The sequence below is a fragment of the Elephas maximus genome, chromosome 1 (assembly GCF_024166365.1).
Source record: "Elephas maximus indicus isolate mEleMax1 chromosome 1, mEleMax1 primary haplotype, whole genome shotgun sequence".
Lineage (NCBI taxonomy): Eukaryota > Metazoa > Chordata > Mammalia > Proboscidea > Elephantidae > Elephas > Elephas maximus.
This window is the reverse complement of record NC_064819.1, coordinates 142905948-143050126: the sequence shown is the minus strand read 5'-3', so window position 1 is coordinate 143050126 and position 144179 is coordinate 142905948. Positions and strand designations below refer to the sequence as shown.

The 144179-nt window shown below is 37.4% G+C and overlaps 1 protein-coding gene and 1 pseudogene across 4 annotated transcripts; one reads left to right on the top strand and one right to left on the bottom strand.

The window, feature by feature from the left end:
• Positions 1-57068: 57068 nt before the first annotated feature.
• On the bottom strand, positions 57069-75248 carry LOC126070047 (Fanconi anemia core complex-associated protein 24-like; annotated as a pseudogene).
• Positions 75249-78266: 3018 nt separating this feature from the next.
• On the top strand, positions 78267-123546 carry LCA5 (lebercilin LCA5). Of its 4 annotated transcripts, none has more exons than XM_049896064.1 (8): positions 78267-78513; positions 88227-88619; positions 95508-96037; positions 113424-113561; positions 114643-114739; positions 115465-115607; positions 117819-117945; positions 119835-123544. In XM_049896064.1, exons 2-8 carry the CDS (start codon positions 88421-88423, stop codon positions 120695-120697), a joined length of 2097 nt encoding a protein of 698 aa, XP_049752021.1. In that variant the 5' UTR covers positions 78267-78513; positions 88227-88420; the 3' UTR covers positions 120698-123544. The 4 variants fall into 4 exon arrangements, with proteins under 4 accessions (XP_049752021.1, XP_049752032.1, XP_049752041.1 ...); XM_049896069.1 differs by lacking the exon at positions 78267-78513 and adding an exon at positions 82479-82500; XM_049896075.1 differs by lacking the exons at positions 114643-114739; positions 115465-115607 and having other exon boundaries at positions 119835-123545.
• Positions 123547-144179: the final 20633 nt, after the last annotated feature.

Genomic DNA, 144179 nt, shown 5'->3' with positions numbered 1-144179 from the left:
GCCTGGTGCCTTCCTCAGAGCAAAGCCCCCAAGGTCTGATCTCTCTTCTGTGTCTCCCAGGCTCTGCCTCTCTCTCTCAAACCTTGTCCTCTTCAGTGGGTTATGACAGAAAACAAAACCCAAGCCTTCAGACTCTTCTGCTTCCCACTTTGTCCTTTACGTCCCCGGAAGCAATGAAGTCAGAATGAGGAGAAGTGGGCAGGGGTAGGGAATGGAAAATGTATGGGGGGAAAAAAAGCTTAGTATTTTAGACTATTATCCAGACACATTATCACACACAGAGTATCTTCTCAACACTTAGAAAGGCAGTCGTGGCTTTACTGCTCTCCTGGTCCCCCTGGCTGGGGCTCTGGGACTGTGGCCAGAAGCTCAGGTTAGAGCTACCTCTGTTTCACATCATTTAGTGCTCCAAACTCACCTTCCTGCAGGGAAAGTACACTAATTTCACTAAAGGTATCAAGTAAAATAAAAATCTGCTTTTCAGGAGCAACTGAAGTAGAGTTACATGGCAGGTGTGGGTTCCAAAGTTCATCCAAACATTGTTTCTAAACCTTACACAAATGCCTTATCTCTAGAGTAGAAATACCATCTGGTGTTGAGAAAGAGCCTAATTCCTTCTCAACATTGTTTCCTCAAAATGTCCCACAGAAACTATGGGCTATAATGTAATATACTATATTTGTTGTTAGTTGCCGTTGAGTCAGCTCCAACTCACTGTAACTCCACGTACGGCAGAATGAAACATCGCTGGGTCCTGCACCATCTTTATGCTCTTTGGTATGTTTGAGTTCATTGTTGGACCTATTGTGTCAGTCCATCTCACCGACAGTTTCTCTCATTTCCCTTGGTCCCCTACTTTACCAAACACGACATCCTTATATACTATTTAAAAAAAAAAAAAAAAAAACCAGTGCTGTCAAGTCTATTCCGACTCATAGCGACCCTATAGGACAGAGTAGAACTGCCCCATAGAGTTTCCAAGCAGTGCCTCGTGGATTCGGGCTGTCAACCCTTTGGTTGGCAGCTGTAGCACTTAACCACTACGCCACCAGGGTTTCCATATACTATATAAATGTAAAAATAAAATAAAATAAAACAGTGCTGTCAAGTCGATTCTGACTAATAGCAGCCCTATAGGAAAGAGCAGAACTGCCCTATAAGGTTTCTAAGGAACGCCTCGGGGATTCAAACTGCAGACCTTTTCGTTAGCAGCTGTAGCTCTTAACCACTACACCACCAGGGTACTGTAATATAGTATTAAAAAGTGATTCTATTTCATTCACTTAAGTAAATGTGAATCTTTCCCTCATGGGGTCATTACTTACCTGTTTCAGGCACTTAAACAGTTGGGTTTTGAGGCTGGAATGAGAATGAAGAAAGATGCCCTCCAAAACTTTCCTGCTTTGGAGTCATAAATTCTTTTCATCTCTGACTCTAAAGAGGACAGACAGGTTGGGTATATTATCAGCACTGCTTGCCTCTGGGTTTAATATAAAAAAAAACTAAAAAAGTTTTTTTTTTTTTTTTTTTTTTTGGTTTAATATAGCCTAGGAGAAATGTCCCCATGCCTGCCCCTCAGGTAATGAAAATTCCAACAAAACTGGATCTCCTCACAGGGGAACCTGAAGCCCCCTGGGCAAAGCCTGTGTTCATGATCTGCTGGGCTGCACCCCTGACCTCAGAGTCAGTAGCTGGATGTCCCCAAGGGCTGCTCCCAGGCCTGTATGTGGACAAGACAGGCACAGACGCCTGTGAGTGGAACTGGTAACTGCCTGCTGAGTTTATAGAGTCAACTCTCCACACAACTTGTGTGCTTAATGAGTGTTAGACAACCGTTGGTTTTATGCACTTTGCAGATTGCTGGAGTATTTTTATAGCAAACGTTTAAATTCAGCAAGGTGGGCTACTCTGAAATGGAGTAGAGCTTTTGAACTGCCTCTTCCTACCTTCAACTGATATGAGCTCAGGAAATAGGAATTGATTTTATCCTCAGTTAGAGGGGAAGCTTGTTGCCAAAACATCCCAAGCTTCTTTTCAAAGTCAAACAAAAATGATTTTTGTATTACTCACTTGTTTGGATTGTTTAGATGTTCCACTCTTCTATTTAGCAGCACCATAGGGTCACTATGAGCGACAGCGATAGGGTTTTTTTTTTTTTTTTGGTTTTATCACAGGGAGTAGGTTGCAGTACAATTCTTATCATGGGAACCAGTTAAATTTTCTCACCCACTTATTATCAGACCCCTAATAATTATCTGGAAGTTCCCAGATAACGGAGGGAGAGGGAATAAAATCATCCTGGAGAATGCTGTCAGAAATCATTGCAGGCTGCAACTGGGAGAACTGAATTTAATAGACTATGCATGCCGGCTGTCTCCCACCTATGGTGAAGTAATAAAACCCAGTTCTCAGACTTCCTTAATATCAGAGACTTGCTGACTGTAGTGGTATTTATTAAGCCCTTATGCCAGGAAAGGAGCCCTGGTGACACAGTGTTTGTTTGGCTGCTAACCGAAAGGTTTGTGGTTCAAACCCATCAGCTGCTCTGCAGGAGAAAGATGTGGCAGTCTGCTTCCATAAAGGTTACAGCCTCAGAAATTCTATCAGGCAGTTCTACTCTGCCCTATAGGGTCACTGAGTTGGAATTGACTCTATGGCAACTGGGTCCTATGTCAGATTCTTTACATGGAGTCCCTGGGTAGTGTTGCTAACCAAAAGATGTCTTGGAAGAAAGGCCTGGAGATCTACTTCTGAAAAATGAGCCATTGTAAACCCTATACACATGGGGTCATCATGAGTCAGAGCTGACTTGACAACAACTTGTATGCCAGGTTCTTCACATACATTAATCTTCACGGAAAGCCAGTAAGAGAGGCCCAATAATCCGTATTTTACAGATGAAGAGGCCGAGGCTCTGGGTGGCTAAGTGACCTACCCAAGGTTAAAAAAAAAAAAAAGTTACAAACTAGTAAACAAATGAGTCTAAATTTGCCCAGTACTGGAGCTCCATGACTGAACATTTTCTAGCTAGAGACTTGAGTTATATACTGTGGTTAATTCAAGGCTAATCAATGTAGCAAAGCTCTATTAGCTAAAAGAATAGGGGAAAAGGCATCATTTAATAATGAAAACAGTGGCAAATACCATTTGTTGGACACCTTACGTGTCAGGAACAGCACTAGGGACCTCATATCCCTTGTTTTGTTCAAGTCACAAAATAGTCCTAAGTATTGTTGTCTACCTTTATAGATAAAGACAATGAGACTCAGAGAGGTTACCTACCACCCTTTTCTGGGGCAATTCAGAGGATATCAGGCCCCACACATGAAGACTAGACTGTGGATGTAAGCCAAGGGTACGGCCAGGATCTAAAATCATAAAATAACAGCATTTAAAAGATGACCCAGATTAACTCCCTATTTTACATGTTAGGGAAACTTAGGTCTAGTGCCTTGCCCCCCAAATCATACTTCATCTACTTAGTTACAAACCCAAGACTAGAATACAGGCTCAGTTCATTTCATCAATTATGATTGGAGTACCTACTCTGTCCCAGGCATGACTAGGTCTCACAGGCCCCAGGCCCTGCCTTTTTCTGCCAAGCCTTGTGCAGAAGGCAGGAAATGGATAGGGAGTGTGGGGTCAGGATATGAGATGTAAGTCACAGAACTGACCATATTAGTGAGAAAAATCTTCAGCCTGCCCTGAAGCTAGAGGGGAAGGGGTCAGAGCTGGAACAGCAGGTGTAACTTGATCTTAAGTGTGAATGTTAAAAATACCTCACTGAGTTACTTGTCTTATACAAATGAAGCCCTCACTGAACCCTGGGGCTTATTTTAATGCTGCTGATAAGAATAATGAGAAGCACTTGTTTCTATAACAGAGAGCTACCTATATTCATCAAGTTTATGACTTGGGAACTACTGTGAGCCTTTATGAAGATAAGAGCTGGCCTCACTCTGCATCAGGCAGGCACAGAGTGCAGCTACCTCACTAGCTTCACAAGGGCAGGAGACCGCTGACTCTTCGAGCTCAAAGTGTGGACTCTTAACCACTGTATTTGTGACACTCTTAAAAAAAAAAAATTTCTTTTTTTGGCTCTAAATACTTGCACATAATTCAAGAAATGTATGTTGAATGAATGAATATGTGGCTGAGAAAAGTGAACTCAAATGAGTTAAGTGACTATGCAGGGTTATGTCACTAATGAGCACAATCTTAGGCTTGCAGTCTCCATCCAAAGTCCAATTCACTCTGCCAATTCTCTTCTTCGGAACATTTCACCAGTATGAAAAAGGGGAGTAATATTGTGCCTTTATTCTGGAGTAAGAATGTCAGCAAAATGCCTTGTAATTCCTGAAGAAGGAAATGTCAAGGCAGAGTATAGAAAGGCAGACATTATCTCAGGCAGCATATCTCTGAAACTATCACCATGATGCATACTGATATTTCCAAATTAAAACAAAATTCTCTAATTTTACATTGGAAATGTGCCTGCCATGTGCAGATACTCACTAAACTCATAAAAAAAAAAAAAAAAAACTCATATGCACTAATAATTCTATTTGCTGAGATACATGAGAAATGAGACTTGAATGGCACGGTCAGATAAATGGGTGATAGGTGTCTAGCCAGTCTCTTCTAACTCGATGTCCACAAGTATGTTTGCCACATTAGTGAAAAATAAAATGACTTTAAAGTAAAAGAGGCCAGGTTGAGAAGTGAGATTCAGTGCTTTAGAATCCTGACAGCTAATGGGAAATAGCTATGTGACTGCTTGGATCAATAGGGCTTTTGGATCAACCTGTATGAATAAGCCATTACTAGTGGCCGTAAAAAAAGGATTGTGCCCACTAAGATGGTTCTGTTCACTTAGCTATGCTTTGGTGATGGCGATGGGTGAGGCCTGAGATAGCTGAGGAATGAAGGAAAGAGACTTCTCTAAATGGGAAAGCTGTGTGTCAACAGGGAGAGGGTGGGGCTGGTGCAGTTTGGGACCCTGGGCCTGGAAAGGCAGGGCACATTCTTGAGTCAAAGCCAGGATCAGATGTGGCCACTCCTCCTCTTCTAGTCAAACTTGTCTGGATGTGTCTAAGCAATGTCCCTGGTAGGCAAACAGAGACTTTTGAAATAATACAGGCTTCCTGCCTTTTGCATACATAATTTTGCAGTCACTGCTATCTACAGGGTTGCTATGAGTTGGAATCGACTCGACAGCAACAGGTTTGGTTTTTTGGTTTTTTGCTCTCTGATTACTTTGACTTCAGCACTCCAGGCTTAAATACATATCCCAACATCCAGTGTCATGAAATGAAAAGGAGTTTATCACACAAGGGAAAATTCTGTTGCTTACCAATGAGGAGGCCCCTCAAGCGGCAATAGTAAATGTATGTTTGGTGTAAATGATCACCTTGACTCTTTACCCTTTCTGGTTCTAGCCCTAATAGGAAGCAGATTGTTAAAATCATGAAGCTATTTGGCCTCTGCAGCAATTTTGCACCATGTGGAAGAATTAGTCTTGCCACTTTCTTTGCACAGGGCTTTGCAATTTCCACATTCTGTGAGGGCAGTGTAACTGGTAAAATCTGGGATAATCACCTGGGCAACTTAAAATAAACACATATTTTCCAACTGTAGCCTATACCTAATGAATCAAAATTTGTGGGGAGAGGAGGAGAGGGAGAGGGGCATCTGTAGTTTCAACAAGCGCTCCAGGTGGTCCTGATCTACAGCCAGGATGGAAAGTGAGTTTCCTAGGTTGAATTCTGACCAAAAAAAAAAAAAATATTTTTGTAGGTCATGGGGCAGACTTTTGCCCCTGAATAATAACTGCTGTGGCACTCCAGGGATCTTTACAGAATCATTGTCAGAATGCCCCAGGTTACTGCCTCGGCTTGAGTTTACTTTTTGAAGTAAGCCCTGGGTTACTGGATCCCATGAAGTCATAATTTCTTGAACAGCTACCATGTGTCAAGCATTTTGAGCAAGACAATGGGTTAAACATATTTCCTGACTACAGGAAAGGAAGTCAACATTCTGAATATAGACTGTGGAAAATGAGACTCTCATACAATAATCAGATAATACTCTAGAGACTTAAACAGCCAGAGGTGCTAAAGGAATGATTCTGGTACATCTTGTTCCAGGTGCTGTTGGTAAATGTCCTCCAAAGAGGCTAAGTCCGGTTGCTGTTCAGTCAATCTTGACTCATGGCGACCCTGTGTGTTTCAGAGTAGAACTGTGCTCCACAGGGGTTTCAAAGGCTGATTTTTCAGAATTAGATCACCAGGCCTTCCTTCTGAGGTGCTTCTGGGTGGGCTAGAACTCTCAAACTTTTGGTTAGCAAACAAGCACTTTAACCATTTTCGCCACACAGGGACTCCTCCAAGGAAGCTAGGGAAGGTCATTTTTGGATCTCCTGCTACTTTTCCTCCTCAGGATTAATGAAACCCCCTGGCTATAAGGCATTTGTACTGAGTGCAGCTGCCCCAATGTGTATATCCACTCAGGAATAGAGTTAGAATTGGGGTAACATGGAAACATTTCCCAGACTCTGAGGGAAGGACTGAGGAAAGGCTGGAATATCCAACAAGGTCCTAGATCTGTGGAGTAAGAACTCAACAGGACTATGAGTTTTAAAAAAGGAGGAAGAAGGTGATAATGAAGATAAAAGGAAATAAGAGTAGCTGGAAAATTTGCCTTCTGCCTGGTATGTTGGGAGTGCAGCTATGAATTTTGGGCCTAATATCCCAGTGCTCTGCTTTCCATCCCTGGATCTGTCCATCAGACTGCTGGCGTTTCCATACACGCTCTCATGCAAACTAAAGGAGCCCTGGTGATGCAATGGTTAAGTGCTTCACTGCTAACCAAAAGGTTGGCGGTTAACCCACCTGCCGTTCAATGGGAGAAAAGATCTGGCGATCTGCTTCCATGAAGATTACAGCCTAGGAAACCCTATAGGGCAGTTCTACTCTGTCATATAAGGTTGCTATGAGTCAATCAACTCAACAACTAACAATAAGAATACAAGACTAGAGTCTCACTGCTGTGGTTTTTAAGTCGTAGGGAATCAGCTGGGGGCAAGGAAGCTCTAAATTGTAGGAAATTTGAAGACCAGCTGAATCAAACTGCCTTGACTGAGATTACATTGAGCCTGGGCACAAACAAGGCCTATGTCCAAAAGGATGTGTTGAGAAACAAGGTTATTTACATTCTTAAAAACCAGTGCTGGGGAAAAAGATGAATGTGGTTCTGGTGGTCATGTCAGCAGCAAAGTCCCTTTTAAAGGTCTGGAGAATTCTAAAAATGTACTGTAGAAGACTGTTTCTCTCTAATCTAATGAAGAAATAAAGTGTATTTTACTTTCAAACAACCAGGAAAAAATGTTGTGTCTCTCTCAAAACTGGAGCCCAAAGTTTAATTCTGAAAATAATGAATGTTCAAAACCCACATAGTTTCTTTACAAACGAACACAGTGGTTGTTGTTGTTAGCTGCAGTCAGCTCAGACTCTCGGTGACCTTATATACGACAGAAGGAAACGTTGCCTGGTCCTGCATCATCCTCACAGTCACCAGCATGTTTGAGTCCATGATTGCGGCTACTGTGCCAATCCATCTCACTGAGGGTCTCCCTCATTGACCCTCTACTTCACCAAACATGATGTTGTCCTCCAGCGATTGATTCCTCCTGATGGTGTGCCCAAACCTGGTGAGTTGGACAGTGTTCTGTTGTGACCCATAAGGTTTTCATTGGCTAATTTTTGGAAGTAGATTGCCAGACCATTTTTCCTAATCTGTCTTTGTTACTATTAGCAGAACTCCATTCAAATTTTATTATTATTAGTTGCTGTCGAGTCAATGATCTGCTCCACAGAGTTTTCAAGGCTATGGCCTTTTGGAAGCAGATCACCAGGCCTAATTTCTAGGCGTCTCTGGGCGGATTTGAACTGCCAACCTTTTGGCTAGTTGTCGAGTGCTTAACTGTTTGCACCACCCAGGGACCTATTCAGGTTTTTGTGTGCAAATAAATGAAAAAAGTTGTTGATTTAGATAACTAATCAGATAGAGAAAATTGGCCTGAACTTGAATGCCCCCCCCCATGTGACACTGAGTAAAAGAAGGGGGCACAGGGGTTTCTGGTTCCTAAAAAACCAGAGATCAAATTTTCTCGACACAGTAAGCTGTGACATTCTAACTAAAAAGCAAGTGGCTTCTAAGGGCTGTGCCCACCAGCCAGTCAACCAGGCATCCAGGACCAGATTATTTTTTCTGTGAGGTACCAGATTCAGTCCCACTTATAACTACCTGGTAGTGTTCGGCACAACAGGACAAATGCAGTGTAAGCAAAACAGCGAGGGCAAAAAATCTGAATCCTTTTATCAAGTTTAACTAATTCTCAATGTAAAGAAAATAATTTTTTCACAGACCTGAGAATACAAAAGAAGGTAGCTATAGATATGCATATGACTAAAAAGAGTTAGCAAAGCAAAGTGCACACCCTACCACCCAAACCTAAAATCTCATGTAGGAACTGTTCTGAGACTTTGGGCACACCTGGAGCTCTAATCAGGGCATACTTGCTTTTTCCTTTAGCAGAAGGGGACTTTGTAATGCACATTTGAGATCAGTGGGATGCCAGGTGGTTTGTGAGCACTTCCTCAGCCAACCGCTCTTCTCCTCAGTCTCCCACCTCTGGAAAGGCCCTTTCTACCCTATAGTTTCCTAGCTTGCAAGGTCCAGCTTTAAAGATGAACTCGAATATGATTACAAAATCTCATTATATTATTGTGTAATTTAAATTAGAATTTTCTGGATTCCTTCCATCGAGGATTAATATAATTAAGTTGACATTCTAATGTCCAAGAAGAAATAACGGAAGTAAAGTTTTCCAACAAGGTTATATTTACAGATGAAATTTGCTTCCTGGTGACCAAGTCAACTGCAATTCCACCAGATACTTGTTTTGGTTTCCTGGTTCACCAAAAGGAATAGTTTCTCTTTTGAATATAAATGAATACTCAAATTGACTATAATAATCACACATGTTCTAAGTTTTCTTTGTAAAACATGCATTTTGACTCTCACATGTTATGTTGAATAGCACGTTAGAGTTGCAAATATCAGTGGGTTGGTAATAACACTTATTCAGTTGCTTGAATTCCCTGACACAGATTTCATATTGGCACTTAAAATCTGAATTCAGGTATTAACTGAATTAATTTCCCCAATTTTTAGTTAACTATAAATATTACAGATTTGCCACAACTTTGAAAATTCAAGGTAGTTTTGGATAATATTTTGAAGGAAGTTATAATTTTCTTAATGTTTGTCTAGACCATTTCTGATGCAGTTTCAAACGCACAAAGTAGGAAATTAAACCAGAATGGAGATTGGGACCAGAATATGAAGGAATTTATATGATAAAGAGTTCAACAATTTACTGTTCGCACAATTCTGACAGTTGCCTGGGTGATTTTTCCTGGTGTCACTCATGTGGATGCACCCATGTGGCAGATTGGCTAGGGTCTGGGCTCAGCAAGGGCTATCAGCATAGCATGTTGATCTTATATCATGGGACTTCTCCACTTGGCTAACTTGGGCTTTCTTTCATTTGTTATTGTGCTTTAGATGAAGGTTTACAGAGCGAATTAGTTTCTCATTAAATAATTACTACACCTATCGTTTTGTGACATTGGTTGCCTACTCCACGACATTTCAACACTCTCCCCTTCTCCACCTTGGGTTCCCCATTACCAGCATTCCTGTCCCCTCCTGCCTTCTCATCCTTGCACCTGAGCTGGTGTGCCCATTTAGTCTCATTTTGTATTATGGGCCTGTCTACTCTTTGGCTGAAGGGTGAACCTCAGGAGTGACTTTAGGACTGAGTTAAAAGGGTGTCAGGGCAAATATTGTGTAAGATCAGTATTATAAGAACTTGAGAAACAGTTTAAACTGAGAAGACAACATTCTTTTGTGGTTACGAGAGGGGGAGGGAGGGAGGGGGAATTCACTAATTAGATAGTAGATAAGAACTACTTTAGGTGAAGGGAAAGACAGCACACAATACAGGGGAGGTCAGCACAATTGGACTACACCAAAAGCAGTTTCCTGAATAAACTGAATGCTTCAAAAGCCAGCATAGCAGGGGCAGGGGCCTGGGGACCATGGTTTCAGGGGACATCTAGGTCAATTGGCATAATAAAATCTATTAAGAAAACATTCTGTATCCCACTTTGAAAAATGGCATCTGGGGTCTTAAACGCTAGCAAGCAGCCATCTAAGATGCATCAGTTGGTCTCAACCCACCTGGATCAAAGGAGAATGAACAACACCAAGGACAGAAGGTGATTATGAGCCCAAGAGACAGAAAGGGCCACATGAACCAGAGACTACATCATCCTGAGACCAGAAGAACTAGATGGTGCCTGGCTACAACCGATGACTGCCCTGACAGGGAACACAACGGAGAACCCCTGAGCGAGCAGGAGAGCACTGTGATGCAGACCCCAAATTCTCATAAAACCAGACTTAATGGTCTGACTGAGACTAGAAGGACCCCAGTGGTCACGGCCCCTAGACTTTCTGTTGGCCCAGGACAGGAACCATTCCCAAAGCCAGCTCTTCAGACAGACATTGGACTGGACGATGGGTTGGAGAGGGATGCTGGTGAGGAGTGAGCTTCTTGGATCAGGTGGACACTGGAGACTATGTTGGCATCTCCTGCCTGGAGGGGAGATGAGAGGGTGGAGGGGGTTAGAAGCTGGCAAAATGGACGCAAAAAGAGAGAGTGGAGGGAGAGAGCGGGCTGTCTCATTAGGGGGAGAGTAATTGGAAATGCGTAGCAAGGCGTATGCTATGAGTTGGAATCGACTCGACGGCACTGGGTTTTTGGGTTTTTAGCAAGGCGTATGTGGGTTTTTGTGTGAGAGACTGACTTGATTTGTAAACTTTCACTTAAAGCACAATAAAAATTATATTAAAAAAAAAAAGGGGTGTCAGGGGCCGTGCTCTCAGGGTTTCTCCAGTCTCTGTCAGTCTGGTCTTTTTTTGTGATTTAGAATTTTGTTCTACATTTTTCTCCCATTCTGACTGGGACCCTCTATTGTGATCTCTATCAGAGCAGAGAGTGGTGGTAGCCAGGCACCATCTAGTTGTACTGAACTTAATCTGGTGGAGGCTGTGAGAGTTGTGGTCCATTAGTCCTTTAGACTAATCTTTCCTTTGTGTCTTTGGGTTTCTTCGTTCTCCCTTGTTCCAGACAGGGTGGGACCAGTGGAGTCTCTTAGGTGGCCATTCACATAACTTGGGCTTTCTTATAATATGGTGGTCTCAATGCAGTGTTCTTAGAGGGAGAATTCTAAGAGCGTGAAAACAGGAGCTACAAGACCTTTAAAACAAAAGCCATAAGACCCATGCTACCTCTGTCACATTTTATTGGTCAAACCAAGTCACAAGGCCAGCTTAGATTCAAAGAGAAGGTAAGTAGACTCTATCTCTCGAGGACAAAAATGGCAAAATCACATTGCAAAAGGAATGGAGGATGGGAGATACTGACGCAGCCATCTTTGGAAACAATGTACTATACTCCACTCTCTGACTAAAACAATTCACATTTCTCCCACAAGGAAAATATACTAATCACCAGCTCCCTCCATGTCTCATCCTATTATGGCATCTGCTCAAAGTCCAGGACCTAGTCATCTCGATCAGGTGTAGATGTAGAGATTTGAAGCTTCTTGTGTTCCTTGTGTGTAGCTGCTCAGATGTGCTTTCTCTCAGATCTGGAAATCTGTGAACTAAATGATTTTGCTCCCTACACACCCAAAACACAATGAGACAAAGACAGGAAACCTGCAATAGACAAAATGCTTATATACTGTGCACCATGTGTACCCTGAAGGGAGCAGAGTGTGACTATGAATAGAGTGGGGAGGTCTGCCCTCAGGAAGACTAGTTTGGTACAGCGTGTGTAGTCATGTGGCAAGGGATAATCATGAAACTACCATTTTTGAGCACTTACTAGTGCGAGGCACTGTTCTGAACACTCCACACATCTTCTCACTTAACCTTCACCACAAACTTGAAAAACAAGGTGTCTATTTGGCAGTTGAGGAAACCTGAGGCTAAGATGTGGTAACTCACTCACTCACCTAAAGCTACATGATGAGTGGTTTAGAGATGGGGAAGTTGAAGGTAGCTTTGAACTTTCTAGGTTGGCTATTGGTCAGGAATACCCTGACCAATAGCCAACCCAGAGAAAGCAGAACAAGGAATACAGGGTGGGAAAACTGAACTGATCTTTGGGCTTGTGGATTTTGAGGTGCCTGCAGGATTTCCACAAAGAAGGGCTGAGGGCTGGAAATACAGGAATGATTGGCGTATGGGGAGACCCTAATAGCAGTTTTTCCAGGAAGACTTAGAAGAGGTCTGGGAATGAAACTCTCGCTAAACCCAGCATTTGCCCAATCACAAACAGTCAAGGTTGAAAGTTGCCTATCTGAGCCTGGTATTTTGAATGTATCATGCCATGCGCCATGGGTAAATGAGATGGTTCAGGGCTGGTTTTTCTGCCAGCTGTGATGCAACGATTCTTATCACAGTTCTATGAACTTGTGCAAGAAAACTCTACTTCTAGTGACAAATGTGCAGTTAGAATATTCTTTTCTCTTTGTTAGGGAGAATGTGTTCTTTGCACACTCCCACATTTGAGGAAAATCAGATTTATTTTTGGTCAATCAAAAAAAAAAAACCAAACCCATTGCCGTGGAGTTGATAGTCGATTCTGACTTGACACCATTGGTTTAATTGTAAATCAACTGCAATTGCAATTGAAAACATACAAATGTGTCAACTGCCTAATTATAAGTTGAATAAGAACAACAGCCTCGAAAGGACTGAAATTGAGGACCGATGTTCCTTAATGCTCTCAACAGGGAATTGTATTTGAATCCCAGAGTGCTTTATTTGGAGGTAGACATAAAAGGCACTTGTGTGGCGTCTCGTTTTGATTTAAAGTCACCCTTTTTAAAAGATAATAAAAATAACTGGTTTCACTGTTAAAAAAACAAAAACAAAAATCAAGACTCATAGCGACCCTATAGGACAGAGTACAACTGGGTTCACTGTGAGATCTGCTTTAATATTTAGCTGATCACCAGATTATGTAACCATTTGGTGTAGAGTAGGCAAGAACACAGATGGTACAGTGATTGCCATAGCAACAGCACTTAGGATTGTTTTCTGCCTGTCAGCTTTTTTCAACATCATATTCTTTTTAAGCCAGAGGCAAGCACTCACTCATGCGCACGCTCTGTTTCTCCCATTATCTGCCCCCCTCTTCCCCTTTTCCCTAAGGAGCGGTGGTGGAGAAGTGGTTAAGCACAGGGTTCCTAAACTAAAGGTCAGAAGATCAAACCCGCCAGCCACTTGAGGGAGAAAAACGTGGCAGTCTGCTTCCATAAATATTACAGTCTTGGAAACTTTATGAAGCAGTTCTACTCTGTCCTATAGGGTCACTAGGAGTTGGACTCCACCTCAATGACTTTTTTTGGCCCTCTCCCCTCCCACTTTCCCTCTCTGACCACTCCTTGCTCAGCAGACTAAAAAAAAAAACAAAGATTTGTGTTTTCTGTAACTTTCACCTGGTTTTTCAATTGCTAGATTTTTCAAACCTAAAATACGAGTCTGAATTTTGATGTTTTCATCATAAAGCCATAGATTTTACTTGTCTCTCTTTTACTTAAATAGGAGGTATGATGGAAAAGCAATTGTAAGGCTGAAAATTACCAAAATGAAATCACTTTTCTTAACCTCGGTGTTCTGGCAAGACCACATAAGCCCAGGTAGGTAGGCATGTGCCCTAAGGACTCTTGGAAGCAGATTCTGCTACTTTCTTAGGTAAAGCTAATTTTCAGCCACCCTTGACATCAAAAGTCCTGCTTCTCTAGCTCAAGGCCCTCATAGATAGGCCCTGTATTAGAATTGTTAAAGAAACCCCACCACCACCACCACCCCCGCCCTGCCCCCCACCACCCCTATTTAAACTTAACTTTTAACTCGTCACAGAAACTAAAAACTTGTGATAAGGACAGTTCTGGGAAAAGTTTGAATAATTAGATAAGCTTTAACTAGCCTATAGAATAGCCAAAAAATACAGACACACAAACCTCATAAATCCTTTTAAACCACCTTCTGCCAATTTTTTTATTTTTTCTGCCAATTAAGTGAATGACAGCCAATCATTTTAAATTTCCTTTTTGGGAAATCCCTGGAAACCCTGGTGGTGTAGTGGTTAAGAGCTATGGCTGCTAACTAAAAGGTCAGCAGTTTGAATCCACCAGGCATTCCTTGGAAACTCTATGGGGCAGTTCTACTCTGTCCTATAGGGTCATTATTAGTTGGAATCGGCTCAACGGCAGTGGGTTTGGGGTTTTTTTTTTGTTTTTGTTTTTGGAACTCCACTAACAGTTCATACTGTCTATAAGCTGATCAAAATTGTAATGTGACAAGCTCATCTCTTCAGAGGAGTGCTCCCTGTTCTCCATCAGTTTTTTCTACCGAATAAAACCTTTTAAGTCGAACTGACTTATTGGTAAGATTTTTGCTTTTGATAGTCCCTTAGAGTTGCATAACAAAGTACCACAAACTGGATGGCTTAAAATGACAAATTTATTTTCTCACAGTTCTGAAGGCTAGTAGTCTGAATTCAGGGTATCGGCAGGGCCAGGCTTTCTCTGAAGGCTCTGGGGGAGGATCCTTCCTTGTCTCTTTCAGCTTCTGGTAGCTATAAGCATTCCTTGTCTGTGGCTGCACAACGCAAATGTCTGCCTCCAGTCTTCACATAGCTGTCTTCATTTTGGATCTCTGTGGCTTTTCATCTCTTTTTAGGAAGATATCAGTCATACTGGATTAGGGGCTACCCTACTCCTGTAGGACTGTTACCGAAATAAGCTTCTTGCCTTTCACTGGTCAAGAATGAGCAGGTAAGGCAAGTGGAGTTTTCCACAGGAGTAAAGCTTTATTGAAGAGGCTTGCAAGCAGAGACGAGGAGGGCCTAGAGCAACGTATACCCCTATCTCACGGAACAAAAGATAGGCCTGGGTTTTTTAAAGTTCTTGGGCAGGAAAAGATTCATGTTTATTCATAGGCACAGGTGGGGATATGTCAACAACAGTGCAAGCGCAGCATCTTTCCAAGATGGCTCCTGTCCCGGAGGCCTCTGGGATTTGTAGCAGGACTTATTATGGGGTGTCACATATGTACAGTCTCCCGGCTGCTACTGCAGCCCCTCACTGCCCCTGGTGGAAGGCCACATAGAGGTCACAGGTAGATGTTCTGCACATGTCCCTGGGGCTGGTTTTCTCCAGCTGCTTACAAAAAGGATAGCTTTAAAGAAGTTTGTGGGCTATTTTCTGATACCCTGCCCCATCGTTCTGGGGAATGATTTTGTTTCTGTGCCTAGACCCATTTCTTGTTACTTTGTTTGCAGATTTGGGGGGCCTCTGTGTTCTCTGTCTTGATAAGTCGCTAGGTTCCACACCCAATCCCCTATTACCTCCCTGATAGTATAGCCTATCTCTCTTTTACTTGCTTCTCCTCTAACTACACCAGTCTCTTTGTTATTCCTCAAAAAGGCACCCTAGGATCTCAGGGCCTTTGCTCCCTGTCTTACGACCTCATGTTAACTGAAAACCTTTTCAGACACCCGATTTCCAAATAAGGCCATATTCACAAGCATCAGGGGTTAGGACTTGAACATATCTTTTTGGGGGACACAATCCAATCCATAACAGGTTTATTTATTGAAACTCTGGAACCTGTATTCCAGTTTGTCCCTCTGTAACATTGCTGAGTGGAATATCAGATAAGTACACTTTGAGTTTCTGTACCTCAGTATTAGATCAACTATAGGAGTAGTCTCAGACCCTGTTCTCCTCTAAGTCTTACCTCTGGAAGCTATATTTTATTCTTCAATTACTGGTTTAAATGTCTCCCCCTCCAGGAGGACTTCCTGGACCTCCATTATAAAGTAGGTGTCCTTGGTTATTCTCTTACTTCCCTGTATACCTCTTCAATTGTGATTTTGTATTTATTTGTTTACTTATATATTATCTGTCCCTCTCAATAGACACTAAGCTCTATGAGGGTAGAGACTATTTTTGAAACATTTAACATTGTAATCTTAGTGTCTTATGCAAGACTTGTGTCATTGTGGGTATTCAGTAAATACATACTACATACAGCTTCTTGTGAATGAATGACTGTTTCCTTTTTAGTAAACTCTTTTTAGAATTTGGTTGCAAATAACCAGAAAAAAAAAAAGAAAACTTGTTTCTCTAGTTTGAAGTGTTGGTATTCTTTCTGGTTTCCTTTTTACTTAGGCTATCAGGGTAGCTGTTTGTGCACTGAGCAAGCATATGCTGCTTGCTTTCAAGAAGTATTTGAGGTGGTTTTTAAAAAAAAATAAAAACAATACAACTGCAATTAAAAACAAAAATGCTGCCACCAAGTCAATTGCAACTCATAGAGACCCTATAGGACAGAGTAGAACTGCCCCATATGGTTTCCTAGGCTGTAAATCTTTACAGGAACAGATCACCAGGTCTTTTCTCTCCGAGAGCAGTGAGTGGATTCTAACCCCTGACCTTTCAGTTAGCAGCCAAGCATTTAACCATTGTGCCTCCAAGACTCCTTTAGAAGCATACAACAATAATAAATAAATATATGATCCTACATAATAAAATGATTTTTCAGGGAACTCACTGAGAGAATGATGGATATTATGAAAGGTCAACTCTATTGAATATTGACATGAACAGCAACCAAAGAAGATTTAAATACTAGAAAATTGAAAGAGCTTTCTTACTGTTCAGCTGTGTTACAAGGTATTGAGAATAAGTAGGCATTACATATAAAACTGATCACATTAGTCAATGAAATGTTTGAACTTTGTTTTAAAGGGTAAAATAGACTTGAAGCATAACTTCACAACTTTTTTTTTTTTTCTTGCAGACCCATTTAAAACTCCTCTTTGTGGCCTATAGGGTTCTCTGATGCTTTTTTTATAAAGAAAAACGTGTATAAAAATCATGATTCCTGGGACTTACCACTTTGGGTAAACAGTGTTGCCAGATGATCCTGGTCTGCAGATTCAGGACATGAAATCCTTCAGCTGACACTGAAATTTGTTTACCGTTAATGGGAGGGGAGGGAGTGAAGTTTTGGAGGGACTCTATCTGTGACCAGAAGAGGAGGCTGTGGGAAGTGAGCAAATCAATGACATCAGTGTCACCTGGGAAGAAGATGAGACAAGTGAGGATTTATTAATAGAAAGGACAACTGGGAAAATGTCACACTTAGAAAATAAATGATTCAGTGACAAGAGAAGCTGTGAATCCATTGCCAATGAAAGAAGGAAGTACTTTTCCCAGCAGTGAGGAAAACAGACAGTATCTATTTTCTGTGCCTAAGGGGACAGGATTGAAAATAAGAAGGATCAGTTTGATTTTCTTCCCAGCTCCTGGGTGAGAGGGTGGAAAGGGGAGAAATGGTTAATGGGGATAATGCAGGTGCTGAACTAGCTCGAGAATGGAGGGTCCAGTGCCTTAGTCAGTCCTTGTTCCTGATTCTCTGGGGCAGGGGGATGTAGCCAGGGGACAAATGGAGAATGATCTGACCTCCGCCTGCTGTTACTTTTCCTCTATGCATAGTGAAGGGCGAAACATCCTTCACACGTAGAATCCCATCCTGCACCTTGAAAAACACTCAGTCACCACGCCCCCATTTTCTCTGCCCTCACATTCTCTCTTCCCACGAATCTGGGCTCACCACTGGGTTAATAATAGGACGCACTGCTTTTTAGGCGTTTGAGGGAGTCAGATACAGCCATACCTCGTTTTATTGTGCTTCACTTTATTGTGCTTCTCAGCGACTGTGTTTTTTACAAATTGAACTTTTGTGGCAACCATGCATCGAGAAAGTCTATCAGCATCATTTTTCAATAGCATGTGCTCACTTCACATCTCCGTGTCACATTTTGATAATTCTCACAGTATTTCAAACTTTTCATTATTATTATTATATCTGATATGGTGATCTGTGATCAGTGATCTTTGATATTACTACTGTAATTGTTTTGGGGTGCCCAAAAACTGCACCCATATAAGAAGGCGAACTTAATAAATGTTGTGTGTGTTCTAACTGCTCCACTGGCTGCTGTTCCCCCATCTCTCTCCCTCTCCTCGGGCCTGCCTATTCCCTGAGACACGACGATACTGAAATTAGACCAAGTGATAATCCTACAATGACCTCCAAGTGTTCAAGTGAAAGGAAGAGTCACATGTCTCTTTAAATCAAAAGCTAGAAATGATTAAACTTAGTGAGAAAGACATGTCGAAAGCCGAGATAGGCTGAAAGTTAGTCCTCTTATGCCAAACAGCCAAGTTGTTAATGCAGAGGAAAAGTTCTTGAAGGAAATTAAAAGTACTGCTCCAGTGAACACATGAAGGATAAGAGAGCAAAACAGCCTTATTGCTGATACGGAGAAAGTTTTATTGGTCTGGATAGAAGATCAAACCAGCCACAACATTCCCTTAAACCAAAGCCTAATCCAAAGCAAGGCCCTAACTCTCTTCAATTCTATGAAGACTGAGAGAGGGAGGAAGCTGCAGAAGGAAACTTTGAAGCCGGCAGAGGTTGGTTCATGAGGTTTAAGGAAAGAAGCTGTCTCCATAACATAAAAGTGTAAGGTGAAGCAGCAAGGGCTGATGTAGAAAGAAGCTGCAGCAGGTTCTCCAGAAGATCTAGCTAAGACAACTGATGAGGGGGGCTACACCAAACAGCAGATTTTCAATGCAGACAAAGCTGCCTTATACTGGAAGAAGGTGCCACCTAGGACTTTCATAGCTAGAGAGGAGAAGTCAGTGCCTGCCTTCGAAGCTTCAAACGACAGGCTGAGTCTCTTGTGAGGGACTAATGCAGCTGGTGACTTTAAGTTGGAGCCAATCCTCATTTACTGTTCTGAAAATCCTGGGGCCTTTAAGAATTATGCTAAACCGACTCTGCCTGTGCTCTGTAAAGTGGAAAAACAAAGCCTAGATGATAGCACATTTGTTTACAACATGGTTTACTGAATATTTTAAGCCCACTGTTCAGACATACTGCTTAGGAAAACAGATGCATTTCAAAATATTACTACTCTTTGACAATGTACCTGGTCACCCAAGAGCTCCGATGGAGATGTACAGGGATATTAATGCTATTTTCATGCCTGCTGACACAACATCCATTCTGCAGCCCATGGATCAAGGAATAATTTTGACTTTCAAGTCTTATTATTTAAAAATACCTGTCATAAGGCTACAGCTGCCATAGATAGTAAGTCCTCTGATGAACCTGGGCAAAATAAATGGAAAACCTCTGGAAAGGATTCACCATTCTGGAAACTATTAAGAACATTCATGATTCCTTGGAAAAGGTCAAAATATCAACATTAACAGGAGTTTGGAAGAAGCTGATTCCAATCCTCATGGATGACTTTTAGGGGTTCAAGACTTAAGTGGAGGAAGTAACTGCAGATGTGGTGGAAATAGCAAGAGAACAAGAATTAGAAGCGAAGCCTAAAGATGTGACTGAATTGCTGCAATCTCATGATAAAACTTTAATGGATGAAGAGTTGCTTCTTATGGATGAGCAAAGAAAGTGGTTTCTTGAGATGGAATTTACTCCTGGTGAAGATGCTGTGAACATTGTTGAAATGACAACAAAAGATTTAGAATATTACATAAACTTATTTGATAAAGCAGTGACAACATTTGAGAGCCTGGACTACAATTTTGAAAGAAGTTCTACCCAAATTCTCATAAAAAGACCAGACTTAATGGTCTGACTGAGACTAGAAGGACCCCGGTGGTCATGGCCCCCAGACCTTCTGTTGCCCCAGGACAGGAACCATTCCCGAAGCCAACTCTTCAGACATGGATTGGACTGGACAATGGGTTGGAGAGGGATGCTGGTGAGGAGTGAGCTTCCTGGATCAGGTGGACACTTGAGAGTATGCTGGCATCTCCTGCTTGGAGGGGAGATGAGAGGGTAGAGAGGGTTAGAAGCTGGCGAAATGGACACGAAAAGAGAGAGTGGTGGGAGAAAGCGGGCTGTCTCATTAGGGGGAGAGTAATTGGGAGTATGTAGCAAGGTGTATATAAGTTTTTGTGTGAGAGACTGACTTGATTTGTAAACTTTCACTTAAAGCACAATAAAAATTATAAAAAGAAAAAAAAGTTCTACTGTGGGTAAAATGATATCAAACAGCATGGCATGCTACAGAGAAATCTTTCATTAAAGGAAGAGTCGATTGATGGCGCAAACTTCGTCTTATTTTAAGAAATTATCTCAGCCACCCAACCTTCAGCAACTACCACTCTGATCAGTCAGCAGCCATCAACATGAAGGCAAGATCCTCTACCAGCAAAAATTATAACTTGCTGAAGGCTTAGATAATGGTTAGCATTTTTTAGCAATAAAGTATTTTTTAATTAAGGTATGTGCACTGTTATTTTAGACATGCTATTGCACACTTAGTAAACTGCAATACAGAGTACACATAACTTTTATATGCACTGGGAAACAAAAAAATTCATGTGACTCGCTTTATTGTAATATTAGCTTTATTGGGGTGGTCTGGAACTGAACCCACAATATCTCTGAGTTATGCCTGTAATCACATCCGTACACCCTATGAGCTCAGAACAATTGAGAAAAAATTGGTTATTTATTTATTTATTTTTATTTTTTGTCCATTTCCCTTTCCTAATAGCATCTAATTTCTATTTACAGAATGTCTTCTCTCCTATTGTGGATAGTTTTCATGGGACAATTAATAAAGTCCCTACCCTTTTCCAGCCAATTGAATCTATTCCAAAGTTGATGGACATTTGGGTTGTATCCTGTCTTTTGCTGTTATGAACAAAGCAGCTATAAACATTATTATTCATGTCTTCTGGGGGTCATGCGCAAGAGAGTCGATTTTCTGGGTCATAGGTTTGTACAAGCTATTGCTAAAGTATTTTTCAAAGTGGTGCTTCTAGTTTGCACTCCTGTAACAGTGAATGAGAGTTCTCCTTGCTTCATAATGATACTAACACTTGATATTTTCCAAAAGTTGAAGGCTTCCCACATACTTGCATTAAATGATATATCATTGTGGTTTTAGTTTGTGTTTATCTGATAATTAATGAGGTTGAGCACTTTAGATTTTTTAAAGTTTTTAGCAACAAATTCATTGAGATGTAATTAACATATCTTACAGTTACCCATTTAAAGTTTACAATTCAATGATTTTTAGTATATTCAGAGACTTGTGCCACCATCATAACAATTAAATTTAGAACATTTTCATCACCCCCCAAAAAAGCCCCATACCTTTTAGAACTAATCTCCTAATTCTCCTCAAGTCCCTCAGCCCTAGGCAACCACCAGTTTGCTTTCTGTCTTTATGCATTTGTCTATTCTGAACATTTCATATAAATAGGCTTGTATAGTACATGGTCCTTCATGACTGGCTTCTTTACTTAACACAATGTTTTCAAGAGTTATCTATGTTGTAGCACGTACCCTTCATTCCTCTTATGGCTGAATAATATTCCGTTGTATGGATATACCACATTTTACTTATCCATTCATCAGGTGATGGACATTTGGGTTGTTTCTACTTTTTGCTTATTACTAATAATGCTGCTATGAATACCCATATACTGTGGAAAACTTATACTCTGTAAACTACAAAACATGGTTGAAAGAAATTAAAGAAGATCTAAATACATAAGAAAACATTCTGTGCCCATGGATCAGAAGATTTAATATTGTTAAGATAGCAATATTTCCCAAATTGATCTACAGACTCAACATGATCTCTATCAAAATCCCAACTGACCTGTTTGCAGAAACTGACAAGCTGATCCTAAAATCCATATGAAAATTCAAGGGACCAGAATAGCCAAAACAGTCTTGAAAAAGAACAGAGTTGGAGGACTCACACTTCCTAATATCTGAACGTAGTATAATGCTACCATATTTTAAAACAGTGTGGTACTGGCATAAGAATAGACAAATAGATAAGTGAAACAGAGTTAAGAGTCCAAAAATGAACCCTCGCAACTGATTTTCAGCAAGGGTACCAAGATAATTCAATGGAGAAACAATAGTCTTTTCAACAAATGGTGCTGGGACAACTGGGTATCCATGTGTAAAACACTGAAGTTGGACCCCTACCTCATATCACATATAAAAAGTAATTCAGAATGGATCAATCTAATTGCAAAACTTAAACCTATAAAACTCTTAGAGAAAAACATAGGCATAAATCTTCATGGCCTTGGATTAGGCAATGCTTTCTTAGGTATGACATCAAAATCATAATACCTGGCCATGCTGTGCTCTCATTCCCCCGTAGAGCTGGAGCTAAGTAGTGGTATGTGTCTACTGACAGCATTTACATTCTCCAGTTTGTCACAGTGCCAAGTACTCTCTGCTGTCTTACACTCAGGAGGTGTTACTCATTTTTATGTCTGTAGGCAGTTTGTGAACCACACACTTGAGAGAGGGGCCACAAGTCAGACAGCCTGGATTTGACTCTCACCTGTGCCACTTACTAGCTACACGTGAGCTCAGGAAAGTTACTTAGCTCTTGGAGACTCATATCTTCATCTCTAAGATGAAAAGAGTTATAGCATCTACCTCATAATGTTGTGGTAAGTAATAAATGAGATTATGCCTTGCTTTTGAATTCTAAGTCCAAAAATCTTAAACTAGCTGTTATGGTCCCTCACAATCTAATCCTTACAAACTTGCCCTGCCTCATTTTCTCCCTCTCCCTTTCCTTCTACGCTCCAGCAAATGAAAAACATTTCCATTTTTATCTTATGCTCCAGCAAATGAAAAGCATTTCCATTTTGAATTTATACATGTTACCTCTGCCTAGACTATTGCCCCTTCCCTCCTGGCTACTATCTATTCATATCAAGCCTCAATTTAACTATTAATTCCTTAGGGACATCTTTTGTTACCCTCAAGACTTTAAATCCTCTATCTGTAAGCACCCATATTAACTCTATACAACTAATCCCACTCGTAATTTCTTTTTTCACATCTATTTCTTCTACTGAACCGCGAGCTTTTTGAGAACAGTACTCCTATCTATTTTATTCATCCTTATACTACTGAGATCAAGCCAGTACTGGCACAAAATAGGCTTTCAGTAAATACTTGTGAAATGTAAGCAAATAAATGGATCTAGTGTTTTCCTACTACTTTGTCAACACCCCTCTTCAAGTGTAACATCATAACAAAACACCATATTTCAGATACGGCCTGCTGACATAAAGGACCTCTTAAGGTGCTCATGTTAGTGGATAGATAAACATCAGTGAAGCCCAAGGTTGCCTTAGTTTTTTAGCATTTGTATCTTTTATCATTCCTATGAGAAACACAATTAAAAGGATGAAGTGGAATCAGTGGTGTTGCTTTATCTCTAAAAGGCAGCACTTCAAAGGTCTGTGTGCGTAAAAATGCTATAGTGGTTTTCTGTGACTCTGAACTGGAATTCTGAGCAGTAGCTCTTTGCTGAGGTAAAGCTTACATGCATCTCTTCAAATAAATTAATTCTCCAATTTTAATCAACTCTTTTGGTGGGGAAATATTCAAAAGACAATGCGAATGTATAGAAGAGAGGGTATAAGAATAACGAAGTATGAAAAGTGTATTTTGCCATTTTAAAAAGATTGAGTAATAGCCCCACATTTTTTCAAACAAACAAAAATACTGATAACTACTGATGCACTGATAAGTGAAAGAGATATTTTGACTATCGTAAAATTTTTCTCAATATGCTTATCTTGCCAGAATTTGGTTTAATTTTCAGAATAGAGATAAGAAATTCAAACTTTCATGGGAATCTACATTACATCTGAGACTAAAAGCTAAAACGATCTCTAGAATTCAATATACAAAACACTAGGCCCAAATTGTAGTTGTAATGTTGGCTCGCTTAATATTCATTAAATTTAAATTCTAAGGATAAAACAAAGCAAAAGCTGGTATGCAAATACTATTATTAGGAAATAGTGAACAAATACTTCCAAATGTTTTTAGGGGCAGAGAAATAAAAATACAAAGATATACATAAAAATATTTGTGTAGATATCTCTGTATGGAATTATATCTGGAGCCTTGGTGACGAAGTGGTTAAGAGCTCAGGCTGCTAACCAAAAGGCTGACAGTTTGAATCCACCAGACGCTCCTTGGAAACCCTGGGGGGCAGCTCTACTCTGTCCTATAGAGTTGCTATGAGCCAGAATCGACTCGATGGCATACAACCACAACAACATAGTTAAATAGTCTACAGAGAACAAGTGTTACTTTTATACTATGAGAAAATATTTAATGTTTATTGCTTCATTTTTACTCTTTTATATATACAATTAAGGCTTCCATAATTAAACCACTAAACAGTGTTGAAGCCAGCATGGCCATTTTAAGTGTTCTGGGGCTCCACTCTTCCTCTGAAGGCCCAATCCTCACCTTAGCAAACATATTAAAATGCATTTGTAGCACCCATAAACTACAATGAACACATTCTTTAAAAATTAATCTCTTTTGAAAAGATATTAATAATTTTGCCTCTGAAATGATTCCGCTATAGTCAGTACTCTAGAACAATTCACTCTGATTTGTTAGACATCACCAAGTGTACTTAGAATTCTTGACAACTGATAAAATCTAACTTATGAATCTTATTTAAATATGAATTTTTTACAAATATTAAATAGATAAAATTGGCATAATGTTACATTTTGTGTTTAATCTATCATTCATTAATTATTCTTTAGAACTTTCTTTTTTCTATTTTTGGAGCCAATTAATTCTTTTTAAATTCTCAAATATTCCAAAGCCCTGAGAGAAGCAAATTGGTCCTGGACACAACGTCTATATGATCTATAGAGCTCTGAAACAAGGACTAGTAGCCAATTTTGTTAGCTGCCAAGAAACCCTAATTCTGGTTCCAAGCTAGACATGATTCTGCAAAGTACCCAGGTCTGATGTCATAATTTTCTCTTTGTCTATGTATGACAGGATGGATAAATTACTTTTATTAATTGTTGTACATGATACCTGTATGGAAACAAAGCATTTATTCTTTTTACTAAGCAAGGACTTATCATTGGTAATTTTACACATTCTAAATGATTAATAAATGGTAATGAACCATTAATGCCCTCTTACCGACGCTTATTTACTATCTTAATATTTATAAAGCATTCATAGATTTTAAAAAGATAAGCTATATGATCGTTTAATAGGTGCAAAGAAAACATTTCACACGAATTCAACATCCAGTTATGATTTAAAAAAACAAAAACAACTAAGCAACCTAGGAAACTAACCAATACAATAATGGAGAAAAAAAGAAGGTCTACAGAGCAGAAGAAAAAAAAAAAATGAAGCTATCTTTAGTCACAGATAACATGAACTTCTACATAAAAAACACCAAAGAATCTACAAAACACTACTAAAAAGCAAAACTTGTTGTCATCTAGTTAGTTCCAACTCATACGGACCCTACAGGACAGAGTAGAACTGCCCCACAGGGTTTCCAAGGAGTGGCTGCTGAATTTGAGCTGCCGACCATTTGGCTAGCAGCTGAGCTCTTAACCACCGTGCCACCAGGGCACCACAAAAACACTACTAAAACTAATAAATGATTTTAGCAAGGTCACAGGTTACAAGGTCAATATAGAAAAGTTCATTGCATTCGTATATACTAGCTATTGAAATTTGAAGTTAAAATTGAACAGTATAATTTACAATAGCATCAGAAAACATGAAATACTTAAGGATAAACCTAACAAAATCTGTGTAAGACTTGTATACTATAAAACACTGATGAAAGAAATTTAAGACTTAAATAAATGGAGAGAAATATGTTTATGAATCAGAAAACTCAATATCGTTAAGATACCAGCTCTTCCTCAATAGGTCTAAAGGTTTCAGCGGTCACTATCAAAACCTTGGTAGGCTTTTTTTGTGGAAACTGGCAAGATGATTGTAAAATTTTTATGAAAATACAAAAGACCTAGAAGAGCCAGAACCATTCTGGAAAAAAAAAAAAAGAAAGAAAGAAATTAGAGGACTGATGGAACAATGGTTAAGTGAAATGGCTGCTAATCAAAAGGTCAACAGTTCAAATCCACCAGCCACTCCTTGGAAACCTTATAGGGCAGTTCTACTCTGTCCTCTAGGGTCGCTACGGGTCAGAATCGACTCCACGGCAATGGATTTTGGTATACTACCTGATTTCAAGTCTTACTATAAAGCTACAGTGAAAAAGGCAGTGTGGTATTGGCATAAAGATAAGCATAAATATCAGTGAAACAAAACAGAAAGTCCAGAACAGACTTACACATATATGACCAATTACTTCCAAGGTAATTTAATGGGAACAAGATAGTTTTGCTTTGTTTTTAACAGATGGTGCTAGACAACCAGCAGCAAATTGTGAAAAAAGAAAGAACTCCCACTTTACCTTGTACTATATAAAAAAAATTAAATGAATCGAATTCAAAATATATTCTGATACATACAAAATGGATAATTCTCAAAAACTATTCTAAACAAAATAAGCTGGACAAAAGAGAATACATGCTACATGATTTCACTTATAGGAAAATCCAGAAAATATCTACTGATCTTACAGCGACAGAAAGCAGGAGCCAGGCTTGGGGTGAAGGTTGCCTTAGAAGAGACACGAAGACACTTCTGGGGGGTTATGAAAATGTTCTATATCTTAGTTGTGGCAATGGTTTCAATGGTGTATCAATCTTTCAAAACTCATCAACAGTCCCCTTTAAATACGGACATTTTACTGTACATAAATTATACCTCAATAAAGTTGATTTAACAACCCAAAATAGGCTAGACGTAGACACATTATTTGTATGATTGCAGAACACAGTTAAGAAAAGGATCTTAAAAACAAGCAGCGAAAATCGAATATTGATTAGGCTGAGCGATAACTGCTTACCAGTAACAAAAGAAGATAGAAGACAATGAAATATCTTCAGAATACTAGGGAAATGCCTACTCACCTATGCTTGTATATTGACTAAATTACTCTAAGAGAATAGTGGTGAAATACAGTCATTTTGAAATGAACAAAATCTAAGAACCTTTACCACTAACCAATTCTCCCCTGAAGCATTTCTAAAAGATAAACTGTAAAAAATTGAATTCAGAGGAACACAATGAGAGTCAAGAAAGACTGATGTTCAAAGAAAGCATTAAAATATGGCTAAACCCAAAACAAAAAGTGACTGCATAAAACAATACTATTTATAGTGACTAATTTAGGGAGTTTTTATACAAATATGTAATCACAATGCTAGACAAAAATAACTTGCACGATGGGAGGGGTTTGGAGTTAAGTTATTCTAAGATCTTTGTATTGTTTGGGTGATAGGCTGTCATGGTGATTGGCTTTGTTAGTTCCCCAGCAAAGTTTAGGAAAAAAAAAAAGGCGTAACTATTAAAAGGGCAGAAATAGAACTGGTAACTTCTTTTGGAAAAAGGAAACCTATAAACTCTTGATTTATCCAAAAGAAAACAAAAAAAGGAGAGCAAATGCAGAACAGAAAGCTCAAAAGAAGATGGTAAAAACACATTCAAGCATGTCCGTAATCACACTGAATGTAAAAGGATTAATCTCACCAGTTAAAGACAAACACTCTCAGAATGGATAGAAGAAAATGTTAAACAAAAATTCATCTATACGAGCATTCCCTGAAACAAAGACGGGGGGACATTAAAAATTAGAAGATGGAAAAAGATAAAACAAAAGAAAGCTGCTATACTTACTGATATTAATATCTGAAAAAATAATTTTGAGTAAAAAAAGCATTATTTGTACAGTCTTCACATAAATTGTTATCCAAGGGACACATTTGAGAGTGAGAAGAGACCCGTGATAGTTTTCCAGGACAGCAAGCACAAACCCGGACTGTCCTTGGCGAGCCATAATTACTGAGAATAAGTAAGATCATTAAAAAAAAATCATTAGACGACATGAAAAAGTACAATTCACAGGAAAATTTAAAAAATTCTAGATGAGTATGAGCCTATTTTCTTAGCTTAATAATACATTAAAAAAAAAAAATTAAGAAATTTTTAAGAAGACCTCAACAAGCCCACACAGCATGAGCAATTTTAACACAGCTCTCAGAAACTGATAGATCAAACAAAAATTAAACAAAAATTGGTATAACCATCAAAAATTTTAACAAACCAGACAATTAAAAGGTTTGTCTCTGGACTTTGTGATTGGCTAAAGATGACTGCTGTTCTCACATTCTTCCCGTTGAGAGAGGGGGGACTTTTTCTTTCCCCTTGACTGCTTAGACCAATGAAGTACAGTGGAAGTGACACTATGCTTGTTTAGCAACTAGTCTATAAGGCCTGACAGCTTCCGTTTTCATGTCTTGTTGACCTGAGATGCCCTGTAAGACGTACAACTACCCTGTGACCATTATGCTGTAAAAAACCACAAGCTAGACACATGAAGAAGCCATGTTGAGAGAATGAGATGCCCAGCTAGCCTTTAGCTATTCAGCTTCTAGCCACTTGAGCCATCGTAGCTGAGCCCCCCACATTAAACACCTGTTCCTGCTGTGCCCTGAATGAATAGTTACCATTCTATAGGTCATGAACTCATTCAAAGCACAGAAAATTGTTCTGTTAATCCACTGTATTTGGGGATAGCTTGTTACACAGCAATAGATAACCTAAACAGACACCTACAGAATCATACACCTAATAGTAAGAGAATTCAAGAGGAAGTACGTGAATAAAACTTACAAGATTTAGAAAAGAACTAAACAGTATTATTCACAAATAATGATTTTTTACAGAAAAACTCAAGAGAAACTAAAGACAAATAGAAATAATAACAGAGTTAGCAAGTTTCAATGTGTAAAAATCAATTACATTGCTATACATTGATGATAAACAATAACACAATGTACTTTTTAAAGGTATCATTTAAAAATATATATATAATGTAACAAAAAATTAATCAACAGTTATGTAGACTTTATGGAAAAAAATCATAAATCTTTACTGAGAGCTAATACTTACCATGTATGTGGATATGAAGACTCAAAACATAAAGATATCAATTTCCCCCCATTCAACACAGTTCCAATCAAAATCCCACCTAGTGTTGTTGCTGGTTGGTTGGTTGGTTTTGTGGACCTTAACAAGCTGATCCTACATGGTATAAAAAGCGCAAAGGGCAAAGAAGAGCCAAATCACTTTTGAAGGAAAGCTACTAAGAATGGAGCTTTTATAGGTAGTAAGGCTTATTATAAAGATATGATAATTAAGCTAATGTGGTATCAGGAAAGAAACAGAACAAAAGAGAAAAATGGAAAGAACAAGGAATACAGAAACAGACACAAGTACATATCAGAAACCCGATATTTAATACTGGTGGTGTTGCTGATCAGTGGGAAAAGATAAACTATTCAAAATGCTGCCGGGACAATGAATATTTGTATGAGGTGGAAATTCAATTGGATTCCTACCTTACAAGGTATGCCAAAATCTGTATCAAGTGGAGAAAAGACCAAAAGGTTGAAATCGTATTTTCATGATTTCAGGATTGGGAAAAATCCTGTTAAAAAAATAAAAATTCAAATCTTTAAAGAAAATACTGTGAATGAAATAGACCACTTCTCTGCATTTAAAGACTTGGTTTAAACAAGCAAAAGACAAGTCACTAACTAAAGTACTTGCAATGCATATTGCCAACAAAGATTTACTGTATAGAATGTGTACATATTTATAAAGCTTCTACAAATTAGCACAAAAAAACCAATTAACAACGGATATGAACAAGCAATTTACAAACTAGGAAACACATGAAAAATGATCAGAGTCACTAGTAATAAAAAAAAAGGAAATGTAAATTAAAACAAAAATGGATGCTATTTTATAACCATGAAATTAGTAAAAATGTAGTCTGATGGGGCCAAGTGTTGAAAAGAATTTAGAGCAGTGAAAAAAACTGGAACTTACATACATTTGTGAGAGTACAACTACTTTGAAGAACACATATTTACTCATGTATGCACAAGGATATCATATGTGTGCACAAAGATATCATCAAATGTTGTTATGGATTAAATTGTGTCCCTCCAAAATATCTATCAATTTGGCTAGTCCATGATTCCCAGTATTGTGTGATTGTCCACCATTTTGTTGGAAGCCGGGGTGGCGTAGAGTTTAAGTGCTATGGCTGCTAACCAAAGAGTCGACAGTTCGAATCTGCCAGCTGATGTGATTTTCCTATGTGTCTTAAGCCAATCTATTTTGAGGTATCAAAGAGAGACTTGAGCAGAGAAACCTACTGAAGACAAATGCTGTCATTCTTTATTACAGAACGTGCGCTTTTGAGGGTTATTCTTAACAAAGTAACATATAACTCTATACTCAGCTGTTTCCTCTTTAGAACAACAAGCAGATTATTCTATAACATGCTATGATTCTTTATGAAATTTTTGGAGGACTGATTTATTTTACTCTCAGTTTGCTCTTTCACTTGTCCCCACCAGTACTGAGGCTCCACCTAGGGCCCTTTTCTATAATTACATTCATATTTATTAAAGCGAATAACCGCCTTTATGAGGGAAATATGTAAAACTGTTATGCAAATAAAAGAGAGTGTTTGAGTCTCTGTTTTGTTGTTTGTTTTTGTTTTTCTGAGCATGTGTCTAACGCATAAAAATTAGATTTGGTCACTCCCTAGAACTGAACGCTAAGGCAATGGACATCGTGGATTGCCTGTGGGGCAAGGATGTGGTTAAAATCTTATCTCTGGCCTTGGAACATTGTCCTGCAGGAATGCAGCCAGGTAACTTGTGTAACAGGTGGTCCCAGCTCAGACACGGGCAGTTAAGCGGAGAAACAATGACTTCCTTGTGAGTCCGGTGGAACTGCCATGTTGGAAAGGTGGGAGGGGTGCAAATCAGATAAGGGCACAGGGAGATCAAAGGGCAGATCCAAAAAATTTGGTTTAGAATTTATAACAAAACGTTTAGAACCTTGGTTGCCTCTTCTCCCTTTTATATTTCTACTGTTAGTCCTATGAGCAGCTTTTTTTTTTTTTTTTAACTCTTTAGCAGTGAGTGATACCGAACGATTTGAGCGAGCACCCCAGAGTGTTTTGCCTCACACCTGCCATCTGTCTGCTTAGTCACCATGCAGCCATCCTTCCCGTAAGTGATGATTTTTATTTGATAGAATTGGCAGGCAACAGTTGTTGCCTTAGGAGATTACTGGATTCCCAGTTTCCTTTATTCTTGTGATGACAGCAGCAGGGCGCATTAGTATTTGAGATACTCACTTGGCTTTTTCTTGGAGCTACCATGTGTTCTGAAAGGTGCTTATTGTAGAGAGAGTTGTAAAAATAAGGAGGGGGCAGGGGATTATTTTTTATAAATGTTATTTTAAAATTGTAGTCACGTAGACCATTACCACTCAGCACAAAGTGGAAACCCCCCAATTAATTCATGCACAGAGCTAACATAAATAATCCCAGACCTCAATTTCAACAAAACTACCCTGACTTCCTCCATGTTTACATTGATTGGCTTACTCTGTAGAGGTTGTGTAAATTCTCCCTGAAGAAAGATACAGCTGTAAACAGCGAATTCTCTTTATTGGAACCATGTATGCTGCTATAGATTGAAGTGTGTCCCCCCAAAATGTCTGTCAATTTGTCTAGGCCATGATTTCCAGTATTGTGTGATTGTCCACAATTTTGTCATTGATGTGATTTTCCTTTGTGTTGTAAATCCTATCTCTATGATGCTAATGAGGTGATATTAGAGCTAATTGTGTTAATGAGGCAGGACTCAATCTACAGGATTAGGTTGCATCTTGAGTCAATCTGTTTTGAGATATAAAAGAAAGAAGCAAGCAGAGAGAAAGAGGGACCTCACAGCACCAAGAAAGAGGCACCGGGAGCACAGTGTGTCCTTTGGACCTGGAATTCTTATGCTGAGAAGCTCCTCAACCAGGGGAAGATTTGATGACAAGGACCTTCCCCCCCAGAGCCCACAGAGAGAGAAAGCCTTCCCCTGGGGCTGGTGCCATGAGTTTGGACTTCAAGCCTCCTAGACTGAGAGAGAATAAATATCTCTTTGTTAAAGCCATCCATTTGTGGTTTTTCTGTTAAAGCAGTGCTAGATAACTAAGACACATAGAAAGCAAAATTGTACTTAAAGTGACCATTGTAAGTATTTATTCAGATAATTTAGGCAAACAAATCTACTTTAGAATCAGGATGCAAACCAGAAGCGCAGTTATTTGGTTAAATATCTATTATATATGGTAACACACACAAAAAAAATTCACCTTGAATGTTTTCATATATACCAAGAATATATAAAATATATAAGTACAGTGCAAGTTTGACCAGGAAATCAAATGCAAATGATGCATTTCGTTAGGCAAATCTGCTGAAAAAGATGTCTTCAAAGCATTAAAAAGTAAAGATGTAACTTTAAGGACTAAGGTGCACCTGACCCAAGACATGGTGTTTTCAATAGCCTCATATGCATGTGAGAACTGGACAATGAATAAGGAAGACTGAAGAAGAATCGATGCCTTTGAGTTATGGTCAAAGACTGTTGAATATACCATGGACTGCCAGAAGAACAAACAAATCCATCTTGGAAGAAGTACAGCTAGAGTCTTCATTAGAACCAAGGATGGCAAGACTTCTCGAGTCTTTGGCCCACATACTTTGGGCATGTTATCAGGAGGGACCAGTACCTGGAGAAGGACATTATGCTTGGTAAATTAGAGGGTCAGCGAAAAGGAAGAAGACCCTTAAGGAGATGGACTGACACAATGGCTTCAACAATGGGCTCAAGCATAACAACAATTGTGAGGATGGTGCAGGACTGGGCAGTGTTTTTTTCTGTTGTACATAGAGTCCTTGTGAGTCGGAAGTGACTCAACAGAACCTAACAACAGTACAAGTACGAAAAATAAAATGAACATACTTGTGCTTACCACTCAGCTCAAGAATTAAAACTCTAACATATTTTTGAAGCTCCTTGTGTGTGCCTCCCTAGCATCAGCACCCCTCTCATCTAGCCCCACTCCTTGCTTCTTAGATAGCCATTATCTTGAATTATGGGCTTCTCATTCCTTTATTTTTCTTCGTAGATATTTTAATGTATGCATCGCAAAATAATAAGTTTCTTGGGTTTTGCATGTATTTAAATTTTACATAAGTGGACCTTCAATCTATGTATAGTTTTGTTGCTTTTTCTTTCATCAGCATACTGTTTGAGATATTTATTCATATGGATACATGAAGCGATCGTTTATTCATGTTCACTGCTCTATATTAAGCATTCCAGTGTTTTGAAAATACTACAATTTACTTATCCAGTCTCAGACTCCTGTCAATAGTCCTTTGGGTTTTTTCAGTTTTTTACTATATATATTTTTTATATATATAATATTATAGTTACATATGATATAATTATATATATTATATATATTTAAAAGAAAATAAAACAGTGCAGTTATGATATTTTAATAATTATATCCTGTGCACATGTATAAGAATTTTTCTAGTGTATGTAGGGTATACTAAACCCCCAAAAAACCCAGTGGAATCAATTAGCTGATTTTCAGCTTTATTTGTTGTTAGTTGTCATTGAGTGGGCACCAACTCATGGTGACCTTGCGTATAACAGAACAAAATGTTGTCTTGATCCATACCGTCTTTAGGATTGTTGGTGTGTTTGAGTCTATTGTTTCAGCTATTATGTCAATCCATCTCATTGAGGGTTTCTCTCATTTTTGTTGGCCCTCTACTTTACCAAGTATGATGTCCTCTTCTAGAGATTGGTCTTCCCTGATAATGTGCCCAAAGTAAGTGAGTCTAAATCTTGCCATCTTCATTAAGGAGCATCTGACCTAAGCTATGGTCTTTTCAATCACCTCATATGCACGTGTAAGTTAGATAAGGAAAAAGGAAGACGGAAGAATTGACGCATTAGAACTGTGGTGTTAGACGGAAGAATTGATGCATTAGAACTGTGGTGTTGGCAGAGAATACGAATATACCATAGGCTGTCAAAAGAACAAACAAATCAGTCTTAGAAGAAATACAACCAGAATGTCCTTTAGAAACAAGGCTGTTGAGACTTCAACTTTGCTAGATATCGAAAAATTGTTTTCTAAGGGAGTTGGACAAATTTACCCTTTCATTAGCAGTATATAAGGGTTCTTGTTGCCCCTCATCGTTACTAAAACCTCAATCTGTCAAGCTTTAAATTTTTGCCAGTCTTGTGTGGTAATGGTATGTCAACATTTTCCTGATTACTTGTGAAGTTGGATTTTTTTTATTACGTGTTTGCTAGTCATTAGTGTTTCCTCTCTGGTGAAATACGTATCTGTTTTTTTTTTTTTTCTGCCAATTGAGTTTTTTTTTATTTTGGCAAATATACATATAACAAAACATTTGACTTTTTGCACCCATGTTTTTTGTCCATCTTTCTTTTGGATTGCTTATCTTTTTACTGAAGATAAGAATATCTTTACTGGAGATACATAAAACTAATCCTTTGTTTAAACTAATACATGTTGGAAATATCTTCTCTTGGTTTGTTGCTTGTTTTTTCACATCGCTTATGATGTCGTCCAATAAACAGAAGTTGCTAAATTTAATAGAATTGTATTTATCTTTTCCTCTATAGAATCTGCTTTTTTTTTTTTTTTTTTTGTCTTAACAAATCTTTTTGTACCCCAAGGTGGCAAAGATAGTTTTCTATATTTTCTTCAGAAATCTTAAATTAAATACACTTAATCCCTAAGGAATTTATGTTTTGGTTGTGATGTGGGTCCACCTAGAAAACTAATTGACTAGGCATTATTTATTAAATTGTCGATTCCTTACACACTACTCTAAAATTTCAGCTCTGGCTTCTGTCAAGCTTTCATAAGTGTGAGGTTCTGTCTCTGAGGTTTCTATTTTTGTTTCATTGATGTATTTGTCTATTCTTGCATAACTTAGTGAAAGGTTGCATTCTGAACCTGCTAAGAGGCACCTTGGAAGAAAGGCCTGGCAATCTGCTTCCCAAAGGTCACAACCTTGAAAACTGTATGAGGCACAGTTTTACTCTGCACACATGGAGTCACCATTAGTCAGTATCAACTTGACAGCAAATGGTGACTGATGACTGCACCAGTAACACACTGTCAAACTAGTACAACTTCAAACAGTCCTGGAAATCTGGTAGGCAAAGTTGTTCCACCCACATACACACATTTCTTCTTCAAGAGTGTATTAGCTATTCTTTTTTCCCCTTGGCTGTTCTGAATATTTCGATTTTTTGTATAAAATTTGGAACTATCATATCAGATTCCACAAAAATAATTTGATAATTTTTTTTGTGTGAGCTTACTTTCTTTTATTATTATTTTTTTCTATAACACAGATTGAGTCTATGCAAATAAATGCTAAGTTAGTTTAAAGAAGTATGGAGATTAAGAAATGAATTAACTCAGTAACCTCAATCCAATAAAATTTAATTAGTTAGATCTCATTTTATTTAAAAAAGATGAAAAATCTCAGCCTATAGGAAACCAGTCAAGATCAATGAATGGAGATCTTACATAGTCTATAAAAGACTTATATATCCTACAAGAATATGTTTTTTATCAGGCCTATCTCTGGAAAATCTAAGCATTTCAATAAAGTCAGCAAACAAGTATTTATTCATAAGCAATTATTATATTCCAAGCCCTGTTCTAGATACTATAGAAAATACATAAATGGAGCAAAACTTGATTTCAATCTTTCAAGAACTTCTTATTGTGGAAACAATTGATGAGCATTTGAATCCTAAATGTTATAGTTCTGGCTACGAGCTATTGTGGAATGAAAGTTCAGAGAAAGGAGAGAACAGTACGGATTGCAGTAATCAGGAAAAACTTTATATTAAATAGGTAGGATTAAAGAAACAAAAAAGGAAAGGAAGAGTAAGGCCTATTACCTAGTAGACATTCAATAAATGTTTGTAAGTGACTATCATCAAGGAATAGTTAGGCAAATAGGGGCAAAAGGTACATAGTGCTGTTCAAAGGAAAATTCTTTTGGATAGGTTAGGTATAGGACAAAATGAATCAAGAAAAAACTGAGCCAGAAGGCAAGTGATTAATCTAGTTTTAAGGCATGAAGACCAGACAAAAGTCCAATGACAGTGTGAAGAAAGCATAATTTGGCAAGTCAAAAATGTTTATAATCAATGAAATTACTGACAGATTAAGTCACTAAAAGGAAATTATTAATGTCTAATGACTGGGTAATGGTTAGTATCTAATAAGAAATAAGGAGCCCTGTTGGTGCAGTGATTAAGAGCTCAGCTCTAACCAAAACGTCAGCAGTTTGAATCTACGAGCTGCTCCCTATGGGGCAGTTCTACTCTGTCCTATAGGGTCACTATGAGTCGGAATTGAATGAACAGAAATGGGTTTGGTAATAAAAAATAAGAAAAAAGATCCAAAGATTACTCCAAAACCTGTGATACATAAAGAATAACTACTGATTCCCCATCCACCCACAAAAGAAGTTTGAAAGGCCTTCTGGCAGATTTAAAGGGAAAGATAATAAGTTTGTTCTGGACATGCTGTTTGGGACAATAGACGAATATAAGCAATCGAGGGCGTGAGATGAGAACATAGTTGAGATGTCAATTAAGTTTTTAAAAGCTAAACTTATAGTGGGACTCAGTAGGAGAATTTAAATAGAACTACGTTTTTTCTTGGTTGAGGAGCCCTGGTGAAGCAGCAGTTAAGCACTCCACTGCTAACTGAAAGGTCGGTTGGTGGTTTGAACCTACAAGCCACTCGGCCGGAGAAAGATATGGCAGTTTGCTTCCATAAAGATTTACTGTCTTGGAAACCCTGTGGGGCAGTTCTAACCCGTCCTATAGGGCCGCTGTGAGTCTGAACCACTCAGTTTTTACCTTTGGGTGAGGAGCTTTGGTGGCACAGTGGTTAAGGGCTCGCTTGCTAACAGAAAGGTCATCAGTTTAAACCCACCAGTGTATCTGTGGAAGAAAAGGCCTTGGAGTCTGGTCCTGTAAAGATTACAGGCTTGGAAACATTATGCGGCAGTTCTACTCTGCCCTATGAGTAGGAATCAACTCCATGGCACAAAATAACAGTACCCTTTGGGTAGGGGCACTTTTAAGTGTACCTAGAGGTCCAGTAAGGAGCCGTGGTGGTCCAGTGGTTAAGCTCTTTGCTGTTAACCAGAAAGTCTGTGAAAGAAAGATGTGGTAGCCTACTTTTGTAAAGATTACAGCCTTGGAAACCCTATGGAGCAGTTCTATGACTCGGAATCAGCTAGGCAACAGGTTTGGTTTTTTTGGTTTAGATGTCTGGTGGAGACTGCTGCTCAATTCAGAAGGCTTCATGTCTGAATTTAATTCAATTCCAAGCCACAAAAGCTTGCAATAAGCCATATCTTGTTCAGAATCTGGTGGGCACAGAGATGCTCTTGGGAATAACTCATTCTAAGATATGAGAGTATTGAACACAAGCTCTGGGAAGAAAGAAGAGCACTCTCTGCTCCATTCCTCCTTTACCTGTCATCCTCCACCTTCAAAGGGAAGGAATTTCTTATCAGGCCAGATCCCAAAGCAGTGATTGGGCCATGTTTCCTAGAGATTGAGGTCACTCTGTAAAAACTCAGAAACTGAGTTTGGCTCTTTCTTGGCAGTTTCTGGTGCACCATTTTTTCCCCTCATGCTACAGAATGGGAGGAGACCCAGCCATTTTACTCTGCATTTTTTTCTATTTTTCACTTCGTATTCAATGAAAGTGGCCAAAAGATATTAGAAACCTAATATTTATGCTTGGACTTAAGGAGAAGTGAAAGTACTCTCACTGCTCTTCCTCCTGCATCCTTTTATATCTTGGGCCTTGAGCCATGTACCCCAGGCCATTTCATGAAAAGTTCTGCATTAAGGGATTCAGAAACAACTTCAGTCAATGATAAAGTGGTACAGTGACCTACCATTGTCACCTTTGGATTTTTCTCTCTTGGAAACTCATGGAGAGAAAAACTGCATGTAATTTGGAGCAGAATACAAACATTGTTAGGTCTCCTAGATAAACACTAACCAACAGCAGCCCAATTCCACCATAACCTCTAACAATGAGATATAGCAATATGGCCCAAAAATATGGACAGTGGCTAGAGAAAAGGGGTAATTTCAAGAAACTATGTTAGCTGCCACTTATATTTCCCCCCTACTTTTTTTTTTTTAACAAAGCTTCAGTAGTCTCTTCTGGTGTGTGTGTGTGTGTTGGGGAGCGAAAGAGTTTTCCACAGTAAGTAAAGACCCTATTTACCAAAAGACATTGTGAGTACAACACAGCACTATGGAACTGCACATGGAATGTGGAAGGAACATGCAGGTTCTAAGCACCAAGTTGTACCAGCTAAATCTGGAAAGAGGTGAGAGTCAAGGGAACTATTTCATGAGCACAAGTGAGATGTCCTTTAAAACACCCATAACTATTTGGGAAAAATTTAGAGAGGAGAAGGAGAGAGTTTTGATTCCTTGAATTTGTGCGATACAAATGAATCTTAATTAGCAGCAATACCATACTCCCAAAGGTTGTTTGTAAATGTGTATAGGCACATTTCTTATCACAATGATTGTGTGCCCCTATAGGCATTTAGTGGATTGGGACCAGAGGTGATAAGCTAATACAGTGTCCAGAACAATCTCACACAAGGAAGTATTTTCCTGCCCAAAATGCTAATTGTGCCTCTATTGAAAAACCCAGCACCACAAAGATAGCATAGAATGATAGCCTATGAGGTTGTATTCTAATTCTTTAACTTTTCCAGCAATATTTAAGATATTTGATAAATCCCAAAACATCAAATACATTTATTAAGCATTAATTTCCTAATAAAACATCATGACAGAAATAGTAAAAAACACAGAATTTGCAAATTCAAGGAAATTGCAAACTAATATTGAATTAAAAAAAAATCTAAAAACTGAATAAAATACAGTACAGTTTTATATTTTTAAAATTTCTTCTGCCAAACATAAAGGTCACTGTAGTCCTGGTTATGATTGAATTCATGTTTAAAGAGATGGAAAATATTCTTTTTTCCAAATCCTAAGAGAATAAAGATTAGCATGAAAAGTCAGAGGATAAAGAATTTAAACTTATTATCTGTGCTGTCTGATTCCAGGGAAGATCACACATAAATCATTCCAAGAAAAGAGTTCTCTTTCCTTTTCGGAGGAAAAAAAACAACAAAAAACCAAAAATAAAACAGCAATTAACTGAATGTATCCCTTTCCTTCATAAGTAGGTTTAATGTTATACCCTCCCTTCATTGAAAATTCATTTTCTGCCTTGTACTCCTGCCAGGGAAAATTCCATTTCATTAATCTAAATGGGAATTTTCAGAATAAAAAATAGAGGGAATGCTTATCCAGAAAAAGAGGACGATGCTAGCCAGAAGCAGCAGGAAATGTACCAAGAGAGCAGCATTACGGGTCAGATATCAAAGGATAAAATCCACCTTCAACAGCACAAACTGCTGGGTCGACATAATTTTCTCTCCATTATAATTACAAAAGTGGAAAGCATATTCTAGCCCTTCATACATAATGTATTATTCTATCGCCCACATTGACTATTAAAAGGATTCGGTGCTATGAAACTCTTACATATTTTTTAAAAAATCCTTATAAATGAAAATATTATAGAAATTTTCCTTTTAGTTAAGTAACTCATTGAAAATTAGAAGGCTCTCTGTTGTTAAAAAGAATGTGGAAAACAAGGAAACAAGAAAAGTGTTCTGGAAAGAATGTTAGCTTTGAAGCTCAGAATTGTTCAGGATCAAATCCTGGCTTTACTACTTGTTGTGTAGTTTGGCAAGTTTCTTAGCTTTGTTTATATCTTATCTGCATCCCCAGGGCTGTTGAGATTAGACATAATTCATAGGAAACATCTATCACAATGCCTGGCCCATTATGGTTATTTAATAGATGATAAAGATGATAAACACCTTATAAAGTTTTATTGCACGGATAAGTTCTTAGCCTTGTGTTTGTGCTTCACTAAAAAAATGCTTCTATGTGAAAAATTTAAGACTTGTTGGAAAAGAATTTAAAGCAGCCATTGTGCAAATAAGGTCATAGCCTGCTCCCTGGTCACAATTCCTCTTATATGCAAAATACACCCACTTTCTTCCTCAAAAGTCTCATCCCACTATAGCATCAGCTTCACATGTTCACATTTCAGGATCTTGTTGTATAAATAAGGTCCAGATGTCAATACTTGGATGAAGCTCCTTGGATGTGACTCCTTGGGTGAGGCTTCTTTTGAACAGGAGACCAGAAAGCTAAAAAAAAAAAAAAAAAAAAAAGTTTTCTATCTCCAACACACCCAACATACAACGGTAAAGATAGAGACAATATAACCACAATGAACACTCCCGTTTGAAAAGAGGAAAAATTGAGTCATTGCCCCACAGCAATTATGAAATCCAGCTCAAGGAATATTGCTGGGTGCCCCTATTCTAGAGGAAGAGAATGTACCTTGCTCAGGTATCAGTTCTGTTCCCCAGGAACGGTTACCTAGTTAATTGTTATTTATAGCTCCATCCCCTGGGATCTTAGGTACAACCTCTGGAGTGGTTTTCTTTTTTATAGGAAATGACCCATATTTGCTGTTAAATGGCTTTTCTAGTCTGCTTCCTCCTCATAGAAAGTTAATACAAGTTAATATAAGTCCCTTAACAACTTTGTGGGCTTTCTATGTATCAGATTATGGTCTACTCCATCAGCGAAAAGGTAATCCCACAATTCTTTTTGATATAGGCCTCTCTTGCATGTCAAGCTATGTGAGACAATGCTATTAAGAGACCTAGAAATCATTTTATCTAGCTGAGAGGTTATACTGTGCACTGACTTAAATTGTTCACAAAGGTTCTTATAATCACACCCTTGATTTAGTCTTTGATCTCATGCCTCATTTTGTTTTGAGAATCTTATACAAACTGGAGAGACTGTGGATGAGAAAGTTTTATTTTCTAAAGCAGCAAGTATTTTTCTAAATTCCATTTGAAAACTGAAGAGTTCCTTCTTTAGTTCATCACTTTCTTGCAGTACTTTCTCATATTTAGCTAGCAGAAACCAACTGGTACTTCCAACATTCTCTCTGGAAATCTCTGAGTCATCAAATTCACAAGTTTATTAGATATATTTTCTATCTTCCAAGTTATACAGTTGACAGTTTATCACTTGCTTCACTACTATATACTAAAAAAAAAATTACTAGTCACCATTTTTTCAACCTGCTGTTGCAGGTTTTTTGTTTACTACTTGTCCAGCTTCTACTAATAGTTTGTTCAACATTTTCCAGCCTTTGCTAACAGTTTCCTTGATAGTATTCCAAACTTTGCTAACGGCTTGGTCCACAGCTTTTCTAGCTTCCACCTACTGCCCAGTCCTAAAGCTAGTGTCATACTTTTTAGATATTTGTGTGACAACATCCCAATTATAGATACAAATTTCTGTATCAGTTTAATTTTTTGCTTATAACAAACCACTTCAAAACATAATACCTTAAAAACATAGCTGTTTATTAGCTCACGATTCTGTAGATCGGCAATTTGACTGGGCACATCTGCATGTTCTTTTTCTGGGCTCAGTTGTGTGGCTGTACTCAGCTGGTGTGTAACTTCAGGTCTAGTTGGTTATAAATGGCCTCTCTTGTATACCTGGTGGGTGATGGTATCTGTAGGGACAATTGGACCACATATGTCCAACATGTAGCAGGCTAGCCTGGATATCTTTATATGGTTTCTGAGTATTAAAAGCAGCAAGAGAGAGTAAATTTTGATGTGTAATCATTTTTCAAGTCTCTGCTGTGTTACATTTTTTATTTCCTCATTGGCACAAGTCACTTGGACAACCAAAGGGTCAATGTGGGAGATGACAATCCAAAGGCATGGATGCAGGCTGTTATGGATTGAATTGCGTTCCCCCAAAATATTTGTTGTAATTCCTAATCCCTATGCCTGTGGTTATAATATAATTTGAGAATGGGTTGTCTTTGTTATGTTAATGAGGCAGGATTAGTGTAGGGTGTATCTTGAGTCAATCTCTTTTGAGATATGAAAGAGATTAAGCAAGCAACCTAAGAAGCAGAGGTGGGGAAAGAGAGATGTCAAGCCCCATGAAGACTGTCCAGGAACAGAAGTTCAGAAGAGAGGAGGACCTTCCTCCAGAGCCCTCAGAGAGGGAGAAAGTCTTTCCCTAGAACTGCCACCCTGAATTCAGACTTCTAGTCTCTTAAACCGTGAGAAAATTAATTTCTGTTTGTTAAAGCCATCCACTTGCATTATTTCTGTTATAGCAGTACTAGATAACTAAGACACAGGGAGAGGAATTTTGTAAACAATCTGTATCAAGTGGTGATGCTTGAATTTGGTTTTAAAAGATGCAAAGGAATTTTACAGGTAGACAAATAGAAGGGAAATTCATTGCAAGAACAAGGAGCGTTATATTCAAAGTCACGTGGGAGTAAACATAGCCTATTCAAAATATGTGTGTTTTTTTTTCCCTTTTCTTTATATTGCCAACTGTCAGCTCTTCATATTTCAAACTTCAAAAAATGAAGTTACTTTTTTTAAATGTCATATTTGAATTCCAGGCAATTTTCTCACCCCCAAAAAATAAATGTTAAAAGTTATGAAGAGAATAGTAAAAAAAAAAAAAAAAAAAAAAATTCACACAGTCATCACCACTCTAAATATCATAAAATTTTAAGAGTTAACTCACAACCAATGAAGAATAAAATCAATCATTAATATTATTTCCATCCAAAGACAATAAGCATCCAGCGGAATTCCTTGAAAAAATAATATAGATTCTGTTGGGTATGATGGATTTTACAGCCACAGCTAGGTAAAAGGGGAACCGATGACCAAGTAAAGGTTATAGATGTTGGTAAGTTTTATGCAGAAAATGGTTTGGACAGTGATGGCAGTAGACCTGTTATGTTACATAGCCTACTCTGTGTTTAAGTGACATCACACAATCCTCCATATTCTAATCTTCTGAAATTGAAAGAAACGTGCGTGTCTAGATATGTTTCGCGTTTAGCATCAGGAGCCAGAAATTTTATGCTACTTCAAGTTGTCTGTTTCACAACATTTTAGCTCTGTGATCTAGTTGATGAAAATGGATGCTCAGAGCAACTGTAACCCAACTTTGTATCTTGGTTCTCACCTAACCTATGTGATATGAGAGTTTTCAGAAGAAGAATGTCATACATTTAAAAATCAGTGAATTACTAAGCTCTTACACCTGGAATTTTTCAAAATTATTATTAATATTATTTGTCAGCAGGGGTGCAGGAAGATTAATCTTAGAGTACCGGATTTGAATTGGAGATTGTAAATATAGTTCAACCTTTCATTTTAGCATGCGTAGAGAAATGAAAGAACTTATCCAAAGCTACAAGTTCTAGGTACTTGGGTTAGGATAGTAAATAAGATATAGTCCCCGCCTTCATTTAATGTATACCAAAACCAAAGCCCAGCCTGTTGCTATTGAGTCAATTCCAACTCATAGTGACCCTACAGGACAGAGTAGAACTGCCCCATCGGGCGTCCAAAGAGCGCTGGTGGATTCAAAGGGCTGACCTTTGAATAGTAGCCATAGCTCTTAACCACGGTGACACAAGGGCTCCGTTTAAAGCATAACCAAAACCAAAACCAAACCTGCTGCAGTCCAGTCGATTGCGACTCATAGTGACCCTATAGGACAGAGTAGAACTGCCCCATAGAGTTTCCAAGGAGCGCGTGGTGGATTCGAACTGCCGACCTTTTGGTTAGCAGCCGAAACGCTTAACCACTACGCCGCCAGGGTTTCCCGTTTAAAGTATAGCCTAGTTAAAATAATGCCATAACTGGAGATTTTGACATCATGTAACTTCTCCCACACATTCATTCATTTAACAAATATTTCACAAACTCTTAACATATGCCAGCACCTTTTTAGTTACTGAGAAAATGTCAGTTAAAAAAAAAAAAAAAAAATCCCGCTCTCATGAAGCTTATAATATTCATTAAAAAAATGTTTGTTATTCTTTATAAATAAATACATATACACACATATAAACAATATGGCATAGGGCAAAGGTCATTTTCTAGTGATCAGGAGATTGAGATTTTAATCTTGATTTCGCCTCTAAATAACTGTCTTGGGCATCTTTTAGTGCTGCTATAACAAATACCACAAGTGGATGGCTTTAATGAAGAGAAGTTTATTTTCTCATGGTAAAGAAGGCTAAAAGGCTGAAAGGCAAATTCAGGGTGTCAGCTCCAGGTGAAGACTTTCCCTCTCTGTTGGCCATCTCATCAATCTTCCCCTGGACTAGGAGCTTCTCAGGTGCAGGCACCCTGTGTCCAAAGATGCGCTCTGCTCCTGGTGCTGCTTTCTTAGTGGTATGAGGTCCCCAACCCTCTGCTTCCTTCCCTTTGCTTGTATCTCTTGAGAGATAAAAGGTGGTGCAGGCCACACCCCAGGGAAACTCCCTTTACCTTGGATGGGGAAGTGAACTGAGTAAGAGTGGTGTTACAATCCCACCCTAATCCTCTTAACATAAAATTAAAATCACAAAATGGAGGACAACCACTCATGGCCTAACCAAGTTGATACACACATTTTTTGGGGGGACATAATTCAATCCATGACAAACTGTATGTCTTTTAATTTACTAGTCTGTAAAATAAGAGGAATGGATGAAACCTTCATTGTTCAGTATGGTAGCCATTAGCCACATTTGGCTATTTAAATTAAATACATTTTTAAAAATTAAAAATTTACTTCCTTAGCCGCAGTAGCCAAATTTCAAGTGCTCAATAACCACAGATGTCTTGTGGTTACCCTGTTGGACATTTCCATCATTGCAGAAAGTTTTATTGACTAGCACTAGAGTAAACAATCTCTGTGTGTTATTCTAACTTTATAAGTTAAAGATTAAATAATGTGGGCAGGAACCAGCCATACTCTACCTCTTGAGATACCCAGAAGAGATTAAATTTTCTTTGTGGAGGAGAGCAACGTCATTGTTTAGAAATAATCTAATCGAATCAAGCATTTGCTAATAAAAATTTAAGGGGAGGTTGCAACTTCTAATGTCGAGAAATCACAAGACAGACAAATAGAATATGCTAGAATAAAGGGAGAACCAGGCCATCCTCTCCTAATGAACGTTTCTTGGCTGTCATCCTACAAATATTCTTAATGAGGTTTATCCAATGAAACACTTCAAAGGAAGAGCAGAAGCTGGACTCCCAGTGAGAAAGCGGCTGGTCTTTTTCATTAAAGTAAAAGCTATTTTTCAAGGCTGATTTGCCTGAGACATAATAATTTATGTTAAATCTTTACGTCTTTTACTTTTCTTTTGATATAAACTTGAAATCAGTTTCCACGCAAAGCTGACATTTTCCTACTGTACTGGGGATTTAGTACAGACAGGGTGAAAAGGCTTCCCTTTCTTCCTGAATCCCTAGATTTCTAAGTATGGGTAAATGGGTGAATGAGTGAGTGTGTGGGTATGAGTGTGTTTTCTTTTGGGGGAAGGAAGATAAAGCATAATAGAGAGAATCTTTTGAACAATAGTGGGAAATCAACAATGACCTGGTTACCTACCATTAAACCACCTTGGTTTTTATGAGTCTTGGAAGCTAAAGCACTACATCTCTACCTAGGACTTTTCAGATCTCTGACTTAGGGGTCAAACAGGAACCAATTTATTTAATAGTTTGTAAATTACTTAAATGAATCTAAACAGCATTTCTACACATTAATATTTTTGTGATTGTGTTAAAATAAAAAAAATTTTTTGTAATATAGGGAGATAAGGGTAATTAACAATTAACACTTATTGACGGCTTAGGACATGCTAAGTGCTTTACATGGATTCTCTCATTTAATCCTCATAACAGCCTTATAAGGTAAGAAGTACCAATACCTCCAATTCACGAATAAGGAAACTGAAGTTAGGAGAACTTAAATAGTTTGCCCAATGTCACACACTTAGTAAGTGGAAATCTGAAATTTGTTCATTAAGTCAATTAGTCATCTATGTGTCAGGTCTGTGCTAAATATTCTAAACATCATGGTAAAAGAAACAGGCATACCCTGCAGTAATAATTCTAATCAAATTCCAAGCTACAAAATATTGGTAGTTGTTTTCGCTCAGTGATATGTACATGGAAATTCATTACATTAGTCTCAATATTTTTGCAGATGTTTGAAAATCTATATAATAAAGGGGCAAACTAAAAAAACACCCGAAGTGCCAAGAATGCATCCTATGGGTTCACCTTGATTCGTCATTAGAATCTTTTGCGGAGCAACAGCTGTCTCACCATTAGTCTGAAGTTCTTTAGGGATGTTCCTATGGTACACGCTTTCTATTTCACAGAGAACTTATGTTGAGTTTTCACTTTTCTAAGAAAACTATCTAAGTGTAGGTAATGAATGGATTTTGTGGTTTAAATATCTCCAAGTATATTGACTCCCCCTTCTAAAAAAGGGTTTTAAAAATCACCTTTATATTATGTAGTTTATGCAACCAAGGAAAGCTGGGCTTGACATCAGGATCTAGTACTATCCATTTGTATGCAATACCCTAAGCACTTGTCTATTTATTCTACAGCGGCAGACCCTTCTGCGTAGAGGTGACCTGTGCCCAAACTGAGCTCTCACTACAGTCTATACATCCCTGGAGCAAGCTGTCTGTAGGAGTTAGAGCTGCAGACTGCACACACCCTCTTCTCTTTTGTTCCTTCCCTTCAATGCTATCTCCTCCTTCCTAGCATGTATCACTAATTCACCACGTGACCCTCAACCTAACAATGTGCTGAAGTGTTTTAAATTAATTTTCTTTCTTAGGAGATTCTTGTTTGTGATGTTAATTTGCACCACAAACATTTTCTTTCTTGATGGTTCAAAGGAAATCAACAGTCCATTCAGACTTGAATGATCACAGGTCCTAAATCAGTGAGGTTCAAAATAATAAACAGTAATGTACTGTGAACTCCAGCCTGATTAATTCCAAAATCAAGGCAATCAGGGTAACTTTTTCCCTGGAAGCAGTGTGGAAAAAGTTCTGCATGCCAAATGAAACATATAAATGAATAATTGTCTCATAAAACACTGAGATTTACTTAGAAAAAAGACATTCTTTAGACAGCTAATGCTTGCTGGCTGAAACAAGGTTATGTCCTAGCAAGCTAATCCACTACTAATTACAATGTACTTTCCTCTAGTTCTCATTTACTCCAAATGTAAATATTCCAAACATAATTACCCTCAAAAGGCTATTGCACAGTAATGGTTGCTACAATCTGGGAACATTCCCAGTGAAATAGCTCATTTTCTCATTTCTCTATTAGTAGTTCCTCATAATTTTTCTTCATGTTACAAATGTTCTTTGAAAACCTGTGCTGGATGCTTTTTGTTGCTCAATAACAATTTAAATCTTTCATATTTTAATTATTTGGAAAATTCAACATCTCCTCTACAGTCACAAATGTTAATTTTTCCTGTCATGAGCTACTTAAAGGGAAACCCTGGTGGCGTAGTGGTTAACTGCTATGGCTGCTAACCAAAAGGTCAGCAGTTCAAATCCGCCAGGTGCTCCTTGGAAACTCTATGGGGCAGTTCTACTCTGTCTTATAGGGTCGCTATGAGTCAGAATCGACTCTACGGCAGTGGGTTTGGTTTTGGTTTTGGAGCTACTTAAATGATCATAAATTAAAAAGGTAAAACAAAAATATGTTTATATAGATAATTGATTTTAATAGAAATTCAAATGTGACTTGTAGTAATAATTCTGTATTTCTATGTCTTTTCCCAATCATCTTATTTCTTACCACTTGGTTTTGAAATGATCTATAAAATATCATAAGAATACAAGTTACTGATACTCTTTTAATTTGTTGATTAAAATTTTAAATATTTTTTTAATCAAAGTTTATTAAAATGTATATAATATGGTTCTACTTGGACAGCTAGAAATTTATAATTTATGTATGTGGTAGAAATTGACAATTGTTATTCTTTATATGCTCACATAGGCAGAAAAATGTGAATTGTTGTAAAAGTAACTATATTATTCTGGAGTTTTCAAAAGTATTTTACTGTTTTCTAATTGTACAAATTAAACAATCAAATGAGAATGAAGACACACCATACCAAAACCATTGAGACACAGAAAAGGCAGTTCTCAGAGGTCAATTTACAGCAATAAACACACACATCAAAAAAGAGCAATGGGCCAAAATCAAAATGTTAGCCCTACAACAAAAACAAATAGAAAGAAGACAAAAAGGAAGCCCACAGCCTCAGAAAAAAAGAAAATAATAAAGATTACAGCAGAAATAAATGAAACAGAGAACACAAAAACAATAGAATCAACAAGACCAAAAGCTGGTTCTTTAAAAAGATCAACAAAATCAACAAATCACTGGCCAAACTGACAAAAGAAAAGCAGGAGAGGAAGCAATAACCCAAATAAGAACTGAGATGGGGGATATTACCATAGCCCAGCCTGAAATAAAAACAATCATAACTGAATACTCTGAAAAACTGTACTCCAACAAATTTGAGAACCTAGAGGAAATGGACAACTTTCTAGAAATAGGCTACCTACATACACACAAGCTGAAATAGAAAATCTGTACAGATCCATAACAAAAGATTAAAGAGGTTAAAAAAAAAAAAAAAAAAACTCCCAGCAACAACAACAAAAAGTCCTGACCCAGCATTCAGAGAAGAGCTCACATCAGTACTCCTCACACTATTTCAGAATATAGAAAAGGAAAGAATACTCCCTAATTAATTCTATGAAACCAGCATAACCCTGATACCGAAGCCAGGCAAAGACACCACAAAAAAAGAAAATTACAGGCTAATACCTCTCATGAATATAGATGCAAAAACTATCAACAAAATTTTAACCAATAGAATTCAGCATCATATAAAAAAATTAATACATCATGACTCTCTTAGTTATCTAGTGCTACTATAACAGAAATACCATAAGTGGATGGTTTTAACAAAGAGAAATTTATTCTTTCACAGTTTAGGAGGATAGAAGTCCAAATTCAGGGTGCCAGCTCTAGGGGAAGACTTTCTCTGTCAGTTCTGGGGGGAGGTCCTTGTTATCAATCTTCCCCTGGTCTAGGAACTTCTCAGTGCAAGGATCCTGGGTTCAAAGGATGTTCTCACCTCCTGGCTCTACTTGCTTGGTGGTAATGAGGTCCCCCACCTCTCTGCTTGCTTCTCTCTTTTATATCTCAAAAGATACTGACTCAGTCACACCATAACTATGAGCCGAAGAGACAGAAAGGGCCACATGAACCAGAGACTTACATTATCCTGAGACCAAAAGAACTAGATGGTGCCCTGACAGGGAGCACAACAGAGAACCCCTGAGGGAGCAGGAGATCAGTGGGAAATGCAGACCCCAAATTCTCATAAAAAGACCAGACTTATGGTCTGACTGAGACTAGAGAAATCCCGGTGGTCACGGTCCCCAAACCTTCTGTTGGCCCAGGACAGGAACCATTTCCGAAGACAACTCATCAGACATGGAAGGAACTGGACAATGGGTAGGAGAGAGATGCTGATGAAGAGTGAGCTACTTGTATCAGGTGGACACTTGAGACTGTGTTGGCATCTCCTGTCTGTAGGGGAGATAGGAGGGTAGAGAGGGTTAGAAACTGGCAAAATTGTCACGAAAGGAGAGACTGGAAGGGCTGACTCATTAGGGGGAGAGTAAGTGTGAGTATGGAGTAAGGTGTATATAAGCTTATATGTGACAGACTGACTTGATTTGTAAACGTTCACTTAAAGCTCAATAAAAATTATTATTAAAAAAAAAAGATACTGACTCAAGGTACAAGCTAATCTTGTACACTGAGTCCTACCTTATTAACATAACTGCCTCTAATCCTGCTTCATTAACACCATAGAGGTTAGGATTGACGAAATGGTGGAAAACCACATGATACAGGAAATCATGGCCTAGCCAAGTTGACACATATTTTGTGGGGACACAATTCAATCCATGATATTCCACCCTTCGTCCCCCAAAATCCATGTCATTGCCACGTGAAATCACATTCACCTCATCATATCATCCCAAAAGTCTTAAACCAGCTCCAAGTCCCAAATCCCGTCTTCTGCTCTTCATCTGATTCTGCTAGATTTCATCTGAAATCTAGGATACAAGTTATCTGCTTCTAAAATACAATGATGTAACAGGCACAAGGTCAAACCCAAAATCCACTGCCGTCGAGTCAATTCTGACTCATAGCAACCCTATAGGACAGAGTAGAACTGCCCCCCACAGAGTTTCCAAGAAGCGCCTGGTGGATTCGAACTGATAGCCCTTTGGTTAGCAGCCGTAGCACTTAACCACTATGCCACCAGGGTTTCCGAAGAACACCAAAGGCACAAGGTAATTACGAGCCCAAGAGACAGAAAGAGCCACATAAACTAGAGACTACATCAGCCTGAGACCAGAAGAAGTAGATGGTGCCTGGCCACAACCGATGATTGCCCTGACAGGGAACTCAACAGAGAAACCCTGAGGGAGCAAGAGAGCAGTGGGATGCAGACCCAAAATTCTCGTAAAAAGACCAGACTTAATGGTCTGACTGAGACTAGAAAGGCCCCGGTGGTCATGGTCCCCAGAACTTCTGTTAGCCCAAGACAGGAATCATTCCCAAAGCCAACTCTTCAGATAGGGATTGGACTGGACTATGGGTTAGAAAATGATACTGGTGGGGAAAGAGCTTCTTGGATCAAGTAGACACATGAGACTACATTGGCATCTCCGATCTCAAGAGGAGATGAGAGAGCAGAGGTGGTCAGAAGCTGGCTGAATGGACAAGACAATAGACAGTGGGGGGAAGGAGTGTGCTGTCTCATTAGGTGGAGATCAAGTAGGAGCATACGGCAAAGCATATACACATTTTTGTATGAGATACTGACTTGATTTGTAAACTTTCACTTAAAACACAATAAAAAAAAAAAAACTGTTCCAGCTTCTACCCATTACTCAATTCCAAAACTGTCTCCATAGTGTAGGTATCTATTAGAGCAGCACCCCACTCTTGGTACCAAATTTCTGTCTTAGTTATCTAGTGCTGCTGTAACAGAAATACCATAAGTGTATGGCTTTAACAAAGAGAAATTTATTCTCTCACAGTTTAGAGGACTAGAAGTCCAAATTCAGGATGCCAGCTCTAGGGGAAGGCTTTCTCTCTTTCTCAGCTCTGGGGGAAGGTCCTTGTTACCAGTCTTCCTCTGGTCTAGGAACTTCTCAGAGCAGGGACCCCAGATCCAAAGGATGTTCTCCCCTTCTGGTTCTACTTACTTGGTGGTAATGAGGTCCTCCTATCTCTCTGCTTGCTTCTCTCATTTATATCTCAAAAGAGATTGACTCAGGATACAACCTAATACTGTAGATTGAGTCCTGCCTCATTAACATAACTGCCTCTAATCCTGCCACATTAACATCATAGAGGTTAGGATTGACAGCACATAGGATAATAACATCAGATGACAAAATGGTTGACAACCACACAATACAAGGAATCATGGCCTAGCCAACAAGACACATATTTTTAGGGAACACTATTGAATCCATGACAATGACCAAGTAGGAATCATACCAGGTGTGCAAGCACAGTTTGACGTTAGAAAATCAATCAAAATAATCCACCACATAAATAGAACAAAAGAATCACATCATCATCTCAATTGACACAGAAAAAGCATTTGATACAATCCAACACCCATTTCTGATAAAAGCTCTCAATAAAATAGGAATAGAAGGGAAATCCCTCATCATAATAATAGGCACTTATAGAAAAACCAACAGCCATCATCATTTTCAATAGAGACAGGCTAAAGCTTTGTCCCTGAGAATGGGAACAAGACAGGGATGCCCTTTAACACCACTCCTATTTAACATTGTGCTAGAAGTCCTAGCTAGAGCACTAAGGCAAGAAAAAGAAATAAACAGCATCCAAACTAGAAAGAAAGGAGTAAAACTACCCCCTAGTCACACCCAGATAACATGATCCCGTGTTCAGAGAATCCCAAAGATTCTACAAGAAAACTACTGGAACTAATAGAAAAATTCAGCAGAGTAGAAGGATAAAAGATCCACATACAAAAATCAATTGGATTCCTATATACCAACAAAGAGAATATTGAAAAGGAAATAAGGAAAACTATACCATTTGTAATAGTCCCTAAAAAGATAAAACACCTAGGAATAAATCTACCCATGGACATAGAAGTCCTATACAAAGAAACCAAAGAAGACCTATATAAATGGAAAAACATACTATGCTCACGGAAAGGAAGACTCAACATTGTGAAAATGTCAATTCTACCCAAAGTGATCTACAAATATAATGCAGTCTTGATCCCAAAACCAACAGCAGTCTTTAATGAGATAGAAAAATCACCAACTTTATATGGAAAGGAAAGAGGCCAGAGATAAGCAAAGCATTATTGAAGGAAAAGAACAAAGTAAGAGGCTTCATACTACCTGATCTCAGAACCTACTATACAGCCACAGTAGTCAAAATGGCCTGGTACTGTTACAATGACAGACATGTTGACTAATGGAATAGAATCAAGAATCCAGATGTAATCTGTCCACTATGGTCAGCTGATCTTTGACAAAGGACCAAAGTCCATTAAATAGGGAAAAGATAGTCTTTTTAACAAATGGTGCTGGCAAAACTGGTTGTCCATCAGCCAAAAAAAAACAGGACCCATACCTCACACCACACACAAAAACTATCTCAAATTGAATCAAAGACCTAAATATAAAACCTAAAACTATAAAGATCGTGGAAGAAAAAACGGGACAATTCTAGGGGCCCTAATACATTGCACAAATACAATACAAACAATAACAATGCAAACACCAGACGATAACCTGGAGGTCCTAAAAATTAAACATTTATGCTCATCAAAAGACTTCACCAACAGAGTAAAAAGAGAACCCACAGACTGGGAAAAAGTTTTTGGCTATGACATATCTGACAAGGTCTAATTTCTAAAATCTATAGAATACTTCAACTACTCAATAAAAAAGGAGATCTGGTGGCAAAGTGGTTAAGAGCTTAGTCGCTAACTAAAAGGTCGATAGTTCGAATCTACCAGCTGCTCCTTGGAAACCCAATGGGGCTGTTCCACTCTGTCCTGTAGGGCTGCTATGAGTCGTAATCTACTCGACAGCAGCAAGTTCGATTTTTTTCAATAACAAAAAGGCAAATAATCCAATTAAAAATGGGCAAAGGATATGAACAGAAACTTCACCAAGAAGACATTCAGGCAGCTAAAAGACATGTGAGAAAACGCTCTCAATCATTAGCTATTAGAGAAGTGCAAATCAAAACTATAATGAAATACCATCTCGCCCCAAATTACTGGCACTAATTAAAAAAATAGAAAATAACAAATGTTGGAGAGGTTGCGGGGAAATTGGCACTCTTATGCACTGCTGGTGGGAACATAAAATGGTACAACCACTTTGGAAAATGATATGCTCCTCCTTAAAAAGCAAGAAATAGAAATGCCGTAAGATCCAGCAATATCACTCCCTAGAGAAATAAGAGCCAACATTCAAGAATAGACATGTGCACACTCATGTTCACTGCAACATTTTTCACAATAGGAAGAAGACGGAAACAACCTGAATGCCCATCAACAGATGAATGGATAAACAAATTATGGTGCATACACACAATGGAATACTATGTGACAATAAAGAACAATGGTGAATCTCACAACCTGAATGAATCTATGCTAAGTAAAATAAGTCAATGATAAAAGGACAAATATTGTATGAGACCACTATTATAAAAACTCAAGAAAAGGTTTACACACAGAAACAATCTTTGATGGTGACGAAGGAGAGAGGTGGAGAGGGAAAATCACTAACTAGATAGTAGGCAAGTGTTAACTTTGGTGAAAGGAAAGACAACACACAATATAGAGAAAGTCAGCACCAAGGCAAAGCCATAGAGGCTTCCTAGACTCATGCAAACACCTTGAGGGACTGAGTTACTGGGGCTTAGGGCCGGAGACCATGGTTTTGGGGGATATCTAGGTCAATTGGCATAACATAGTTCACAAAGAAAACGTTCTACATTTTACTTTGGTGAGTAGAGTCCAAAGTCTTAAAACCTTGTGAGCAGCCATCTAAAACACACTTATTGGTCCTATCACATTCTGAGTAAAACAGAATGAAGAAAATCAAAGATACAAGGAAAATATTAGTCCAAAGGACTAATGGACCTCATGAACCACAGTCTCTACCATCCTGAACCCAGACAAACCACATGGTGCCCTGCTACTACCAACAACTGCTCTGACAAGTCACAATAGAAGGTCTCATACAGAGCGAGAGAAAAATGTAGAACAAAACTCAAACTCACAAAAAAAGACCAGACTTACTGGTCTGACAGAAACTGGAAGAACCCGTGAGATTATGGTCTCTGGACACCCTGCTAACTCAGAACTGAAGCTACTCCTGAAGTCCACCTTTCAGGCAAAGATTAGACAGGGCTATAAAACAAACAATAACACACATGAGAAACATGCTTCTTAGTTCAACCAAGTATGTGAGACCAAATAGGCAACATCTGCCAAAAAGCAAAGACAAGAAGGCAGGAAGTGTCAGGAAAACTACAGGAATGGGCACAGAGAATCCAGGGTGGAAAAGGAGAGGGGCAGAGTGCTGACACATTGCAGGGATTACAACCAATGTCACAAAACAATTTGTGTATAAATTTTGAATGAGATACTAATTTGTGCTGTAAACTTTCACCTAAACACAATTAAAAAAAAATAAAACTAAGCATGTTCATGAGAGTCAAATACATATCATTAAAAAATAAATTAAAAACTCCCACAGTTCCATCATCCAAAGGCAGAGTTAATGCTTTTGTATATTTAATATACTTTTCTACTCAAGTTTCTTTTCTTTTTCATTGTACTTTAGATGAAGGTTTACAGAAAAACTAGCTTCTCATTAAACAATTAGTACACATGTTTTGTGACATTGGTTACCAACGCCACAACATGTCAACATTCTCCCTTCTTGAACTTGGGTTCAGTGTTACAAGCTTTACTATCCCCTCCTGCCTTCTAGTTCTTGCTCATGGGCTGGTGTCCCCTCTTTAGTCTCATTTTGTTTTATGGGCCAGTCTAATCTTTGGTTGAAGCGTGAACCTCAGAAGTGACTTCATTGCTGAGCTAAAAGGGTGTCCAGGGGTTGTTTCTTTTTGAAAAATGATTATCTTTAGTTCCCTCATCTTTATAAAGTTTTCAAACACTTTTAATTTTTTCCAACATTTCATCAGGGCTGCAGTGTGATGCAAATGGTTTGTGCTCACCTGCTAACCTGAGAGTTGGCCGTTGGAACCCACACAGTGGTACTGAGGAAGAAAAGTCCTGGTGATCTGCTATTGTTAACATGACAGCAATAAAACCCTATGGGGCATTTCTACTCTGTAACAAACGGGATTGCCATGAGTCAGAATCGACTGGATGACAACCAACAGCAAAAACAATATTTAATCATATTTGAACTGGTTATACCATAATAAATTTAATCACATTACTTTTTGTGATATTTTTCATTTTCTTTTATGGATAATTTGTGATAACTGTACGTTTGCACATTACAGTTTGTGTACTTAGGAATTTCTTCAAAGAAAACAATTCTAAAAGTGAAATTACTACATTAAGGGATACAATGATTTTAAGACTTTTGATATATTAGTAACAAAAAAGATTTATACCAATTTATACTCCAAGAGAGTATGAGTGCCTATTATTACATTCTTACAAGTTTTCATTCTTGAAATATTAAGTAATTAGATAGAAGCAGAACCTAATTGTGCCTAATCGTTAACTTTAAAAAAAATGTTTTAACGGTTTCTAGCGACTCTAGACTTTTTCACATTTGTTAACATGTATTAACTTCTCTGGGCAATTGTCTGTTCATATGCTTTGTTCGCCTGCTTAGTGGCAATGTTCTATTTTCAGTGATCAATGTATTTATCTTTTTATACTAACCTTTTGTCATATTTAATGTATCTATTTTCCTCAGTTTGTTTTTTGTCTTTTAAAATTGGTTACATTTTTGACATAGCAGAAGTTGTGATTTTTTTAGAAAAGGCAGTGCGATCATTTATTTACATTGACAGCCTCAAAGCAGAGGTATATGTAGACCAGATTTGAACAACTGCAGCACGGACACCAGGAACAAGGGGCTTACGATACACAGTGCTTACCTGTTGTAGGTTTGTTTTCTTCAGATGTTCATATCTACCACTTGAAGCTTTAGAAGACCTTTCCATGATATATGCAAATTAAAATCACACTATAAAATCTGCTCAAGCTAGTTTTCTGCTGAGTATGAAAAAAACTCATTGCCATCAAGTCCAACTCATAGTGACCCTGTAGGATAGAGTAGAACTGCCCTATAGGGTTTCTAAGGAATGGTAGGTGGATTCGAACAGCCGGCCTTTCAGTTAGCAGCCAAATGCTTAACCACTGCACCAGCAGGGCTCTGAGTCTCTCAGGAAGATCTTCAAAGGCCCTTTTCAGCCTAGAAGTGTGAGAGCAGTACCATCTGGTGTCCACCAACTTAAAGGCCTGAACCCAGAGAGTGAGGCCCCGTTTAGGCTGCACCTCATCTTTCAGTAGCTGCTGTGAGAGGCAATACTTTTTCTTGGTTTTTAAATATGAAATTATGTAGTTTGTGGCCTAAAGGAGAAAAAGTAGTAGATGCCATAAGGCAAGCCATCCACTTGGACTGTATGAAAAATGCGGAATTTAGTGTGTTACTGCTTGTCCAAAGATTTGCTCCAGTTTTTGGATGAGTGCATTACTTAGTTGTTGGATACTTGAGAATTTCTGAAGCACAAGGGGAGCTTTAACTTTTCCAAATCCTGGGATCTGCTGCACCGTTGGAAGGAGGGTTGGCTTAGAGAGCAGAGCACATCTTCCTCACAAAAGGGCTCATATTGGGCTTTTGGGCTTGTTCTTGGACTAACTGGATAATGAGGCAGGATGCTTCCATCTGGCTGGCCACTGGAAGCAACACCATCCCAAGGTCCAGCACAGTGAACTTCTGTACAGCAGGAAAGTATTGCTCACTCATCTCTGTCTTTTCATCTAGTAGAATCCCTTGAAGATTATCGGAATTTCTAACTCAAACAAACCTCTTTCTGTGGCCATTTCCTACCAACAAATCAACTTCAGTGATATAAAAAATACAGGATCTGTTAAAAACAAGTAAAAATCCACCAGTGTCAGGAGATCCTCAAAAATGAATTTAATTTTCCCTTGCATCCCCTGCCCCAGCTGCAATCAACACCATTTCTTACTGACCGCAAAATGCCCAACAGGCACGTGTATGGGGCCTGCATTATGTGGGGGAAGAAGGGGGTTCTTTCCATCAGTGGCCTGGATCTAACGAGGGAAACACAAGATGGCACTGGAGCAGGCTCTGATGCACACATTGCACTTGAAGCCGGGGCCTCTTGGGCAGGATCCCTTCTGGAAAGTGTTCTTTAAAAGACACAACCATTCGCCAAAGGCTAAAGAATCAGGAGATTCCTCTCCAGGTGGCTGTGTCCTGCATTTTTGTCACCTTCCTGCCCCCTGACACCCCAGCTCGTTCTATGCGGTGGCTCCTCAGTCCAGGCCAGGCTGGGGATCAAAACAGGCAGGATACCGCCTGGGTCCCCACAGAGGGATTCCAGCGACATTGGAAGAGCAAATTTGTCAACCTTTTTTTTTCACTTTCAATTTTAGTAAGGTTTCCTCCTTGCAGAAATTTAATAAATATTTACTTTTATTTTATTCTTTTTTAATTTTAAAAATTTTACACGTAATTCTGAAATTCATTTGGTGTATGTTTGATGAAATGGCGCTGATTCTAAAGATTCCATGACTTGTCTCAGAATCATTTAAAGTATAGTTCTCTCTTTTTTTCTTTGATTTTGCAAATTTTCTTCTATATGTGTCTATATGGAAACCCTGGTGGTGTAGTGATTTAGTACTACGGCTGCTAACCAAAAGGTCAGCGGTTCGAATCCACCAGGCACTCTTTGGAAACTCTATGGGGCAGTTCTACTCTGCCCTATAGGGTCACTGTGAGTCAGAATCGACTTCATGGCAGGTTTTGGTTTTTTTTTTTTTTGGTTTATGTGTCTATATATAATCAACCAAAACGAAATCTATTGCCGTGGAGTAGATTCCCACTCCTAGTGACCCTATAGGACAGAGTAGAACTGCCCCGTAGAGTTTCCAAGGCTGTAAATCTCTACAGAAGCAGACTGCCACATCTTTCTTCCACAGAGTGGCTAGTGATTTCAAACTGGACCTTTTGGTTAGGAGTCAATCGCTTTACCCACTGTGCCACCAGGGCTCCTTATGTCTGTATATGGATATCAATAAATATATATGATATTTTTTGGACATGGTGTATCTCTCTCTCTTTTTTTTTTTTTTTAACATGCCTTAGGTGAAAGTTTACAGCTCATGTTAGTTTCTCATACAAAAATGTGTGCAACAATTGTTATGTGACGCTAGTTGCTATCCTATAATGTGACTGCACATTCCTCCTTTCCACCCCCGATTTCACCCAGCTCCTATCCCTTTATACCTTCTCATCTTGCCTCTGGACAGGAGCTGCCCTTTTAGTCTTGCATATCTACTTGAACTAAGAAGCACACTCTTCATGAGTATCATTTTATGTCTACTCTTTGTCTGAAGAGCTGTCTTCAGGAATAGTTTTAGATCTGAATTAACATAGAGTCTAGGGGCCATGTGTTCTGGGGTTTCTCCAGTCTCAGTCGGACCATCGATTCTGGTCTTTTTACCAGAATTTGAGCTCTGCACCCCACTTTTCTCCTGCTCCATCGGGGACTCTCTGTTGTGTTCCCTGTCAGGGCAGTCATTGGTGGTAGCCAGGTGGCATCTAGTTCTTCTGCTTTCAGGCTGATGGAATCTCTGGTTTATATGGCCCCTTTTGTCTCTTGGGCTAATATTTTCCTTATGTCTTTGGTGTTCTTCATTCTCCTTTGCTCCAGGTGGGTTGGGACCAATTGATGCACCTGAGATGGCCGCTCGCTAACTTTTAAGACCCTGGATGCCGCTCACCAAAGAGGGATTCAGAACATTCACTTTGTTATGCCAGTTGACATGAATGTCCCCTGAAACTATGGTCCCCAGAACCCTACCCCTGCTACTCTGCCCCTTGAAGTGTTTGGTTGTGTTCAGGAAACTTCTTAGCTTTTGGTTTAGTCCAGTTGTGCTGACTTCCCCTGTATTGTGTGTTGTCCTTCCCTTCACCTAAGACAATTCTTGTCTGCTACCTAGTTAGTGAATACCTCTTGCTCTCCTTCCCCATCTTCATAACCATCAAAGAATATTTTCTTCTGTGTTTAAACCTTTTCTTGAGTTCTTATAATAGTGGTCTCATACGATATTTGTCCTTTTACAACTGACTTTTTTCACCCAGCATAATGCCTTGCAGATTCATCCATGCTATGAGATGTGTCACAGATTCATCGTTGTTATCATTGTGAAGTATTCCATTGTGCGAATATACCATAATTTGTTTATCCATTCACCTGTTGATGAGTGCCTAGGTTGTTTCCATCTTTTTGTTATTGCGAACAGCAGTGCAATGGGCATGCGTGTGCATATATCTATTCGTATGACAGCTCTTATTTCTCTAGGATATATTCCAAGGAGTGGGATTGCTGGATTATATGGTACTTCTATTTCTCGCTTTTTAAGGAAGCGCCAAATTGATTTCCGAAGTGGTTGTACCATTTTACATTCCCACCAGCAGTATATAAGTGTACCAGTCTCTCCACAGCTTTGCCAACATTTATTATTTTGTGTTTTTGAGTTAATGTTAGCCTTGTTGGAGTGAGATGGTATCTCATTGTACTTTTGATTTGCATTTCTCTAATGGCTAATGATTGTGAGCGTTGCTTCATGTATCTGTTAGCTGCCTGAAGGTGTTCTTTGGTGAGGTGCTGTTCATATCCTTTGCCCAGTTTTTAATTGGGTTATTCGTCTTTTTGTGGTCGAAGTTTTGCCGTATCTTATAGATTTTAGAGACTAGACCCTGACGGGGTATGTGATAGCTAAATTTTTTTTTCCCAGTCTGTGGGTTGTCTTTTTACTCTTTGGTAAAGTCTTTGGATGAGCATAAGTGATTGATCTTTAGGAGCTTCCAGTTATCTAGTTTCTCTTCTGGTGTTTGTGCATTGTTAGTTATATTTTGTATTCTGTTTATGCCCTGTATTAGGACTCCTAGGGTTGTCTCTACTTTTTCTTCCATGATCTTCATTGTTTTAAATTTTGTGTTTAGGTCTTTGATCCATTTTGAGCTAGTTTTTGTGTGTGGTGTGAGGTATGGGTCTTGTTTGATTTGTCAGTGGATATCCAGTTATGACAGTACCACTTGTTAAAGAGACTGTCTTTTCCCCATTTAACAGATTTGGGCCTTTGTCAAATATCAGCTGCTCATAAGTGGATTCTCAACTCTGTTCCATTGGTCTATGTATCTGTTGTTGTACCAGTATCAGGATGTTGACTACCGTGGTGGTATAATAGGTTCTAAAATCAGGTAGCGTAAACCCTCCCACTCCATTCTTCTTCAGTAACGCTTTACTTATCCAGGGCCACTTCCCTTTCTATATGAAGTTGGTGATTTGTTTCTCCATCTCGCTGAAAAATGTCTTTGGAATTTGGATTACATTGCGTTGTATCTGTAGATTGCCCTAGGTAGAATTGACATTTTCACAATGTTGTCTTTCTATCCATGAGCAAGGTAAGTTTTTCTGCTTATGTAGGTCTCTTTTGGTTTCTTGCAGTAGTGTCTTATAGTTTTCTTTGTATAGGTCTTTTATGTCCCTGGTTAGATTTCTTCCTAAGTATTTTACCTTCTTGGGGGCTATTGTAAATGGTATTGATTTGGTGATTTCCTCTTTGAAGTTCTTTTTGTTGGTGTAGAGGAATCCAACTGATTTTTGTATGTTTATTTTGTATCTTGATACTTTGCTGAAGTCTTCTATTAGTTCCAGTAGTTTTCTTGTGGATTCTTTGGGGTTTTCTGTGTATAAGATCATATCATCTGCAAATAGGGATACTTTTACTTCTTCCTTACTGATTCGGATACCCTTTATTTTCTTTTTCTAGCCTAATTTCTCTGGCTGGACCTCCAACACAATGTTGAATAAGAGTGGTGATAAAGGGCATCCTTGTCTGGTTCTCATTCTCAAGGGGAATGCTTTTAGACTCTCTCTCTCAATTTAGGATGACGTTGGCTATCGGCTTTGTATAAATGCCCTTTATTATTTTGGGGAATTTCCCTTCTATTCCTATTTTGCTGAGAGCTTTTATCATGAAAGTGTGTTGGACTTTGTCAAATACCTTTTCTGCATCAATTGATATGGTCATATGGTTCTTATTTTTTGTTTTATTGATGTGATGGATTACATTGATTGTTTTTCTAATGGTAAACCTACCCTACATACCTGTTATCAATCCCACTTGGTCATGATGAATTATTTTTTTGATATGTTGTTGAATTCTATTGGCTAGAATTTTATTGAGGATTTTTGCATCTAAGCTCAGACAGACATTGGTCTGTAATTTTCTTTTTTTGTGACGTCTTTACCTGGTTTAGGAAACCCTGGCGGTGTAGTGATTAAGTGCTACAGCTGCTAACCAAAAGATCAGCAGTTTGAATCCACCAGGCGCTTCTTGGAAATCTTATGAGGCAGTTCTACTCTGTCCTATAGGGTCGCTATGAGTCGGAATCAACTCGATAGCAATGTTTTTTTTTTTTTTTTACTTTGTTTTGGTATCAAGGTTATGCTAGCTTTATAGAGTGAGTTTTTTTTCTGTGCTCTGAAATACCTTTATTAGTAGTGAAAGTTTGGTAGAATTCTTCAGCAAAACTGTCAGGGCCAGGGTTTTTTTTGTTGTTGTTGGGAGATTTTTAAGTACCTTTTCAATCTCTTCTTTTCTTGTAGGTTTATTTAGTTGTTTTACCTCTGTTTGTGTTAGTTTAGGTTTCCAGAAATTTGTCCATTTCCTCCAGGTTTTCAAATTTGTTGGAGTATAATTTTTCATAGTATTCTGTTATGATTCTTTTAATTTCAGTTTAGCCTGTTGTGATATTGCCCACCTTATTTCTTATTCAGGTTATTTGCTTCCTCTCCTGTTTTTCTTTTGTCAGTTTGGCCAATGGTTTATTGATTTTGTTGATCTTTTCAAAGAACTAGCTTTTGGTCTTGTTAATTCTTTCAACTGTTTTTCTATTTCATTTAATTCTGCTGTAATTTTTATTATTTGCTCTCTTCTTGTGTCCGAGGGCTTCTTTTGCTGCTCTCTTTCTATTTGTTCGAGTTGTAGGGATAATTCTTTGATTTTTGCCCTCTCTTCTTTTTGGATGTGTGCATTTATTGATATAAATTCACCTCGGAGCACTGCTTTTGCTGTGTCCCAATGGTTCTGGTAGGAAGTGTTTTCATTCTCATTTGATTATGTGAATTTCTTTATTCTGTCCTTAATTTCTTCTATAACCCAGTAGTTTTTGAGCAAGGTGTTGTTCGGTTTCCATATGTTTGGTTTTTTTTTTTTTTTTCTCCCTTGCTTTTTCCATTATTGATGTCTACTTTTATGGCTTTATGGTCAGAAAAGATGCTTTATAATATTTCAAAGTTTTGGATTCTGTTAAGGTTTGCTTTATGGTCTAATATGTGTTCTATTCTGTAGAATAGTCCATGTGCACTGAGAAAAAATGTGTACGTGGCTGCTATTGGATGGAGTGTTCTGTATATACCTATGAGGTCAAGTTGGTTGATTGTGGCATTTAGATCTTCTGTGTCTTTATTGAGGTTCTTTCTGGATATTCTGTTCTTCACCAAGAGTGGTGTGTTGAAGTCTCCTACAATTATTGCAGAGCTGTCTCTCTTTTCAATGCTGTTAGAGTTTGTTTTATGTATTTTGGAGCCCTGCCATTGCGTGTATAAATATTTATTATGGTTATGTCCTCCTGGCGTACCGACCCTTTAATCATGATATAGTGTCTTTCCTTATTTATGGTGGTGGATATTACTTTAAAGTCTATTTTGCCAGAAATTAATATTGCCACTCCTGCTGTTTTTTGAGTGTTGGTTGCTTGATGTATTTTTTCCCATCCTTTGAGTTTTTGTTTGTTTGTGTCTTTAAGTCTAAGGTGTGTCTCTTATAGGCAGCATATAGAGGAATCGTGGTTTTTAATCCATTCTGCCACTCTCTGTCTCTTTATTGGTATGTTTAGTCCAGTTACACTCCAGCATAATTATTGATAGATTAAAAAAAAAAAAAATTTAGTGCTGTCATTTTGGTGTATTTGTGTGTGTGTGTGTGTGTTTGACAGTTTCTTTGTCCCAATTAATTTTCTGTGCTGAGTCATTTTTCTTCATGTATTTTCTTTTACCTTTTTCCTTGTTGTTGATTTTGTATTTGATGAGTCTTTATGTTTTTCTCGTTTTTTATTTTGATGTGGAGGATTGTTAGTTTACTTTGTGGTTACCTTAATATTTACACCTATTTTTCCAAGTTTAAAACAATCTTTTATTTCTTTACATTCCCTTGACTTCCTCTCCATATGAAAGATCTATGTTTACATTTTTTAGTCCTTTTTTGTTTCAATGTTTTCATCTTTTACATACTGATGTCTCTGTTTCCCTATTTTCAGTGTTTTAGCTTTGATTTATTTTTATGACTTCCCTGGGTAGGTATCTGGTTGCTCTGTCCTGTCTTCTAGTCTTGGGTTGTTATCTGATGTTATTGGCTTTCTAACCGGATGACTCCCTTTAGTATTTCCTGTAATTTTGGTTTGGTTTTTACAAATTTTCTAACCTTCTGTTTTTCTGGAAATGCCCTAATTTCTCCATCATATTTGAGAGACAGTATGCTGGATATATATTTTATGCTGGATATATAATTCTTGGCTAGCAATTTTTTTCCTTCTAGGCTTTATACGTGTCATGCCATTGCCTTCTTGCCTGAATGGTTTCTGCTGAGTAGTCCAAGCTTAGTCTTATTGACTCTCCTTTGTAGGTAACTTTTCATTTATCCCTAACCACACTTAAAATTCTCTCTTTATCTTTGGTTTTGGCACATTTGATTATAATATGTCCTGGTGACTTTCTTTTGGGATCTACCTTGTGTGGAGTTAGATGGCCTTCTTGGATAGATATCTTCTCATCTTTCACGATATCAGGGATGTTTTCTGCCAACAAATCTTCAACAATTATCTCTGTATTCTTTGATATTCCCTTCTGTTCTGGTACTTCAATCACTCGTAGGTTATTCCTCTTGATAGAGTCCCACATAATTCTTAGCATTTCTTCATTTTTTTAAAAATTATTTTATCTGAATTTTCCTCAAATAAGTTAGTGTCAAGTGCTTTATCTTCAATGTCACTAATTCTGACTTCCATTGCCTCAATTCTCCTCCTGTGACTTTCTATTGACTTGTCTAATTCTGTTATTATTCATTGTTTGGATTTCTGTTTGTTGTCTCTCTATGGATTCTTGCAGCCTGTTAAATTTGTCATTATGCTCTTGAATAACCTTCTTAAGTTCCTTTGTTCCTTTGTCTGTGTGTTCCTTGGCTTGTTCTGCATTTTACCTGATCTCCTTCCTGATTTCTTGAAAAGTTCTGTATATTAGTCTTTTGAATTCTACCTCCAGTAATTCCAAGAAGTCCTCTTCTTCCAGAAGGTTTTTTGATTCTTTGTTTTGGTGGCTTGCTGAAGCCATCATGGTCTGCCTGTTTATGTGATTTGATACTGACTGTTGTCTCTGAGCCACCAATATGTTATTGTATTTATTTATTTTATGTTTGCTTACTGTGTCCAAGCTTCTTGCTTTTGTTTTCTTTTTATGCCCCAATAGGCTGGTCTTGTGAGCTAGTTTGATTATTGGTGTCTTCAAAGCCCTCACATCCTGTCTTCAGGTGGCTAGAGCTATTACTAGATATGTGAGCCAAGGAGTTCTTTCACTTTTCTTGTGTGGATTCAGTTCAGGTATCCAGGTCATTGGCCATCAAGTGCGTGGTGCAGGCTCTCACCTACAGTCCTAGATGGGCAGGGGTAATTGGAGAAGACGCACATATCTGGATGCAGTAAGGAGTTCATGTGCTGATGAAGGCAGGGGGCTGACTGTCGCCCTTGAGTGTCTTGGTGGAAGGCGTGTCCCTGTTCCCTAGAGTGCATGGGTTTTGCAGCTGGACTATGGGCACCCAATGCTGTTGGCTATAAGAACTGGGAGTCACCACTTATTCTTGGACCCCTGTCACAGGTGGCTCGGTGGAGTGAGTGGAGTGACCAGTCCTCAGGCCCCTGATGTGGGTAGGTGAGGTGTCAAATGTCATGAATCTGCCACTCCTCTTTATAGTAGATACAGATGAAAATAGACTTCAGGTATATACCCTGGTGTACTGTGCTAATGAGGGCCTACACTGTTGAAATGGGCCCACATAGGTCTGCACAGGGGTGAAAGGCATTCAAAGTCTGTGGACCCCTTATGCCCGTGCCTAGGAAAATGGCCTGTGTCTGCTCTGAGTTCCCGGCTTAGGGGAGTTGGCAGATTATTTTTTCCCGTTTGTTAATTTGTTCCCTCTCCAAAGCTGAGAGAATGGCTCAGGGAGCGATGGGTCCTACGTCAGGCCCAGGAAGCACAGCAATCTCTGAAGCCAGACCAGACCCAGAGCAGAGTGAGGAGGAAGCATGTAAATGGGAGAGAGTGTTTCTGAAAAGGAGGGTTTTTTTTTTTTTTTTGGATCCATACAGTATGTTAGATGCTTTTACTTATCTTTTGCCTATCGAGCAATGTTTCTAGCTGGTTCTGGAGGGTTGAGCAGAGTCTCCACCACTCAGTCTCTCCCGATGTGGAAAACGTATCCCAAGTGCCACTGCTTGCCTCTCTGCTCATGCCAGCTGATCCATTCTGCAGGGTGCCATTACCAGCCAGGTTAGGTTTGGCAACTTCTTACTGCTCCTGAACCATCTCTCCCTCCGCCTGCCACTCAGTCCAGTTTCTCAACTTTGTCTTTGATGTTCAGGGCTCCTAGATTGTCATATATAATTGACTCACTTGTTTTTTCATGTCTTAATTGTAAAGTGGACCACAGGAAGTGTCCGACTACTCCAGCATCTTGGTCCCACCTCTGGTGTATATCTCTTCATAAATACTATTTTCATTTTTTAAACATATTTTGCCTGTTTATTCCTCTAAATATATTTTAAGATAATTTTGAAAGTTAAAAAAGAGTGGTTTTTGGAATGCCAATAGGCCTATAAATCATTAATTTGGGATGATTTGACATCTTTAAATTATTTAGTTTTCCTCACCAGGGATGTGGTATATTTTTAGTTTTTTTCTTTATGTAGGTCAGAGGATGTGACTATTGTGAGTGAAATGTCTTGTCTTTTATAAATGTCTTGTTTTTTACATTATCGAGTTATATATTTCTGGATATATAATAATAACATCTGTAATAACAGTATTTATCTGCAACGTCTATCTCTTATATTATCTAGCTAGATATTATATGTTAAGATACAATAACAATCCCTACATTCATTGACCTTGGGTTTACTAAGCCATTATCTAATTTAATCTTCAAAGCAACAGGAGGTTGTGGACTTTTTCTCATTTCCATTTTACAAATAAGGAAACTGAGGCTTAGAGAGCTTGAGTAACTTTTCCCTATTTGCAGCTCCCAAGTGAGACCTCTGACTTCAGTCTGTGCCTTTAACCACACCACCCTGGAAAATGAAAGTTATTGAATTTTGTGTTTAACTTATATTCCATATGGGGAAACCATATGGGGCAGTTCTACTCTGTCCTATAGGGTCGCTATGAGTTGGAATCGACTCAATGGCAGCGGGTTTTTTTTTTTTTTAACTTATATTCAGATTGACTGAATTTTAGGGTTTATTGAAAAGTTAATTTGAATTACAAATTTCAAGCAGCATTCTTTATTCCCTGTTGTAGACTTCTCAACAAATCCTCTATTGAATTTCAAAGAATACTCCAGAAACAAGAACTCTCAAGTGACTGTCAGCAGAATTTGCCAAAAGAAGATTAGAAAGCCTCTATTAATATTTTTGCATACGTTATACCACTTAGCACAAACTGTGATTTAAAGATCATGTGTCTCAGAATTTCTTATATAAAAAAGTTTCTAGAAATTCCTGCTTCATTTTAAAAAATATATTAGACAGATATCAAAATGATATAATATTAATATACTTAATGTAGTCACACCTGGAAAAATAAGAGAAAAAGATGGCTCATTTGCCTCTCCCAAAGCCACTGAGAATTATACTCATGAGCTGGAGTTTCTCAAGAACACAGCTCAGCTGACTATATAATAAAAGAATAATCACTAAAAAATGGATGATGGCATATCAAATAATAGCTTATGAATAATTCTGTAGCATTTCTTCAGAATGAAGAAGAGTCCTTAAGACATGGGACCAGACCATGAAATGTTCTCAGAAAACTACATTATCTGAGATATTTAATTGAAGAAGAAAAATGTCTTCGTCTTACAAAACAATGCCCTAAGTATTGTTTATTTTTAGAAGATCAAATAATTATCCAAACAGGCAAGAATGATCAACTCTGTTAGTTTTTTCTGTACACAAGTCAGGTCAACCCCAAGATATCCAGTGTTCTGCTGGTTTCTTTCCATCATGGCTGCCAGAGTTTCTCTCCTTGTTTTGCTGTATTATGTTTACATGTGTGTGCAAGTGGCAAAAACCAAGAAAAAAAACACACAAAAAAAAACAAAAAACACAGAATTTTTGGATCCATGCTTTCACCGGGGCCACAAACATAGATCATTTTAATTGGAATTAAGAGCTCTTTCTTCTGTGCTCAGTTCAGCTGGACATGTGTATAATTGGTCTAAAGCTGAGATTTTGCTAAGATTTTGAAAAGGCTTAGTGGTATCCACTTTTGCAAAGTATTTCTATATGTGACAAATACAAATACCATCTCTCTTAACATTCTGCATTTTTTATCAGAATAACACTGGGACTGGCAGATACAAGCTCAGAGGACATGGCAGATGAGATGGTGTGAAACGGGGTTAGAAGTAGTAGTGGTAACATCTGAACATGTCTAACTTCAGGGGGGATAAAGAGAATCAAGGTCAGCCCAAGGCTGATTCCCATGAGGTAGAGGTCAGACATACCTCCACTCTCCAACTTTTTTTTTTTTTTTTTTACCAATTCTGATACCAACCATCTCTCCCACAGCACTTTCTACTTTTCTTCTAGGTTCAATTATCCATTGCAATGGCCACAGAGAACTCATAGGCTGTACTTACAGTTAAGTGGTTTATTAAGGAATAGGGTACAACTAAAGATCAGGATCAACTGGTCACAACTCAGGATCAAGATCAGGAAGTATGTAGGCAAAGTCTCCCTTTCTTCAGTGCAGGACAACTGTCTCAGCTCCTCTGGGTCATGCAGGCCTCCTCTCAGCCCTCTCAGGACAGGCTTCCTCTTGGCCCCCTGAAGACAGGCTTCTCTCAGCCCTGCCATCTGTAACCACTAACTCTTCTGCTGGGCCCCTTCCAGGTCTCTCACTGTCTTCAGCGTTATAGCCCTTTACCAGTGTTACAGGTCTTTTAGGAGATTCCTGGCCCCCTCTCTTTTTCCGTCGTCTCTCTCCTCCTTTTTCCTGCTACTTCTCCTCCTGCTTCTTTCTATTTGCTAAACCTCCGGGGTCAGCTGCTTATACATACAACTCCTTGTCAATTTCAAGCGATGCCTCCCGACAACCACCAGTGGGACCATGAACTAACCAAACACCTCTTGATAGGCCACAGAAAATTCATTTGCATAGAAAGCAATAGTCACCTCGTGTACACAGTCCATAGTGCAGTGGTTAACAGACTGGCTGCTAATGGAAAGATCAGCATTTCAAATCCACCAGTTGCTCCTCGGATACCCTATGGGGCAGTTCTACTCTGTCCTATAGGGTTGCTATGAGGTGGCATCAACTTGATGGCAATGGATTTGGTTATAGTCACTTTATTTGCATGGTCTGTTGACCAATCCTGGCAAGGTGCATATCAATCACTGGGCGGGGTCAGGCAAAAACTATCAAACTATCCTGTTTATAGCTTAGCCAGGAAATATAACAAACCCTCTGGGGTAGAAAACTAGGACAAAGATAATGCCCCAGGATTTAGGGGAAAAGTCTCTCAAGCTGTTTTTCCAAAGAACCAAGGCAAAAGGCCATGTAAATGAACTCAAGTAACCACAGATAGCAAGAACTTTGTCCCTTGGCATGCATGGGTGGGTTTCTCTGGGAACTCTCTGGGAGTGGTCATTAGAGTAATGACTTGTTATAGTACTCTGTCGTTTCTTTCTGCATTTGGTGGTATAGATTATGTAAATGATCCTCATAAGAAAATTCCAGCAATGACTGCAAAGCAACTTCCATACTAAAAATTGAACAGTCTTTGGAGATGGAATCCTCTCTGGTCTACTGTAATCATAGTTAAAATGGTCTGAAACACCAAGGCAATGAAGGGGTTGATTTCAAATTCTAGGGCACAGCACCCAATGCTTAGAGTTACTGCAGTCTGAAATACTGCTTTCTTTATAAGACACATCTAACCTAACTTGAATATCAAATAACCAGTGTAGCATGACCAGAAGTTAGTCTTAAAATACATGAGATATAGAGTTCTGTGTTAACAACTAAAAAGTTCCCCAGAACAACCTTGGATTCTCCTAAGCCAGCGCTTACCAAAGTTCACAGTGCATATTAATCACGGGGACAAACGTTTGCTTTAAGCAGGTCTAGAGTGGTCCTGAGATTCAGGGTGATTTGCAGTGACGCTGATGCTTCTTGTCTCTGGGCTCCACTTTGAGAAGTAAGACCTTGGCCAGAAAGATACCAGATGGCTTTTAGATAGCTCACTGCGAAGTCAGCTATGGCTCCCTTAATGCTGCAATACCTTCTATTGCCCCATTACGTAGGAAAGAATTTGGAGATGAAGCTTTTAAATTCCAAATAATTTATATGTTGTTTAAAATGCCCTTATAGCCTGCAATGGGAAAAGCCCACAAAAGGAACCAGTGAAAAAAGCCTTTCAAAAAGTAACATTCCTTCAAATCTTGGAATCATTGCACAAAAATTCTCAAATGGCCTTGATTCAGGCTCTCTGAAATGGTGGTTATTTCTGAAGGGGTTCTTTCCTTGTGGCCTCTTGAGGTCCAACTAACCCCGCATCCTTGTCCAATGAGTTTTGAAGAAATTCTTTGCTGGATTTTGCATTAAAGAACATGCTCTTGCAGGGCATTGGCAGAGAAGGTACGAAAATAAAGGCTCAGAGACAGACGCCACGGTTATGACATTGAAGTAAACAAACATAAGACAGGCGACACTAATAGCTGTGCCTGTGCTTTTCTGTCTTTTAAATTATTAGCCAGTGTTACTAAGGGGCTAAAGACTACCACCAGCCTGGGATTTTCTTCTTCCTGAATTCAGAAAGATTAGAAGCCAATGTTATTTTTAATACTGTACCTATAATAAAAAACCAACAAGCAATAGACCACTAAAATAATTTCAAGTGCCACCAGTGGTAAGTGGCCAACATTTTGGGCAACGTTACTTCGTAAATGTTTTACTTCTTGTCATGTTTTCCCTTGCGTTGTGTAGAACTTTGCCTGGTGCAGGCTGCTTATGTGCATATAAATGAGAAAGAACTTTAAATAATATCTTTTATAATTTCTTTTCCTTTGAAATCATATTTCTGAAATTATTTTCCTACTGATTCAATTACCAAGAACAATTTCTCAGGTGCTGTTTTAAAGAATATTACTTGAATTTATCAAGGCATATTTACCCAAATCCACTGCCATCGAGTTGATTCCGACTCATAGCAACCCCATAGGGTCTCCAAGACTGTAAGTCTCTATGGAAGCAGACCGCCACATCCTTTTCCCGCAGAGCTGCTGGTGTTTTTGAACCACCGACCTTTCGGTTACCAGTCGATTGCTTTAACCACTGTGCCATCAGGGCTCCTTTATCAATGCATAAGAGGTTAACCAAAAATAGGATAAAGAAAAGGAAAAAAAAGTAAGCATATTAACTCCTCTTTAATAATTTAAGATTTCAGTGATGTGAAAGTATTCGGGAAAAAAATCCCCCGGGCAATAAAGCATGCATCATTTGAATGGATTAAAGTTCAAATCACTGCAAAGCAGCTTAATTTTTCATCCATCACCATGGATACAAAAGGACAGCTGAAGTGCAGGCATCTGACATCACAAGCATGCCCAAACAGGCCTGGAAGGAGAGCATGCAGTCCCACAAAGGACAAGGAGAAAAGCAGCAAAGGGGAGGAATTGGCAAAGGGAATGGTCATTGTTAAGATGATGAGTCACAAGTTCAGTTGTGGAGGATTAAATACAAGGAGTTATAAGGCCAACTGAGAAGCTTGAAGACTTCCGCAGTTTATTTACATGACCTTTTAATGCCTTCTTATTCAGAAATAGAACTCAGAGGGAGGCTAAGCGAGAAGGTATATCAGATTATCCAATACTCAAAGGATAGTTTCAGTAGCTTCTTCTATTTTCTCCTTATTTTGTCCTCAAGCTTGAATTTTAAATAAGGTTTTAAAGTTTTGACTTGCTTGGCTCACCTAATATTAAAAATTAATCCATCCTCAAATTTGCTGAAGACTCCAATCACAATTTGAAAGAATCACAGGAACCAGTATCCCCTAGACAATAGCAAATGGTAAATTTTGAGGAAAAAAAAATGCTGTTTTAGATATTATTATTCATGCAGAGACACAACTTTTACTCTGGTTTATTTTTAGTTTGTTGTTAAATCAAAATGTTATTTCCTATCAAAAGGCAGTGCCTTTATTCTCAGGTGGCTGTGTAGTGTATAAAGGCCTGGACTTGGGAACATTGAACTGAGCGTGCTGGTGAAGATTTACAACCAACTCTCTCAGGAAAGCCTGGATTTGTAGGGTTTGCTGATTTCCATTGTGTACTCCCCACAATGGAGAATTTCAAGCTACCAGCATGATTTCAACTGGATTACAACATTTCTCGAAATGTAACAATCAGCTCTTATAAACCAGTATGAGTGAGCTGCAGCAGTTACTAACTGGGTTCAATACTAGCCCTGATACCAACTTTTGGTGGAACTTTGAGCACCTCATTAGGCCTTGATTTCCACATCTGATAAAGGGGTGGAAGCTGGCTGAGTATTTGGTTGTTAAAATTGTATATTAGGTTGAGGGGTTGAGAGAAGAGTCTGGGGGGCCACTTGCCAACTGTGGGTATTTGGGAGATGCTGAGCTGTTAGAATTCTCACCTCCACTTCAACTTTGCGGAGCTGATTTTAACTATTATGGAGCATTTGAGGTCTCTGTGTAAGGTACCACTTGAATAGAAAGGCCTATTACTAGGGGTAAATTGGAAAACCACTTGAATAATCTAGCTTAAAGGCCCCCTTTCATTTATAGAAGTTAATAATCCTATGAAACTAAAAATGTGAATGAAACACCAGTATACTGATATACTGACTGTACTTATAATATTTTTTTCTCTTTTTTGGTGAAATTTTAAACTAGGAACACTGGCTGAAAGTGAAATTGTATCCATAGAAACACAGACTTTTTAAAAATGCTAAAGATCTTAGAAATGATTTACTCCAAGTGTTCATGAGAACCCCCTCAGAGAATGCCTGGGGGTGGGGGGGACCAGTGAGTAAACAGGTTGTAATCCACTGTGTCGCTTCCCTTCTCCACAGAGAAGCAGCTCTGCTTCCAATGTTTTGAACATGCAGCTTCCATATAAGATTTCATTTGAAGAAGGGATTCTGCTGCATTTTTTTTTAAATGCTATTTTATTCACACAAATCTTGAAACCAAACTTTAAAGAAAAATATCTAATAGGGCCTCTGTGAGTTGGAATTGACTCAGTGGAATTGGGTTTTTGTTTTTTAATACCACAACCAAGAAGAGGCAGAGTTATATCTGGAATTAGGTCTCTAGATTTCCGACCCACTGTATTTTCCTGTTCAGAAGCTGGTTATCTGGATCCACTACTCCCTGCCATAAGTCTCTGGTAAACAATTTAACCCTGCACTGTCCAATAGGTCAGCCATAAGCCACATGTCACTACTGAGCATTGGAAATGTGGCTGATCTGAACTGAGATGTGTTGTAAGAGTAAAATGTACAGTAGGTTTTAAAATCTTAGTAGAAAAAAAGGAATGTGAAATAGCTCATTGATAATTTTAAAATATTGATTAGATGTTGAAATGATAGCAGTTTGGATATATTGTGGCAAATAAAATGTATTATAAAAATTAATTTCACCTATTTCTTTTTTTTTACTTATTTTAACATGGCTTTGAGAAAATTTAAAAGTAAATATGTGGCTCACATTATATTTCTATTGGACACCTCTCACCTAACTTCAGGGTCAGTCTTTCTACTAAAAGTGGAAAAATGTCTACTCTTCCTATTTCTGAGCGTTGTTTTCAAATCAAATGAGGTAATCTTTGTGAAAGTGCTCTGCAAAATGCTACACAAACATAAGATCATATCCAAGACTATTCTGATGCTTGTTTGGTCACCAACTGTATTAGCTGCTCCCTGGAAGGTGGTAAGGGTTTTGTGGAGTTTTTTCTTTTGCTGTTGTTTGTATATTTTTTTGGCGGTGTAACAGTGTAGGGTACAAATATAATAACAAATTCATTTAATCTCCTCATATATATTCTGTGTGTGCCCTGAGTCTACAGTGCATTAGTCTTAGCACTGGGCCATATAGACTGTAGATTCTACTTACATGCAGTGAGGATCTCAGCTTGAACCGTAAACCTGAGGATCCTCCTGGGACAGAACTATTCCAAGGGGAAAGAAGCCAAGCACAGCTATCTTGATCAAGAGCTGTCAGAGAAGGCAGTATCTTTGATTATGCACCATAGTGACTATTGCTCAAATCCATCCCAGGCTGGTCCTCGTGTGACAGAATAGAACTGCTCCATAGGGTTTTCCAGGCTGTAACCTTTAAAGGAGCAGATCACCAGGTCCTTCTCCCTCTGAGCCACTGCTGGGGTTTGAACCTACAACCTTTCAGTTAGCAGCCAAGTGCTTAACTGTTACACCATCAGGGCTCCTTATCTGTTTATTATTAGTTTAATGAAATTGTCATAATCTCTGCTGTGGACATCTATGGTTTTGCCCAGTATTCTTTCTTCTATTAAAAACATTCCAGATTCTCTTTGGAGAATCACCTTTCACAGTTCTTGATTGATGAAATTCAGGTAACTTCATCATACCCGACCCAATTCCCTAGTCCAAGCAACCACTTGGCAACAATAGTTGGTTCAGGTTCAAGTATGGGCAACCAAAATCAATACCACGACTTCTGCTGGACCAATCAGAGAATGAGCTGTTCTCTTTCCAACGGGCTTGCTAGGTGAACAGAATCTAAGTTTGGAGCTTTCTGGCTATACCTGGCAGGGTAAGCCTGCTTGAAATAAAACGAGCACACATATTTTTGAATGTGAAACTAATTTGTGCTGTAAACTTTCACCTGAAATACAATGAAACTAAAAACAACAACAAAAAACCAGGACACAAGAAAGAACATTTGAGTTTAAGAGAGGACACATTTTTAACGACCTTGAACGCTGGGATCCAGCCATACCTGGAGCTAGACGTACTTCTAGACTTTTCAATTATATAGGCCAATGCATTCTCTTTTTTGACTAAGCCATTTTTTAATTGAAGTAAAATTCATATATCTTAAGTGTACATTTTAATGCATTTTGATAAAGGTAATAACCTTGTAACTACCACTTCAGTAAAGAGATAGCATACTTACATCAAAAATCCCTCGCATTCCTTTCCTGTCAAACCCTGCCCCCATCCCCATAGTCGACGATGGTTCTGATTTTTGCCATCATAAATTAATTTTGCCTATTTTCGAACTACTCATTAATGGAGACGTACAGAACATGTTCTTTTGTGTCTGGCTTCTTTTGTTCGACATCATGTCTTTGGAATTCATCTATGTTGATCTGTCTATCGGTAGTTCATTCTATTGTTGACTAGCATTACTTCGTAAAGCTATACTAGTGAAACCTGTGAGAGGTGGTACTCAGTGATGGTTTCAGTGAATCAGCGAAGGCAAGTAACAACATCATCTTATATTTAGGTAAAACATACAAAACTGTGACAGAATTGTTTTATTAGGATGGTATTAAATGGACAACTGAACTTTAACTTGTTGTTGATGGGTGCTGCCGAGTTGATTCTGATTCTAAGAGACCCTACAGGACTGGGTAGAACTTGTTCCATAGGGTTTCCTAGGCTGTGATCTTTAGGGCACTAGATCACCAGGTCTTTTTTCTTGCAGAGCAGCTGGTGGGTTCAAATCACATTTCAGTTAGCAGCCAAGCCCTTAACCATTGTGCCAGTAGGGTGTGTCTTCCCAGATAGGATTGTTTATAGTATGACCTCCCCCTTTTAAAATTACGGCAACTGTAATTACTGAACTATTACTGTATCTATTAATTTTTATGAAACTTCCAACAAATCATTCAAGCTGTTTACACCAGTAAAGAAAAATGAGAGTAATCCTATTGGTATTTATAGAAAGATTTAAATTAATCTTTAATTTAAATCATCCATCATCCCTACATAGTATTAAACAAGACAACCAAAGTCTTGCAGAAAATCATCAGTTAGCAACACAGCAAATCTAGAGATATTATAACGTCAAAATAAGTTCAAGAATATTAAAAAGTCCAAAAGTGCTTAATGCTTCTTAGTACAGTTTATTTCACAAATATAATCTTTAAAACAATGAGGTCTGAATCTTGTATTTCAAGTGACAGATACATAAAAATGTGGTATTGTTATCTTTGTTTTTTCTGAAAAGCAAAATTTTATGTAGTGTATAATGACATGAAATGGCAAATTGTATAATCTTATAAAATTTTAGTCCTGTCAAAAATGATTATATGAAAACCATGTAAAATTATATAAAAACTTTTGAAATTATCTTATTTTGGGCTTTTTAAAAATTAATTCAATAAACTGATATTTACATCTGTAGGCTTATACGTTCTTTTGGTTTTGTTTTCAAAGTCAAACAAATTGATAATCACTATTATTTGAAAAAAAATTTTTTTTTTATTATTTGGAATATGGTATGCACACTTTAGGGATCTTGGAAATGTCAGACACCATTAGACAATTGTTTGAAAAATCCCGACCTTTTAATTATTTTTTTAACCTGTAGGTAAAACACAACGAAAACGTTAAATCTGAAACTTTAATTTGGAGTTTAGCAGACCTAAAAAAAAAAATAAAATAAATAAAAAAAAAATAAAAAAAATTTTTATTTATTTTTATAGGGTCGTTATGAGTTGGAATAGACTGGAAGGCAATGGCTTTTTTTTAAGGCTTGAATCCTAGTGGTACTTTAGTATCTGCTGGTAAATTCTTTAACTTCTCTAAATTTGTTTCCTCAAGTACAAACCATGAATAACAATTCCTTTCTAGGGTCATGAATGAAGATGGAACGCACTCACTACCTTGCTCATTGTGAGGGCTGAAAAAATGTTGATTTCATTCTCAGCTGTCGCTGAGTGCCAGCAAACCTGATTTGACTGCGGAGAGACCTTTGTTTTTCTACGTAAATACAATATGTTTCTTGACCCTTTCTACTTCCTCTAAAAGTAAATTGTTAGCTCTAACGAAGTCAGTAAAAACCATTGAGCTATTTTAACGAAAAATATAAGCATAGACAGATTAATAGGTGAAAAAATATTTTAATGTAGTTTTAGTGGTTACTCATCTTAATTTATTTTCATTAACAGATGACTGCTGTTCTCCACAGCTATATTGTGTATACAGAAAATTACGTTTAATTACAATACTTTTTAGATGGATTAGTCTGAAAATTGAAGTATAATACATTGACAGAGTAAAACGAAAACATTCGAAATAGCGCAAAATTGGGAAACCGATGTCAAGCAAGGAAGAGGAATTGTACAGTATTCTATGGTCAGAAACCTGGTTAGCATGATTTGGCTTCAAGAATTGGATTCTCTGCCCAATGGAGTTAAAACGCAGCTTTCTAGAAATTAACAATGGCGAGAACAGCGGAGTACAATGTTAAGCCATTTTGACTATCAGTAGGTTTAGAGAGACTTAACCTTCATCCAAGAGAGGATTTTCTTTTTGCCGCACCCGCGCCTGCAATTCATGCAGGTCAATTTTTAAATGAGAAAATAGGTCACACAGCAGCGCTTACTGCGTTACCGACATGCACCACTGGACGTTTTTTCTTAGTGTGAAAATGTCCCATTCCACTCAAAACTCTGGAGATTCAATACCCGTTCCAACACCTAAAAACCACTTTCAAACCAAATTCACGGAGCATTAGTGATTCGCGAACGCTAAGACTAGGAGGCAAGTACATTAGCGCACGAATCCACCCCACATTCACCAGAAAATCGGCGATTTCAGTAAGACAGAGAGGTAACGAGCTATTTGTCTAAAACCGATTTATAATTAAAAACCGAACTAAACAATTCCAAAAGGAATTCGAGACAACGAAAATTCAATTATGCTGTCGCCAAATTCTACAATTAATGCCGTTTCGCCTCCGCCCGTATCCCTCCTCTCCCTCCACACTAAGGCCGAGGCTGCTCCGCGGTCGCGTCTTCCTAAGCGAAGCCCGCAGGCGCCTGGCGAGGTCCGAGGACCTCGTCGCGGACGATTTTCTTTCTCTTGGCCGGCGCTCTCCCTAGAGCGGAGCACCAATGACCACTTTCTCTCGCACTCGTCGTCCCGCCTTCTAGTACCAGTGGAACCAATAGAAAGGGCGATCTGGAGACAGAGACCAATGAGAGCTGGGGAGAGACATCGCGGTGGTGCCGCAGTGCAGTCTGGGCCTCCGCCTCCGTTACCCTGGAGCCGAAGCCGCCGCGCCAACGCCTCCTTGGAGCCGCCTCCCCCACCCTTGCTCCTCGTTTAAACTTTCCGAATCCCGGCAACCTCGGCTCCCGCCCCGCAGGATCGCAGCATCCGCAGAAGCACACGGTCTTTGGTTGGCAGACGTCGAGGTCTGGGCGAGGGGTTCGGCCGGATGAGGGACAGGAAGGAGGCGGGACGCCGCGTCGGCTCTGGTGAGGGCCGGGGCGGGTTGGGGGTGGTCTTTGAGGTGGGCGTGGAGACTGAGGGAGAGTTAGGGGTGCTAGGAGAGGCTGAGGTCGGAGCGTAGGGGAGCTGCCCATGGGGCGTTCGAGGCTGGGGAGCTTGTGAGTGGAGATGTTAAAGTGGGAGGATGAAAGGATTAGGGATTGGGGACGATTTGAGGACAGGGGAGGAAAGGTGTTGGTGAGACGAGTCCTAGGAAAGTAATTCTAGATCCTAGTTGGGAAGGGGCCGGGAGGAAGGAGGCTGACCGAAGAGAAGGAGCCTGGGGAAGGTTGGTCTTCTGATGGGACCGGGAAGAGAAAGGAGTGCAGTGTAGGCCAACCTAGAGAAGGGATTAGAAGTTATTGAAAAGCTTGGAAGCCTGTGGCGACTGAGGATGGGAAGGGCCAAAGAAGGTGAAGGAGGCTCTGGGATAATAGGCGATTAAGACTGTGATTAGAATGGAAAGGCACATCTGCTCAGGCTGTAGATTTTTTTACACATTCATCAAGGATGGGATAAGAGGAGGAAAAATGGTTGGTAAGAAATGTGGCTTCTTGGCATAGGTGAAGTCGGAGTGTATGCTCAGATACTCGGTGTTTTACCTTGGGAGGCCCAAGGGACAGTGTTTAACAGTGACTAAGAGTACTGGCGGCCCAGTTCATCTAAATTTAAATTCTTTTGTTCACTTTGTGGTCTTGGACAAATTACTGATTTACTTTACCTAGTGTCAGTTTTTATTTTCTTTTGGGAATGGGAATAATAGATTTATTTTTGTGAGGGTTAATTTTATTAATATGTTCCTTTTTTACATATACATATACTAGAAGAGATCAATAAAAATATTGGATGATTTGTTAAAGTGAATGAGGATGTGGTTGCGTGGGCTGTTCATTGGGCTGCATTGAAGTGGTTTGAATGGGGTTAAAATTAATTGCTGATTTCTTATCTTTTAAGTCATAGACTCTCTGAAAGTGTCAAGAAAGTTTTGGCTTTTCTCTCTAGGAAAGTACGATTAAACACATACATATATTTTTGCCCATCCTTTAACTTTAGGCTAAGAATCTTGGATTATATGTCTCTTTGGGATAAAAGTCATTTAATGATTCTTTTAGGTAGTGGGGTGGGCTATATGCAGTCTAGAAAAAGGTAAAATTGGAAAAAAGGTTAAGGTTCTGGAGAGTCTTTACATTCTTCTTTTTTTTTTTCTTTCAGTTTTGTTTTTAAGGAAGCATGGTTGTTACTTTAATCCATATTTTCTCTAGTTATAGTTCTGCATTTAAATTTTATATTACTATTTTAAATATTTCACGTCTGATTTTATTGCATACTGACTGTTAACACCTAATAGGAGATAATAGTTTGTTTTGATTCTCAAAATTGACGCAGAGACATTTCAAATATTAAAAGTAATTGATGACCTTGGAAAAGAAATTTTTCTTCTTTTGTTAAAGGCATATCCCTATGTTGAACAAACCATGGAACCAAATTCTGTAAGACATAGTAAAAGCTGGTTATAATACAAATGCTACCCTCTCTCCAAGGAGTCCTGGTTGCAAAGCGGTTAAGAGCTAGGCTGCTAACCAAAAGATTGGCAGTTCCAATCCACCAGGTGCTACTTGGAAACCCTGTGGGCTACTTCTACTGTCTAATGGGGCGCTATGAGTCAGAATTGACTCACCTGCACATAACACAACCTCTCCTGGTTCTTCTGCCTGTCATTCTTCATCTCCTTTTGGAGTCTTCCTCCTCTGTCCACCATTTAATTGTTGCTTCAGTCTTCAGGCTTCTTTTCACTTTATGTTCTTTTCTTGGCTGAGTTCATTCTCTACCATGGCTTCTACCTCATACTTTATTAATCCAAACTCAAGTTTTTATCTCTGTCTTGAAAATCTTGAGTTAGCTCCAAACACATAGATAATTTTTGGTATTTCCTCATGGATTTCCCACAGACATCCCAAACTAGTGTGTCCAATATTATGCCCATTCGCTTTCCCTATTAAGCCTGTCTGGTTGAATAGTACCATATCCACCTGTTGCACAAGCCCAAAACTTTGGAATTAATTCAGGCTCTTCTCTTTCTCTCTTTTTGTTGTACCCCACATTTAATTCATCACCAAGTCCAGTTTATTTTACATTTCTGAAATCAATTCTGAACTGTTTATCTCTAGTTACACTACTTTAGTTCAAACCACTATCATGTCTACCTGATACCAAGACCAGCTGGTTTTCTTTCTTCAGCCCATTGCCCTCCAATTCTTTGGATTGAAGTTGGATCTTTGTAAATGTCAGATCTGATCATTTTAATCCTGCTGAAGATTCCTTATTTTTTCCCAACCAACTTCTTTGTGTGACATAAAGATTCTTGTAATAATCTCTCCTAGCTGACCCAGCCTCACTTTTTATTACTTCATTACTACCCCCAGCCAGTAATAGTCATTCTCAGCCAGCATTGCCCAACAGAAATATAACGTGAGCCATATACATAGTTTAAAAATTTCCAGTAGCCACATAAAAAATACCAGTAGGTGAAATTAATCTTAATATATTTTATTTAACCGAATATATCCAAAGTTTTATTTCAACATACATTCAGTATAAAAAAATTATTAAAGATATTTTATATTCTTTTCTGCGTACTGAATTTTCGAAATCCCATGTGTATTTTACACTTACGGCATATCTGTATTCTGACTAGCCAAATTTCAAGTGCTCAGCAGTCCCTGTATTGGACAGCAAAGTTATCAACTATTTGTGGTTTGACTAGGTGCCATACTTATCTAATGCCTTTTGCTTTTGTACATTCTGCTTCCTGTTACTGAAATAGGGTCTTCCCTCACCAACTGTCCTTTTACTTACCCCAGCTTACCCCTTACCCTTACCCCTCCCAAAACATACCCCCCCCCCAACGCACACAGGCACAATCAAAATAATACTTGTGCCTAATGCCAGCTAATACCTTAAGATTCAGTTTAGGCGTTATCTCCTCTGGAAAACCTTCCCAAAATCTGTTCTGTCCTCTAATCTTAGTTCTGAGTTTACTTAGCCTCCTCTACTTCCCTTTATCATTAGTTTTTTTTAAACATTTTGTTGTGTTTTAGGTCAAAGTTTATGCAGCAAATTAGTTTATCTTTCAATAGATCATTAGTTCTTATGCTGTTGCATTATCTTTCCCCTTTTAGCTGGGAGCTTCTTAATGGTAGGATCAGTTGTGTTAACTTAATGTTTGTATTTCCAGCTTCATCCATAGTCCAATGCTTGACACTTAGTAGTTGTTCAGTATATGTTTTATGAATGAGTAAATGAACATTTTATGATGTTTCCATTTTGCTGACAAGGTAAACCTTGAAGATACATACTGTAGTTGTTAAGTAGCTTTAATTTGACCCAGTGTTTCAAAATGCTGTTTAAAAGAAGCTGGTTATGCTTTTATTTTTAGGTCTGGCATTTACTGTGATTTGACTGAGGGTCTAGGAAACCATAATTAAAATCTAAACATAGTTTAATTTTTAAGCAAGAGCAAACCCTATGGGGCAGTTCTACTCTGTCTTACAGGGTTGCTATGAGTCAGAATCGACCCAGTGGCAGCGGGTTTGGTTTTTTTGGTTTTAATGCAGGTGTTGTGCAAATAAGTGTAGTAGGGTAAAAAAATGTGTAGGAATGTATGGAATATTCAAGTAGAGGAGGGGAAAAATTTTACTTAATTTTATTTAGTTTTTCTTTATAGGAAAGAAGCAGTTGTAGTTTTAATACAGCTGTTCAGTTTTTACTAAATCTCATCCTTTAGTTTTATCTCATCATTAGTTATTTATCTTCCTTTTTGGGGGGAGAAATCTTAGTCATCTCTCTCTTTTTCTCTTTTAGTTTATTTTCATTATACTCGTCTAGTTGCCTTTTGTTTGAGCTCTTTTGCTAGTAGCAGTGGTAGCCAGGCAGCAATGTTTTATACAAAGAAGCAGAGCGCAGGAAAATGACAGGTAATTAACAGTTCCTTGATGTTTTGGGTTTTCCTTAAAACTAAGAAGCTTTCTTAGAGTCACATGAATCAGATGTTCATGATCATTTCTGTACGGTGGGCCGAATAGCTCAGATTTACTTTCTGATTAATTTAAAACTGGATAAAGGAAACATTCTGGTACTGAGAGACCTTTTGGCTAATCTTTTTTTCTGATCTCTTATGTGAGACATATACTGTTTTGGACTTTTTTTTTTAAAGAAAGGAAGTTTACGTGGGTGACAGATGACAGTTAGATTTGATTTCTAGTATCACCGTAATAGCACTCTTGGTCATTTTTAGGAACAAAAAAAAACAGTCCTTAGGAATTGTAATTGGGCAAGACTTACAGTTTTTCTTTTGTTGCTTTTTTTATCTAATTCTTAGAGTATCATTGAGTGGACTAATGGAATACACCCCCCCTCCGCCACCTCTTTACAGATGGGAGACACAGATGAACAGATATTAAATGATGTATTCTCAGTCTTGAAGAATTAGTTTGAGTTAGCTGGAATAATATAGTTGAATTAGAACTATACGTGGAATATAAATATTTGGTGTTTTTATCTGTTAACCTAGATAACTTTTTTCTTTTAAGAGAAAAAGAATTTTGTTTTCACTCCTTAGTAATATTGTTATTTTTTATATTAGTCGAACAGATATTATTGGTATAATTGCAATTGAAGCTTATTTTGTCTGAAGACCCATTGGGTTTCTCAGATATTTAAAATTAATGCAGAGAAAGTATTCCAACTTTACCATGGTGATGGTTCTGAGCAAAACTTGGGTTTGGTAACTTTTCCTTGTTCTTAGGAATTTTAGAGACTTGAGTAAGACTTAACTAATTATTTGAAAGAGGGAAGATTTAACATTGCCTTGAGACAGAAAGGCAAATGAGACCAGAAGAACTGGATGATGCCCGGCTACCATTACTGAACATTTTGATCAAAGAACTTATAGAAGAATCTTGATCAAAAAGGGGTGGAAATGTGGAAAAGAATTTTAAAGTCTCATGGAATCTAGACTTTCTGGAGCCATTGAGGCTGGATGAACCCCTGAAAACTGTTGCCCTGAGATGATCTTTAAACATTAAACCAAAAATATCCCAGGTAGTCTTCTTTAAACCAAATAATAAGTTAGCTTAATTAGTAAAGAATGTTTGCCTTGAGCATTGTGCAATTTTAAAGAACAGTCTGTATGGGATCAAATTGACATCAACTCTAAAGGTCAGATAGTAAACTTAGGGGGCAGTGAGTTTATGTTAATGGGGGGAGGAACAACTTGAATGTAATCAGTGTCACTAAATTAAACATAAATTTGTTGAATTGGTATATGTTTTGCTGTATGTATTTTCAACAACAATTAAAAAGAAAAGAAAACAGGCAAAATAGAGAAAGGATATGGGAAAAAAGACGGGCTAAAGGCTTTTTTTTTTAAAGGCTTTTTTTTTTTTATTGATCTTTAAGTGAACGTTTACAAATCAAGTCAGTCTGTCACATACAAGTTTACATACATCTTACTCCGTACTCCCACTTGCTCTCCCCCTAATGAGTCAGCCCTTCCAGTCTCTCCTTTCGTGACAATTTTGCCAGCTTCCAACGCTCTCTACCCTCCCATCCCCCCTCCAGACATGAGATGCCAACACAATCTCAAGTGTCCACCTGATATAATTAGCTCACTCTTCATCAGCATCTCTCTCCCACCCACTGTCCAGTTCCTTTCATGTCTGCTGAGTTGTCTTCGGGAAGCCTTACTTTTTAAAAGGAGCAAAAATGCTGCTTTTGTTTTAGCAGGGGGAAGGCAAAGAGTATGGGATTGATGAAGATGGAGGTGGTTTCAAAAATAGATAGTTCTCATCTGATATTGAAATATTGACTTGGTCACTCAGCTAGGGATCGAAAAACTTGTCTGTTTGAAGTTTAACTAACTAAACTTTGGCCTTAAATAACTAATTTGTGACTTTAGGTAAGTCACGTTTCTGGGCCTGAGTTTCCTTAATCTTTACAAAGAAGGGAGTTGAACTACGAGATCATTCCCTAGGATCCCTTACGATGGTAAATTTTTATGATTTTATAAATTTGTAGTATTTATTTATTTTTGTTTCTTTAAAATTTTTTGTACTTCATAAAAAAATTTATTACTTGAATAGTTGTTTACTTCATGTTTATCTGTTTTTTCCTCTTTTTTGGTCTTATTTTTCATACTGTTTTTTTTTTCAAATAGTTGAAAACAAGTTAGGAAACTTGTTTTCAATTATTTACCTCTTATTTTAGTTATTATTATTACTTTTTTATTTTATTTTTTTATAGCACTGTTAGCGTTTCTACAAGGACTAATGACAAATTTTTTTTAAATGAATTTTTGCAAATTTCTAAGTTTTCATTTTCTAGGTGAGTTTAAATCTTGGGTTGCTGTATTTCCTCAGGAATACTTGTAAAATGTTACGAGGAATTGTAACATAATGTAAAATAATACACGTTTATTTAGATTAGAATAGCCCTAGTCATCTAATCTACTCTGACTCATAGCAACCCTACGGGACAGAGTAGAACTGTCCCATAGGGTTTCTAAGGAGTGGCTGGCTGGTGGATTCACACTGCTGACCTTTTGATTAGCAGCCGTAGCCCTTAACCAGTGTGCCACCAGAATAGAACCTAAGTAATCAGAACTTTGACAAAGATTAGAAAATGTTCCCTAGCTTCCTGGGGTTGTTGAGTTTGCTGTCACTATTAAGAAAACTTTGACTCATAGGGACCCCATGCGAAAGAGTAGAACTAATCCTATAGGATTCTCTAGGCTGTACTCTTTAGAGGACCAAATCTCCAGGTCTTTCTCCTGTGGAGCTGCTGGGTAGGTTCGCACCACCAAAGCTTTTGGTTAGCAGTTGAGCGCTTAACCGTTGCTCCACTAGGGCTTCTTATTAAGGAAATACTTCCCTTAATAATTATAATTTTAGAGGACACATTAAGGCAGCAGAAAAAAAAAAACTACGGAGATACTTCCTCTGGAAATAAAACCTAAGAAAACATTAGAGAAGTTGCCACGGTGAGCATGTGTGTATGGATATAAGCGTTCTTCATTCCAGCTTTTAAGGAGTTCCTGTGTAATTAATGGCTGATTCTTTGCTGTTCATCCTAAAGCAAAGCGTGCCCATCAGGAAGCCATAATCACATGGACAGAGTTCCTATTCACTCTTCCATTTTCCACTTTCTTAAAAAACCAGAAATTACCTTCAGAGAAATAAATCCAGCCGCATATAAAGAAAAGGCTCAAGATATACAAAAAAAGTGACTCCACGTGAAACAGATAATTCTTATATCAGAAGAGACTTTAAAACAAAGAAAAAGTGTCTAGTGTTCTCAGAGAAATGAAAACATATTGCCTTAGTAAATCAGGAATAGAATAATTATTTAAACTCAGAACATGAAAGTGGTCTTGGAAAAGAAGAATTTATTTATATAAATTCAAACAAAATTGGATGGTTTAGAAGATGAATTTGAGTAAAACTGTTTGAAAATAGAAAAGAAAGATCCGTTTTTTAACCAATAGAAGTTGCAAACAGAAAATAGAGGGGGGACGTTATCAGAAAAGTAGTATAAGAAAGTTTCTAATGCTTAAAGATAAAAGATTATGCAGAGGGGAACAAAAGGGCCCAATACAATAAAAGACTCACACCTGGGGACATCATTGTGAAATCCCAGTATTCACAGAGAAAAATTCTAAATGTTTCTAGGGAGGACAAAGAAAAAAAAAAATGCTTCAACTGAATGACATTCAGATGAGCATGACTAGAATGTATGCTTCATGAGAGCAGGGATTTTTCTTTTTCTTTTTTATCTCTTACTGGTACATTGTGGGAGTTCAAAAATATATATGTTGATGAATAGAATGATTATAACAAATGTCTCACCAGAAACACTGAGGGTTAGAAAACAGTGGAGCAGTATCTTCAGAGTTCTGAGGGAAAATGGCTTAACCTAGAGTTCACAGCCTATGAAAACTATCTAGTGTGAGGACAAAATAAAGATTGTCAGGCATGGAAGAACTTGGCAAAATAGAGACATTCTCAGGCATGCAAGGACTCAGAACATTTACCTTCCGACCCATATACACTTTGTGAAGAGGTTACGTGAAGATACAGACCTGCAAAATGATGATAAAAACTAATAAAGGTGATGACATGTGCTGTAAGAAATAGTGGAACTATCTCAGGAGTCCAATAAAAATAATTCCAGAATGATAGTGATGCAACAGGTCTAAAAAGTAATTGGTTTAAATTAGAATAGGAAATCATTGGTCTCCAAGAAAAGTGTCTTTAAGAATGGAATGGATTGTAGGCCATAGATAGAACGAGTAAAAAGCTGGTAGGTATTAGTGACATGATAAGAAGTGTATGTTTGTTCCTTTCAATAAGGAAAAAAGACAATTAGAAATACTAAAAAAAAAAAAAAAAATCCTCAGAAGCAACATGAGGTTGCAGCCATTTACTATGAGGTGTAAGTTAAGTCCTTGTTTATCATAGTCTAAAATTGCTAATTTAAGGAATAGGAAAGGCATAAAAGCATAAACCATTAAATAATGGTTGTTCCAGGGAGGAGGACTTGAATGATAAGACAGAGAATATTCCCTTTTTTTTACTACTATGTACATATGGTATTTTGATGGTTGGAGAGAATGAGAGCATTGCAGAGGAGGAGTGGCAGGTAATCTTGTTTTGCAGATTCTTCCCTTTGCTGTACAAAGTTGTACTATAACTCTTAGATGGGATAAGTCCTAGGAAGCTACTTCTGATACATGCATATAAACAGAATTAATCCTTGTCAATACTGTATAATCAACTTCTAACTATATTACTGGAATTTAGGCTGAAAGTCTTTGACAAGGTACACTAGTCAGAATTTATTGAGCAACTTTATGTGTCTGAATTCTAAATCGAATTGCTGCTTGCTGTGTGATAGTTATTAAATTATCCTGTTTAATCTTATATAACAGTTCCCTAAGAAAGTTACTACTATTATTCCCAACAAAATTACTCGTCTGCTTTATCTCACAATGTGAACTTAACTAGTCTTAAATACCAACAATATGGTTGTGGAAAATATTTTTTTTTAATATTTTTTCATATTTCTGTTTTTTTGTTTTGGGACTCATCATCCATTTTGCTCATTTAACTTTTGACCTCATTTTTCTAATGGGATGGGCATGAGGTATTTGTTCAAAATAAGAATGGTTACTATTTTTCTGTCATGTTTGCAAATATTTTTTCTTTTAATTTACTTGATTATTTTTCGTATACTTGTATATTTTTTATGTAGTCAATCTTAGATATTTTTCTTGGTTCTTATTAGCCAGTTCCCTGCCTCAAAAAAAATTGGAGATTTTATCATTATTACTTGTTGAATATCAGCATTTACTTTTACTATAAATCTTAAGGTTCAAGGAGTCAAATTTGGTTAGCATTTATTAAGAAGCATTTTTATGTCAGGTACTTAGTATGTTATGTTATCTAAATAGGTTATGATCACATCTTTTCTCCAACTATTGTAACTATATGTGAAAGTACAAATAAGTAAAATTGTATTATCTTTTAGAAAAACGCAAACAGTATATTTTGCTTTTAGTAAATTCATTGTAATTATCTGTAGGAATCTAAAGGTGGACTATTTCATGACTATATGATGAATCTCCTTCCCCCTTCCTTAATTGTAGGGGAAAAAAAGTGTATCTTCTGGTTGCTAATATGAATTTGGGACTGCTGGATATATGGAGAAAGCAAATTATACAGAAATGAGTATTATCGCCAGGTTCTGAAGACTATAAAGATGCTCTTCAGTGTTGTCATGGACTCTTCTGGAGAAAGGAACCTTGTGAAGTTAAGTGAATAGAGGCCATTTTTTAAAACAATGGAGGAAAGAGCAAAAAGTCCAGATACTAATCAAGAAAGAAATTCAGGCAAACACCGTTATTCTTACTGCTCATCTGATTTTGAAACTACACTACAGTCTTCTGGCCAGTCTTCAGTGGCCAACCTCTCGTCACCTACAAGTGTTAAGGAAAAAAATGCTAAAAGATACATTTCAGATAGTCAAGTGCATCACCAAGGTAAGTGTTCTTTAGAAAAGCTCCATGGACCTAGAAGATTCGTTTTGAGTGTTTAAGGAACAATCGTATGAAAAAAGCTCTTTTACTGGTATACATATATCTTTTGAATAGGATATATTTTTATAAGTTTATGTAAATGTTGCTTATGGTACTGTGTATTACCCTTTGTTTTATGTATATATATAGTTTTAGGTGAAAGTTTACAGCTCAAGTTAATTTCTCATTCAAAAATTTATACACATATTTTGTGACATTGGTTGCAGTCTGCAGTGTGACAGCATGTTCCCCCTTTCCACCTCAGGTTCCCTATGTCCATTCATCCAGCTCCTATCCCTTCCTGTCTTCTCATCCGTCTTTTGTACAGGAACTGCCTTTGTTATATTTGAGGTCATACAGTATACAGAAAAAGTGATATAGCTAAGGCTTCTCATTTTGTTTTCTTCCTAAACAAATGTTTGTCATGGGGTTTCTGAGGTACTGTAAAAGCAGAAACAAAACAACCCCCCCCCAAGAAAAAAACAAAAAAGCATTTGTACCTTTCTATATTTTGATTTTTTAAAAGTAGAGAAAGACCCTCCCTCTCTCTCCCTTCCCCCTCCCTCCCCCTCTCTCTTCCTCCCTCTCTCTCTCTCTATGTATATATATATAAGTGGTTAAAGGACATTTTTATAGATTGAGTAAAATTACTTTGTCTAAGTAACTGAATGCTGACTGTAAAAACTCAAACCTAGGAATGAAATTTGGCACTTGAAGCACCAGTCTAATTTCTTTTTTATTAAACTATGTTAAAGTTAAAATAGGATTGATCGTTAGATTTAATTCTTACTATTAAAATGTTAATATATATTTTTCTAGTCTATAAATCTCTTCCCAGCTTACTAAATAACTGGTCAAGAAAACCCCAGTGTACTTAGAATATCTAAGGACTGCAAGTACATCATAGAAAAAATAACCAAACCCGTTGCCATCGAGTCGATTTCAACTCATAGTGAACCTATAGGACAGAGTAGAACTGCCCCATAGGGTTTCCAAGAAGCATCTGGTGGATTCCAACTGCCGACCTTTTGGTTAGCAGCTAAACTCTTAAACCACTATGCCACCTGGGTTTTTGTAGAAAAATAAGCTAGGATAAACAAGGTAACTATAGTATGCATCAGTAAGTACAGCACAGTTATAACTGCGGCAGCTTAGAATGGCGGGAGTTGCAAGGCAGAATGTGGTAAAATTGGGGGCTGAACAGGAAAACAGGCCAGATCATGAAACACCTCACATCTCATGCCATTCTGTTGCTAGAATTAAAAAAAACCAAGCCCGTTGCTGTCTGGTCGATTCTGACTCATAGAGACCCTATAGGGCAGTAGAACTGCTGCATAGGGTTTCCAAGGAGCTGCGGGTTGATTAGAACTGCCAACCTTTTAGTTAGGAGCTCAGTGCTTAACCACTGCACCGCCAGGGCTCCATTCCTAGAAAAGAATATTATTCTATTCCTGTGGGAAATAGCCATTGAAAAGATTTAAGCTGGAGTGTAATTAGATTTTGGAGCCCTGGTGGCCCAATGTGTAAGAGCTCGACTGCTAACCAAAAGGTCAGCAGTTTGACTTCACCAGCTGTACCTTGGCAACCCTATGAGACAGTTCCACTCTGTCTTCTAGGTTCGCTATGAGTCCGAATCAACTTGATGGCAACGTTTTATTTTTTTTTAAATAGATTTGCTTTAATAAGTTTTTACTTTGAAAACTAATATTTGCTTATTAAAAAACTACAAAGAATATGTATACGTTTTGAAGGCAGCCTTTTCCTGGACCCCAGTCTAGCTCCAAGGGATGTCCATACTTCTAACAAGATGATTTCTCTCCTCTTCTTTCTCAAGCCCCTTCTCTTCTCTTCCCCCGTTCCCCCCACCATCTCTTCCCTGTTCTTTTGGAAGTACAAAGCTGCAGATTTTTTGGTCTGCTTTCAAATCTGTCTCATTGAGGGCCCCCTATTCTGATTTTGTGGTTGAGAGCATCATCTGATACTGACTTTTGCTATACAATTAAAAACAAACAAACCATAAGAGTCAAATGGTAGAAAATGCTTATTTATTCCCAAGAAATAATTTACATAATTAGGATAGTGTTATTAGGAATACTTTATTTTTTCTCTCATTCCCCAGAAGCAGCTTAGGAGACCACCCAATTAAAGAGTCAGAACTTCTGAATAAACCTTATTTATTTTAGAAAATATTAAGAAAAAGCTGTGAAAGACAGTTCCACCATCACCCAGAAGAATTTTAGTTATTGTATTCAATCTGACTTGCTGCTTTTTGTTTTGCACTGTCTTCTGAACTAAACTTTGTGTAATTTGTCTGCCTTAGATGAAAAAACAGGGCTGTGTTCATTTCCTAGGGCTGCTGTAACAAAGTACCACAAGCTGGGTGGTTTAGTAAAACAAGAGAAATTTATCCTCTTATGGTTCTGAACGCTAGAAGTCTGAAATCAAGGTGGTGACCAAGAAGGAATCAAAAGTATTGGTTCCTTCTGGAGACTCAGAGAGGATCTGTGCCATGCCTCTCTCGTAGCTCCTGGTAGCTGCTGGCAATCTTTGGCGTTTCTTGTCTTGCATTAACTCCTGTCTCATTGTCAGTGGTCACTTGGCCCCTGTACGTCTGTGTCTAAATTTCCCTTATCTTAAAAGAACACCAGTCATTGGATAAGCGCCTACTCTATCCTTTATGACTTCATTTTAACTTGATGATATCTCCAAAGGTCCTATTTCCAAATAAGCTCACATTTACAGGTACTGGGGGTTAGAACTTCAGCCAGTCGTTTTGGACAATGCAACAATATAACCCATAAGAAGGGCCAAAATGACACCTTTTCTTAAACACTAATTTATCTTGGTTTAAGTTGTAATCAAGTGATACTGTTTCAAGTGTTATTAAAATGGTGATACTAAACAAGTGCTATTAAAATAGTGTTTTGAATTTGCATGTTTGATGGCAGTCTTCCTTACGCTCCTTTTTAATTTTCAGCGTGTTTTAAAAAGTAAAATTGCTACTCTATTAGAATTTATATATATAATGGTAAAATACAGGCTATACACTTTTATATATTACACACTTAATCCACTTCCTATTTTATGGTAATGTAAACATACCCCATTTTGGGGGTAGATACATAGGTATATTTATTGTGTGCTTTTTTAAATGAGCCATATTTTTTTAACGCCTGAAGGAAGAAAAAGCAGTATTTTTCACCCACATTTTGGTGATGACTTCACAAGGGGGAGAGGAAGAATGGCATACATGACAACCAGTCATCCTTCTTCTCATCACTATTAGTACTATTTTTCATCTTGATAGGGAGCCCTAGTGGCGCAGTGGTTAAAGCGAATCCTCCGTTAACTGAAAGGTTGGTGGTTCGAAACCACCAGAGGCTCCGTAGGAGAAAGGTGTGGCAGTCTGCTTCCGTGTAGAGGTTTACAGCCTTGGAAACCCTGTGGTGTTGCTATGAGTTGGAATCGACTGGACGGCAGTGGGTTTGGTTTTTTGTTTCATCTTGATATTTTTAAAAGGAAAATTAAAAAAAGATAAATGAAAGCTGGGAAACTTTTTTTGAGTTCTAGTTCAATGTACTTTTAATGATCAGTTTGTATTGATAATAATAGGATATGCTTAAAATAAATTTGCAGGTGTTTAGGATGTAAAAAAGTTAGATTATGGAAACCTTTCATATATGAATAAAAATTGAAGTAAGATATTAGTGGAAAATTTTGATTCTGGTTTTTATTATTTAGGCTTCAGCTTGTTCAAATAAAACAAGCTGCTGTTAGTATGAAATTTTGTCTTCTGAGCAGTGTCATTTTATACATAAAAATCAGAGACTTGAAGCAGTTAAATTCATTTTTATGTATAATCATTTTTGTGTATAAAGTTTCTGTCATGCCAAGAGCTGAGTACATATTTTACAGTAACATGTGTAACACAACTGTTAATTCAGAATGTGGGAAAAACAGAAAATTGAAATGGTGAACACTGCAAGTTTAAGATTACATTCTAAAAGCACTCTTGTCCAGTAGGACTGTGAGTCACAAATGCAAACTGCACAATAAAAAAGGTAAAAAAGAAACAGGTGAAATTAATTTTATTTAACTCAACATATGCAAAATACTTTAATTTCTACATACAGTCAGTATAAAACTGTGTGAAATATTTTACATTCTTTTTGGTACTAAATATTCGATATTCAAGTGTGTATTTTACACTTAACAGCACATCTCAGTTTGGACTAGCTACATTTCAAGTTTCTCAGTAGCCATATGTGGCTAGTGGCTACTATACTGGATAGCATAGGTATTCCTCATTGGTAGTTCAGTGGTAGAATTCTCCTTCCTCTGTGGGAGACTCAGGTTTACTTCCTGGCCCCTGCACCTCCTGCATAGACACCACGCATCTATTAGTGGTGACTTAGGTTTTGCTCTGATGCTCCACAGGCTTCAGTGGAGCTTCCAGACTGAAATGGATTACGAAAAAAGCCCTGGTGACTTACTTTTGAAAATCAGCCAGTGAAAACCCTATGGATCACAACAGACCATTATCCAACCTACAGCCGATCACGGGGATGGCACAGGACTGGGCAGCAAGCATTTTGTTCCATTGTGTGTGGTGTTGCCATGAATCAGGGCAGACTTGATGCAGGCTAACAAGAACTTTTTTACCAGTTCCTTTTGTATATTCAAGCATATGTAGCTGGAATCCCAAATCAATACATTTTTAAAACAGCTTCTGTAAAACTTCTATCTTTTAAATGAAACTTTATCATGTTAAATTGTAAATATTATTTGTTGTTCTGTATAAATTTACATAATGGAATCAGAGTATCCATGGTTGGGCAGGTGGGTAGGGAAAGGTTAGATACTCTTGTTTTTCTTCATTTTCTTTACTCTGGATTGATTTTCTCCTTGAAAAAAAGGCAGTCATCTTGGAGATTATTTTCACATGTGGCAGACTTTTAGACGACTCTTTTAAAGGACAGGTGCTTGGTTTAAGATTAGTACTGGTAAATCTCAAACCAAGTAAAATATTACTTAATGTAGTATTAAACCAAGTAAAAATAATTTCGTTATTCCAAATTCTTGTGAAATGTGATTTAATGTGTATATTTTCGAGATTTCAGATGCTTGTATTTTTTAGAATGTGAATTTTTGTTTTTGTCCTGTTCTCAAATTGTGTTAAATGCTTTTTTGATTTGAATATTACACAAAAGAAATCCTTGAAGGAAGCATTAGAGTCACATGTGTACTGCTAAGTGTTTCCCATTTTCAGTCACTAATAAATGGGATGTAAGCTCTTATTACTAATGTAGAATATTTATATAGCACGTTCAGTTTTACATACATGAACTTAACCTTCACAACAACTTAGTTATGCAAGTAGTGTTATCCTTATTCCATAAATGGGGACAGTAGACTTGGAAAAGTTTAATTGAATTGCCCAAGGAGTTATTGAGTGGTAAATCTGAGTCCCAGAGCTTTTCACTGTACAGTATACTCTCATCTTATTTGCCCAAATAAAGAAAAAAAGTTGTGGTTAATTTAAGAGAAAACATAAAGTTTCACGTTTCAAATAATTCCAGATACCTTGGCACAAATGAATGTCTCAGTGTGTTTATCAGGTGTTTATTATGCATCATGCTGATGCTGATGATGCCCGTGTTTGACTTCTGCCATCCTATATAGAAGGGTAAAAGTGGTTAAAGGCTCATCCTGCCATCCTATATAGAAGGGTAAAAGTGGTTAAAGGCTCATCCTGCCATCCTATATAGAAGGGTAAAAGTGGTTAAAGGCTCATCCTGCCATCCTATATAGAAGGGTAGAAGTGGTTAAAGGCTCATCCTGCCATCCTATATAGAAGGGTAGAAGTGGTTAAAGGCTCATCCTGCCATCCTATATAGAAGGGTAGAAGTGGTTAAAGGCTCATCCTGCCATCCTATATAGAAGGGTAAAAGTGGTTAAAGGCTCATCCTGCCATCCTATATAGAAGGGTAAAAGTGGTTAAAGGCTCATCCTGCCATCCTATATAGAAGGGTAAAAGGGGTTAAAGGCTCATCCTGCCATCCTATATAGAAGGGTAAAAGTGGTTAAAGGTTCATCCTGCCATCCTATATAGAAGGGTAAAAGTGGTTAAAGGCTCATCCTGCCATCCTATATAGAAGGGTAAAAGTGGTTAAAGGCTCATCCTGCCATCCTATATAGAAGGGTAAAAGTGGTTAAAGGCTGATCCTGCCATCCTATATAGAAGGGTAAAAGTGGTTAAAGGCTCATCCTGCCATCCTATATAGAAGGGTAAAAGTGGTTAAAGGCTCATCCTGCCATCCTATATAGAAGGGTAAAAGTGGTTAAAGGCTCATCCTGCCATCCTATATAGAAGGGTAAAAGTGGTTAAAGGCTCATCCTGCCATCCTATATAGAAGGGTAAAAGTGGTTAAAGGCTCATCCTGCCATCCTATATAGAAGGGTAAAAGTGGTTAAAGGTTCATCCTGCCATCCTATATAGAAGGGTAGAAGTGGTTAAAGGCTCATCCTGCCATCCTATATAGAAGGGTAAAAGTGGTTAAAGGCTCATCCTGCCATCCTATATAGAAGGGTAGAAGTGGTTAAAGGCTCATCCTGCCATCCTATGTAGAAGGGTAAAAGGGGTTAAAGGCTCATCCTGCCATCTTTTAAAACAATGCAAAATAATCCCATATAAGCTACTTGTATATCATTTCTGATGGTTTGGAATATTCTTTAAGTATTGTAAAATCCTTTTGTAAAGAAAAAAAAATAATGTTAAGGATTGACTGTGTTGAAATGAATAAATACTACAACATTTGGTACAGCTTTTTTTTACGTTATTTCTTTTTCTAGCCCCTGGAAAATCAAGCCCTAAGAGTCTACCAAACAGAAAGGGAGTCAGAGGCGGATATCGCTCCCAGAGCCTCAATAGGGAAACACTTCGGAAAGATCCTGATCTTGTTACAAAACGGGTTCTTTCTGCAAGACTGCTAAAAATCAATGAGTTGCAAAATGAAGTGACTGAACTTCAGGTCAAGTTAGCTGAGCTGCTAAAAGAAAATAAGGCTTTGAAAAGGCTTCAGTATAGACAGGAGAAAGCCCTGAATAAGTTTGAAGATACAGAAAATGAAATTTCACAACTTATACTTCGACATAACAATGAGATTACAGCACTCAAGGAACGTCTAAGAAAATCTCAAGAGAAAGAACGGGCAACTGAGAAAAGGGTAAAAGATACAGAAGGTGAACTATTTAGGACAAAATTTTCCTTAAAGAAGCTGAAAAAGATCTCTGAAGCTAGACATCTACCTGAACGAGATGATTTGGCAAAGAAACTGGTCTCAGCAGAATTAAAATTAGATGATACTGAGAGAAGAATTAAGGTAAAAATTCTACAATTTCTAATCGTGTTGCCGTGCATTGTTTCTCACTGGGCATTTAGTATGCTTATTTTAAACTGCTTATTGCAGTTTGGCATTTGCTTAGATGTTGCAACTATTTTTAGTGTTATTTTTGTGAGTAAGAAATTAGAAATTTAAGATGTATATTATAGAGCAGGATGTAAAGGACTGCATTACTTCAGTGGGCCACAAGTTAATGAATGAATGTTTAAAAAAAAAAAAAAACACCCATTGCCATGAAGTCAATTCCGATGCATAGCAACCCTATAGGACAGAGTAGAACTGCCCCATAGGGTTTCCAAGGATCGGCTGGTGGATTTGAATTGCCAGTTCTTTCGTTAGCAGCTTACCACTTATCCACTGTGGGGTTTGATTCCATGGATTTTAGTCATTTTTGAAAAATATTCTATTTGATTATCTGATTGTTTCTCTAAAATTGAAAATGATACTGTAGTCACAGTGTATAAAACTGACATTTTGGGGCCATTGTGTAAGAAATACCACATGAGCAATGTTTTCTGTTTTTATTTCTGTGCGTGTTTTTGAATGATTAAATTAGTTACGGTACATCTTTTGGGGGTGGATGAGAGGATGTTGAGTAAGTAGTTTGAGAATACAGCAGACCTTTAAACAATATTTTTCTCTGGAGATGGAGAGAGGAAGAGTACTGCCCCACAGCTGTTACACAGGGGGTTTGTATTAGTTGCCACCAGCAGCATAGATATCAAACAGAAGCCCTAAGTCAGGGCTAATGCTTAGAATTGATAAGTAGTTTGAAAAGCAAAGGTAGGAAAAATTACAGGAATAATGCCTGATGTGAGAGTTGTCTGAGCAAGAGAAGCTCAGAACTATAAATAAATCCCAGCTTTCTGCAGTGTATTAATTAGGTGTTTTTCGTACATGGGATGTTACAGTACTTCTTAGTCTGTAAATATACCATGCCCACTATACCAGTGCTACGTCCAAATGCAGTAGCTTATTAAATATTGTGTACATCAGTGTCCAGAAAAAGTGCTTAACTTATTCTCCAAAAAAAAATCTGTTTGATTGTCGTGTCTCATTTTGCAAATTAAAACTCAAGAAAGTCCTTAGTATCCCTTGGAATTTCAGAAAAATTTTAGTGATTCCATCTTTAAATTTTGTGCTATTCTTTTCTAAGATGGTTGGCTGTATGGTGTTAGTTTTTTGTTTTTCTTTTGGTGTAGCTTTTTAAGAGTCTCTCCTTAAGCTGGAATTTGTGGCAGGCAGCTTTGTTTGTTTATAGCTTGTCTCATTCCAGAAAGAATTTCAAGGCACAACTCTTACTCGTTAGCTATGTTTTTTTCTTAGGAAAAAAACATGCCTTAAGCTTATCTGTAACTAGTTGAGCTGTAGAAGACTTTCCCTCCCAGTTATCTTAACATCAACCTATAAGTTGGGTCCAGGCTCATTTTGTTAGGTTTTGGACAGAACGTACAGAATCTTAGTTACTTACGAGTACAGTGGTTTAGAAATGGATACATGGTTGGGAAATAAACAGCCGGAAGTGTGAGAGGAGAAAACCCTTTCCTCCCAATCCTCCCACCCTTCTCCACCCTTGTGTCAGTTGTCTTTCCCTCCTAGAAATCAGCCTACCTTGTGCAGCCATATCCCAGGGATAGAGAACCAGTTGATGGGGTTAATTTGTTAAGCTGTGCACAAAAGTCCCGTCAGCTAAATCAGACTGCACGTTTACTTCCTTAGAGTTAGCTTTATACCTTTATTTTGGTTTTTACCTTAATAAATTTCTTTGAAAGAGTCCTGTCAAATTAGTAGCCCTATTTTAATATATTTATTTATCTAATTAGTATTAATTAAAAAATTAGCATTTAAATATAACATATGCACAACCCAACTTGTATAGCAGAAAAACATTTTTAGTCTGTCCAGCAATTTTAAGTCCATGTAGTAGTTCTCAAATTTTTTGGTCTTTAGATCCCTTTATAATTCTAAAAATTATTGAGGACCCCCCCAAGAGCTTTTGTTTATGTGGGTATATCTATTGATATTTACCGTATTAGACATGAGAATTGAGAACATTTAAAAATATTTCTTAATTCGCTTAAAAAATAACTCATTATATTTTATCATAAATTTTTAGTGGAAAATAACTTTACCAAAAAAAAAAAAGGGCAAAAGTGGCATTGTTCTATGTATTTGCAAACCTCTTAACGCATGACGTAATAGAGAACAGCTGGATCCTCATCTGCTTCTGCATTCAATCTGTTGTAATATGTTTCGGTTGATAAATCTTAAAAAAATTCAGCCTGACAAAGATGTGTACAGTGGTTAGAAAATCGAGGAGTATTTCAATAGCCTTTTCAGGTAACTGGATATTTTTCTGTGGTACTGTACCGAAACTCAGCAAGTGGTGTTTCTTAAATATTATTTTCCATGTGGAATCTGAAACCATATCAGTGAACATTTTGTACTCTGTCACATTAAAATCCCATGTTCTTTCAGGCCCTTTGAATGGATGTTTTACCCATGCTTGATCTTGTAACATTATGCTTTGGTCATTTGGAAAATATTGGTTCATTTAGTTTTGTATATTTTCCAAATGTTGATGCATTTTATTATATAATATACATGCCATGTAGCCTTTGGAAAACTCCACTGTACATATATGAGACAATAAAATGAAAACAGCAAATAATATCTTATTATTATGAAGTAGTTTAGACCTTGTAGAACCCTGAAAAGTACTCAGGGACCTTTAGGGGTCTCCATACTATCCTTTGAGAATCACTGATACAACTTACATAAGCAATTCCTTTATCAGCAACTTCATTAGCAATTCCTCCAACAGGCAGTTTATTTTAGTGACTGCCAAACTGTACCATTGCTTAGTGGGCTTGGGACTAGCCTGTAATAGAGGCTGAAGGTAAAGTTAATGATTCTGTCTGAGCACCTCATAAGACTTACAGCTAGGGTTGCATTCCTAACACCAGGGCCTCACCAAGGATGTAGTAGCACATTAATCATGGATACAACCAATAGTATGTCATAAAGGAAATTTTAACTATCATAAGACTATAATCATCAAATGGGTAATTATCATCTAAGTCTTAGGAAAAGATTGTAAATGTTGTAGCACATACATGATTATCAAAAGGACTGAGGTAAACTAAAGCACACATGTAGTATATAAAAAAAAAGCCAACTTTTTTTTTTTTTAACATTGGATTGGCATCGAGTAAATTGCCTTGTCAGAAAAACGTAATGAACCTATTTATAAGACTTTCTCTTGCAGCCTTGGAAACCCTGGTGGAATAGTGGTTAAGCGTTGGGCTGCTAACCGAAAGGTCGGTAGTTCGAATTCACCAGGCGTTCATTGGAAACCCTATGGGGCAGTTCTACTCTGCCTTATAAGTTCTCTGTGAGTCGGAATCGACTCAACGGCAGTGGGTTTTTTCCCCGCCCCCCTTGCAGCCTTAGTATCACAAACCTGTCAAAGGAAGTTTGAATAGATTTCTTTTTCTCTTAAAAAAGAAACTGGCATTCAAATTCCCTTGACCCTAGAGCTGCCCTGAAGTAGGTATTTTAAATATTTCTTGTTGATAAAGATATTGCCTCCCACTGTAAACTATTTTCAAAAAGTAAGAATTGATTTAGTATTATCTCCCATTTACCATTCTTTGTTTATTCAGAAGGAGAATTGAATTGTCCTAGTATTGGACCAAGTGATGTGACTAGAAATTAATTAGTGCCAATAGGTTACTTTTCCTTCGACTTTCCCTACCATACCTTACACTAATGGCTAGGTATCTGCTGGAAAAGATTTTCTGTTCTGTCACCCCTCAGAAATCCAAATCCAGAAGCTCTGCCTCTGTCTTGCCTACCTGATCTATACTATTTCCAACAAATGAAGCTAATTAGAACAGAATAGTAGACTCAGACCAGGAGGTCAGCTCAGCTCTTGTCCTTCTCTGACTTTGCGCAGCTCTCTTAACTTCCAGGTTTCAGTTACTTCATCTAAGGAATTATATTGAATGACTTCAGAGGCCCCTTTCAGTTCTGAAATAGAATGAGTCTGAATTCATACTTTTAAGCCTTTTGAATCCACCTGGTGCTCCTTGGAAACTGTATGGGATAGTTCTGCTCTGTCCTATAGGGTCGTTATGAGTCGGAATCTTCTTAACGGCAATGGGTTTGGTTTTTTTTTTTTTGGTTTGGCATGCCAGAAGTATTTTGAACATGTGAAAAAGTATTGTGAAGTACCTTTTATAAAAAGTATTAAAAAGAGAGACTGCTTTTAAAATAGCCTCATACATACATTTGGATCCTACTAATTTTTATTGTGGAAACTCTGGTGGCATAGTGGTTAAGTGCTATAGTTGCTAACCAAGAGGTTAGCAGTTCGAATCCACCAGGTGCTCCTTGGAAACTCTGTGGGGCAGTTCTCCTCTGTCCTATGGGGTCGCCATGAGTTGGAATTGACTCAGTGGCAACAGGTAGTAATTTTTATTGTATAATAAAGAATTGACTAGATTTTATTTTACACATACACACACATATATTTTATCATTTTTGGAGGGGAAAGATGTATAATGAAATTATGAGATCTATGATTGAAGTGTAAAATTCAAAACCATTTCGGTTTCAGAATTTTTCATTGTTCATAGAAACTACCCATTTAGATAGAAGCAGTTGTTAAAGCAATTTCTTAGTTAATACTTTAATAATTTTTCTATTGGAAAAGTAACATAAGCACTAAAAAATCTAAAACAAAGAGGCCTACAGTGACACATCAGTTTCTCTTCTATGCTGTGCGTTCAGGCCCCATCCCAAGAAACAGCCACTGTGGAGAAATTTTCTCTACGTGCATAATCATGTCTGTCTGTATCTCTTTTCTCAGCCCTCTAACCACAAATGAGAATGTACCAGACACACTGCTCAGTGCCTTGTTTTTTCACTGAGAAATGTATTTTTGCACTTCTTACATATCATTGTGTGTATGTATATATGTATGTATTCACATACACAAAATATTTGTCTCCTTAAAGACCGCATAATATCCCATTCTGTAGGTATAATATGTTGAGCCTTTCCTTTATGTATGTATGGTTTCTTGTTTGGGGGCAGTATACAAATAGAAAATTCCTAGACATGGAAGTCCCTGGATCAATAAAGCATTTAAAAGTCATTTTTGGCTATTAATAGAAGGTTTCTAAACAAATGCTACGGAATAGTAATTTGCTTTTCTTGAAAGTAATTAAAGTTAAACCTGTTTTTTAATGATTAAATTGGCCCTCCTTGTGATTAGTATCATTCAGTGAGGTTTTAAAATATTTGCCTTTTTAGGAGAACGTATTTAACATGGAAACATTGATTGGCTTTGCCATTTTACTTGAATCAGAAATTACGGGCTTAGAATTCAGGGCCAAATAAAAATTTGAATTCAGTTATTTAATTTATATTTTAATTATACTGTTAATTAACAAATCTACGCCTTAAGCTGTTAAATTCCTAATTAAACTTGGCATTTTACACACGTGCACACACGCACACGCACAATATAAATAAAGGTTCAAATTCTGGTTATACCATGCTAGCTTTATGATGTGGGATACCGCTTAGATTATCTGATCCTCAGTTTCCAGTCTGTAAAGCTTTGCAGATGGTGATAAACAGTTTTGGAGATTAAGTTCATAGTGAGTCTGGCTCAGTGCCTGGCATTTACCAAGCACCTAATCTTTGATTTAAGAATATAGAAGCGTACTCAAAGAAAAATACATTTTCTGTAAGTAAATAGATACAGCGTGGTAGAATTCTAGAGTTTGAAAGGACCATAGAAATGGTTTAGTGCAGTAGTTTTCAAATTAAGCTTACGTGGACTTTTGCATTTTTTTTTTATTGTTTTAAAATAAGGTTCAATTTTACTGATTTGGTCCGTTGGTTTTTCACATGTTGGCAGTTCTTCACAGGCTACCAGATAAAGACTGAACTGTTCTGCATTGTGATTGGTGAGTCAGGCTGCAGAGAGGGTTTCAGAGACTCACTTGCCCAGCAACCTAAGCCATCCTCTGAAATACCTTCATGGGAACCCCTTAGTCTTGTCCAGTTCAAGCATTTAACTGGTGAGGAGAATGAGAGAGGTGTTATTTGCCGTGTTCTAGGTCACATAGTGGGACTAGGACCACATGTCTGGGATTAGAACTATAATCTTCTGTCTCCCATTTTGTGCTCTTTTGATTATTGGATTCTCACTTTAATAAAATCCTAGCAATTTCACTACATATTTAAGAACTGAGTGATAGGTTCTTCTTACAGTAGTACATTTTGTGTGTGTGTGTGTTCATAATTTCAAATGATAGATTGAACTGAAACATTAAATTTTGGTTATTTTACTAGTATTTTCTGAAAAAATGATCTACAAACTGTAAAAGAAAACCACATTCTCAAAGTCTGCTAATTCTTTGTATGCAATTTGTTGATTAGAAACCATTTTCGAAATCTTTTTCTTTTTGGTGCTAACTGTAGTAAATACTGTAGAACAAAATCAAACTGTGTTGGAAGAAAAAAAATGCAGAGTACAGTTCTGACGAGGGACATGATAGAAGGTTCTGGAAAGAATGGGAGAAAAATACAGAACAAAACTCAAATTCCTAAAAAGGATCAGACTTATTAGACCAATAGAGACTAGAATAAACCCCCGAGACTATTGCTCTAAGATAACTTTTGAACTTGGACTTGAAGCTATTTCTGCAGGTCACCATTCATAGATTGGCTTGTAAAAAAAAACTATCACTTGTAAGTAATGTGCTCCCTTAAACAATTATGTGTATGAGACCAAGTAGTCAACATTTACCCAAAAGCACAAATGAGAAGGCAACGAGGGGAAGGAACAGTAGATCAATAGAAACAGAACAAACAGAATGGGAATAATGAGAATGCTGACTGACACTGTAAAAATTGTAACCAAGACAAGGAACAATTTGTATAAAAAATTGTTGAATGTGGACCTAATTTGCTGTGTGAACATTCACCTAAAACACAATAAAATATTATTAAAAGCCTCAGTAAACAAAAACTTACAAAAAATTTTAAAGAAAACGGCAGAAGTTTCAATTAGAGCCAGAACAAGAGCTAGTGTAGGCCCACTACTTAGGGCAGACATGTAATGCAGAGAGGGAGTGTGACTACTGGATTCCAAGTTTGTTTTTATCTTGTCCTGCTTAAATCACATGAAGAAATAATAAGAGATACATAAACCAAAAAAAAAAAAAAAACCCAGTGCCGTTGATTCCGACTCATAGTGACCCTGTAGGACAGAGTAGGACTGCCCCATATAGGAGCACCTGGCAGATTTGAACTGCCAGCTCTTTGGTTAGCAGTCGTAGCACTTAACCACTAAGCCACGAGGGTTTCCAAGAGATACATAGCTCATTTAAATGAGCTCAGTCTCCACATTTGGATGAATTATTCCCCAGAGGACGGAAGAACCTGTGGGAATGTGACTTCAGAGCCTTTGACAACATACTTTGGGGAGTTATGAAGACTAGGAAAGATAAGAAGAGAAAAAGTAAGTAGCAGTGTTTTCAAAGGTCAGTGGAGGTAGATGTCCGAAATTATCAGTTAGTAAGCGTAATGTTAATCTATACCAAAATTATAATACATTTTGGAAAATATTGTTCATGTAGAACTGTCCTTCCATTTTTTTCCCCTTAGGATTGCTAGATTGGTGCATCAAGAAGCCATAGTATAGTGTAACTTATTATCAGTAAGTCTTTCTTGTTTTTTGTTGGAGAAACGTGGACTGGTTGAAAATAATGCTGGAAAGCTTTGCAATTAGATCAGTAACTACCCAAAGGGTGCTGATAAATAAACCACCGTCAGCTTGGAGAGAGGATCTCTAGATCCTGTCCTTTTCAGCATGTTTATCAGCGAATTTAACTAGGCTCCTAAAGGTTTTATTTGATTTTGTGTTTCTGACATTTGACACACTGCCTGGAATAGAATTAGCATTTCCTAAAAGAATGAATAGATGGATGGATGAAGTAAAATGACATTCTTGACAGGTTCAGAAATAGGAGGGGCAGCTAATTTGATGGATGCTAAGATCAAGATTGAATTTATCTCCCTAGGTGAAAATGTAGCCCAAAATAAGCAAGATAAAATTTAACATGGTTAAGTGTTAAGTACTCATTTTTTTTCCTGTGCGTCTTGACTACCTTTTGGGGAGACTTGGCTTGAGAGTAATTCAGTTATATAAGTATGGTGTTTTAGTTGATGACCCTATTTTCATAAAGCTGTTTGAAAAGTTAGCAGAAGGAGCAAAAAGTTAACCAAGTATTGTGGTGCCCAGGTCCTAGAAGATAATAACTCTAATTTTACTGGTCAGATCACATCAGTAATAAAAAAAAAAAAAATTTTTTTTCTTTTTTTTTTTTATATCAGTAATAGATACTAAATTTTAGGTAACAAACTGGTATGTAGAGCACAAGCAGAATAGCCAGGGGTTCTGAAAACTGGTGTATGTATAAGAAACAGTGGAAGAAACATGGAACCATGGGCTTGGTTAACATTAAGGGGAAAGGTAACTTAATATGTAAAAGGCTGTCCCATGGAAGAGAACTACATTTGTTTTTGGACGTTCCTAAGGGCAATACAAACTTAGTGGATATTAGTGAAAAGCTAGTTTCAGTTCATTCATAAGACAGAGCTTCCTAATAATGAAAATTACTGTGTAATGATATCAGTTTGTACAGAGGTCTTATGACATTTGTAGACCTGTTTTAATAAATGTAATGTGGTTTAAGTTTGTATTGCTTTATTAATAAAAATCAAGTTTTTTTCTTTTAAAAAATCTATTTTTACGTAAGTATCACATGTGCAACGTGAAAAACCGAGAAAAGTAAAAAATAAAATAAAAACTTAATGTTCCTATGACCTGAAGGTCACAACTTTTAACATTTTAATGTGTATCCTTCTGGATCTTTCTTGGTGAGAGAGAGTGTGGGTGTTCTATAGGACAAAATTGCCTTCTGTTACTAACATGCTAGGATTTTTGTTTTAAATCATGGGTAGGTTTTTTTTTTTTTTTTTTTTAAGTCTTGTGCTTCTTGTTAGCTTCTATTGAAATGATGTTTTTTTCTCATGTAATTTATTAACATGGCCAATTACATTTATATATCTTTCATGTTAAACTGTTATTTTCTTTATAAACCCTACTTAGGCCTGATGTAGTTTTTATACTTTGCTAGGATTTGTTTGGGATTTTTGCAGTGATATTCATGTGTAAGACTGGCCTATGATTTTATTTTTTTCAAGTCCCCCCCCCCACCCCTTTCCAGTTTGGGCATCAAGATTATAAAGTTTCATGGAGAATGATTTGGAGAGTTCTTCCTTCTTTCTGTGTTCTTTTACAGATTGTAAATATGTGCCTCTTCTTTTTCTTGTTAAAGTCTGTCAAAATTTTGTTAGTCTTCTCAAAAACCAGCTTTTGCTTTTGTTGATCTTTGTTTTCTACTTTGTTATTATTTTTTCTCCTTTGTTTGGGTTAACTTTGTTCTTTTTCTAACTAGTTAAGGTTAGCCTAACATTAATTCTTAATCCTTCATGTTTTCTATCACATGTATTTCAGGCTATAAACTAGTACTGTTTCAGTTTACTCTCGAAAGTTTTGAAATTTAGTGCTTTATTACTGTTCAGTTCCAAAAAATTTTAATTCCTGTTACTATTTCTTCTTTATGCGTTACTTAGAATTGTGCTTTTTTATTTCCAAGTGTGTGTTGGTGTGATGATTTGGTGGTTAATGTTTTCTAATTTTCTTGCATGGTAGAAAGAGAACATGAGCAGTATGCTGTTGATTCTTTGATATTTATTGAGACTTCTTTTGAAGCATGGTGTATAAACAGTTTTGTAAAATGTATTACTGCTTAGAAAGAATGTTCTATACTCATGACGTGCAAAGTTCTCATTACATCTGTTAGGTATGTTCAAATCTTCTCTAGCCATACTCATTTTATATTTGCTTTGATCCATCAGTTTCTCAAAGATATGTTATTCTCACAATATTATTGCTGACTTGTTGATTTTGTATAATTCTGTCATTTAGCATATTTAGAAGGTATGTTATTTTTAGGTTCAGAATTGAACCTAAAACACGTTCTGAGTTGATTCTAGTTGGTTTCTAGTGGATTTTTCTTTTTATTATTAAATAATAACTCTTTATTCCTAATAGTGGACTCCTAGGTGGTGTAAATGGTTAACTTGCTCAGCTGCTAACTGTAAGGTTGTAGGTTTGAGTGCCAGAGGTGCCTCGGAAGAAAGCTTTGGCGATCTACTTCTGAAAAATTAGCCGTTGAAAACCCTGTGAAGAACAGTTCTATTCTGACACACGTGGGGTTGCCATGAGTCAGAAGCAGCTCAATGGCAACTAATTTTTATCTCTCATAATGCTTTTGTCTTAAAATCTATTTGGCCTATACCAGTTATCTTTTGGTTGCCATATTTTTACACAAATAATGCACACGTTCTACTTTTTTTGGGGGGCAACTGTGCCCTCCTCCCATGTGGTATTTTTGTAAGTGTGCTATTTTTATTAGCATAGTGAGCTTACAGAAATACCTCGCACAGGGGATGGTGCAGTTGGCAAAAAAAAAAAAAAGGAACACGCGTGTTATTTGCATAAAAATAAAATGATAGTATTTTCACCCAATGTATTTTTTCTTTACTTTCAACCTTTTTTTAGTAATATGTTTTATCTCTGTGCTTGTACAGTATTTGACTAGATTTAAAATAAAAGAATCCAACAGAAAAATATCTCAACAAAGTCATTCATATATTTGTTGTGGTTACTGAGATATTTGAATTTGTGTTACCTTTAAAATCAAAATTGGTACTATATTACCTTCCTAGGACTGCTGTGACAAAGTACCACAAATGGAGTGGCTTAAAACAATAGAAATTTATTCTCTCACAGTTCTGGAGGCTAAGGGTTCGAAATCATGGTATAGACAAGGCCATGCTCTTTCTGAAGGCTTTGGGGGGGGGGGGATTGTTCCTTGCCTTTTGCTAGCTTCTGGTGATTGACAGTAATCCTTGTCATTCTTTGGCTTTTGGATGCATTATTCCAATCTATACCTCTTTGAGAACATGGCATTCTCCTTGTGCATGTCTGTCTCTCTGTCTTGTCTCTTCCTTTTATAAGGACCCCAACCATATTGGATTAAGGGCCCACCCTACTACTTCTACTGTAGTATGATTTCATCTTAATAAATACACGTGCAATGACTTTATTTCCAATAAGGTCACATTCTGAGGTTCTGGGAAGGACGTGAATCTTTGGGGGACATTATTCAACCCAGCACAATTATCATCTTTTCTGTCTGCTGCTTTTTTTCTCCTTTCCTGTCTTTTGCCCTTTCCTCTTCTATTGAACTGTCATATTCTGTTTCTAATCTTTTAGAGTTTATCTTTACATTTTTAAAGCATGTACTTACATTAAGGAAATCTAAAGTAAATAATACCTCTGTTCTTCAAACTTTACCAAGATGATGGAACACTTTCTCCAGTATCTTCTCATGCCATCTTCTGTATTATTGTTGCCTAATGTTTTAATTTACCTTATTTTAAAATTCCTCTTAATTTTTTAACAGTACTTACTAGCTTTACCAGTACTTTCTTTGCTTATCATTGCTTATTGTATTTCACCATTTATCATCATTGCTTCCTTCCTTCAGTGTTCAATTTTTACTTTTACTGAGGTATATCCCTTGGCCATTCTTTCTGTGAGGGCTTCTGAGTGGTAAAATTCTTAGTCTTTGTCTACAAATATTTTATTTTGTCCTCACTACTGAATAGTAATTTTACTGGGTCTAGATTATTGTCATTTGGAATTTCATAGTATATTTTATCACTGTAACTTTTAGCATTTTTCTCTTTGGGTTTGATGATTTCCTGTTTTGCCCCCAAATATCTTAGGATTAAGGTTTTTATTTTATTTTCTTGTTTTTATTTGGAAATAATTTCAAACCTACAGAGAATTATAAAAATAAATTAGTACAAAGAATACTTACGTACACTTTACGAAGATTACGTATTTTTAACATTTTGCCCCATTCGTATTATCATTTGTGTGTGTGCTGATTCTCTTTTTTTTAATATACACACTTACTAGCTTTACCAGTACTTCTTTATCATGCACACACACATAGTTTTTTTCTGAGCCACTCGATGAGTTACCTACAACATGGCCCTTTATTTCTAAATATAAAAAAACCCATTGCCATCGAGTCGATTCCAACTCATAGCGACCCTGTAGGACAGGGTAGAACTGCCCCATAGAGTTTCCAAGGAGTGCCTTGCATATTTGAACTGCCGACCTTTTGGTTAACAGCCGTAGCACTTAACCACTATGACATCCAGGGTTTCCATTTCTAAATATATCAGTATGTATTTCCTAAGACTGGGCATGTGTTCTTATATAACTATAATACAATTATGGTATAAATTTGCATTGATGGATTTTATCTAATTTACCATCCACACTACAGCTTTTTCAGTTCACTTAATATTGTCCTTTATAGCCCTTTTTCCCCTTCAGTATGGATCCAGTCTAGAGTCAATTATTGTGTTAGTTGTCCATGCCTCTTTAGCCTTCTTTAATCAGGACCATTTCTGCATACTTTGTCTTTTTTTTTTTTAATAATCTATTTTATTTTTTGTTTGTTGAGAATATACACAGCCGAACATATTCACCAGTTTCTACATGTGCAATTCAGTAACACTGATTACATTCAAATTGTGCAGTCATTCTCAACCTCTCTTTCCAAATTTTTCCTTCCCCATTAACATAAACTCACTGCCCCCTAAGTTCCTATTTAATCTTTCCAGTTGATGTCAGTTTGATCCCCATATAGTTCTTAAAAGAGCACAATATTCAAAGCAGCCATACTTTATGAGTTAAGCCAAACTATTGTTTATTTTTAAGGCAACTTTGGGGGATATTTTTGGTTTAGAGTTTAAGGTTTAAAGATTATCTCCAGGCAGTAGTTGCAGGGGTACATTCAGCTTCCGTGGCTCCAGAAAATCTGAATTCCATGAGAATTTTTAAATTCTATTCTACATTTTCTGCCTTTTGATCAGTATTCTTCTTTAGAATCTTTGATCAAAATGTTTAGTATTGGTAGCTGGGCACTATCCAGTTTTTCTGGTCTCATGACAAAGGAAGCAATTGTCCATAGAGGCAGTTAGTTGCTGTCTTTTTTGACATTCACATTTTTGAAGAATATAATCCCTGACCTATTTTCGTTTAATAGCACATTCAAATTTTGTGTTTCTCTGGTGTTTCTTTGTGATTAGACTCAGGATTTACATTCTTGGCCAGAATACTGAATGAGGTCGTTTTAAGTGCCATTAAGTCAATTTCAACTCATATCGACCTCAAGTGATGCAGTTGAACACCCCAATAAGGTTTTCTAGGCTGTAATCTTTATGGGAGCAGATCTCCAGGTGTTTCTCCTGCGGAGCCACTGAGTGGGTCAAACTGCCAACCTTGTGGTTAGCAGCCAAGCTCTTTACCATTCCTCCACCAGGCCTCCTGAGAATACTGAATAAATGATTATTATTTCCTTCTCAAGATATCGCATCTCTAGGCACTTGATGGAAACCCTGGTGGCATAGTGGTTAAGTGCTACGGCTGCTAACCAAAGGGTCGGCAGTTTGAATCTGCCAGGCACTCCTTGGAAACTCTGTGGGGCAGTTCTGCTCTGTCCTATGGGGTCGCTATGAGTCGGAATCAACCCAGCGGCACTGGGTTTGGTTTTGGTTTGGTTAGGCACATGATGTTCACCTGTCCTTCATTGTTGATGTTAATTTTATCTCCTCGCCGAGGTGTTGCTTGATTTCTCTACCATATATATAATTATTATTATTTTTTCTCCCATGAAACTAATGAATAGTTTCATTTAATGTGTGGAGACATGTTAAGACCATATAAATATGTTATTCCTCATCAAAATTTAGTATCCAGTGATAATTCTTACCTAATCCATTCTTAATCATGATGGTTTTTCCAACTCCATCTCTCTCTCCATATGTTCAGTTCTGGAATATTCTTAGCCTTTTGTTTATTTGCTTTATTTTTTCAATATTGCTTTTCCCCATACTCATTATGTTCTTCTAGATTCCTAATACATCTATATGGGACATTCTCATTCTGTCCTCCCTGACTTCTTGCATATTTTCCTGTCTTTTTTTCTTCTGACACTTCTGTGTAATTTTCATCAGTGTCTTCTAGTTCAATAATTCCCTCTTCAGCTATGTTTATTCTGCTGTTTAATATGTCCATTTCTTTTTTAAAATCAGTGAATGTAAGTTTCATTTTTAGGAATTCTTTTGGATTTTTAAATTAATTTCTTATTTCGTACAGGTAGTGTAAATTCATATATGGCATAGACCTGGAGCTTTCATTTCTTAGAGGTAACTTTTTTCTAATATCTACTGCTCAGGAAAGAAGGCAAACCTCCTTTCTACTTCCTGGCCTGTCATACCTGCAGGTTTATTTTTAGTTCTCTTCTTGCAAATGAGGCTGTAAGTAAGGGGGTTCTAGACCAAGTCTCTCCCATGCCCACCCAGTTTCATCTAAGCCCGGCCCCAGTTCCCTGTTAGAGTTAGAAACCCCGCTTCTAGCACTTGGAGCCTATATTCAGATCATAATTCTGTAGCTTACCACGGTGTCTGCTCTAGTTTGTGCTTCTCACTTCCTTTTCTGTCGTAGGAATGTTCCAGCCTTTCTTTTGAAACTGGTTATTTTTGTTTGTTTGAATGTTTTTAATTGTATTTTATCTCGCCTTTTTATGTGTTTGTAGTGGGAAGAGACCTGGTCTATATAGGCTCAGTCTGACATGATGCCAGTGTATAAGTGTTGATTTTTTTTTGCTTTGTTTCAATTTCAAAATCATGTTTTCATGAGATAATGCTGTGGCGAACATATTAATTCATAACATGTCCCATTAATTAGGGAGTGGAAATATTAGGCAGAGTGTAAAGAGGTATATGTTCAAGACATTTTGTTTGCCTACAGACAATTTCTGGTATTCGTAAGAATCAAATCCCTTGCAGTAATGGTTTATCGTACTCCCCGTTTGGTTTGTAGCCTATAGGTTGGAAATAAGAACATATAAACCCTTTTTTTTTTTCAGTCTCTTGATGTATACCATTAAATTGCTTCCAAACAGGAATGGATAGTTTTTTTTTTTTTTTTAAACTAGTAGTTTTTGAACACTATTGTCAATACTGGGTATCATTTATTTTTATCATGTGCTAATTTGGTAGGTGATGTTTTGCTTTTCTTATTGTCATTTTAATCTTTTATTTATTTACTTAATGATGCACATTAAGAGTCTTATGACCACAACTGAAAGACAAATGACAAAGTATATGTATGTTGGGGAGTTATATTTGTAATATATATGACCCCCCGCCAGAAACCAAAAAACATTGCTGTTCAGTCGATTCGGACTCATAGCGACCCTATAGGACAGAGTAGAACTGCCCCACAGGGTTTCCAAAGCTGTATATCTTCACTGGAGCAGACTGCCACATCTTTCTCCCGTGGAGCCAGCTGGTAAGTTTGAACTGCTCACCGTCCAGTTAGCAGCTGAACACTTTAACCACTGTGCCACCATGGCTCCAATATATGTGACAGTGAAATAATATCCTTTATATATATATATATATGTAAAAAGAACACTCACAGATCAGTTAGCAAAGAATGAACATACCAATAAAACAAAATGGCAAACACTATGAAAAAGTAATTCAGAAAGAATATGGATGGTCAATAAATACATGAAAAATTAACCTTGCTAGGGTTTTTAGTATTTTTTAGTAATCAAAGAAACACAAATTAAAATAATGATATCCCTTTTTTCTTTTGGCCATTCCGATAGATTAAAGAATTATAATACCCAATTATAGTAAGAATGTGGTGAAATAGAGGCTACTAGCCTTTTGAAGAGAATGTAAATTGTTAAAACTAGAGGACATTTTGGTAATGCTTTTCAAAAGCCTTAAAATTGTACAAATATCTACCAACCCAGGAACATCATTTCTAAATACTAACCCTGAGGAAATAATAAAAGATAAACTTAAAGTCATATATACTAGGGTGTTTACCATAGAAATCATTGGGAACTATCCTAATGTTGTGCAGCAGAGTTTTGGTGAATAAATTATGATACCTCTAGAAAATAGGATACTGTTCCATTAAAAAAAGAAGAAAAGGAGTGTGATATTAGAGTATATATTGACATAGAAAAACAGTTATGATATTATTTAGTGAGAAAAAGGTATAAAAAAGCCTCAAATTGTATATACCAAATGTTGTGAATGATTCTCACAGTGTAACTGCTTTTTATTTTCTATTTTTCTTTATTTGTATTTTTATAAGACTTTAAAATGAATCTTACATTTGTAATAAAAAATTTTTTATATATAAAAAGCATTTTTTTAATCCAGAAATTAGGAATAGTACCTTGACAACCGAAGATATTTTAAAAGAAAGCATTTAAATGTACATTCTTTTATAAACTTCACGGAGTATTTTTGAAGACCATGGAAATGGCTATGGTTTTTTATCTAGAAATGCTTTAGAAATAAATGTATAAAACTCATTGCTGTCAAATCAATTTCGACTCATAGTGACCAAGTAGAACTGCCCTGTAGGGTTTCCAAGGAGTGCCCCGTGGGTTCAACTGCTGACCTTCTGGTTAGCAGCCGTAGCTCTTAACTGCTTCAACACCAGGCGCCTAGAAATGTATGTTGTTGTTAGGTGCTGTTGAGTCAATTCTAACTCACAGCAACCCTGTAGGATAGAGTAGAACTGCCCCATAAGGTTTCTAAGGCTGTAAATGTTTACAGTGGTTAAGAGGTCCCCTGCTAACGAAAAGGTGTGCAGTTCAAATCCGCCAGCTGCTCCTTGGGAAACCTAGAAATGTATATAAAAAAAGAAATGTATAGTACTGTGTAATTTTGGTTGCCTCTAATTATTTAATTATAAAATAATATCTCATTATTTTCTGAAGTAATGATTTTCAAAAGCCTGTGTTTCTCATCACGACTTCTGGGCTGTCTTTTGCTCCCAACTTAAATGATGTTTCAGGCAAATGCTTACGAATTTACTTACAAATCATTGTGAGAAACAATGAAAAGAATGATAGGCTAGGTCATTTAGTAAATTGTTGGTCAATCTGTTTCCCAGTTCATGCTTATGAAACTTCAGCCCAGCCTGATTTGTATGTCCTGACTGGTACCACTGAAAACATCATTTTGACACTGCTAAGTGCAGTGTTTTACTGTTGAAGTTATTATTATTATTTTTTTAAATCTATTTTACTCATAGGAACTATCAAAAAACCTTGAGCTGAGTACTAACAGTTTCCAACGACAGTTGCTTGCTGAAAGGAAAAGGGCGTATGAGGCTCATGATGAAAATAAAGTTCTTCAGAAGGAGCTACAACGGCTCTATCAGAAATTAAAAGTAAGCATTTTAAGTTGCATTATTTTTCCCTGTAATATTAGATGAAATCCTATAGTTTAAAACACTAACTGCTACTATTCATATTTGTAAGTTGGTACAATATAATTAACAAAATTCTAATACTACCTTTGGCACTTACAAGGAAAGGTTTTATTAATTAATATAACCACTATAACACCAAAAGTGAAATACTTAGTACATTATTTGGGATGATGTAGCTGAAATAAATTGTAAAATCCTGGGAGAAAATTATGGCAACTGGAATTTTTCTGTGTTGCATGGTTGAATAATCTAGTGTTTTTTCCCAGATAGCCCCATGATTTTTAAAATTGTTTCAAATAACGCCCTTCATTTTCAGTGTTTAGAGGGGGCATTGGAATTATTTAATTCTGTGAAAGCAGGTGTTTTTAACTCCTGCAAAATTGAATGTTTATACATTATCTTGCCTAGAGTTTTCATTTGTTAATCAAATTCTCAGAGAGACCCATGGCCCCAAAATGATTAAAAACACCCATGTTAAAAGAGGAATTGGCTAATTTTTAGCTCCTCAGTAATTCAGCACCCACGTTAGCACCCACATTTGAGAGATGCTAACTAAATTCTTAGTTTCTGTTGAAAGACAGTGAAGACAATACTAGCTCTATCAGGTAGGAGTGAATAGAAAATAGAGTTTGTCTCATTTGCTTTCATTTTCTTTACTGCCAGGACATACTATTGTTAGGTCCATCGAGACAGTTCCGACTCATAGTGACCATGTGTACCACAGAATGAAACACTGCCTGGTCCCATGCCATGCTCACAATCATTGTTATGCTTGAGCCCATTGTTGTACCCACTGTTTCAGTCCATCTCGTTGAGGGTCTTCCTCTTCTCCACTGACCCTGTACATACTGGACTTTTAAAATTTCAAACCTAAATGTACTAGATGCATTCATTTCTACAGTTTGGGAGTTATGAAGGGAAGTCAAGCCAGGTATAATTCAGTTTGGTAAGGAAAATACAGTTGACAAGGTAAGGATTTTTGTTTTATTTTTAAACTATGAATTCATATCCTTGATTAATTGTATTGGGTTATTTTCAGGAAAAGGAGAGAGAGCTGGATATAAAAAACATATACTCTAATCGTCTGCCAAAGTCCTTTCCAAAGAAAGAAAACGAATTTGCACTAAGAAAAAATGGTATAGTAGATATAATTGTTATAAAAATGGTACTGTAGTTATTATTTATTAATAATAAGATAAATTCATTCTGAATTAGAAGGGAAGGTAAAGAACCTCATTAAATTAAATTGTATTTTTTTTATAATTAAAATTCCCTTATAGTTAATTTTCAGAAATCCTATCAACTTTCTCAGTTTTATTCCCCTGAGGAGAGGTGAATAAAGTTATATTTTACATATTTTCTGAAGTTTTCTTATTGTAAATTTATTTAAAAAAATTTATGAAAAATTTTAAACATATTCCAAAGTAGAGAGAAGAATATAATGACTCTTCATGTATGCATCACCTAGCTTTACAGGTATGCATTTTGCCAATTTGATCTATTTTCTCCATTTTTTTTTTCTGGAGTATTTTAAAGCAAATTTCAGATATTTCATTTCACTCAGATACTTTGGTATTGTTATGCATATCTTTAGTTTGTTTTAGCAAAAGTTTAACTTCTCTCTTCTGGGAATTGCAAAAGTTTTTAAATACAGATTTTGTAACATAATAGGATTTACAGTCAGAATTGTCCTCGAATCCCATTAATTGCCAGAAACAAATATAGTAGTAATAAGTATTCATTGAGTTGAGCAAAACATGCATTATCTCATTTAGATGGTGAATATATACTATTTGAATTCCATATATCTTAGCATTGTTCAATGTGATTAGAAAAAATCCTTTTATAATTTTCATGGTAGCTGCATGCCAGAGTGACTTTACAGACCAGTGTACAAAAGGAGTACAAACCAGTGAAGACTTTGAGCTGGAAGAATTTCCTATAACACCACAAACAGTTATGTGTTATGAAAACAAATGGGAAGAATCTGAACATCTTACTTTGGTGAGTTTAGCAATGTGATTAGGCACCAAACTCTAGGTTTGAAGTTATTCCTGAAAACACAGTATCAAACATTTTGAAATTCAGCAATGAAAGTAGTGCTGTATCTGTGTGAATATGCAGCTAACCTTTTAAAGAGAGATAACATCTATGTATTTTATTAAAGTCCTTTGGATTGACTCTTTTAGTCCATATTACATCTTTCATATGCCTCAGAAATGTTGATTGTACCTTTTGGATTGGAGGTAGGAGAGGAGAAGAATTTGCCTTCTGAGTTTTTTACTGTTATGTCCACAGATAGTCTTGAAAACTGCCCACAGCTTTTACATTTAATAGCAAATTGCAGTAGTTTTGAAATGATTTGTTGTAATTCAACTACATTTAATTTCTTTAGCCTTTTATATATAGAAGAGCTTTACAGATTAGCGCAGTGCTAAAAAGATAATTGGAGTGGTATCTGCTGTCATACTATTCAGATTAGAGTGAGCTCTGTGTTGGACCTTCATTTAAAAGGACTTAACATACTGAGTCACTGGAAGGTCCTTTTTTATTTTTGTTTTTTTCCTAAGAGGATTTTATCTTTACTGTTTACACTTTAAACTCTGAAGACAAGAATACACAGATACGGTATATTTCATGTAATCTTACATTTTTGTGCCTTGTAAGTTTCCTAGTGACCCTGAGATCTCTTCTTATACTACAGACAGAAAGGGTGGACTGATATGGTTCCTCTGTGTACTCTAGTTTTTTGTTTCTTTAATTTGCTTTTGTTTTATAATTTGAAGTTGTTAGCTGTGTCTGCTAAATGTGTATCTTCCAGTATTTGCACTTAGTGAGACCAGATCATGTTGATTTGTCTCTTTGAAAATGGTAAAGTATGGAATAAAAATTGAAGAATAATTCTTGATTTTAAAGGATAAAAGTATTTGATCTTAATATTACAAGATTCAGCAGGAGGGGGCCACAACTTGAAAAGAGCCTTGGAGTAACACTACCTTTTAATTAAACTCTGGTTCTAACATTTTAGTTGTGTAACTTCTTGTAGCCTCAATTTCCTCACCCATAAAATGGGGACGGGACATTGGTTACCTTTCAGAATTGGATAATAACTCATTATCAGATTTATAAACCTCTCAAAACCCAGCCTGCTACTTTAAAGGGCCTCAGAAGATGGTAGCTGTGTTAGGTACAGGCTAAGTTGCAATTACAAAGAGACCCAGAACACCATGGCTCAAGCCACTAGAATCTTTTCTTTCTCTGGTAATAGACTGAAGGTCAGTAGGTTGTCCAGGACAGGTAGACATCTTTGTTCCATGGTTGGCATTCTGTCTTATTGCTCTCTCATCAAAGAGTTTAGTCCTCCTCTCTGTGGTTGGAACAGGCTCACTACTCTCATGGGAAGGCAGAACTGGGAGGTAGATGGCAAAAAGCTTTTGGATTTTTAATAAATGTGAACAGAAGTTGCATACATACGTCCACTTACATCCCCATGTCCCTGTCTAGCTGCAGGAGAGGCTATCAAATGTAGTCTCCATCTGAGCAGCCCTATGTTCTGCTGAAACTCAGAGGATTCTATTACTAAAAGGAAGGAGGGGAAAATGGGTATTAGGTGACAGTTCACAGTCTCTCCGAACAATAACTTCTGTTACTTTACTTTTACTAAGAAAAATTATACAAATGTATCTGAAAGGGGCCATAATAAGTAAGAAATTTGAAGTTGATTGCACTTTTACTTGATTTAAATATTGTAAAAATTATTAATTGGAGGCTTTGGGCATAGTATAAACTTGAATGATTTACTGCAGTTGTTACTGCCTGTGTTCTACTTCAACAACATCTCACTTGGTTACCATAGTTGGTTAACAGCCTTGTCTCATTAACTGAATTAATCAGATTTTGTGAAAATGTACAAAGCAAGGATACTTCTGACACTTGTCTCCTCAGGATTTTATGTAGGATATTGACTTCTATTATATTGATTCTGGTATGTCTTATAAATGCTCTTTTAAAATTTTAGCAGAAAAAGGACATTCTTTGTGTATCCTGTGTGTTTTTGAAGCATCTTTCAAAGGTGGTAATTTGTGCCTTAGTGGTTCATTAATTGAGAATTTGCTTTAATTTCAAAATTAGTTGGAAATTATGTGTAATGGAAGATAAATCTATGATATTTTAATTGTTTTTCCCCTTTGAAACATTTTTTTTAATTTATAATAGGATCTGGAATCCCAAGAGAGAGGTGAGCACGAAGAAGCAGAGATTCTAAATACAGTTGTGGAAGGGGAAGAAGAATCCATAAAAGAACTCGATACTATAAAACAGGAGGTTGAGAAGCTGGAGAACGGTAAGAAAAAGAGTTTGTTTAAGCAAGTGATGAGTCAGTATTCCTTGAGAAAGAGTTTACTTCCCCTAATATCATTTCTGACCTTAATGAATTATATAAAACAAGGAAAGGTTGGTACAGTGGTAGGGGACATATATCAGGAATAACAAAATTTTTAATGAATTTATTAAGGAAAAGAAAAGTTAAATACTTTATATCAGTTGCTGTTTGGATTTAGGGAATAAGGACAAGTTACCTTTAGAAAATTCGGGTAAGGTAGAATTCAAATGAAGGAAAAAAAACATCCTTTGTGTATTAACTAAAAGTTGATGAAGAGATATCAGAAAGATAACTCACTTTATTGACTTGGCATTGAGACTCTCCAGTCCATACGCTAGCTTATACATAAAATCAGTGAATTGTGAGGTTCTGAACATATTCCTATAATTCTTCTTTGGTTTTTACATGCAAATTAAATCTTGTAGTATGTTCAATCATTAGCTTGGAGGTTTGGTGAACCAAGTCACATAGTTTTAGATACTGGAAATGAAGTTCAGGAATAACTTTCCATCTAGATAAAATGTCTTAAAGTTGTGGGGGAAAGGGATCCCAAGCTCTAATCTACTGTGCTTGTTCTATTAGTTATATAGTAAGGGCTTACAGAGAAATCCTTTTTTCTCTCCTTGAGCTGTTAAAATGAAACATAAATTTATGACCCAGTTGTTGCTTAATGTATATTTATTATATATTTAACAACATAACTTGAAATCAAAGCTGTGTTTACATCACTGTTGGCTAATGCACAAAGTGAAATGCTTTCACATGTTGAACTACAGAATGGCAAATTAGATATTATGGTCAATTCTCAGTACGAAGAAAAGGAATAAAGTATCAGAAGACTGCCACTTTTTTGATCTCTTTTTAATGATTTGTTTTTCCTGGAGTCTATATGGAATTATCTATGATGTCAATGAGAATGTATGCCATTGACTAAGTTAACAAACTTGTAGTGTTCTTGCATTAATGTTTTTTTAATTTTTCATTTGGAAATAACTTCAAAATCATAGAAAAGTAGCAAGAATAGCTAAAGAACCATTTAAGAGTAAGTGGTATACCTTATGATGCCTCATACCCTTAAGTACTTCCATGTGTATTTCCCCAAAACAAGGGCATTCTCATAACCCTAATATAGTTCTCATCTTCAGGAAATTTAACTTTGATACAATACATTTATCTTATCTCCCATCCATATTACATTTTTCTCAGTTGACAGAATTATGTCCTTTATAGCATTTTTCCCCTCAGAGACATGATCCTGAATTGAATTTAGTTGTCATGTCTCCTTAGTCTCCTTTAATGTGGAACAACTTCTTGGCCTTTATATTCTGTGAAATCAACATTTTTGATGGATACAGGCTAATTATTAAACATTAATAGAATGTTCCTCATACTGGGTTTGTCTGAAGTTTTCTCTTAATAAGGTTATGCATCTTCTGTCAGAATAGTATATAACTGATGCTGTGTCCTTCTCAGGATATGACATCTAGAGTTTTAATTTATTTTTTATTGTAAAGGTCTTTGTTCCATCTATTCATCTGTCTGCACATCCATCCCATCATCCACCATTTAATATGTAGTACTATATTAAGTATAGGTAGAGAACCTTCTTCCCCACCCATATCTTGACAAATAATTTTTTTTAATGTGAATGTTAAATGCAATATGCATTACATATATTCTGTTTGAATCCCATAATATCAAATATAGAAATGAAATTTATGGTTCACCCACAGTATACTTACCTTACTCAAATTAGATAAGTACTGTTTTGTAAAAGATGGTAGTTGAGTTTCCTATTTAAAAATATTGAGTGCTATAAAATCCCATTTTTAAAATTTAATTTCGTACAGAATGGGAAAGAGAAGAACTTGATAAAAAGCAAAGAGAAAATACATTTTTACTGAAAAGAGAAGAAAAGCCAGAGCTGGAAACTGGAAGATACCAAATGGGAATGAACCAATTCCAAGATATTGATAAATTGGAAGAAGAGGAAGAAGACAGACTGAAGAGAGAAATGCTACTTGCTAAACTGAATGAGATTAACCGAGAACTTGAAGATTCTCAGAACCTAAAATATCCTCGTCTGCCATTGCTACCTGATTTTAAATCTAAGTTAGACTCCCCAGAGAAAAGCCGCAAAACATATATGTTCTCTGGACTGTCAGAGAGATCATTTAATGGGCACCATTTGCAAGACATCAGTTTTTTAACTACAAAAGGAGAGGGCCAGAATTTAGGAGATACTAGAATCCCAGCCTCTCCCAATGAGTTTGCATTTGGTAGCTATGTGCCTTCATTTGCAAAAACATTAGGGAAGTCAAATTTATTTAGTCAAAAAAGTGGCCTTTTGGAGTTCCAAAGTAACACTACAGAAAAACTTAATAAAGACAGCATAGATTTAATTGCAAGAAAAGAAAAAAAAGCCAATCTCATGGAACAGCTATTTGGTGCCAGTGGCAGCAGCACGATTTCCTCTAAAAGCAGTGACCCAAATACTCTGTCCGTCAGCAGAGGAGACTTTGACCCTCCAAATTTTCCCTCTGGGGATAAAAGCAGCAGGGGCAGAGAACAAGGTGAAGATGATGACTTTTTCCTCAGCGAAGGAAGAAGTTTTAATCCAAATAGAAACAGATTAAAACATGCAAACAATAGACCAACAGTAAAAGCAGTTGATTCTGTAGAAGATGAAATTGAAGAAGTAGCACTGAGATGATTGGCTGGATTATATTTTTTTTCTATTGTAAATATTAAGGTATTTTAATACAGTATTTATTATAAACATTTATACTTGTTAATGCTAAGAAGTCCTTATTAAAGAACGATTTTTAATAGTTAAATACAATGCAAATTTTGAAAGTAGATCGTATCCATACCACATAGTTTGCCAAGAATGAAGGAGGCTCTTTTGAGTGAAACCAAAAATAGATGTATCTTACTTTTTATTTACAAATCAGTTTTACTTCTTAAGCCAGCTCTATGGGAAGTTTTCTGCCACTGGAGGTCATATTCATTTCCTCCTTTTATCTTTATTTTTTTTGGGTCATATCTCATTAAATCACTTACCTACAACTGTGGTAACATATTAAGTTGAATTCAGAAGACTTTTCTGTATGCTTGGACAGCTCCCCTCTGTCATGGCTCCCTGAGGCTTGGGTACAGTGTAATCAGTAAAGTCTGTCCTTGTTCTCCTACACGCTTTATGTCTTAGTGACTAGGTGTGAGATTTCGTACCAAATACAAGGAATAGAAGAAATTTCATTGCAGCGTAGAAGATTTTCAACTCAATTATGTTTCCAGAGTAATGCAATTGGGAAATTTTAATATGTACTTTTAATATTTGAACTTACCTTTAAACCAAGCAGACAATAGTAGCATAGCACTATTGAACTTACAGGACTGATTTTAAAGCAATCTTGGATAAAAAGTCTTTTAGAGTTGTGGGGCATCAAATCAGCCTTAATGAGTAGAATGGATGGTTTTCTGTTGAAATGCATTGGTCTTTTTTTTTGGCTATTTGTAGTTCACTTCAGCTTGGATTATGCTGGGTATGATTGGATGATTGGTCCTTAAGAAGCACTGACCAAGGAGAAAACACTGATAAAATGAAGACTGGTGAAAATAGTATGTCAGGGGAAGAATAAAAATTTATATTAGCACTTAATCTAGAGTGAGCTCCTTTTTCAGATTTTTTTTTTAACTACATATTTGCCCATAATTTGATTTCTCATGCCAAGCATACATACTAATGAGAGGACTAGAGATGTTGTTTTATCTTGAATTCTTACAAATGCTTATTATTGAATACCGTTTCATTACCGCTTGACAGGATTTACCTGGTTAGGTTACTAATTAAAAGGTGTTCCACCTATGATCTTCTATGTTCCTGTCATTTGTTGGGAACAGAATCCCCCACAAGTGCTGAACTATATTAAAAAGTTTCCTTAATAGAGAGATTTTATGTCTGATATACATAAACATTTAGTAATTTGCACCTCATTCCAGTATATGTAAAACAATATTGTAATGCAGTTCTTGATGCAATGTAATTATTATGTAATGTTAATTTTGTTCATAGCTGTTAATTTTTCTGCCAAAAGTGTTCTATTTTTGAGGTTGTTTTGAAGTTTATTTTTTAAGCCTTTAAATAGTAAAATTTTGTATTCAGGTCATTTTAAGCGGTCTCTTTCCTACCTGATGTTTTCTAAAAATCTCTTTCACCAGCTGTAGCAAGACAGAATTATTAAAATCAAACCCAAAGTTGAGTTATGGGCAGAAGCGCATTATGGTGTTAAGCATTAAAATTAGAGATTAAAATGTATATAACAGGTTTTTCTTTGTGAACAAACCCTGCAGAGTAAATAATCTTTTCTAAATGTCAAGTTAAATTTGTTATTTGTACTCAGAACTGTTATTAATAAAAATGAAAAACACTACGACTCTGCATTTGAATGATGCCTTAGGTTACTTGGAAAAGATGTAGTAGAAACAGGAACTACAGGGTTAATTTTTATTTCACTATTTACCTTTCTTCTTTTTGCCTGTCCAGTATATTTTTAGTTCAAGTAGATGAATTTGCCCTAAAACAGGTTAGACAGTTTGCTACTGTTATCAGATAATGATAGTTTTAATTAGTCCTTTCATCCTTAATAGCTATCTACATGGCACATATTGCTCATAATTTTAAAAACGGTGGGGTAAGGAGGATTAAATTGAATGACCAGACAAAAACAAGCTTATTTCATGGCCGATTCGCTGTTTTTCTGATGTGCTCTCCATCTCGTTTTCAGACATACTAAGAAGTTGGTTTCCCCAATTGGGTGTTAGTTGGATGGAGCGTACAGATCTGTCTGATGAAAAGGGGAAGAGAAATTGGTATTATGGTGACAGTATGTGTTTGTAGGAATAAAGAAAATACCACAGATTGTGAAGAAAAAATCTGCCTTTAAAAGCTTTTTCCTTTCTACATGGTAAATAACCCTTGCACATTAAAGTCTCCTTTTATATCATTTGAAAGAGCTTTTTTATTAAAAAGCCTTTAATTATTCATTAAATATTTATTGAGTGCCTTCTGGGTACCTTGTACCAATTTAGGTGCTAGGAAAATCCAAGACGGACCAGGTCCCTGCCCTCAAGGCGGCAGCATCACAAAGTGGATGGAGAGCAGCGTTGGGTCAGATTGCACGTGCCTCATACCAGCCTTCCCACGCTCTCCTCGTATACTTTGGACTGTAGCTTCCTCAGCTGTTTGTACGTCTTGTAGTTTTTCTTAACGTTGTTATGAGAAGTAAATTAAATACTTACGTTAATGCTGGCACATTATAAGCACTCAGTAAAAAATAGCTGTTATCATAGCTAATTATAACTTTGTTTTAGGGAATAATTGAAAAAAATAGAGCGTAGGTATGTATATACATTAACATTATACTTTGCACAAGCTATAAGCAGAAAAAGCTTCTAAAACTGAATTAACTACTACAAGACACCTGCAGTGAATACATTGTGCCTCTGGGGTCCACACTTAGAAGATTCCTTACTTTATTCACCATTAAATGTGCAATAAGCTTGATGAGCTTATTTCCTCGTTTACAGAAGAATAGAAAAACTAAACTTTGGAATGATCTTCTGAAGACCAGCTCAGTGACATCAGGAGAGGTAAGAGTTGATGGCCTCACAACAAAGAAAACAAAATCCAAGATTGTATAATATTACAGCTTTCATCGAAAATAAGACCCAGCTCTCCCACAATATGTATGTGTAAATTACAAAACCTCTGCACCTCAGTTTCCTCCCTTATAAGATGGGGCTAATGATAGCACTTCCCTCATGGTGATTGAATATATTAAATGAATTAATATGAGAAGCACTTAGAGCTGGAAGCACTCAAGTGTTAGCTGCTGCTCCTGTTGTTTTGGAAAGGTAATTGAGAAGAGGAGATAGAGAAATGATATTTGTTGAATGCCAGGCATCGTACTTGTTTTTTGTTTTTGTTTCTATGTATTTTTGCTCATCAAATCCTCGCAAAACTTTCTAAGTAGGTATTTTATTATTACTCCCATTTTACAGTTGAGGCTAATAGATTATACACAGGTGATAGATTACAGAGACATTAGATTACACAGACTGTATTCAGTAGTCTTAATTTAAGAAGTCTACAGAAATAAAATATTTTAGAAAGAGTTTTGCATTAGCCCGCCTATTGCCATCAAGTTGATTCCGACTCATAGTGACCCTGTAGGGCACAGTAGAACTGCCCCATAGGGTTTACAAGGAGCAGCTGGTGGATTTGAACTGCCAACCTTTTGGTTAGCAGCTGAAGTCTTAAACACGGCACCACCAGGGCTCTTTAATTTGTAAGGGACAGAAACCCAAATCAAACTAGCTTAAAGAAAATAAGGAAATAATTTTTGACTCAAATCTGGAAAGCTCAAGAAAGTGTGGTTTGATCTGGAGGTTCAGAAAACATGGGAATTGCTTAATCTGTCCTCTTAGCCCTGCTGGATTATATTTTCAGATAAAACTTATATTTGTTAAAAATATTGTAATTGACATCTCAAACCCACATCATCCCTTCAACTGGAAATCCCCCCCCCGCCCCAAAAGAGAAATCCTTTCCTATAAGTCTGGCAGAAGCCTGATTGGCCTAATTTGTGTTATGTACCCTCCTAAGGGGGTGGCATTGTGCGGGGGAAGGCCGAACTCCCTACTGTTAGTTCACTCCATGGAATAATATTTCCATGAAATAGAGGAGGTGTGGGTCCCCTGATGAAGAAATTTAGATATAAGAAAACATTTATTATATATTCAACTGAAAAAAATTGTTTTGAAAGGCTCATTCAACACCCCTTATTTCCTGGAGCAAATAAGCCATTTCTTTAATAAGATAGGATTACAGCCATTCAGATTGAACTCTGAAGCACGTTTGTTACTATAGGGTGAGCTGTTTCAGCGGTAGGTAGGATGAGTACGTAAGATGTTTAAACTACACTTCTGAGTTCATAGAAAAGGCTAAGAGACCCAGATACTTCTTTTCCCATACTAAATGCCCCACTTGTATGTATCCACATATTATATAAGTGAACATATTCTATCTCATTCTAAAAAATTAAAAATGGTCAGCCAGGGTGGAGTAGAAAGAGCACTGACCTTGGCGTTGAGGAGATGGGTTGGAGTTTTTGCCACTGAATAATTACAACTTTAGTCAAATAATTTAACTTATTAAGGCTCCTAAGATATAAAACGGGGCTGATCATGTCTTACGGATTGTGAAGATTAAATGAGATGATGTATTTTTGAGATAATATGGTGACACATGTCAGCATAGGAAGACCATAACATATTCAGCATTTTTTTTTGTTATGTGATTTTTGTATTAAAGCCCCAGATATTTTTTTAACAACAGAAGCTTGTCAGTATGGAATTTAAAAAACTAAGAATGTGTTGTCTTACCCTGTAATTTGCCATCCTTTATTGAAATGATTCTTGCCTTTATAGGCTCAGGTAAACGTTACAGCTTCCAGAGAAGACATTTTGCTGCTTTGTGAACAAGTAGCCTGTGGGAGAAGTAGTTTTACATACATAGTTTTGCTTCACTGGCTGTTTCCATGGAAGAGTAATAGATACAAATCAGGAGCCCATACTGTGATTGGAAGGCAGGACATGAGAATTCAGGATGAAGCCCCCAGGCTAGTAAAGCCAGGGGGATGCTCCGGATAGCATGTCTTTTCTTCTCTTTTTGACCTGAATGTCGGATTTCAAAATTGCTGCTTCTGTTGATATTAATCCTGGTTAGGAATACTTTTCACACAGTCTTTAACAGTGCATCAGGTTTCAGATATTCTTTTTTACTCTGATATAAAGAACCCAGGAGTTACTATGCATAGTCAGGTAATCATGGATACTAAAAAAGTTCTAGGTATACCTCATAACAAGGGTTTATTGAAGGCTGTTTTCTTCTATAAGAATGTCCCCCCAATTTTTAGCTTCAGTATTTGCTTCTAATCTATGGCACCTAGTTACTTCTGCAACAATCAACACAAGTGTGTACGCTCTTTATCTTCAATCTTTTTCACCAGAGAAATTCAACCAATTGAACCAAAGAACGAAGGCCAGGAATATCTGTTAATGTTATTGCCTCAAACAGGACCATCAGAATCCAGAATATAGAACAATGGGGCCTACAACTCTGAAGCCCAGTTTTACAATAAATATGTACTTCCTGGTCCTAGACAGGAAATAGTGGCTTTTCCCTGGACAATAACCACAGTTTTTCTTTTGGCGAATAGATTCAGCATCATTTATACAGATAATTTTGCTTTATATCCTAGGCGGTAGTTGTCAAAATGTGTCCCCCGCCCCAGAGCCACAGCAACAATGTCTCCTGAGAATTCATTAGAAATGCACATTTTCAGGTCCTGTCCCGGACCAACTAAATCAGAAACTCTGGGGGTGGGGCCCAGCAATCTGTATTTCAACAAGTCCTCCAGGAGATTCAGATGCAGCTCAAGTTTGATAACCAAAGCTCTAACTAAGGTAACTAACACCAATGAGGAAGTGTGAGTGTGTGTGTGGCGGGGGGGGGGGGGGCGGGGGGGGCCTTTACATACAGAAAACACTACCAGCAGGGTTTTGCATATTCAAATATAGCGCTAGGGCCTGAGGTCACGTGTGCAGGTGAAGTATTTGGGCCTCCCTTTGCCTCCCCACCCTGAAGACTGTCTGAACCAGAAATAAATCACGGTCTTTTTTTATGGCTACAACGGGTTATGGGCTGCAACTGTCAGTTCTCTGTGGTTAGTATGGCAGAAGATTTGGACTAGTCAGGAAAGAGAAATGCTGTTGAAACAACCAACATCAACAGGATCAAGTATCATCCCTCCATCATAGTTTTAATCCCCAGACTTTCAGAAAAACCTTCAAAATGTCCTTAGAGTATTCCCTCAAGAAAAACGATTCAATGTAGTTTAAATTTCATGTTTTTGTAAGCATACGTTTTATTATAGCAGCATGTTAACACTGCTAAAATGACAAGTAAATTAAACATTTCAGCTTTTTGAAAGTTTGAGAACAGTGTGTTATGTATGTATGTGTGTACACTTAATTGTTCAGACAGGTAGTTTCTATGCTTGGTTTGAGAAATACTAAAATTATCTAAAAGGAATTAGCCTATATAGAGGGAGTATTTTTAATAAAAGACAAAAGTAAGACAGAATTATATATTCATCTTTATTAATTTCTCCTGTGTCCACTCCTTAGCATCTGTAAAGACAGATGTATATACGCAGGAATTGCTGTACACATCCAGGGGAAGTGTTTGTTTACAGACAAAGAGTAGGCCATGTTTCCATGAGTCTGGATTTTGTTTGCTATACTAAGTTTCCATATGTTCTCTGGCTTTCTTGATTTACATGTCTGTTACCAAAAAAAAAAAAAGCTCTTCTAGGACAGACCATTGCCTGACCAAGTATCAGGCAATGTAAAACAGTGGTGGTGATGATGGGGTGGGAGGAGTGGTGGTTGGTGGAGTTGGTGGTGATGAAAATAGGTGTATTTCCAAAAGTGTACTGAAGAGAAGCTTATTTCTCCAGGGCTCAGATCCCATCAAGTACATCACCACTGGCAAATGTTTATTTGGATGGGTCAATAAAAATTTAGTGGGCCTGCAAGTTTTGAATATATCTATAAAAAAACTTTTTTTTTTTTTTTAAAGCTGTGATTATCACAGTGTAATTTTGGCCCTGGGACTAGCAGTCTTTTAGAATAATTAATACATAGATTCTGACATTCCCACTGGAATCATAACTGTACTAAATTTCTTGCTATTCTGCTCATCAATAAACATGTTTCAGACTAGCGAGTTCTCATTTTAGTTATGAAACTTCTCTTATTCCTCGTCACCAACTGAACTCATTTTCAGCTGTGGCTTAATTTCTGTTTCTGTTTTAAGTATCTTTTTGATTAACTGCTAAGTTTGATGGAGACCAGCAGCATAATTAAATCGGTGTACATTGTCAGTTGGGTCTTTCCTTAGCTACTCAGAGGTTGCTAGGATACTCTTTTAAAGATACAATTCTCTTGATTAACTGCAAAGACCAGATTGCCCAAGTAACATTTTTATTAATTCATAAAAATACAGGTTAGGATTGCATTTAAATTTATAGCAAGATGAGTGCTATATATCTTTGGATGTTTTTAGCAGTACAGAAATACGTTTAGGCACACTTACAAAGAATGTGCGTTGAATAACAATTTAGTGGATGAGAACTAGTCTTTTTTTTTTTTTTTTTAGGGAGAGCATTCTTTTGTGTTGCTCAATGTATATGGATTTGAAGCTGAAAGAATTCTGAATTTTAAATTACCACTAGGAAACACATCTCCGTTGTGTTTGCAGCCCTGCAGAAATCCTTTTGTGGTTATTATGATTATTTATGGGTGTATTCAATTCCAGAGTTTCATATAAAATGCTGTCATTGTCTCTGATTTTGAAATCCCAAGTCGGAAAGCTGATCATTTGCCATTTTCTATATAAAAAATGTGTCAATGTATATCATTTTGAGGTATAAGGTTTGTGATGTTATATCTTCACATATGCTAGAGCTCGAACCTGTTTGGCAATACTGTTTTAGAGAACAAAACTAAAAAAATATATAAATGTGGCATCAGATACTATTTTATGTGTTATTTTAACAAGGGTCCTTGAAGGAAGCTTAGCAATATTTTAATAAAATTAAATCAAGAAGCCTAAAAAGACAAACAACTTTATCTCTTTTGATGTGATATGGACAATTGTTTCAGAGGTTAAGAACTGGCAAATGGCTTTAACAGGATGACATTTCTTCTAACAATTGTTTTATGGCTAATAGTCTCAAAATAACGTCCTGAATCTACTCAGTGCCCATCAAGCAGCCGTCCATTTATTCATTCATTTAACAAGCGTTTATTGAGCTCCTGTTGTATATAATGCAATTTACTAGAAGTCATAAATGGATTTTTAGATGGCAATATGACATAAGATTTTCATTTTGGAGCAGTCACTATTATGCTAATGTGGAAGATGGATTGGACTGTTTAGGAATTACAGATAAGAAATAATGAGAGTCGGTGGGAGTATACTCTGGATGAGTCGTAGAGTTATTTATGAGAGCATTGACAGCACTTGGTAATCAATTGGATGTGGGGAGAGAGGGAGGGAGAAAAGACCCCCAGCAACAGAGGAGATAACAGTGACACTGAGATGGGGACTGTGAGAAGCAGATTTGGGAGGGCGGGATGGGGTAAGTAGTTATATTTTAACCATGTTGAGTTTGCTGTGGGATGTCCATAAGGACATGTCCAGCAGACAGAAGAAGGATCTATACAAGTGATACCGATTTAGGATTCAGTCACACATGTGGAATTTGTAGCCATGGGTCTGTACCAGGTTACTTGGTGTGTAAAAAGTGTGAATAGAAATGAGTCAATAGTACTGAAGAAATGGTCATGTCAGCTTTTACTTTAGAAATGGAGCTTCCCTAAAGATCATTTCTCACTTCTGATTTTGAATCTTATAAATGCTTGAGCTATACAGTTAATGAAGTTAATTAAACATGGGTCTTTCGCTATGTTTTCCTCTCTTCAAATCCTTTCAGGTAAGAAATGTATCCTTTTTTTTTTTTTTTAAGTAGGAGAGACTATCAGTTTTTAAACAGTTTTAGGAAGAAAGGGAACTCCGATTCTTAAAAGGCTTTGATCTTCAATAATTTGCCTCTGCTAAACTTCCAAAAGGGATTAAAGACATTTTAAGATATTTTTCTGTTGCTGCACAGAAACAGATTCAGTGAGGAAATAGACAAAACAGATAAGCAAAAGAACATAAGGCCCATTTATAGTTTCACCACTCATTTGAAATGACATTGTATTATTTATAGTTGTGTCTATTTCTGGACTTTATACCCCATTCATATGCCTTTTCCCGCACAAGTACCACACATCTGATTGTTGCATCTTTTTTTTTTTTATTAACTTTTTTTGAGCTTCAAGTGAACGTTTACAAATCAAGTCAGACTGTCACATATAAGTTTATATACACCTTACTCCGTACTCCCACTTGCTGTCCCCCTAATGAGTCAGCCCTTCCAGTCTCTCCTTTCGTGACAATTTTGCCAGCTTCCAACTCTCTCTATCCTCCCATCCCCCCTCCAGACAGGAGATGCCAACACAGTCTCAAGTGACCACTTGATATAATTAGCTCACTCCTCATCAGCATCTCTCACCTACCCACTGTCCAGTCCCTTTCATGTCTGATGAGTTGTCTTCGGGGATGGTTCCTGTCCTGTGCCAACAGAAGGTTTGGGGACCATGACCGCCGGGATTCCTCTAGTCTCAGTCAGACCATTAAGTATGGTCTTTTTATGCGAATTTGGGGTCTGCATCCCACTGATCTCCTGCTCCCTCAGGGGTTCTCTCTTGCGCTCCCTGTCAGGGCAGTCGTGGATTGTGGCCGGGCACCAACTAGTTCTTCTGGTTTCAGGATGATGTAGGTCTCTGGTTCATGTGGCCCTTTCTGTCTCTTGGGCTCTTAGTTGTCGTGTGACCTTGGTGTTCTTCATTCTCCTTTGCTCCAGGTGGGTTGAGACCAATTGATGCATCTTAGATGGCCGCTTGTTAGCATTTAAGACCCCAGACGCCACATTTCAAAGTGGGATGTTGCATCTTTTTTAATTAAACATTTTGCCTCATTGATACTTTCCATCATTCAAAATAAAAATAATATAACAAAGAATATAGTGAATTTTTGCTCCTACCCTTGTTGCTAATCTAAGCAGTTACACATGCACACATATAACTAACCTTTTTTATTGGTTTCTGGAGAATCCTAGAATTACGCAAAAAAGCAATATGGATTCTTATTCTTTTATATACCATGATGGACCCTGATTTTTCCCCCCACTTAGCATATTTCTTGGTGATCTTTTCATACCATTGCATACCAAGCATCCTCATTTTTTCTTACAGCTGCAAGGTATGCCGTTGTTACAGACATAGAGGGTAAATTTACTAATGCTCTATTAATGGGCATTTGTTTAGCTTGCAGTCTTTTGCTATTACAAACAATACTTCACTGAATGACTTTGTGCATATAATTGCACATGTGTGTAAGTATATTTACAGGACAAATTCCTAGAAGTGCAATTGATGGGTCAAAGAATATATCATTTGCTATTTTAACAGGTACTACCAAATTATACTTCATAGTTTTAACCAATTTAATCACTTAATAGAAGTACCTATTTTGCCTAACTAATAGACATCTCAGTGTAGTTTTGACTTGCGTTTCCCCTAAGTCTGAGATTCACTTTAAGACCCCATTGAATCTCTGAGTGATCTGTTCATACTATTTCCACATTTGTCTACTATTCGGTTATTTTTATTTCTAGGATTGCTTTTTTGAAGAGAAAGATTAGCCTTTTATTGGTGATTTTTTTTTTTTCCCGTTGCCATTGAGTCAATTCCGACTCATAGCGACCCTATAGGTCAGAGTAGAACTGCCCCATACAGTTTCCAAGGAGTGGTTGCTACATTCGAACTGTCTGCATTTTGGTTAGCATCCGTAGCACTTAACCACTACACCACCAGGGTTTCCTTTATCTGTGATATGATTTCAACCCCCCCCCACAGAATTTGTCCTTTGTTTTTTATTTTGCTTTTTTTCTTTTCACTATGCATAGTTTTTTTATTCTTATGTAAGATTTATCAATCATTTCTTTTGAATCATGATTAGAGAAGTCTTCCTCATTCTAGAGTTATAAAGGAATTCTTCCTTATTTTCACTCTATAATTTGTTTTTTTAACATTTTATTGTGCTTTAGGTGGATGTTTACATAGCAGATTAGTTTTCCTATCAATATTTTATACACAAATTGTTCCATGACATTGGTTACAGTCCCTTCAATGTATCAGCATTCTCCCCATTTCCTCTTTGGGTTCCCTGTTTCCGTTCGTCTGGTTTCCCAGCCCCTCCCTGCCTTCTCATTTTTGTTTTTGGGTAAACGCTGCTCTTTTGGTCCTGTACAGTTGATTATTCTAAGGACCACATTCCCAATGGGTGTTATTGTTTATTTTATAGGCCAGACTACTATTTGGCTGAGAGGTGGCCTCCCAGAGTGTCTTCAGTTTCCAGTTAAAAGGTTGTTTTAAGGCAATAATCTCGGATTATCAGACCAGTAAGTCTGGTCTTTTTTTTTCTTTATGAATTTGAGTTTTCTTCTACATTTTTCACCCATTCTACCTGGGACCTGCTCCTGTGATCCAGGTGAGAGTGGTCAGTAATCATAGTTGGGCACCATCTGGTTCTTCTGATCTCAGATTAGAGGAGGCTGTGGTTCATGTGGGCCATTAGTCCCTTGGTATAGTTCCTTCTTTGAGTCTTAGGCTTTCTTCATGTTCCTTTGCTCCAGATGGGAAGAGACCAATAGTTGTATCATACATGGCCAGTCGCGAGCTTTTAAGACCCCAGACGCTACTCACGAGACTAGGATGCAGAACATTATCTTTATGAACTGTGTTATGCCGGTTGACCTAGATGGCCCCTGAGGCTATGGCCCTTAGCTTTCTAGCTCAAGAGCTCAGTTCCGCAAGGTGTTTGGTTATGTCTAAGAAGGTTCCGTAACTGTGCCCCCATGTGCTCCATTATATATGTGAATATACATGCTGCAATTACAAATATGTATGTAGAAATCCACCACCACCACACCTATATAAGCACATGGGTGTATTCCTGTACGATTTTCCATACTTATTTAACATACATATCTCACTTTGTGTCCTCTCACAAATTATCGTTTGTTATTCCTGTTGTTGCAGGATTGTATATGTTACTTTACTGTGGTTGCTCTTAAAGATTCCCGTGTTCCTTGCAGTGTCTTCTTTGTCTTGGTCCCATTGTGCTGACTTCCCCCATATTGTGTATTGTCTTTCCCTTCATCAATATTAACACGTAGCTACTGTCTGGTTGGAGCCCTGATGGCCCAGTGGTCAAGAGCTTGGCTGCTAACCAAAAAAAAGGTAGGCAGTTCGAATCTGCCAGCCACTCCTTCAAAACCCTATGGGGCAGTTCTACTCTGTCTTATAGGGTTGCTATAAGATAGAAGCAACTCGATGGCAATGGGTTTGGTTTGTTTGTTTGTTTACTATCTAGTTTGTGATTCTGTCTCCCTTCCCCTTCATCCCTGGTAACCATCAAAGTATGTTTCTTTCTGTGTGTAAATCTTTTCATCTTAAATTTCTTAGTTTTAATTTTTATAGAGTTCATTCTTGCATATATTGTGAAATATGGCTCCAATTTTTTTTTTTTTCTTCCAAATGGCTATTCAGTTGTCCCAGTGGTATTTGCTAAAAAGTTTATCTTTGGACTTTGATTTGAAATTTTGCCTTTATCATATACTAAAATATTGTATGTATTTGGATCTATTTCTGGAACTTCTGTTCTATTGGTTTGTCTCTCTATTCATGTACCAGTATTGCACTGTTTTAATTTTTGAGATTATAAAATATATATTAATATCTAGTGGTACGAGGCCGTCCACCCCATTATTCATCTGATATTCAGCCTACTTATCTGAGAATACACTATATGAAGAAAAACTAGGCATCAAGATTGGAGGAAGACTCATTAACAACCTGCGTTATGCAGATGACACAACCTTGCTTGCTGAAAGTGAAGAGGACTTGAAGCACTTACTAATGAAGATCAAGGACCACAGCCTTCAGTATGGATTACACCTCAACATAAAGAAAACAAAAATCCTCACAACCGGACCAATGAGCAACATCATGATAAATGGAGAAAAGATTGGTCAAGGATTTCATTTTACTTGGATCCACAATCAACAGCCATGGAAGCAGCAGTCAAGAAATCAAAAGACACATTGCATTGGGCAAATCTGCTGCAAAGGACCTCTTAAAAGTGTTGAAGAGCAAAGATGTCACCCTGAAGACTAAGGTGCACCTGACCCAAGCCATGGTATTTTCAATGGCATCATATGCATGTGAAAGCTGGACAATGAATAAGGAAGACCGAAGAAGAGTTGACGCCTTTGAATTGTGGTGTTGGCGAAGAATATTGAATATACCGTGGACTGCCAAAAGAACGAACAAATCTGTCTTAGAAGAAGTACAATCAGTAATGATCCTTAGAAGCAAGGATGGCGAGATTGCGTCTTACATACTTTGGACATGTTGTCAGGAGGGATCAGTCCCTGGAGAAGGACATCATGCTTGGCAGAGTACAGGGTCAGCGGAAAAGAGGAAGACCCTCAACGAGGTAGATTGACACAGTGGCTGCAACAATGAGCTCAAGCATAACAATGATTGTAAGGATGGTGCAGGACTGGGCAGTGTCTCGTTCTGTTGTGCACAGGGTCGCTATGAGTCGGAACGGACTCAACGGCACCTAACAACATCTGAGAATATAGTGTGTTTTTCCATTTGTTTAATTCTTTTGTATCTTTCAGTAATGTTTTGAAGGTTGGTTTTATTTGTTTTATATAAACCCAAACTCAAACACACTGCTGTTGAGTCCATTCTGACTCATAGCGACCGTATAGGACAGGGTAGAACTGCCTCATACAGTTTCCAAAGAGGCCCTGGTGGATTTGAAATGCCAACCTTTTAGTTACCAGTTGTAGCTCTTAACCACTACGCCACCAGGGTTTCCTGGTTTTATAAAGGTCTTACAAATTTCTTGTTAAACTTATTCCTAGGTTTTTAATATCTTTTTTGTTGCTATATTAAATGTGGTCTCTTTCATCATACATTTTGTCTAATTACTATTTGGATATGTAAAAGCTATTCTTTTGTGTTTTCCAGGTATGTAATCATATTGATAATGATAGTTTTGCCCCCTCATATCCATTTTACATGTTTCTGTTTTCTTTTTCATAACTAAATGCATTAGCTCTGTCGTAGTGAAGTACCAGACTTATACTCAGAAGTGAAAGCAAAAATTTTTATTGTGGAATAGAGATTCATGAATCAGGAGACACTTTAACATCCAAGCAGGTTGTCACGGTGTTTGACATTGCAGGAAGACAATGAGGTTTTTATCAGGTGGAGTAAACAAAAGGCTGTGTGCTCGCAGGCAAGGGAGTGGGGGAGGGAGGAAACCCTGTGGGGCTGTTCTAGTCTGTCCTGTAGGGTCGCTATGAGTTGGAATTGACTTAATGGCAGTGGGTTGGGTTTGGGTTATAAATAGGACTATATTAGGTATAATAATATGATGAACTATATTAGTAGCGTGTGTTTATTTTTCCTCACATGTTCTGTAATTTTTGCTTTATAAAATTGTCAGTCATTGTTATTTGGTACATAGAAGATATTAATAATTATACCCTCTCTGAATTGGGCCTTCTAGTTTTAAGAAAGTCTTTGTGTATTATTAAATGCTTTTTGATTGGAATTCCACCTTTTCTGAATTAAGATCCTGATCCTTTTTTATTTGAGGGGGGGAGACTTTTCATAGTATTTATTTTGAACCTTTCTGGAACATTTTGTTTTACATGTACCCCACTCCTTGCTTATTGACACAGTTAGGTTCCAAAGACCACATCATTATGCAGAAATCACCATTATGTGAAAGTGGAGGATGACCACATCAGATCACAAAATAGAGGATGACTACATCATTACATATCTGCCAAATTAACATCAATACATAACTGACAAAACACTGAGACTCACGGCCCAGCCAAATTAACACATAAGTTTAACCATCACAGCCAGCGCTACTCTTTCCTCACACATCAGTGTTCATTTCTGCCAGGCATACCTCATTAATGGACAAAATAGTAGAATAGTAGATTTTTTACCATTGTTGTAAATGCAAAATGTCAGATAACGAGATAGTCAATAAGTGAGGAGCAGGTGTATAAAACATAGAGTTGGGTATTGTTTCATGATCCAGTCTGAAGATCTTTGAATGTGTCAGTTAAGTAACTTTGCATTTATTGATATTTGGATAAGTTTGATATGTTCTATTGTATTATTTTATGCACCCTGTTTTGTCATTTAAAAAAATATCTTAACACTATGTGGTTTATTTTCTTTACATATACATATGACACGTGTGTGTGTTTTCTGATATTAAGGAAGTTTTGTGGTTTTTTGGGGGGGTTCCTGGTGGCACAATGGTTAAGAGCCTGATTGCTAACCAAAAGGTTGGTAGTTCGAATCCACCAGCCACTCCTTGGAATCCCTGTGGGGAAGGGTCACTATGGGTCGGAATCAACTGTACAGCAACAGATTAAAATCCTTGGTCCTCTATTACTTAGACAATATCTATTAGTTCCCTATTTGGCAGTTTTAAAAATTATCATGTTTCTTTTCCCTGAATCCTTTCTTGAAGCAACAGGTTTTACTTGGTAATATTATCTTTCCTTACCTTCACATAGCTAAATATTATGTTTCTGCAACTTGGTTCCTCAGCTTTAAATGTTATCCTTTAAACTGTTATAGATGAAGCAATTAATGAACTTAGCTCCTATTTATTTTCCAATTTTTATTAGTGTTATAAGTTCTGTAATGTCAAGGCATAGTCCACATTTGCTTTGGTCTTAAGTCTGTAGTTAAATATACTCAGTGCTCATAGGCACTCTTTTTATGGTATTGTCCCCAGTCATCTCTTGGTTACCTGAAGCTCACTCCACCACAGTGGGGTTCTTGTTGCCATCCAGTGAACTGGGCTCTAGAGCCCATCTGGAGGGTCTGCTATCCAGGACACTGCTCACTTACCTTGGGCTCCTGGGAAGGAAAAAGTTGAGCTAGAGACCAGCTTTTGTACAAGTGATCCTAGGAAACAGGAATGAGGCACCAGGGAGAGTGAAATAGAGAAATAAAGGACTACAATACATGTATGTGTTATTGAGTTGATCATCATTGTGGTAAATGGTCCTTGACTCTTCAGGGAGATTTTGAGGACTGTACAGAATGTGTATGAATTGTCCCCCAAAGAGACAAAGGGAAGTAGTGTTTCTCCATTAGCCTCCATTCTCTGTTGAGGGTATTCACTCTCCCACACTTCCTGGTTGAGAATCCATGAAGTGAAGTGCTACCTGCACAAACCTTTGTGGAAGTATTTGCCACAGATGTAGCTGCCATCAGAGGTGAGAACAAGAGGATGTGAAATGGTATGAGAGGCTTCTGTACTATTTTCAGCTATCTGAAACTGTGATTTTAATTGCCTCTTTGACTTGAGGTTTTAGGATTATTTAATATTTCTAATCCATTTTTTAATTTTATTTTTCTGTTTTGTGTTGATAATTTTTAGTTTTACTCTTATACTCAGATAATACGGCAGGTATAATTTCCATGTTTCAGAATTTATTGAGATTCTATTTGGAGCTTAGTATATGATCAAGGTTTGTAGATTTTTTCCCATGCATACATGAAAAGAATGCGTATTCTCTGTTTGTAAAGCACACATTTCATTGTATCTTTTTATTCAAATTCTCATTTTTTCTATCGCTTATTTTAGTGGAAAATATTTGAACTTTCCTTCTCTGGCAGGTTTTTGCCTTACACAGGCTCTGGCTGTCACAGGTTTGTTTTACTCTATTTGCCTAAGTCTTTTATCATCTGTTCTGCATTTTGTCCTTTTGTTAATCCTATTTAGGGATTGAAAAAGAGCTTTGAATCTCCCTTTTAGAATCTTGTTTTGTCAACTTATTCTTGTATATTGCTTTAGTGTATTTTCATTAAAGTTAACGGCCCCTTTTTTGGAGGTTTGGAGGGTATTAATTACCCATAGCCCTCTCCTTTCCAGTTTATGAACTAATTGAGAAAAAAAACCTCAGAATCAGAATTGGGAGGAAAGATCGGCTTCCTTGCACGCTAAATTAAATTGGAGAATTTAGCTTGGATTTCTAGCTAAAACAGACTTTCTACTACTCATTCATGCTAACTATTCAGTTATAAATAGCATAGCTGGGATGCTCCTTAGAAGCAAGGATGGCCAGACTGTGTCTTACATACTTTGGACATGTTGTCAGGAGGGATCAGTCTCTGGAGAAGGATATCATGCTTGGCAAAGTACAGGGTCAGCGGAACAGAGGAAGACCCTCAATGAGGTAGATTGACACAGTGGCTGCAACAATGGGCTCAAGCATAACAACGATTGTAAGAATTGCGCAGGACCGGGCAGTGTTTCGTTCTGTTGTGCATAGGGTCGCTATGAGTCGGAACCAACTTGATGGCACCTAACAACAACAACAGGATGGGAAAAGGCAATAGCCCCAGAATTTCTCTATAGTAGAGGTGGAGGCCACAGTGTGGTTGGAAGAGCCTGCTAGGGAGCATATTTTGAAGCTGCGTCTGTCGAAGCTGTGTCTGCATAGCAAACACGCTGTTTTACTTCTGTGTTTATTTGAGTGGGGAGGGGCTGGATGTCTTTCAAGCCACACGTTGATGGTGCCATTCTGTGTTTCCCAGAGCTTTATACACAAACCTCATGCCGTTTTCAGGTAGGCAGCTCTAAGAGAACTTGTTAAAGAGAAGAATCCAAGAAGGCTCAATGATCCTTTTTTTTTTAAATTGAGCTTTAGGTGAAATTTTACAGCTCAAATTAGTTCCTCATACAGAAATTTATACACACATTGTTATGTGACCCTAGTTGCTATCCCTGTAATGTGACTGCATGTTCCTCCTTTCCACCCCAAATTTTCTGTGTCCATTCAACCAGTTCCTATCCCTTTCTGCCTTTAAATCTCGCCTCCGGACAGGACCTTCCCATTTAGTCTGGTGTATCTACTTAAACTAAGAAGCACACTGTTCACGAGCATCATTTTATGTCTTATAGCTCAGTCTATTCTTTGAAGAGTCGGCTTCAGGAATGCTTTTAGTTCTGTGTTAACAGAAAGTCTGGGGGCCGTGTCTTCCGGGGTTCTTGTAGTCTCAGTGAGACCATTAAGTCTGGTCTGCTCTGCAGCCCACTTTTCTCCTGCGCTCTCAGAGACTTTCTGTCTTGTACCCTGTCAGAGCAATCATTGGTGGTAGCCAGGCACCATCTAATTCTTCTGGTCTCAGGCTGATGGAGTATATGGTTTATGTGGCCCCTTTTGTCTCTTGAGCTAATATTTTCCTTGTGTCTTTGGTGTTCTTCATTCTCCTTTGCTGCAGGTGGGTTGGGACCAATTGATGCATTTTAGATGGCCGCTTGCTAGCTTTTAAGACCCCAGAGACCGCTCACCAAAGTGGGGTGCAGAACATTTTCTTTATACACTTTGTTATGCCAGTTGACCTAGATGTCCCCTGAAACCGTGGTCCCCAGATCCCCACCCCTGCTACACTGTCCCTCAAAGTGTTTGGTTGTGTTCAGGAAACTTCTTAGCTTTTGTTTTAGTCCAGTTGTGCTGACTTCCCCTGTATTGTGTGTTATCCTTCACCTAAGATAATTCTTGTCTACTATCTAGTGAGTGAGTTCCCCTCTCCCTCCCTCCCTACCCTCGTAACCAAAAAAGAATGTTTTCTTCTGTATTTAACCATTTCTTGAGTTTTTGTAACAGTGGTCTCATACAATATTTGTCCTTTTGCACTAATTTCACTCAGCATAATACCTTCCAGATTCATCCATGTTATGAGATGTTTTGCGGATTCATTGTTGTTCTTTATCATTGTGTAGTATTCCATTGTGTGGATATGCCATAATTTGTTTATCCATTCATCCCTTGATGGGCACCTAGGTTGTTTCCATCTTTTTGCTATTGTGAATAGCGCTGCAGTGAACAAGGATGTGCATATATCTATTCATGTGACGGCTCCTATTTCTCTAGGATATATTCCAAGGAGTGGGATTGCTGGATCGTATGGTACTTCTATTTCCAGCTTTTTCAGGAAGTGCCAAATTGATTTCCAAAGTGGTTGTACCATTTTACATTTGCACCAGCAGTCCATAAGTGTTCTGGTCTCTCCACAACCTCTCCAACATTTATTATTATTATTTTCTATTAATGCTAGCCTTGTTGGGGTGAAATGATATCTCATTGTACTTTTGATTTAATGGCTAATGATCATGAATATTTCCTCATATACCTGTTAGCTACTTGAATGTCTTCTTTGATGAAGTGTCTGTTATATCCTTTGCCCATTTTTTCATTGGGTTATTTGTTTTTTTGTAGTTGAAGTTTTGCAGTATCTTGTAGGTTTTAGAGATTAGATGCTGATCGGATATGTTGTAGCCGAAATTTTTTTCCCAGTCTGTAGGTTGTCGTTTTACTCTTTTGGTGAAATCCTTTGATGAGTGTAAGTGTTTGATTTTTAGGAGCTCCCAGGTATCTAGTTTCTCTTCTGGTATTTGTGCATTGTTAGTTATATTTTGTACTCTGTTTATGCAGTGTATTAGGGTTCCTAGCATTGCCTCTGTTTTTTCTTCTATGGTCTTTATCATTTTAGATTTTATATTTAGGTCTGGGACCCATTTTGAGTTACTTTTTGTGCATGGTGTGAGATATGGGTCTTGTTTCATTTTTTTGCAGCTGGGTATCCAGTTATGCCAGCACCATTTGTTAAAGAGACTGTCTTTTCCCCATTTAACGGACTTTGGACCTTTGTCAGATATCAGCTGCTCATAGGTGGGTGAATTTACATCCGGTTTCTCAATTCTGTTCCATTGGTCTATGTATCTCTTGTACCAGTACCAGGCTGTTTTGACTACCATGGCAGTATAATAGGTTCTAAAATCAGGTAGTTTGAGGCCTCCCACTTTGTTCTTCAGTATCCAGGGCCTCTTCTCTTTCCATATGAAGTTGGTGACTTGTTTCTCCATCTCATTAAAAAATGTCATTGAAATCTGGATCAGGATTGCATTGTATCTGTAGATCACTTTCAGTAGAATTGACATTTTCAAAATGTTGAGTCTTCCTATCGATGAGCAAGGTAAGTTTTTCCACTTACGTAGGTCTCTTTTGGTTTCTTGCAGTAGTGTCTTATAGTTTTCTTTGTATAGGTCTTTTGCGTCTCTGGTTAGATTTATTCCTAAGTATTTTATCTTCTTGGGAGCTATTGTAAATGGTATTGATTTGGTGATTTCCTCTTTGAAGTTCTCTTTGTTGGTGTAGAGGAATCCAACTGATTTTTGTATGTTTATTTTGTATCTTGATACTTTGCTGAAGTCTTCTATTAGTTCCAGTAGTTTTGTTGTGGATTCTTTGGGGTTTTCTGTGTATAAGATCATATCATCTGCAAATAGGGATACTTTTACTTCTTCCTTACTGATTTGGATGCCTTTTATTTTCTTTTTCCAGCCTAATTTCTCTGGCTGCACCTCCAACACAATGTTGAATAAGAGTGGTGATAAAGGGCATCCTTGTCTGGTTCTCATTCTCAAGGGGAATGCTTTTAGACTCTCTCAATTTAGGATGACGTTGGCTATTGGCTTTGTATAAAAGCCCTTTATTATTTTAAGGAATTTCCCTTCTATTCCTATTTTGCTGAGAGTTTTTATCATGAATGGTTGTTGGACTTTGTCAAATGTCCTTTCTGCATCAATTGATAAGATCATGTGGTTCTTATCTTTTGTTTTATTTACATGATAGATTTCATTGATTGTTTTTCTGATGTTGAACCATCCCTGCATACCTAGTATGAATCCCACTTGTCATGGTGTATTATTTTTTGATATGTTGTTGAATTGTATTGGCTAGAATTTTGTTGAGGATTTTTGCATCTATGTTCATGAGGGATATTGACCTGCAATTTTCTTTTTTTGTGGTGTCTTTATTTATTTATTTATTTTTTACCTGGTTTTGGTATCAGGGTTATGCTGGCTTCATAGATTGAGTTTGGGAGTATTCCATCATTTTCTAAGCTCTGAAATGCCTTTAGTAGTAGTGTGTTAACTGCTCTCTGAAAGTTTGGTAGAATTTTCCAGTATAGCTGTCAAGGCCAGGGTTTTTTTTTTGTTGTTGGGAGTTTTTCAATTACCTTTTCAATCTCTTTTGTTAAGGGTTGATTTAGTTGTTCTACCTCTGTTTATGTTAGTTTAGGTAGGTAGTTTGTGTCTAGAAATTCGTCCATGTCTTCTAGGTTTTCAAATTTGTTAGAGTACAGTTTTCCATAGTAATCTGATATGATTCTTTTTTAATTTCAGTTGGGTCTGTTGTGGTATCACCCATCTCATTTCTTATTCAGGTTATTTGCTTCCTCGCCTGTTTTTATTTTGTCAGTTTGGCCAATGGTTTATCGATTTTGTTGATCTTTTCAAAGAACCAGCTTTTGGTTTTGTTAACTCTTTCAATTGTTTTTCTGTTCTCCATTTCACTTAATTCTACTCTAATTTTTCTTATTTCCCTTCTTATGGTGCCTGAGGGCTCCTTTTGCTGCTCTCTTTCTACTTATTTGAGTTGTGGGGTTAATGTTTTGATTTTGGCCCTTCTTCTTTTCAGCTGTGTGCATTTATTGCTATAAACTGATCTCTAACACTGGTTTTGCTGTGTCCAAAAGGTTCTGGTAGGATGTGTTTTCATTCTCATTTGATTCTCTGAATGTCTTTATTCCATCCTTAATTTCTTCTATAACCCAGTAGTTTTTCAGCAAAGTGTTCAGTTTCCATGTATTTGATTTTTTTTCCTTGCTTTTCCTGTTACTGATTTTTACTTTTATGAGTTTATGGTCAGAAAAGGTTCTTCGTAATATCAAAGCTTTGGATTCTGTTAAGGCTTGCTTTGTGGCCTAATATGTGGTCTATTCTGGAGAATGTTCCATGTGCATTGGAAAAGAAAGTATACTTGGCTGCTGTTGGCTGGGATGTTCTGTATATATCTATGAGATTAAGTTGGTTGATCATGGCATTTAGATCTTCTGTGTCTTTATTGAGCTCCTTGCTGGATGTTCAGTCCTTCACTGAAAATGGTGTGTCGAAGTTTCCTACTATTATTGTGGAGCTGTGTATCTCTTTTCAATGCTGTTAGAGTTTCTTCTATGTATTTTGGAGCCCTGTGGTTGGGTGGGTAAATATTTATTATGGTTATATTCTCATGGTATATTGTCCCTTTAATCATTATATAGTGTTCTTCATTATCCTTTGTGGTGGATTTTGCTTTAAAGTCTATTTTGTCACAGATTAATATTGCCACTCCTCCTCTTTTTTGATTGTTATTTTTTTTTCCTTCCTTTGAGCTTTAGTTTGTTTGTGTCTTTAAGTCTAAGGTGTATCCCTTGTAGGCAGCGTATAGAGGAATCATGCTTTTATAATCCATTCTGCCCACTCTCTGTCTCTTTGTTGATGCCTTTAGTCCATTTACATTCAGCGTCATTATTGAGAGGTATGAGTTTAATGCTGTCATTTTGATGTCTTTGTGTGTGGGTGTGTTGTTGATAGTTTTTTGTTCCACTTAGTTTTCTGTGCCTTTCATCTTTTTCATTGTTATTGGTTTTGTATTTGCTGAGTCTTTATGTTTTTCTTGTTTTTTATTTGGATGTATAGGATTGTTAGTTTCCTTTGTAGTTACCTTAATATTTACCCCTATTTTTCTACGTAAACCAATATTTTATTTCTTTATATCGCCTTGACTTCCTTTCCATATGAAACATCTATGAGTACATTTTTTAGTCCTTCTTTTTGTTTTAATGTTGTCATTGTTTACATATTGATGTCTTTGTTTCCCTATTTTCAGTGTTTTAGCTTTGATTTATCTTTGTGACCTCCCTGTCTGAGTTGATACGTGGTTGCTGTGTCCTGTGTTCTAGTCATGGGTTTTTATCTGATGTTTTTGATTTTCTAACCATAGGACTTCCTTTAGATTTCTTGTAATTTTTGTTTGGTTTTTACAAATTCCCTAAACTTCTGTTTATCTTGAAATGCCCTAATTTTGCCATCATATTTGAGAGACGGTTTTGCTGGATATATAATTCTTGGCTGGCAATTTTTTTTTCTTTCAAGGCTTTATGTATGTCATCCCATTGCCTTCTTGCCTGCATGGTTTTTGCTGAGTAGTCAGAGGTTAGTCTTATTGACTCCTTTGTAGTTGTCTTTTTTTTTTTTTATCCCTAGCCACTCTTAAAATTCTTTCTTTGGTCTTGGCAAGTTTCATTATACATCTTGGGGACTTTCTTTTGGGATCTACCTTGTGTGGGGTTTGATGAGCATCTTGCATAGATACCTTCTCATCTTTCATGATATCAGGGAAGTTTTCTTCCAACAAATCTCTCTGTATTCTCTATTATCCCCCCCG

Excerpts from the sequence above, each read along its gene's own strand:
- LCA5 (XM_049896064.1), top strand. The coding sequence starts at position 88,421 with ATGGAGGAAAGAGCAAAAAGTCCAGATACTAATCAAGAAAGAAATTCA. Across the intron at positions 113,562-114,642 it reads GGCTCTATCAGAAATTAAAA|GAAAAGGAGAGAGAGCTGGA; the intron begins GTAAGCATTTTA and ends GGTTATTTTCAG. Across the intron at positions 114,740-115,464 it reads ATTTGCACTAAGAAAAAATG|CTGCATGCCAGAGTGACTTT; the intron begins GTATAGTAGATA and ends TTTTCATGGTAG.